The sequence below is a fragment of the Oryx dammah genome, unplaced genomic scaffold, assembly GCF_014754425.2.
Source record: "Oryx dammah isolate SB20612 unplaced genomic scaffold, SCBI_Odam_1.1 HiC_scaffold_5, whole genome shotgun sequence".
NCBI lineage: Eukaryota > Metazoa > Chordata > Mammalia > Artiodactyla > Bovidae > Oryx > Oryx dammah.
The window spans coordinates 87,093,348-87,236,692 of NW_024070189.1; the positions used below are offsets into that span (position 1 = coordinate 87,093,348).

Consider the following 143,345-nt stretch of genomic DNA (forward strand, 5'->3'; position numbering starts at 1 on the left):
GGTGACACGTTTCAGGATAAAAACCCCAGAGGCCTGGCTGCAGGCCTTGGGGGGGCCCTGGGGCTGAGGCCCAACCGCCCCCGCCCTTGGCTTTTGCCCACCCCGAATCCTGCGCCATGAGCCAGCCCTGCGGAGCTTACAGTGGGCAAAGAGCTTTCGGCCGGGCCGTGACGGGGCCTCCGCCTTGGCCCGGGCACCTAGACCTGGCGTTGGGGTTAGGTTGAGCCTACCGTCGGCCTGCTTTTTGCGGATATAGACCCCTAGTGACCACATTGCCACCCCACCGCCAGGCCCCAGAGGCCTCTTAGCCCTGGACGGCCAGTCTCGTCGTCTTTCTGCGGAACCGAGCTACAGTCCTATGGAACCAGAGTCCAGGCCTGCGAGGCAGCCAGAGAAGAACGGAAAAGGTGAGAAAAACCAAAAGGCCTACAGCGCCAACCCCCACCCTGGCCTGGAGCGGCCTGCCTCACTCCCGCCTTTTTATCTCCGCGGAGTGGCGCGGCGGCTTCTGGGAAGACGCAGTAACGTGGTGGCTTCTGGGAAGACGTAGTCAGCTGGGCCCAACACCTGGTACTGATACTTGGACCAGTCTCCTTAGCAACATTACCAGGAAGGCCATGGTAATGGAGTTTGAGGTCTCTAAGCACATAGAGTCTCTCCAGGGGGAAGCCTGACTCAGTGCAGGAAGGTGAGAGAGGAATGAAAGCACGTTACAGTGACAGGGAATGTTTTCTGAGCACCTCAGTCCCTAGAGCCGCCAATTTGCTGTGGAGCCTTGGTAACTTGAGAGTCTAACCAAGCATCAGAAGTGCTTAGGTTCCAGGAGGTTTCTTCTCAGGGACAAGCAGAATCTCTGAGCCCCTGCCTAGAAGCTACCTCCTGGACATCTCTGAGTAGCTTTGTGGTTAAGGTAGAGAGTTCCACAAGGGCTCCCCTCCTAGTGCCCTGAGGCTCAGGTCTTTTTCTCTGCTCAGAGGGATTAACATGGGAATGACCACTCACTCCATACACTGAGGAGAGACCGTCTGGCTGCATCTGATAACATACTGTGTATACAATAACCATCTTCTTATTTTTAAAAAATGACATTTCACAACATTAAAACATGCTATCTGTACAGATAAAATTAGAAAAACTCAGACTTCTTCTGTGATGCTCCAATATTGTGTATGTTCATTGGAAGGGCTGATGCTAAAGCTGAAACTCCAATACTTTGGTCACCTCATGTAAAGAGTTGACTCATTGGAGAAGACCCTGATGCTGGGAGGGATTGGGGGCAGGAGGAAAAGGGGACGACAGAGGATGAGATGGCTGGATGGCATCACCAACTCTATGGACATGAGTTTGAGTAAACTCTGGGAGTTGCTGATGGACAGGGAGGCCTGGCGTGCTGCGGTTCATGGGGTCACAAAGAGTCGGACACGACTGAACAACTGAACTGAACTGAAGCACACATATAGCCACAATATTTTCAGAATAAAATCACTGGATTTTTTTAATTCAAAATCTGATCATAGAAAGTCACTTATTAATTAATAATCATTAAAACTTAACTTTGTAAAGAATAGAGGGCAGTCATTCTTTATTACATATAGTGCTTTGAGTCACTGAATTAGTACTTACTCAGCACCTTACTCTGTGTCAGGCATTATGGTAGGTCGTGGGGTACAGAAGTGAATTAGAAATGGTTCTAAATAGTCAAGGACCTCACAGTTTTGTTGTTGTATGAAGTAATTATCATATTTCAACATCCTTTCTCTAGTCACATCCATACATGCTGACAGGCAGTCTGTAGTTTACAAGCCAGGTTTCCAGGCTCCCTTATCTCCCATTGGAGAATGTTTTTTAAAAAAATTGTGGAGTCCTTAAATGAATTTTAGGAGGTATGGATCCTGGAATGCCTAAGACATAGAAATGGAAGAAATGGTGAAAAAGGAAAACAGCTTGAAGCAAAAGCTGATCTGCCCTTTGGTGGCCCTATTCTCTAGAACCCTCTCTATACTGAATTACATTCGCTGGGGTGCCATCAAGTTAAGATTTATAGGAGTTAATGCCCAGGGCTTCAAAACTTGAAATAACCTTCGGTATCATTTCTTGAGCCAAAAGTGTCCTTAGAGATGATCTGGCTGTCCCCTCAATTCAAAGGTGAACAATTAGGACACCTGTCTTAGGAGGTTCATTAGGACAGGAGGTTGGCATAGGTGGCATGAGTCTCCTAACATTTGGCTAGTGTGCTTGTCATGCTCCCATTCCTCCCAATACATGGCTGGGAAAGGGATAGGGGAGGAGAGCAAGGAAAAGAGCTTGAAGCCTTAAGTAGTAAGGGGAGAAGAGACTACAGTCAGACTTGGTCAATTTAAAGCTCCGCTTGCCCAGCCTACACAAGGAGAAAGAAATGTGTCCCCTACAAAAGGGTGAAGTAGGGCGGAGATATCTCAACACCGTCATCTATCTCCCTCCACTCTATCCTAAAACACACAAATGCTATTTCAAGCATTCAGTCCTAAGTGTTAAATTGAACATCTTCCATCTCCCTGTTATATTGCTTCCATATCTATACTTAGAATTCTGCTTTCAGTGTTTCAGTTCAGTCATATGATTGTTTTGACTAGATTTGGAAGTCATGGAAATGCTAACTTCTATGGGCAAACAGATTCCAAATTTTAAAGAGATTTCTGAAGAAAGCTTTTGGGAAAACAGCCAGTTCATGGATATAGGATTCCCTGGAGCCCAGAGGAAATCTTTCAGAATACCATTTTCTTATCAAGTGACCCCCGCCTCCCCAAACCCCTGCAACCTGAGCTCTGAGCAGTTCCATTTGTGGTATCCTCCACAGGATTTAGGGTTCAACTGAAAATCAGCTTATTTTTGCTTAGTCCACAGGACTGGGAAAAAATAAGTGATAAATGAAAAGTATCTTCAAGTATTACAGTCTTAATACTATGCAACATATGTAAAAGGGCCAAGGGGATTTTTATTCAACAGACATTTCTTGAGTCTCCATGATGGAACAGACTTTCTGTGCTGGGGCTACAACCACAAGCAACTTAGTCTTAGTGGGCATGTGGCAGAGGCTCAGTCAACCATGCAACCATATGGGAAGCTTCTTAGAGAAAAGGGTAGCTGGACTGAGATATAAGAGATGAATGATAGGAATTAGGGAGATTAAAGGAAAGAGTATTCTATGAAAAGGAGACTAAAATCATGATGCTTTTAGGCCACTGCAAAAAGTAGCTGGCATAACTGGAACCAAGACTCTGGAGGAAGGACTGGAGAAGAGACCCTGGGCCTTATGTGCTGAACCAGGGAGTCTGAACTTTATCCTAGAAACTATGAGAAGTCATTGAAGGAATACTGAGCAGGAGAGTGGCATGACCAGATTTTCAATTTAGAAACATTGCCCTGACTCAAATGTGAGGAAGCTGACATGGAAACAGGAAGACTAACTTTAAAAGCACTGTAATATGCCAGACAAGAGATGAGAGGGCCCCAGCTACACTAAAAGCTTTGAAAATAGAGAGGAGTAGATGGTAGTAAATATATGGAGAAGGCAAAATCTGCATAATTTAGATACTGCAGAATATACCATTTTAAGAGTGTACTCACTGTGTATGAGTAAAAGACATGGAAATACTGTTTAAGGGCCATTGTGATGGAAAATTTGAATACAATCATGTGTTCTTTTAAAATATAAAAGTGAATTAAATCCTGGATACACTTAAATCCAGGACACATTTGATAACAGCAAATGTGCAAAGCAGAGGAGAGCTTCTCTGGGGGGACCATAAGTCTTTGGAGTTTGGGGATCCTTACAAAGGATGTAGAGTATGTTGCCTAGTGATATAGCTTGATTCTATGTTTACCATAAGCACTATGACCAGTGATCACCAAATATACTAACATCAGAGGATTATGCTAAATAAATTTATAAAATAATAATTATAAGAAACTTTGAGAAACAAAAAAAAATCTTTATTTTTTACAAAAGTTTTCATAAATGCATTGTATATTTGATATGCATGCTGTTATAACAAAGCAACTAAAAATATAATTACAGTTAATATTCTTTTATGCATATTTAAAAGGTAAATTTCCTCAATTTTTAAAAATTGAAAGTAGAATAAGCAATTCTTCAAAAAATATCCATTTCCCCTTCATGCAACTGCTGCAATGACTTAACAAGAAAAATAAAAATAATCAGTCAAATGAATGTTTAAAAGCCACTGTCACTCCATGAAAACCTTTTGTTTGGACCAAGTTTAGAAATGCTTGCCTCCAGGTAATATGTATCTATTGCCTCTGGGTTATAACCATTTTTGTTTTCTCATTAGGGCTTTGTCCCCACTTGAACGCTAATTCCATTCTTACTATGGTTAACTGTAGATTCACAGAAAGGACTGCGTAGCATACTTGAGAGAAAATTCTGACTACCGGGATCATTTTTTTCTTTTCACGTATATGCGTTCTTAAAATGGAAACAGGCAAGAAAATATATCAACTTAATTCAACATACAGTTTATCAATTTTATATATTTTTCATTTTTCCTGAGATATTAAGTTTGTAAGTGGTTTGTTTTCATGCAAAAATACACTTTTCCATTCTTTACATTCATGTCATAGTATTGTGTATTCTAAGCAACTACATCACATTTGTGCTTTATATTAATACATTTGGAAAATAAAGAATAATTCCTTTACTGCTAGAAACAGAAAAGATTAGAGACTCTTTGATGGGTAATACAATCAAGTTAAGTGCTGACTTCAAGTTGCTAAAACATTTCCTGACTATAAAAATTGCAATGAAAAATTCTATTTTTTTCATGCTTGCAGTTTTACCTAAATTTAGAATGGAAAGTTGACCTGCTCATGTGAGGGAGACTGGGTATTTATTCCTTAGATTCCTGAGTTCTTCAGTGCCTAATATGTGAGGCTAGGCCTGCACACCACACCTAGTCAGTTTCCTCTCTCACCTGGAGGAAAATCACAATACAATACAAAGATGACTTTTATGGCAAAAGGAAAGAAAATGGTATATATTCTATATCTTTATAAACAACAATATCAGTTTGTAAAATGTGAGAATTACCAACAAATTTGAATGAGAAACAGAAAAAAGGCCAAACATTTAAGAACATGTTTATGCTTAAGTAATTGATTGCTGTTATACCTTTGGATTTAAATTGGATCTGATGTCCACTATGAATGTAAATATCTTAAGTACATAGCCTTTTTCTATATTGGTTAAAAAGAAATACCAACTTTTTCCCCCTCAAAATTAAGTTGGGAAATCTGAGGCAAGAAGGATTTTCTTTCGTTAACACAACTGTTTCGTTTCTATTTTATTAAAAAATTCAGTAGTTAAACAGAGGAAAAAATAAATGTACATGCAATATATTTAAGGCCCGCTGTTTGCTTTTCTCAGCACATCTGCAAGAACCTGTTTATATGCCAAAGTGTGACGATTTTCATGAGGATTAGGAAGGCTAAATAGAAACTTAAGATCTTTAAAGTGAGGAAAAGAAATCTTAAGTTACCCATAATCAATTATCTCTATTATTAGGTAAAAGTGGAATCAAAATAAAATCGAAATTATTTGCTTAAAATTACACTGTCTAAAATCCTTTGTAAACAAAGATAAACATGAAATTTAGTTGAGTGGAAGAACAAAGGGAAACAGCTTCATTTTCTTCAAGATGTGAAGCTACTCGCCTTTAAGATAGTATGAATATCCAATTCAGGTAGCGATTTTTTTTAATTAGTCAAATATATATTAAATATAAAAAATTAATGTTATATAGATGTGGCCGTGGACATTTTTAGTATTTGTTTGTTTAGAAATGCCTTTAAAGTTAATGTGCATAGAACTGGGTTATTTACCATAAGTCAAATCTTAAGTGCGAGCAGTGGGACTGCAGAGAGAATCCAGTAAAGGAATATGTAGAAGATTGGATAAATACATCAAACAAAACTGGGGTTGGTCCACTATTGGAAAGACTGAAATGTATCATCTCTGGTGCAGATTCATCTAGTAAGCCTGTGTAATTATGCAGTTTCTAACCCCACAGCCTTATTGACAGTATGGATTTGCTCCCAGTGAAAGGAGCTTCTGGACTGTGACCACTGCCTCCGTCTATTTTCAGATCCTGGCTCTACAGATTAAAACACTTTAAAAACACTTTCCTAGGGGCAGTTTCTTCTTCAGATGCAGTCTGTAGCTTGGGACTTAATTGCTGTTCATGCTGGGCTTTAATTATATGACATTGTTGGCACCCACGTACAAGAAGTATTTAAGCACATAATACAAGAGAGTAGGTTTTCATGGGTACTTAGAAGCATTTAGAGATTCTATGCATGAAATTATTCCCCAAGGAGACAGTTATCTATGATGGACTTAAGTAGTTTTCTAGGGGTATTTTGAAGAGGTTCTTCAAACTTACATTGTTGAAAAATTATTTTATTTGAAGATGACATTCCCCTCCTCCCTACATCCTGCCTTGACAGTCTTATTGGAAGAAAGAGAAACTGTTCAGAATTATTGCCACCTATGTTTCCCAGACCTGGCATAGACATGTTGAAAATGGAAGACTAGAAGAACCCAGCAAGAAAATTTGGTATATTAATTGCTGCCCACCGTGAGAAATAATTCTGAGTTTCTTATCCCAAGTCTTCCCTAAAGCTCCATCCAATGTAGAGTCAACAGACATCTTTCATAATACATGTGGTAAGACATCCATGAATATACACATACTATCCTTGAAATAGTTGTATATTACATTACTTCTGGGTAGTTCCTAATATTTTAATAAGCTTAATAAATAAGGAAATGGATTGAAAAGTCTTTGTAAAATGTTTTAAGAATGTTTGAATTTGCATTCATCATAAATAAAAGTAAAAATTGGACAGAAAACGTTTTCACACCAATAAGGATTATTATGTTTAAAGAATCTGAAGTTATGTAGCTATGAAGTTATGTAGAAGTTATGTATCTTGTCTGTTTCAGCAAGATTCTGTATTGTTTTCATTTAAGTCTGATTTAATTGTGATTTTGTCTATCAGTTATCGAATAAGGCAGTCCACCTTGCCTCAATATTTGCCATACCTGTTTACTATTTCAAAAATAATTAAGTACAATGTATCAGTTATGTTTTTCCTTTATATTTAATAGAAGTTCTGTGAACATTGAGAATATATTACTTTTAGTGGTACACAGTTCTTAAGAAAAGTCAATTTTTTTACAATGCCACTTGTGATATTTTTAGCAGCTTGCTACAATATCATTGTAATAAAAATAAAGTGTACTCAGTGATGAGAGAGAAAATATTGTTAAAGACCTCTAGAGACAGGAAAAAGCTCAGTCATAAGGTCACATGCTTCTCATTTTCGGCTGCATCGTTCTAGAACAACTATAATATTGCTACATCGTCCATTATACCGGGAAGGACTTTCCTTGAACTTCACATGGAGGTTGAGTAAAGCTCTTCTATTTGTTTTTTGAAGTACTCTCTCAGCTCAGGTCTCTTAGCCTTTAGGGTCGGTGTCAGCAAGCCATTTTGAACTGAGAACATATCAGAATGGATGTGAATGGCTTTAACCTAAAAACCAAATGCAGAATACATCTTTATCAGGAGTGTAACAGCATTCACAGCATACATGGTAGACGCAGACAGGCATGTGGGAAGAGAAATACTGATATAAAAACAGGCCTATTCAAAAGGTCAGAGTTACTGTAACAGCATGTCAGCTTATTTGATATATCTGAAAGCCACCTCATCCCCTTCTTACTCCTCCATTTAGCCAGTCAACAGAAATGAATGAGTTCCTCACTCTGTGCCAGGCACCGAGGGCACAAAGGGGAATCACGAGTGCCCCTGCCCTTGGGGAGTACACACTGGCATTCAGCAGAGCAGACACATTGGGCACTTATTAGAGAGAACGGAATACACAGAAGGAAGGGCACCTAACTCAGGGAAGCCTTCCCAAATTAGGGGAGTGTTGAAGAACAAGAGTTAACCAGCTAAGAAGGAAAGGTGGGTGAAGGGCATTCCAGGCAGAGGCAGCCCCATGAACACAGCTACAGGAGTGAGAAATGGCAGAGGATGAAAAAGGAAATCCAAGTGGTTTCTTTTGTAGTTTCGTGAAATAGGAGGCCAGGGAGGTGACAGATGAAGCTGAACTGGTAGACGGGGCAGTTTTAGAGGAAGATAGTAGGAAGACACTGAAGATTTTTATACAGGGCAGTAACACAGCTGCCTACACATTTTATAAAGTTCTTTCCAAGAGAAACGTGAACATGGTTTTTAAGAATGTTAAGACTAGAAGCAGGGAAACCAATCAGAAGGATCTGACCAGACCATAAGACAGCAGATAAGGGCCTATGCTTAGAGTGGTGGCAGAGACAGAGTCAGGTAAGCAGTTCTAAAAGAGATTCAGAGAGAAATGAGATGAAATAAGGAAGAGGCAGTTTTGAGGACTCCCAGGCTTCCAGCTTGGAGGGCTGCATGGAAGAGATACCATTCACAGGAGGAATATAAAATCTAGGTGGGACATGATGAGTAAATGTTAAAAAAAAAAAAAAAGTTCTGCCAGAAAATTTTATAGCATTATTGGAAGGAGGAATGGACAGACCAGGTTTAGTGTTCATGGTGCTTATTTCCATGAGGCAGATCCCAAGCCTCCTCATACAAAGTCTGTTTGCAATGCTGAATGGGGGGCCAGAGAGATAGATCAACTATTCTGGGAAGGCCTGGGCAGGCTCCTCTCATGTGGGATTCCAGCTGAAAGGGTCACTGTCAGTTCAACGAGAACTTTTATCATCTGGGCTTGAGCTGAATCCTGGAATGACAGTCTCTCCAAAAAAATGTATCCTGACCGACAACTGGATCTATCTTCAGTTATTTTGTTGAGATAACAGACCCATATTATTAAAGAGCAAAGGAATCACTATATAAAGACTTAAAAAATTAAATGTGCTAAATACACTTATACTTTCACTTGCTGTTTCACTGTACTGATCATTTATTGAGCAACTACTATGTGTCAGGTATGGTATAAGGCACCAGGGATACAAAGAACAAGACACAGTCTCTGCCCACATGGGCTTACAATCTAATGAGAGATGCTGCCATGCGATTACTACTATAGGGACAAGCAGTGGCCCACTGCTTTGCTAGTATCATTCCCCATCTTCCATGCTAATAAAACCAGGTTTTGTTTGGGGCCAAAATGGTCTATATGTAAACTATGACAATCCTACTCCCTATTTCCAAGCCTCCCTGGAGACTAAGCGGGTAATCATCAGATCCATTTTTGGCTACTGAGAAGGGAACGTTTTTGCCTTCCTCATCAAAGTTTCAGATATACCTATTTCTACCCACTCCCCTTTTTACCTTCCTTGAATATGGACAATGTCCAAAGCTGTAGCAGCCACCTTGTGACCATAAGGTGATATGCCAACATACCCAGAATGGAGAGTGGGAAGAGAGACGGAGTGCCTAGGGCTTTGAAGACCTGTACCTGCCTTGGACATCTTATCTTTGGACTTCTTATGTGAGAAAACCACAAAAACACACCCTATGTATGTAACATACTGAGGGTTTTCTTTTAGAGCTGAGTGTATTTCTGACATAGCACCTAACCCCACCTGGGTCAGGATTCACTGGAAAAGGATGCTTGAGTTAAACTCTGAAGGATAAGTAGGCTTTGGCCAGATGAAGATAGCAAGGGGAAGAGAGAGGGTGCTCTACGGCTCCAGTAATGGGAGTGTGGGTTACAGAAGCCAGGAGAACAAGAGTGCAAGGTCCCTGTGGCACATGCTACTGCCATAGGAGAACTGTTACTTAAGCTCCATGGATACAATCAGGAAATGACTTATTTAAAAAAAACAAAACAAAATACTCTCACACCCATTAGGACGGCTATTATCCAAAAAAGAGAAAAGTAACAAGCATTGGTGAGGATATAGAGAAATGGAATCCTTGTGCACTGTTGGTAGGAATATAAAATAGTGCAGCCACTATGGAAAACAGTATGGCAGTTCCTCCAAAAATTAAAAACAGAATTATCACACGACCCAGCAGTTCCACTTCGGGGAGTGCATGTGTGTATCCAAAAGAATTGAAAGCAGGATCTCGCAAAGATATTTATACATCTGTGTTCACAGCAGCATTATTCACAACAGCTAAAATGGAGAAGCAACCCAAATGTCCACTGACAGATGAATGGATAAGCAAAGTGTGACAGAGATATACGGTGAAATTTTATTTCATAAAGGAAGGAAATTCTGACACATGCTACAACATGGGATGAACTTTGAGGGCATTATGCTAAGTGAAATAAGCCAGTCACGAAAAGGTAAGATTCCTAGAGTAGTCAGAGTCACAGAGACAGAAAGTAAAATGGTGGTTTCCAGAGACTGGGAGTGAGGAAGGAATTAAGAGTTACTGTTCAATGGGGACAGAGTTTCATTCTGCAAGATGAAAAGAGTTACAGAGATGGATGGTTGTACGTTATGAATGTACTAATGCCACTGAACTACACATTTAAAAAAGGTTAAGATGGTAAACTTTATGTTATGCATATTTAACAATCAAAAAAACTTGGGGGAAAAAAATCAATGCATGCAAATAGTCACAAAAAATTCAACATGTCAAGGATTGTTTTCAAAATCTCTGATGCCAACTGTCTAGTGTTGTGGCAGGTGGATACTGTGATATGACAAAGAATTCTTTGCCCAGAAAATTCTCCATTGCATTCACTGATTTTTTCAGATCAAAGACTCAATATTCAAAGAAGACCCCTAAAACAGCTACACTTTCTACTTCTTAAAAAGCTTTCAAGAAAAATTCTAACAAATTCTGGCATTTTTTAAATGCATGCTTGTAATTTTTAAATGTGATGATTTTTAAATGAGCACAACATTAACAAATGAGACTCACCTTTGCCTCTTAGAAATTTGTTCAAATGAAGGATTCACTTTTGCTACAGAAAGAATAGCATTTTAAGGGAACCATGTGTGGTGAGAAGGGGAGGACAGGACTACATTAAAACTAAAGCTAGCATTACATGTAGCCGCTTCAACTTTACTTCACAAATCTGAAGGATTTCTACCTGGATATCCAATATAAATAGGTGGAAATCTGAGGCACCTGCCCGAAAAAGAGGCAATATCTAATGTTTCAAAATTTGTAAAAGTCCTTGTAATAAGTGTTTTGTTCGAAAATTCCCTCAGTGATCTTGATATTCAAAGAAGCAAGTAAGTTGGTTGCTGAAGTTGGTAAGGAATAGGGCTGCCAGTTTTTGTACCCTCTGGAATATACTTTTTTCCTAATTTGCTTTTATCAAACACAAACCATCCTAGGGGATCCAAAAGTCACTGGAAACAGGTCCCAAGGGAGGTGTTTATGGACCACAGTACACTGAGAACCAGGGGTTCTGCAGTGGCCACTGCTGATGGGTGTGTGGAGCTGGGCGTGGGCATGAAGGTGGGGTGCTGACAGGCAGGGGTGGGATGGAGTGGGGGAAAAGCAGAGGTGCATGAAGGTGGGGTGGGGGGGTGGTAAGTGAGGGGGTTGGGTTGAAAGTGGGGGTGGAAGATAGGCTCTGCCTCAAGCCCTGGGTCTACTAGAGCAGCTCTGCTCTTATGTCTGGTACATGTTATCTAAGTTCTGCTACTTAAGTTTGGAAATCACCATTTGATAACAAGACGAGTTAGCATGAAGAAAATCTGAACAAAATCCAAATAAAACTTAATCCAAGACACAGTGATTTAACTTAGCAACTCATGTTTACTGTCATGAAATAAAAAACTGAGAAAGTGACAGAGCTAACATCCTTAGCTCCTTCTGATAGAAACGGTACCGCGGGAAGACTTCTGACAAGTGTAAACAATGTACCCACCTTCTTCTGTAAATGAAAATAATAATATAATTTTAAAAGGAGATGCCAATGCCAAAATATAAATTTCTACAGTGTCCCTGCAGCCTGGGTTTCAGCTTATGCGCCTTCCTAACAGCATGTGGAGAACATGTATAACTGAGACAAGAGCCTACATTCACTACAGGGACCAGAGGTGTAGTGAACACCTCTGAAAATCCAGCAGTGATAAGCAGAAGCTTCAGACGGTACAGTACGGGGAAGATGTCTCTCACAGGGAGCGCTACCAGTGCTATCACGCTATTAAGGTGGTAAGTAGAATGTAAAAGAAACATCATGATCTTAGGAAGAAAGGACTGCATCAGCTGGCAGATTCCGAGTATCTGTCAAACCAGCTACCTGCAGCAAGCCTAAGGTGCTGACTGCGGCATCTGCAGTTTAGTGTGGCTCTCTGCAACAGTCTCTTCCTGAGGAGAGGACACAAATACAGTCTCGCAGGAAGCCAAGCAACATGGCACTCAGCGCGCCTTTCAGCCACTTAACAAGCAGGTCAAAGTGGCACCGCTGCCAGCCCCTGCTCCACTGTGACATACCGCCCTGGGTCTGTTTAAGTCCTACCATGAAGATGCCTGTACAAATTGCTCCAGTAACTAAAAATCTGATCAGTAACTGGGAAAAAAATGAGTCAAAACAGTTCTTTAGCTAACACTGACCTTAACTGTGGGTCGCCAACCTAAGAAAAAAAAAAATTTCCCCAGAAAAAAAAAAAATTTCTCAAAACTTACCGATTTTAATTTTTTATAAATAATTACATATTTTCTAATAAAACCAAATTGTTGAATTGTGGTAGGGAAAAAAGGGAGAAATCTTTATTCTCCCATTATGCCTAATACAACATAGAACGTGTTTTCCAGTTTGCAATAAACAAAGTTTTTTGTTGTGGAAAGAAGGAAGGAGATACTTTGATGTTAGCTCCCTTTCTGAAACTATAGGGTTATCAGTGATTTCATTTTTTTTTTTAATTTAAAGACACTAACATTTAAATTTCATATTGGAATACAATGTTTCACAAGTGTCAATTTATGCCAACTCACTAAAGCATAGAAATTTTCATAATCCTGAAAAACCATTCAATGGAATTACTCAGTGAAACACTTTAACACACAATATTGCGTGTAGATAATAAATACAAAATAAATAATTTAGGACAGGAGAAATTTTTAAATAATTAATTAGGGAAATGCCCAATTAATTTCTGATTTAAAGGGAAACTGATTAGGTAAGTATTCATTTCAATGACAGAAAATACAGTAAAAGATATTTAGCAAGGGCTCTGCAGTCAGGATTTGAAAAATCTATTAAGTTTCAAAGTTCACTTTATATTTATATGCCTATAAAAACTAATAAGCCATATAAATGTCAAGAAAATGGTTAAATCATGGTTAAGTATGCTCAAATACTTTCCACGAACCTATATGTTTTAATTATTGATACAGTTATTTTAAATGCTTCCTATCTACTCATTAAGAAATATCTCCCAAAGATCTCCATAAATTAATGATAGTTGGCCTAGTTCTAGGAATTGTTTCTGAAAATTAAATTACATTAAATTTTCATCTAATTCAAAGTTTAATTCAGATCAATCCTCCCTAGTAAGCCTCAACTCCTAATGTTTCTGTTGAATGATTTAAGCCTCGGGCTTGGGTATGTATCTGGGGTGGGGGCAGCAGGGGAGGGTGCTGTTAAAAAATTAGCAAAAGCCTTAACTGATCATTCTTTTATGAGGAAAGGGAAAAGGACCAGCTGACAATAGATTATGGCTTAAATGGAATAATTTATGTCAAGCTTTAGAATACAACTAGGAGCATACCCTTCTCAGGCATGAAGCCTGTGGTCAGCTGAGGGTACACACTGACTCCCCACACCGCGGTGGGGAGGAAGCCACAGACCAACAAAGAGGAGAAAGAGAACAGAGAAAACGAAGAGGTAACAAACAGCTCTGGCAATGAAACTCAGGCCTTTGGGATGCCACATGACTTCTCTGTATTTGAGGTTACCATGGCAAGGACAGATTAATAGAGCAGAAACTCTGCTTAAGGCATATGGAAAGTCAAGAATATGCTCTAATTTGAGCAATGGTTAACAATGGAAATTTAACCAAAAGGTAATTTAAACATAATCTTAAGAGTGGTAGTCTTTTCCAGGAAAGAGAATTGGTTACAATTTTGCATGTACCCTGAGGCAGGTCACACAGCCCACATCCAGCAGGGGGCGTGCAAGCCTTGGGAATCACAAGGATATCTGTAGGATCCCAGTGCATCCCCAGCGCCCTTACCACCAGCCATTCAGGTAACAGAGGGGCCTAGACATACCAGGTCTCCAACCATTCTGTGGCCCCTGCTCTACATACAGGCTCATGTCTGTAGTCACACAGCTTCCCTTAATGGAGAAGCAATAAAGTCAGTTCTAGCAAATTTAAAAATTTAAATAATTATCATGCCAGAACTGACTTTGCATTCAGATAGATATATGTGGCTTCCCTGAATGCCTTAGATTTTATAATTTTTTAAAATAAGAATCTATTTATCCAGATCTTATCTGCCCGAAAACATGCTGACAGATGCAGGCAAAGCAGTGTTTCTCAACTTAGATTAATGTAAAGATCTATTTCAAAAGAAAAACATTTTTCTCAAACTCTGAAACTGTGTTTACTTAAGAAATTAAAGTCTTAATCTGTGGAACTGTTTTCTAATTGCCAAATAATTGCTGTAAGAATTTTAGCAATATATTTAAAACTGGTTTAAAAATGGTTTTAGGTTAACATCAAAATGAACATATAAAATTAAAAAATTCTCATAAACCTTACAGACTCTGTTGGAGAAACATTTTATGAAAAACAATTATATTAAATGCATACTGGGAAATTTTTCAAAATCCATATTAATATTTTTCTGTTTAAAGAATTCTGTTTTTGAATTTTTGACTACAGAGGATTATAAATGGTATGTCTAAGAAGGACCAAGTATGCTCATGAATTCAGTTACAAAAATGAGGCCCAACCTTGCAAAGTCGAAAAGTCTTAAAAGGTTTGCTGTGTCCACTCCCAGCCCACTCTTTGTTTCCTCCTCTTTGTAAAAAGCACACTGGGCTGACAAATCCCTGGCCCCAGAAGTGCAATCTTTGCCATGTCCCAGCAAGTAAGATCACTGGCTGCAGCCAAGACAGTCCCCATAAAAATAAAAATGAGACAGGGCTCTGCTGCTCTTGAGTACTGCATACCGCTCGGAGACACACCATGTAGACATACTCTACCAGTGACAGCTAGGAAAATATTTCAGTTTTATGAACATTTGTTACTATGAGGACAATGAGCGCAGTCTCACTTAGCATACAACGTCTTTTAGTTAGATTGCAGGTTGCTGCAAAGTCAGCTTGGAACAGGCTTTCGGAGGTCTGCTGGTACACAGCGTGGAGGATAGGGAATCTAGGTTAGGGTCACCGTCAGTTGCTTTAATTTTCATTCCTACATAAAGGGCCGTAACAAGTATGGAAAAGGTAACAGTTACCTGTTCAAAAGAGTGGAGTCCACTTTCTTTTCCTAACCTCAACATATCTTCCAAAATGGCTTTCTTCAGCTCCTGAATCAAACCATATAGGTAAAATTACAAGGCAAAATCACATTTCAAAATGGAGATAGAAGAATCAGTGAGTTTTGAGCAAAGTACAGCTAGTAACCATACCAACAGGTGCCCCCACCGTTTGAACCTCCAGCTGTGGCTGACACTCCCTGGCAGCAAGCCAATCACCACCTCTCATCTGGTAAGTAAGTGCCGGCAAGGCCTAAGGAGCACCCGAGAGCAGGCTAAGGGACTACACAGCTTTTTAAAAAATCTGCCCTCTGGTCAGCCTGCTGAGTCCCTGGTGCCTGTCACCCCCAGAAGAGCCCAGGGCCCGGTGGGAGCTCTAGAGTTCACACTGCTAAGAAACAGACCACGTGACTAAAGAGCTGATGCTGAGTCAGGGCAGAGAGAGCCTCTTCCATAGAGCCATGCATGTGCCAGGAGGTTTCTGGAAGGTGCGAGCAGCTAATGCTCTCAGCACGAAGAACTGTGCTCCTTTTGCAATTCGATGACCATCTCTCTAAGCCCAGTAGACACGAAATCTACCTCCCATCAGGAAAGAACAGGGCTGTCAGAAGGCCTATGGTCACATCTGACACTGCTGTTAACCAGCTGTGTGGCTCTAGGCAAGCCCCCTCACTCCCTGGACTCTCCTGCAAGCTGCAAAACAGGGCTGGACATGCTTTCTGTGATGTCTCCTGGCTGGAAAATTCAAACGTTTATCAAGTATCAAGTATTCTAAGAGGAATTAAGGTTATTCTATAATAATAACAAAAGACAGACCTCTGGTTTAGGCCTCTCACCACTTATAAAATGAAGTTGGAAATTTCCCTACTGGCTCAAATTTCACTTGGGCTACTGTTTTTGTGTTCTCTCATTATGCAGTATCATAGAAGGTCCAGCAGGCTTTGAGGAAATAGCCCCCAGGTACAGACCTTATTTGTGCAGAGCTCTGCATACGTCCCTTCAATTCCTCTCTTCTGGGCCCAAGAGGGCATGACTTCTGGGTCGGGCACGACAATGCCCACCAAAAAGGCCTGTGATCCCACCAGAGGAAAACATAGTTATGACAAGTTTTTAAAGTGGTTATTTGTGGCCCACCATTAAGACTTATCTTGGTATTCTCAGACTCCATTCTTTTCCAAAACTATGTATATGCTTATGAAACATTTCCACTAAGATATCACACATTCTTGACAGAAATATTCTTGAATGTTTCTGATATATTTCCCTAACTTTGTAAAAGATTGATTAATAAAAAATAAGCTTAAAGGAGATTAAAAATCAGTAAGGTTAGTCCTGTATGTACCTTTAATTCTCATGACAAATTTAAATGAGACCATCTTTAGGATACTAATCAACCAAGTCTACAATCGAAAACACATACATTTCTAAGGATTTCCAGACCATTTTGAAATTGATTAATTAATATGGTCCTCATTCATCAAGAACACAATTTTAATTTTTAAAGTATTTTCTTTAAAAAATAATAGTCTTTAACTACATAAATCTAATGACAGTACATGGGCTTCCCAGGTGACACAGTGTCAAAGAATCTGTCTGCCAGTGCAGGAGATGCAAGAGACTCAGGTTCAATCCCTGGGTTGGGAAGATCCCCTAGAGTAGGAAATGGCAACCCACTCCAGTATTTTTGCCTGGGAAATCCCATGGACAGAGGAGCCTTGGAGGGTTACAGTCCACGGGGTTATAAAGAGTCAGCCACGACTAAGTAACTGAGCATGCAATGACAGCACAGAATATATTCACAATGATCTTTCTGACTTCAGGTCTAAATGATACTGAAAAGTAGAATAAATAGAAATTTCCTCCAAATAATTTAATCCTAAACTGTATTAGTATACTAGCTTAATACATTAAGTATTAAGCTTAATACACTGTACACTATAATCAGTACAATTACTTGTAATATTGCACCTATTTATCTGTAAAGTTCACTTACATATTTTAAAACCAAAACAGCAGAAACCCTGAATCTTGCTTCACCATATTACCTCAAAATTCCTCTTGGAAGTAGATGAAGCATAAGTTAAAAGTAGTGGGAATGTACATTACTACTACTTCGAGCAACTTATTTACCTAATTGCAAATTTATCAAACTATAAGCAATTAAGATTTTTCCCTTCGAAAGGCATTTTCTCTCCTGATCTTATATGCCAGATAATACCAATGTCTAATTGGAAATAAATGGTCATCATTTTAAATCAAATACCAGATACTTAGGAAATCATTCCCCAAATTCAGGCCCGGCACGTGTGGGAAGGCAAGAGCCTGGGGACTCACCTTTAAGCTGTCCCCATGGACATAGACTTGGGCAACAGGCTCGCTCCGGATGTAGATGTTCTCAATCTTCTCAGGCGCAACATATTCTCCCTGAGCAAGTTTAAATATATGCTTCTTCCGATCAATAATTTTAAGAGTACCAGTCTGTGGAGTTGGACAAGCAGCTTCATAAAAAGATGGCATTCCCAAGCTTGAGCCCCTCACTTATTCATGCCATAGCCCCTCAACCCCCGGCCTGTCCCACCCTGCACGCCCCACTGGATCTGTTCGTGCACCTGACGTCTCTGCCCTCACGAAGTCACCGCGTGGCCAGAGAGGGACAGTGGGTACACAAGCGGACAGCTCTCAAGCTCTTCTGGGCCCTGAGTGCCCACTGTCCTCTCCGCTCAGCATGTGCCCCATTCCCCCTCCCACCCCTGCCAGCCAGGTGCCCAGCAACAGGTGTCCTCCTCCTCAGAAGGCTCACCACCTTCCCACTGTGGCTCCTCTCACCAAGGCCCTCACTCCAGCTGTCCCTCTTCTCATATGCATCTTCAGATTCGCCTCCATGAACCACGCTTAGGCCACCACTCCCAAAGGGTGGACGCTCCATCCATCAGCACACAGCCCAGCGCTGGTGGAGGCCCCCAGATGGCAGGAGGGGCCCTCTCTCTCCAAGACTTCTGCAGCAGGCCACCCCTGGGCAGTGAGTGCTTGAGCCCCTGGCTTCCAGGACCCCCACCCACTTCCCTGACTCCCTTACATCTCTCTCTGAATTTCCAAGGTGAATAGGTTGGTCTCTCTCCTTTGGCTCAACCCTTGAATGCTGCCATGCCCTCACTTCCACTGACAATGTCCCTTGAGGTGACTACCCTTTATCTCCACAGTGGCCACTCCTGCATCTGTCTGAGCTTCCTGCCAGAGCTCTTCACTGAATTCCAGCCTCAGAACCTGACTATCCCCAAAAGACTAAAAAAACCCAAAAAAACCCAGGCTGTTTGCCCTGCACAATGCGGTGTGCCCTAAAGCCTGGCCCATTCCCCAAGCCCCAAACCTAGAGATGGCCTTGCCACTGCGCTCTCCTGGGACTTCCAGCAGTCAGGCTCACCCGTCCTCACGCATAAATCCTCCTTACAGTTGACTCTTCCTCTCATCAAACCCACTTCCTTATCTAACGTGTGCGCACACTCTGGCCCTGCTCTATCTGTTCAATTATCAGAACCACAGTAATTTTACCAGAAGAGAAAAACACGCAGGCCTTGTTTTGCTCAAAATCCAGCCTGGACATCAAGCACGTTCACTACACTGGCTTCTTTGGTCCTCGTGGCACCCCGTGAGTTGGGTGTCATCACCTCCACTTCACAAATGGTGAAGGTGAGGATTAGAGGGGTCAGTCAGCTCCTCCAAAGCCATGCAGGTAGGAGGTGAGAGAAACAGGACCTACATCAGGTCTTTCTGGATCACAAACTTAGAACTTTTTCCCTGACCTATCTAATACTATTTCAACATAATAATAATTTAAAAAATTGACTCCCACAGACTGCCTGCCTACTGTGTTGGGCTGTGAGTTCAAGCATGAATCAATTTACTTGTCTCTCACAACACCCTGCAAGGTGGGTGGTTTCATCTGAGTTACAGGGCATCAGCAGCAGATGCAGTTTTGTGGGACCTTTTCTCCAATTTTGAGGCTTCCCCCCTAATATTAAATGAAGTACAGAGCCTTGAAAGGGGCCTATACAAGCAAGGGCTGAAGCCTGGGCTTCGTTAGCTGATGGGACAATCTACCCTCTGCCAGTGTCCAGGGCCCTGCTTGCTTCTCCAGCCTCTCTCCTCCACTGTGGGCCCTCGGCTAGAAGTGCTTGCCTCATGCCCTAGTTTTCCTCAGCTTAGTGCAGCTACGACTCCTGCGCTGACTGTCCTTCTTGCTCTCCCCTCTCTTGGAACAGGACTTACATCCTGAGACTCAGCCAGTGGGCGCCTGTTCCTCTCTGCCTCTCCCCCAGGTGGGCATGGCTGTCATCTCATGCCCACCACACTGGGTTGGGTAGCGTCTAAAGATGCGTCTCTTCCCTGAGCAGAGTCCCTGGTCCTGGGTGCACGGTGGGGGCACATGCATGTCTGCTGTGGGAGTGAGGGTATCTCCCAGTGAAGTGCACAGTTCCAAGCAGGGGCAAATCAGCTCACCAGCCTCTGGAGGGCTCAACATCACTAACCTGCCCGATAAACTCGACAACTCAGAACATCCACCCAAGGCCTTAGCAATTTCTCAGAGACACAGGAATGGATTCCTGGGGTGGGCTGCAGCAGGTGGGGGCTCTTAGTTTCAGGGATGGAGCCTTTTTGTGGTCACAGCTTTCACCTAAGCATATCCTATGTGCCAGGTAGTGTGTTAAGGGCTTTACAGGTACCCTGTAATCTCATTTCTTCCTTACAACATGACCACAGAGGTAAGCAATGTTATTACCCTCATTTTACAATTGATAGAATCAATCACCATAACTGGTTTTAACTAAAAGTTGGGGGCCACAGCTAAAGAATGCCACGTAACTTACTTTCTTATTCTACAAGTGAGTTAATACGAAGCCACGGGGAGGGATAAAGCTTTGTTCAAGGTCATCGGAGTAGCTGCTAGCAGAGACAAAAGAACCCTAGAATCCTCCTGCCCAGCTCCAAGCTTTTCACATTGCTCAGTGTCGCCTCTCAGCTGGAGGCCAGTGTCCTAGGCCCTGCCTTTCTCAGATCTCCTAGAACTATGAACCCCTTGTTCCATGTATAATACTTTATCCATCAGGTTCCAGAGCACTGTCAGACTTCTTCTAGGAAGCCACTTAAGGGTAGGCAGTGGGCCTCAAACTCCAGTTCTACGCTCCCCAAAGATTCCTGTCACCTTCATCAGGAGGATGAAGGAAGCTTTGGAGGCAAGGTAAGGAAGAACCTCCCAGTTCCCTGAGGTTTTCTGGAATGACTGATTGTCGGGGTGGACATAAAGACTCCTGCCTTGGGCGTGAACCAGATGACACACACTCCTACCACCAGAATGTATGGAGGTCCATGGTTCCAGCGTACGCACCGGCAGCCACTTCCCGATGTCTCCAGTGTGAAGCCAGCCGTCATCATCCAGGGCTTCCTTTGTCCTCTCTGGGTCTTTCAAGTAACCTTTGAACACATTTGGTCCTCTCACACATATCTGTAGGGACAAACACCTGGTTTTTCTCAGGACGCAGCAGAGGGAACCCTGATAGGAGGCTGTCATGAGACATGTGTAGAAAAATGTACACTATCCCTCAGGAAATCCACTGCGGAAACCACAGTGGTGGAAAGAGAGGACACGAATGGCCACCGGCGTTCTCTCAAGCAGTGACTTCTCTGCTCTGGCTACCTCAGGCCCGCCTCTGCCATCCCCTCTTCCCCAGGAACCCACTGGCCTTTGGTATGTGCTGGATGGTGTCTCCCTGGAGACAGAAGGCTGGCTTATTCTGCCAGAGATGCCTGACACCCTGCCTCCTGACCAGGCACTCAGCATTCCCAACCCACTCCCATGGGATCAGCAAGTGCAGGCAAGCTCTATCTACCCCATCTGGCCTATCTCCAAATGGTCATGCTTCTGTTTGGACAGATACACAGCAGCAGGCCATGCCAGCTAAGAAAAAAAAAAAAAGATTAAAAAAAGAGTTTAGCAATCCCAAATCTTATTTTAGATCAGCCCAGTCCCATCCTTGGGGGTTGGTTACTTCATAAACAGGAGAGGAAATGCTCAGTTTAGTTGGGCTTAAATTAATCAGGAATATGAAATGACTTTACACATAGGGTGAAAGGAAAATAATTCCATTTTTTCCCCCTTTTACTCCCTACATAATAAAGAATCCACAGACATGAATGGCTAAACACTCAAGGTTACCTCTCCTTCTCCTTTGCTGGTCCAGTAGTTCAGTTCCTCGACGTCAACGAGCTTGATATGATTGCAGGGCAGAGGTGCCCCTACGTGTCCTAAAACACCAGAACAAAGGGGCATTTGTCAGTGTTCATTTCAATTTCAGCACTGAAGATGCTCCGTGCCATGTAAAAGCCCTCAGGTGGTCAAAGTGGGGAATTGTGGATGGAAAGCAACACACCTTTAGACAGGCGTTTGTCACAAGCAACCACTGATGATAAAGTTTTGGAGCAAGGTGAGGCCAACCAACCTCTGCGAGGCCTTTGTTCTACATCTGTCCAGTCGGACAGACTCACAGGGCCCAGATCGGAGGCTCACACCCACACCAACCACATAGTCAGGATTTTTTATATTAAGATATTTCCCCATAATTAGATCGTATCTTTTGGTTTTGTTTCAGTTCAGTTCATTTCAGCCACTTAATCATATCCAACTCTTTGAGACCCCTGGACTGCAGCACACCAGGCTTCTCTGTCCATCACCAACTCCCGAAGCTTACTCAAACTCAGGCCCATCGAGTGAGTCAGTGATGTCATCCAACCATCTCATCCTCTGTAGTCCCCTTTTCCCACCTTCAATCTTTCCCAGCAACAGGATCTTTTCTAATGGGTCAGTTCTTCCCATCAGGTAGCCAAAGTATTGGAGTTTCAGCTTCAGCATCAGTCCTTCCAATGAATATTCAGGACTGATTTTCTTGAAGATTGACTGGTTGGATCTCCTTGCAGTCCAAGGGACTCTCAAGAGTCTTCTCCAATATCACAGTTCAAAAGGATCGATTCTTTGGTGCTCAGCTTTCCTTATAGTCCAACTCTCACATCCATACATGGCTACTTGAAAAACCATAGCTTTGACTAGATGGACCTTTGTTGGCAAAGTAAGGTCTCTGCTTTTTAATATGCTGTCTAGGTTGGTCATAACTTTTCTTCCAAGGAGCAAGAATCTTTTAATTTCATGGTGGCAGTCACCATCTGCTGAGTTTTCCAAATTTGCTGGCATATTGCGTGCAGCACTTTCACAGCATCATCTTTAAGATTTGGAATAGCTCAACTGGAATTCCATCACCTCCACTAGCTTTGTTCTTTTGGTTCGAGGATCATAAAATAGTCATTATTGCTTTTCCCCCAGTCACAAAACTGTTGATTAATGTGCATAATAATCATCTACAATTCTCTTTCCTCCACTTCCCCAAATAAGACTTTACATTTTCTTGGTCCTCTGTATTCAAATCACAAAACTACATCTAAGCTATGTTCTAATAACTGGTTGTTTTTGGCAAAGCAGAGGATTTTTATGCAGGTGCTGGCCAAGGTCCTGAAATAAAATGAGGCATGAAAACAAAAGGAGGCTCTGCCACTTTCTCTTTTAAATGAGACGTTGTCAAATCTTTTACAGTATTGTACAAAGACAGCTACCCTCTCATACTTGATAAACTTTCATATGTTTTTATGGTAAGGATGCCTAAAAAAGGTAAAACCTCCAAACTTTCATATGTGATAATGCAGAGGATATCACAAGAGGGAAGAAAGTGTCCAAAAGGAAGGGTACATATGTAAGCAATCACATAATATGGCATATTATACATAATATGGCATAACAAGAAAAAAGTTAATGAGCCAGGATCTCAGAATACAGTCCTTGTAGTAAATCTGCCAGTGGTAGGGAGACCAAAAACTTTGCATACAAGATATACTTTACTCAGCAGGAGTTTAAGGAAATAAAACTCAGAAGAAAAAAAAATGCTTCTGTACCTCACTTGGCCAAATGTGATTTCAATTTAGAATCCACCTATCATGTTTCTGCTGACTGCCTCAAGGTGCTCAGAAAATAGTTGCATTACTAAGCATGTTTCTTTCCTATGCACATCATTCCAAGTTTTCTAGTTATAGCTGAACAAACTTAAGCATGAAGGGTAGCCCCAGGCTCACAGAGGAAGCTGGTATCTGGAAGGAGTCTTTTGACGAATGTTTTTCATATTCTTCTAGCATTTGGTCTAAATTTGGTGATGGCCAATACATGTATAGGCCAGTACCTACTGCCTCCTCCTTGTCCTGAAAAATAAGTCTCTTCTGAATGAGGGTGTGGGCAGTAGTTGCTCCTCTCTGAGGTTGCCACTGCCTTCTAGATGTTGCAGTCACAGGAGACCATAGTTCCAAAGAGCCTCTGAAATGGTCCTTCAAGAAATAGCACATTGGCTGCTATAAACTTGCCCCTCCCTCTTAGGTTATATCCAATTTGCAGCCTACTTCCTTCATTCTAAAATGACTATAAGCTAGACTGTCATATTAGAAACCATAAAATCCAATATATTGATATTATAGGTATTTTTCTATCTGGAGCTATATTTTGTGATCTGTTACTTTTCTCTTAAAACGTGACTTCTAATTATCTGTGGAAGAAATAGGAAAATACAAAAAAAAAGGAAGTACAAAAATACGTAACAAAAAAAACAGATCCATAATGCCACAACACAGACAAAACCACCATCAATGTTTTTCTTCTATTTCCTAAGTGCCCTTGTAAATACTCTCCAAGAGGAAGTTTTCAGGCTTGCTGTTCTAACTCGTTCCCACCTCTCCAGGCCATCCTACCTGAGGTCCAATCCCCAGGTGTGGTGAAGGTACATCCCGCCGTGCACTCAGTTTGGCCGTAACCTTCATAAACCTTCAAGCAAAACACAGAAAATGCATTGTAGCTGTGCACCCTCCTGCAGGTAACTGGCTGCCCTTTTCAGTCAGCTAACCTCCCACTGAGCATCTGGCTGCTCCTGGCGGGGGATGGTGTCCTGAAACTAGGCAACTCCAGGAGAAACTGGACACAGGTAACAAGCATGGCTACTCTGCTTGGAAGAAATGCTATTTTTACCAGAGACACTTAGTAGATAAGGTTATGTGGTTTGGGATAAAGACTTCTATTTTCAACCACTCACTTTATTTTCAGTTTGAATAATACATAGTAAAGACAAACATTTTAAAATCCATTGGAAGTTTTCTTCTGTCTCTGTAAGATATTCCCCTTCAGAGCCCCATGTGCTGGCAGGACTAGACCATGTAGGAGAGCTGCTTTTCGGAGAGGTCAGCTCATGTAGCTGTATAACAGGAGGGTCAGTGTAAGAAGCCCATGGCTTCTTTTTTCCTTCCTTTTTTTTTCGTGGGGTGGGGAGGCTTGCAGGATCTTAGTTCCCTGACCAGGGATTGAAACCAGGATCCCAGCAGTGAGAGCACTGAGTCCTAAACACAGGACTGCCAGGGAAGTCTCAAGAAGCCCATGGCTTCTAAAGCATAAAATTTTAAGCGTGCACATTTATGAAATAGATGTGCCTACTTTACTGAAAATCCACCAGTCACAACTATGTTACTATACAGTCTGCATAAGCCTGGAGAAGGCAATGGCAACCCACTCCAGCACCCTTGCCTGGAAAATCCCATGGACAGAGGAGCTTGGTAGGCTGCAGTCCGTGGGGTCGCTAAGACTCGGACACGACTGAACGACTTCACTTTCGCTTTTCACTTTCATGCACTGGAGAAAGAAATGGCAACCCACTCCAGGATTCTTGCCTGGAGAATCGCAGGGACGGGGGAGCCTGGTGGGCTGCCGTCTATGGGATCGCACAGAGTCAGACACAACTGAAGCGACTTAGCAGCAGCAGCAGTTTGCATAAGTAGCAACTTAATAAACACTAATTGAATGGATAAATAAAGGAATGAATTTTTTTTAGCAATGACAAAATCTACCTAATCAGATAAAAGCACACAAGTGAACTTTTATCCCCCTCCCCAACGCTCCTTCTCTGGGCTGGGGGACAGTCTGCAGGCTGGAGAATGCAGAGATGCCAGGACAGGTGTGGGACAGATCCTCCAGCACACTGATGATCCATGTAGTGTTCTCCCAGAGTGGATACAAGCCTAGGCTTTCTACAATGTCACAAGGCTATCTTGGCTTTCAGTGACCCGTAGGCTTTTTACATCTTCAAAGCAGGGAGCTTCTACCCCACAAAAATCTTGCCCCTAGGATATTTCTCTATACAGAAGAGGGAACAATGGTTTCCCTGCCCTGTCCTAATGTATACCCCACTGCCCCCCAGGGAAGGCCACATAAAGGCAATCAATACCTGGCAGCCCAGAGCTGCCCGGAGGAATCCCAGGACTGTTGGTGATGCGGGGGCTGCTCCAGTAACAATCATCCTCACGCACCCACCAAGACTGGCCTGTGGGGAGAGAGAAAAACGTGCCAGAGTCTGTGCTGCTACAGATGACACGCAGCTCACCTGGATCTCACTTAATGAAAAAACACCACAGTTGCACCCTAACCTGGACACTGAGGTTGGGATCAGAGAGGCAGCCTGAGGTTGTACAGCCCAAGAGCTGAGGGGAGGAAGGCCCTTCTCCTTCCAAATGAATCAATCCAAATGGCTTTGCAACCCAAGCCAAGGTCTGGCTGGCTATCTCTTTTATGTATTTTGAGACATGAGCCATTAATCTGTGTGGCATTCTGTAATTTTGGTTCTCCCTTTCTTAAAATACACAGCTGTTTCCTCACTCTCTCATTGTTTGCAAGCATCCAAAACAATTACTTAGGACAATTTCTTCCCACTTGAACCTTAATGGCATGGCCTTTTTTTTTTTTTTAATTTCTAAATCAATGCCATGAGCTATTCACCTATGCACAGCAGAGGACAATGAATTCTTTAAGCACTTTGTTTCTGTAAGTTGAGCCAAGAGATTTTAAATATTCATTTTCATAGCTAAAAATAGAGTAGTAAGGAAAAATGAGTAATGCTCACTCCTCTAATTAACTACCAATTCTTTGTGTGATGCAGAGCTTTACAACTTTAGTGGGGATACAGGAATGAGTAGTTCATATACGGCTTGGTTTGGGAGAAGTTGCAGGGATGGGAAACAGGGAGGGACAGGAAGATTCTTGGTCATCATGCTAGAGCCTTGTGCTGCTTGGAAAGGCACCGTGGCCAAGGTTACAGAGAGGGGGTGAGAGAATCCTCAGGTCCCAGGAGTTCCCTGGCGAACCCGACTACCCACGGGCAAAGTTGTCATACTGCCTACAGAGGTCGAGGAACTCACTTTCCAAGAATTCACTCCAAGAATTCTTGCTGGTTGCCTCAGGCAAATATAACGCAACTCCAAAGAACGAAAATGAGTCCTTTAAAATTTCAATGGCAGCTGAAGCTTTGATTTCATTGGCAAATAAGTTACTGTTTTATAAGATTTCATGCCATGCCACTGGGATAGAACTTCTCCAGTTCTTCTATAAGGTGACCCACTGGATACCTGGCTGCCACTCCATCATCACTTGTTCATTTTCTCACCTGAACCTTATTAAAGAAGAGTTCATCCCAGATACTATCATTCCTGATGATTCCACTCCGGACCTCGGCCTGCTTACGCTTTGCTGCAAATTCCAGGAGCCAGCGCTTTAATGGGGTGTCTGCCTGGCTGAAGATCTGAGGAACAGAAGTTGGGAACAGCTGTAAGGACTACATACCCCACTTCGAGACATATGCCCAGGAAGAAAGCTCAGACTGGTCAGCAGAGAAGCCACACTATTTTTGGCCCTGCACGTGAAAGTATTAATCAGTCAGTCATGTCTGACTCTTTGTGACCCTGTGGACTATAGCCCACCAGGCTCCTCTATCCATGGAATTCTCCAGGCAAGAATACTGGAGTGGGTTGCCATTCCCTTCTCCAGCGGCTCTTCACAACCCAGGGACTGAACACACGTCTCCCGCACTGCAGGCAGACTTTACCAACTGAGCCACCAGAGAAGCAGGAGCTTCACTAAATGAGTGACATCAGTTCAGGGTTAACACTAAGGAGGCCCAGGCACACCGCTGAAAAGAAGCTTCCTCCCCTCCAAACCTCCCAACCAGGGTTTCGGAGAGCAGGAAGAAAACAGAAGAACGGGTGGCAGTCAGGAAATACGAGAGGGCCTGGGGTGAGAGGTGTTGAAAGCCTGCCTGGGGCTCCAGCCTCTATCCGAACAAGCAAAGACTCCCCGTGAGGCTCACCTTGTCGTACATGCGGTTCAGCAGTCGGGGGACCACTGGGAAGATGGTGGGGCACAGGGCCTTCATGTCATCTGAGAGGAGGCGGATGTCTCCCTGGAAGAAGCCAACGCGCCCTCCGTGGCAGTAGACGACGGACTGGAGGAAGAGGACAGGGAGGGAGTCCCTCAGGGCAGTCACTCCTGGGAGCAGTCCAGAGCTGTCCAAAGCTCTGCCCCATACGGAGGCACCTGTGACGCCCGAAGCCAGCTCTGGCTACTGCCACAGGACACTGAAGAAAGCCATCTGAGGTGACATATCGCCCTCCACAGCTCCCCACCTCCCCGCTAAATCCCACTCAGACATGAAGCGAAGCAGGAGACAGGGAGGAATCCTGAGCCTTTGGGGGATGCCAGAGCAGCCAGACTCACTGGTGGCCGCCCCTTCGTGCTCACTCCCAAAGCCTGGACAGCGGCTCCGTGGGGAATCAGTCCCTGAACTGTACTGCCTCATCAGTGTGTCTGCTCCAGGTCTCAAGAGTGCCTGCGCACTTCCCCAGGGACACCTCGGCAACTCTGGAAGGGTATGTAGTACCCACGAGTACTGGGGATGCTGCTGATGTTGTTGGCTAAGGGAGGCCAAGGTGGAGCCTGACTGGTTGCTAATGGCACTAGGAATATGCCAAGGGCTCCTTTCTTTCATATTCATAGCAATTATGTAAGGGAGACAGAATTCTTATCAGTTTTACAGGAGGAATGCAAAGGCCTCAGAGGTAAAGGGATTTGCCCAGAGTCACAAGTGATAATTGCTGGCACTGGAATCCAGGTCTGAAAAGCTGGAAAGCCCTCCCTAGTAGACCAGATCTCCCCCAAGGCCAAATGGGAGAGACTTAGGAGATAATGCTTCTGCTGCACCTAGAAGTAGGGCAAAGGCTAACAGAGTTTTGCCAAAAGAACACACTGGTCACAGCAAACACCCTCTTCCAACAACACAAGAGACAACTCTACACATGGACGTCACCAGATGGTCAACATCAAAATCAGGCAGATTATATTCCTTGCAGCCAAAGATGGAGAAGCTCTATATAGTCAGCAAAAACAAGACCAGGTGCTGACTGTGGCTCAGACTATGAACTCCTTATTGCAAAATTCAGATTTAAATTGAAGAAAATAGGGTAAAGCACTAGACCATTCAGGTAAGACCTAAATCAAATCCCTCACAATTATACAGTAGAAGTGACAAATAGATGCAAGGGATTAGATCTGATAGACAAAGTGCCTGAAGAACTATAGATGGAGGTTCATAACATTGTACAGGAGGCAGTGATCAAAACCATCTCTAAGAAAAAGAAATGCAAAAAGGCAAAATGGTTGTAGGCAGACGCCTTACAAATAGCTAAGAAAAGAAGAGAAGCTAAAAGCAAAGGAGAAAAGGAACATTATACCCATTTGAATGCAGATTTCCAAAGAATAGCAAGGAGAATAAGAAAGCCTTCCTCGGTGATCTATGCAAAGAAATAGAGGAAAACAATAGAATGGGAAAGACTAGAGATCTCTTCAAGAAAATTATAGAGATACCAAGGGAACATTTCACACAAAGATGGGCACAATAAAAGACGAAATGGTATGGACCTAACAGAAGCAAAAGATATTAAGAAGAGGTGGCAAGAATACACAGAAGAAATATACAAAAAAGATCTTCATGATCCAGATAACCACGACTGTGTGATGACTCACCTAGAGCCAGACATCCTGGAACGTGAAGTCAAGTGGGCCTTAGGAAGCGTCACTATGAACAAAACTAGTGGAGGTGATGGAATTCCAGTTAAGCTATTTCTAATCCTAAAAGATGATGCTGTTAAAGTGCTGGATTCAATATGCCAGCAAATTTGGAAAACTCAGCAGTGGCCACAGGACTGGAAAAGGTCAGTTTTCATTCCAATCCCAAAGAAGGGCAATGCCAAAGAATGTTCAAAACTACCACTCAATTGTACTCATCTCACAGGCTAGCAAAGTAATGCTCAAAATTCTCCAAGCCAGGCTTCAACAGTATGTGAACTGTGAACTTCCAGATGTTCACGCTGGTTTTAGAAAAGGCAGAGGAACCAGAGATCAAATTGCCAACATCCGCTGGATCATGGAAAAAGCAAGAGAGTTCCAGAAAAACATCTATGTCTGCTTTATTGACTACGCCAAAGCCTTTGACTGTGTGGATCACAATAAACTGTGGGAAATTCTGAGAGAGATGGGAATACCAGACCACCTGACCTGCCTCCTGAGAAATCTGTATGCAGGTCAAAAAGCAACAGTTAGAACTGGACATGGAATAACAGACTGGTTCCAAATTGGGAAAGGAGTACATTAAGGCTGTATATTGTCACCCTGCTTATTTAACTTCTATGCAGAATACATCATGTGAAATGCCAGGCTGGATGAAGTACAAGCTGGAATCAAGATTGCTGGGAGAAATATCAATAATCTCAGATACGCAGATAACACCACCCTCATGGCAGAAAGTGAAGAGGAACTGAAGAGCTTCTTGAGGAAAGTGAAAGGAGAGTGACAAAGCTGGCTTAAAACTCAACATTCAGAAAATGAAGATCATGACATCTGGTCCCATCACTTCATGGCAAATAGATGGGGAAACAATGGAAACAGTGAGAAACTTTATTTTGGGGGGCTCCAAAATCACTGCAGATGGGGACTGCAGCCTTGAAATTAAAAGACGCTTACTCCTTGGAAGAAAAGTTATGACCAACCTAGATAGCATATTGAAAAGCAGAGACATTACTTTGCCGACAAAGGTCCATCTAGTCAAAGCCATGGTGTTTCCAGTGGTCATGTATGGACGTGAGAACTGGACTATAAAGAAAGCTGAGCACCAAAGAATTGATGCCTTTGTACTGTGGTGTTGGAGAAGACTCTTGAGAGTCCCTGGGACTGCAAGGAGATCAAACCAGTCAAACTCAAGGAAATCAGTCCTCCTGAATATTCATTGGAATGACTGATGCTAAAGCTGAAGCTCCAATACTCTGGCCACCTGATGTGAAGAGCTGACTCATTAGAAAAGACCCTGATGCTGGGAAAGATTGAGGGCAGGAGGAGAAGGGGACGACAAGAGGATGCGATGGCTGGATGGCATCACTGACTCAACAGACATAAATTTGAGCAAGCTCCGAGAGTTCGTGATGGACAGGGAAGCCTGGCGTGCTGCAGTCCATGGGGTCGCAAAAGTCGGCCATGACTGAGCAACTGAAGTGACTGACTAGGAGATAATGTATGCCAAGGCTGGCTCCTTAGGTGACACACAGATGTTTCTCTGTCCCCAGGAGGTCTGTCCTAGTGCTCAATCACAATGGCAGTGCCATCTATAGCCTGAGGGGCTGTGAGAGTTTGAGTCCCCAACTTTACTGTCTTGTTTTCTGTTTTAGGAGTTTGTGAGTGATGGAAGATACAAAAATATAGGTGTGCTGGCCGTAAACGGAGCCACACTGCACAGAGGTTGAACAATGAAGCACTCCTGCAGAACAGCAATGCTCTGAGCAGATGCCATCCGCTGGGACCTCTCTCAGCCAAGGGGTGTCCACAGGTGGGGCAGGCAGGTCCCAAGAGAGACAGGTCGAGGGGCCACGGTCCTCTGACCCCTTGTGGCACCTTCCAAAGACAGGCCAGTTTAGTTCTATTTCACGCTGCCACTGACAAAGCGACACCCTGCTAGGGTTGCGGGTTCAGGGCACAGACTGTGCCTCCCTGAAGCCAGGGCCTTACCTGTACCATTCGCTCAAACATGTGTGCTAAAGGCAAATAGGAAATGTGTACATCCGCACAAGTGGGAGACCACTGACTCTGTAAGAAAACAGAAGGAGCCCAGGCAAGGCCCGGTCAGTCAGGCGGGCGTCTTACCTGGATGACTCTCTCAAACATGTGAGCCAGAGGCAGGAAGGAGATGAGCACATCGTCCTGTCTCGGAAAGATCACTTTCTGCAGGTGCCGGGCATGGGAGACAGAAAGGAAAGAAACACTGACAGGAAGACAACAAGAGAGTCATAAAACAATAAAGAGAAAATGACCTGGAGGGGCAAAAAGGAAGAGGGGGAGGGCTAGGTGGGGGAGGGGGAGAAGAGACAGAGGAGAGAGACAGAGAGAGAGAAAGTGAGAAGGGGGAGGGGTGAGAGGCAGACAGAAGGCGCAGAAGGAAAAGTGGGAGAGAGGGCAGCATAGGAAGCCGAGCGTTAGGTTGAAGCACCAGTGGGTCTAGGTTATCTGCAGAAGCAAGGAGCCAGGTGAAGCACACGTAAGCCAGCAGAGTCAGCTGCGCAGGGGAGTCTCCCCCAGGAGGGCCTGCACCTCACACACAGTCTTCCTGCCACCGAGGGCACCTCCCTCTCCCCACAGCTTCACCTGCATCCCTGGGCCACCTGGGTAGGGATTCAGAGGGTCTCAGCCTGTCGGCACTTTCCAGTCCTTCTTGGAGAAAGGGGCCCAGAGAACCCTAGGTCTGTGCCTACGAGGGCTGGGGACAGAGGTGTGGCGGGTGGAGCCAGGCCTCAGAAGCCACAGCCTGAGAACAGGGCTTCACAGGGGATGCCAGAGCAGGATCCCCCTCTCTGGGCCAGGTGTGACCTCAGGGACACGAGCTGCCCTGGTCAGGGGGCTCTGCTCAGGGACGAGCTCTCCTGGGCTGACTTCCCTGCTCTCTGCCCCTTTTCAGAAGTCCTCAGTCTCCTGCGCTGGCTTTCGGACGAGTCTGGACAAGCCCTGGGAAGCTTGCTCATGGCTCCAGGCCTGGGCTCAGCTACCAACAATCTCTCAGTTTCCTACCAAGATGTAGGAACTTTCCTGCTATTTGGGCATATGCTCCATAATGCCATCTGGCATAAATATGGATAGTGGTTTTCTCTACAGTGGAGAAAAAGCTTAATTTATATGAAAAGGTTATGTCCCTTCCTCCTTAAAGAAACTGTAGGACGTTCAGATACTCACCACTTGTGGTAAAAGGTCCTTCCTTCTTAGCTGGTTAAAAATGCTAACATGCTTTTGTCAGGCCAAGATATCAAGCTTTTTTAATTTTAGATTTACCTTTTTTAGTACAGCCTTATAAATTAGCAGTTGCCGTTGTTTCTCAGACTCTAGTAGTCCTTAAACACAAAATGATTGAATTAAACCCTGACTTACTTGGAAAAACATACTTTTTAGATAAAGGTATACATTACCCACTCCAGTACTCTTGCCTAGAAAATCCCATGGATGAAGGAGGCTGGTAGGGCTAGAGTCCATGAGGTCGCAAAGAGTCAGACATGACTGAGCGACTTCTCTTCATACATTAAACCACAGGTATCTCAATTTTTGAAGTTAAAAATGGAAAACAGTTTTCCATATTTTTTCTTTCTGGGATCTCAGCACTATTAGAAATCAGCTGAATATTTACCAGGTATGGATCATTTCAGTGTTTGTGGTTCAAAGTATCTGTGAAAGTGGGATGGCTCTAATGAAAACAGAAACTCCTGCCTGGGAAAGGCAGCCTAGATTATATCAGGGGAAAAAAAAAAGGAGGCACAAAAAAAGCCTCTGAGGCTTGAGGGTGACCTTGAGAGTAAACCTGCATTAGAGTCTACTTTATTCACCTCTGTCACTTTCAGAAAGCCTGAGAAATCAGCCACCACGTTCCCATGGGTGAGCATCGCACCTTTTGGGTTCCCTGAAAGGAGAAAGCAAGAAGGAAAATTAGTTGGAAGCTCATCAGCCACTCCTTGAGAAAAGCGCCCAAGTCGTCAGTCCCAGACACCCAGTGCTGTCCCCGCAAACCTCTGGCCTTCGTCCACAGCCACCGTCAGAGTCCCATAGAGGTGAATGCTGTGAAGAACCACGATTCTGCAGACACACAAAGCTCAGCCACCTTGAGGCTCCCAGCAGCTCGATACCACAGAAGGCAGGTGCACGGTGCACAGGAGGGGTGCCTCGAGGCCTGATGGGCTGGCCCGTGCCTTCCCTTCCACCTTCCTCAGGGAGCACAGGCTCTTGGCCCCCAGTCTCCTCAGGCGTATCCCCAGGAACCCAGGCTGCTCTCTGGGCCTGTGCTGTTCCAGCCTCCAGCTGCCAACTGTGCTGGCAGAGGGCTTCCCCGCTGAAACTGACACCCGGAAAGGCCCCAGGCCAGGCCAGGCTGGAGGCCTGGACTGCTGGGAGAGCCCTCCCATTTCTCATTGGCAGAGACGGGACACGGGTGTTCGTGCTCTGTCTTGACACGACCTCCCACTGCTGCACCTGCAGAAGCCGGGGGCTGCCTGGATGGCTCAGAGGCCAGGAGGGGACAGAAGACACAGCAGGCTGTGGAGGGAGGCCATTGGTTACCACGCCCTGTGAGGGCGGACACGCACTGCTGGTGCTCCAGGACAGACCTGACCAGGCTCGAATACCTGGCCTTGCCCCTCACTGCCAGCACAACACTGGCAGGTTGCTTTCCCTTTCTCAGTTTCCTAACCTGTAAAATGGGGCTTATCTAAGTTCTGAGGACCTAGCCAGGTACAAAAGATACTAAATTACAAGTTTCCACTGAGGCAGGAGATACACGATCTGTTAAACTCCAAAACTGAGGGGTCAGACCATGTGCAGAATTTACCCCCAAAATACCAAATAAACCAAAATGTTAAGTTTTCAACCCTCACCCAGAAAAGAGGTAATAAAAGGGCTGAGTTGAGGTTAAGAGAGTATTGCAGTAAACACCATTGAACTGTTCACTTTAAAAAGGTTAATTTTATGCTATGTGAATTTCACTTCAATAAGAGAGAGAGAATATGAATGAATGAGGGAGAATTTGTGAGGATTTCTTCGGAGAGCTGTTGAGTCCTACAGCTCATCAAAAGGGAAGGAATGACGGGTCCTCTCTCCCAACTGCAGTCTGAAACCCACACTAACTCAGGCCCTAATGAGACTATTTGAAAAGCACAATCATGTTCCCTACAGCTCAGGGTTCCCAATAAGAAAGGTGAAGATGGCTGTGGCTGAAAATCAGATAATAAATCCCAGAAACTGAACACGGAGTCTACAGAAGGAGCGTCAGGTGGTGATGGGAATGGTGTCTTAAAAAGGAATCTTACCTGAAGGCCAGTACCCGTCCTCCCATCAGAGGGGCAGTAAAGTATATACCAGCAACAGAAGTGGGTATGAAGCGGGGAGCAGACAACCAAAGGAAGGGCACTGCCTGCTTCAACAAACCTCCTAAAAGTATCCATGAAACAACAGACTGAATTGTAAACATCTGCCCAAAGCCATTCTCCCTCCCTACTTTCATCTGGTGGGAGAGGGCAGAAACCTTTATCAGCCAGTGGAGGAAGGGGAGGACCACCAGGTAGGAAGGCATGATCTCATACCTTTCCCACCCAGCCTGCAGCCAGCCCTGGCCTGGGCTGGGAAATCTCAAATGAAGTGGACACATTCATATTTTGGACCTACGCTTGTAACTCTGAATTAAGACTGAGTTTGTGACTTACAGTGCCCATGGGACTCACCTGAGAGGGACCAGAAAAGGCATGGATGCCTAAGTTTTATCCCAGGGGCAGACAAAGAGCTATTGCCACCAAGCAATTGTAAAAGAATAGATGGAGAGAAAAATAAAGTTGCTCTCACAATTAGCATCTGTGAGGCTCACCCTATTGGTGACCTATTTGTCAATAATGGCATCACCTCTGTCTGACCAAGATGTGGTGTGTTTTAACATGTGATCGGGCACCTACATCCATATTGCAAGTCACAGAGGTGATTTTAGCGACACAGAAAGTTACAGGATTGAAAAAACATTATTTTCTAATAGTTGGCCATTAAAATACCCTCCTTTTGTTTACTGATTCTCTTTCTTTCATCCCAGCATCTTTCCTCAAACCCAAGCCCTTATTAAGAAATTTCCCTGAATTGTCTCTTATGTACAAATCACAGAAGAGTCTCTGGGCCCACAAACAATTCTGAGAGTATCATCTAGAAATTTTCACCTGTGGAGTCACAAATTCTGGATTTTTTTCTAAGGAACACCCCCAAAATACCAAGTATGAAATCGGAACTGTCACGAAATATGATACTATGCTACACAGCTTTAGACCTGCTAGACTGGATAATTTGCTCACATCTAATATAATCTCAGTGGAGAGTTTGAGAATTTCAAGAGAAATTTGTCTAAAGGCTCCATTCAGTGTAGGACAGAATACACACAATGGTAGCAGTTATTCAATTCTGCTTAGTTGGACATGCCCCTTTCCTCTCCAACATGATAAGAAAAGCTTACAGCTTTAAGAAACAAATGTTTTCTTGTAGATATAAATGAAATTTTACAAACTTCTAGTGAGTTGCAGAATTTTAAAATATTCCTTAAGAAATGCTCAAATTATTTCCTCAAGTCCTCTCTAGATGTGGCCCCAAAGGATAGAGGAGAGGTAAACACTGACAACAAATCCTGGGAGAAGACTCCAAGGTCTGAGTTGGGAGGTGAGGGGTGAGCCTTCGGAAAGGCTCTGCTTGCTTCTCTGATTCAGGACAAGGACACATCCCTGGTAGCATGCTCACATGGAGGAACGGGCTAAGTATTCCCAGCTAGACCTATGTGCAATCAAAGTTGCAAAATCATGTCCTCTGGTTATCTCCTTTCCTGGTGCAACATCAGTGACACGGGGGGCTATCCAGGCCCTCACGTCTTGGCAGAATGAGACCTGTGGCCCATTTCCCACTTTGTACTTATAAACTCGCCATCCTTGCACTTCATTTTCTCTCCAGTTGCTGAAGGAAGAAAACCAGCAGCATTTTGGCTTTAGCCAGCGCTCCTGGGTGGGCCACCCATGGCTGGCGAGCAGAAGGGCATTTCACTGGGTGAAGATCTGCCCTGGATGGATGTTGGTCCTGAGAAGCAGCAGCTGCGGGGTGAAGCTGAGCTCAAGGTCTCTCCTCTGGGAAAGGGTGAGAGAGGGACTGGGAGCAGTGTTGGGTCCTCTGGCTGGGGGCTCCTTCGGCTCTTTTTCTCTGCTTTCACACAAAAGTGGGCTCCGAAAGATACCACTGACACAAGTGCTTTAGAAGTTGTATAACACAGAGAAGAGTGTTCATCTCCCTGCTAAAGGTTCCCAAATCTTTTTAAGAATTGAGTCTTACTTTCATCAACCCCACATCCACCGATTTTCTTAAACATCAGACTCGAGGACTAGCAGGAAGACAAATAATAACTGTAACAGCAGGCAATTACTGAACACCAATGTGGGCACTGTGCTAGGCATTTCATACATGGAGCTCAGTTATTTCTTGGAACAAGTCTATGCTATAGGTATTAGACGTGTTCAATTCCTACCCAAGGAAACTGAGGCCTAACAGAGCTTAAGAAACTTCCCTAAAGCTGCACAGCACAAGTGCCATGATGTCATCTTAGGCCTGTGGTCACACAAATCGTGAATGGGATGGTGCAAAAAGCTAAGTCAAGGTGAGCCTTTGCCCAGAGAGCCCACCCCTGGGCAGGCACAGCTGTAGGGCCGATGGACACTTAATGCACTAGGCTAAATGACAGGCTTCCTGGGCATCCTCAGCTGGAATAGAGGGGATACTCCAGTTCCACGGCCTCCACCTCCTGCTCAGCCTCCCAGCCCTGCTGCCACCACTAAGAACTAACCTGGCATGCTGAGACCCCTTCCTATGACTCCAGACACATAATCCTCCCCAGTCCCCCCTCCCTCCCAAGCTGGACTCCAGGGTCCCTCACCCCAGCCACTCTCCCGCCAAGTCCTTCAGTGCCCAGGCGTCCCCTGGAGGACCCCACTCAGGTAACCCCACCAAGTCAATCCAGCTGCCCACCTTTTCCACTCCCCCCACAATGTGACCCCAGAGGCTCAGCCCCAGAGAGGTATGTTCCTCACAGAAACTCACATGGCGACCCCTAAGACTCTGGTCCATTCATGACATATCACACCCTCAGGCAGGACCCTGACTCCTCCAAGGAAGAGGTCTCCCAGCCTCCTGGCCTCCCAGAAGCCTCTCTTCCTCCTTTCGTCCCCCCAAAGGAGGTATCTCTCTACAGTACTTAGAAGCCTGCTCTCTCCCCGGACCCAAAGCAGAGCTTTGGGGGCTTTGCTCCACTGGGCTTCACCTCCCTTTCTCTGTCTCTGGCGGCACTCTCCCAACTGCTCAAAACACTTTCAGCTATTTCCGGGAAAACAACAAAAACCCCACCTTCCCTCAACCCCATGGCTTCCACCAGCTGCCACTCTGTTCGCTGTCATCCCTTCACAGCTGATCTTTTAAAAAAAAAATAAACTCTCAGTTCCAATATAACATACACATGGTAAAGTACCCAAATACATACACAGTTCAGTAGATTCTTTTCAAAGTGAAAAAAATTATCCAGGTACTAGTTATCTGGGTACAAGTTATCCAGCCAACTAGTACCCAGATCAAGAAACAGAACATCACCAGCTTTCCACGGCAGCAGAATCCCAGGAGGCAACCACAATCCTTGACTTCGGAAACCAGAGAATCCTTTACTGTGCTTTGTCATTTAATATAAAAGAAATCATACAATATTTTGTGTCTTTTTTTTTCTTTCACTTGAGTTATGACTTCCTATGTGTAGATATACCATCCTATTGCTGACAGGCATTTTAAGTTGTTTCCAGATTTCAACTTCTCAAGTTTGCATTGCTAGGAACATTATGGAGCATGCCTCTAGGTGACACAGCCACGGCTCTTGAAACAATTGTCCACACTTGCTGAACTGACATCCTCTTCTCCCACCCACTCCTCAGGCCGTCACCATCAGCTTCTGAGCCCAGCGCTGCCCCCACCACATGGGCACCAGCAGGCGCTCTTGCGGCAGTATCCCGCGGGCACAGCTGAGCCACCCGACCATGCTGGCAGCTTCTATCCTCCTCTGGCCTCTCGGGCTGCTTCTGCACAGCTTTGATTTGGAACTCTGACCCCCATCACTCCTCTCCTGTCAGCGTTCCCGCCCCTGCAACCAGACCCCTCTCTTCCTCAGTCGACTCTCCCTCGCAGAAACATTTTCCTTCTTGCTGCTGGTCCTCTCTGCACATGCTATTCCCTCTCCATCCCTCTCTTCTCCTCCAGCCACCAGTCCTTCAAGACTCTGCTTAGACCTGGAGTCCTTTCCATCCTGCTGTGCTGACCTCTGGGTGGCCTAGCACTCTACACACCCTGGGATGCAGGCCCTCAAGACAGAGAACTGCCTCAGGACATGAGCCGTGAGCCCATGAGGGCAGGGTGGTGTCTTCTCCACTCCTGTGTCCTTGGCCTCTAAGACCAGGTCTGATGCAAAGTGGTAAATGAGCTGAATGAATTAATCCACATACACCAGAAAAGGACTGCTAAAGACCCACAGACTAACAAGGACATGTTTTAAAAGACCACTGTATTTTCTTCTCTGGGACATGAACCCATAAGGACACATATGCACTATCATTCATGGGGCCCAAGTCCCTAGATTAGGCTACGTTAAACCCACAGAGTATACAAGAGTATCTTTCCTTTGGAAAGGCAGTTCGATTTCATCCAGCTAACACTTATTCTGAAATGACCAACCAACCACATGCCCACCATTAGCCATCCCTGAGTGCAGCAAACCTCAAGCTTTCACCTCCTCCAGGGCCTTCTTGGCCTGACAAGTGGCTCCAAAGCACTGGCTTATTCTGGGAATCTCCATAGATGTTTCCATCACACACCAAGAGAAAAATCTTCCCAGAGTGATTCCACCAGAATCATGATTTCAAATGTCAGGTTCAGAGAGTATTTTCCATCTTTCCTCACTGAAAGAACAACGTGGCTCTTGACGAATCTAAGGCGAGGATACTTATCGTGGAAGGGAAGCTGTGTCCTCAGCCGTGGTGCACCGGACAAGAGGACAGCCATCAGGGACACAGCTCAGGCTCAGGCTGATGCCACAGAAATCCGAGTACGCGGCCAGGTGGGGTGACACCAGGTAAGGGGCCTGCTCCCCCGCCAGCTCCACTCTGGCATCCAACACAACTCTGGAGTGGGAGCTTTGGGCACCAAATCATGACCTGTTTTCTAGGCTCCATGCACTCCGTTTCCTCCATGTAGAGCTTGGGCAGGTGGCTCAGCTTCCAGCTGCGATTCCATAGTCTGAAAAAGCCCTGGACACCAGGCCTGTCCTCCACAGCTAGGCAACAGCACTGTTTCTGCATCATGAAGTTCTTTTCCAGATACAAGGGGGCAGCAGTTGTGACTAAATGACTCATTTTTGTGACTAAGTGACTTAGTCACATAGTTGTGACTAAGTGACTCTGTGCTTCAAAGTTCGAGGACACTCTTGAACACCAAGAATCCAAAGTTAAAGGCCAGAGTAGTGAACTGCTCCCAAACCCAGGGTGGAGGTACAGGTTATCAAAATTTTACACTGTGAAACTCTTTTAACAAAAAGCAACATAAACCTGAAGGACATATTTTTAAATTCTGGGTTGGCTCTGGATATCAGTTCCTAGGGAGCAGAGGCTGTGTTATCTTTCTTCTGACAGGGTTTAGCAGTAAGATGGAAATTCTCATACCCACTTGTGTGCGTGCATGTTACGTCATCTCAGTCACATCTGACTCTTTGCAGCCCTATGGACTGTGTAGCCCGCCAGGCTCCTCTGTCCAGGGGATTCTCCAGGCAAGAATACTAGAGTGTGTTGCCATGCCCTCCTCCAAAGGATCTTCCCGACCCAGGGATTAAACCCGGGTCTCCTGCATTGCAGGCGGATACTTTACCGCTGAGCCATCGGGGAAACCCCAAACCCACGTGAATTAATGGCAAAACACATTTTGATTCAATAAAGTCATACTTGTCATGCTCCACCCACAAGGATAGTCCTGCCTGTGGGAATGGTCAAGGATCTGCCAAATGCCTTAGAGGCTGCATCTGGAGAAGGCATGGGGAGCCCATCAAGAAATAGCAACAAAGTAGGCCAGTCCTAGTTCTGGGGAAGAGGCTGGAAACTTGCCGCCCATTCCCAAGTTATCAGATGAGGCAGAGAGGCAGCAGTTGAGAAGAGCACCGGGCGGGGCTGCGGGGAGAAGATGGCACAAGCCTTTTGCATCCACTGGCTGCTGGTGCTCCCTTGGACAGTCCCCACGCTGCCTGTCTCACAGGCTGTGCTGAAGTCTCAGGGGCACAGTGATAGGGTGGAGAGGCCACTGAAGGCTGCAGAATGCCATGCTGTGGAACCGGTCCTCAAGTGTGTCCTGCCTCCTCGAAGAAGCGTGTCCTGCCTCCTTCAGGAAGACTTCCTTGGCTGTTCCCGCCAACACTGATGCACATGCTCCTCGGCCAGCACCAGGCATGGAGTGCGTCATTTCCTCTTCCTGACACCTTTGCCCACAGCACACCAGCCACAGATCATCTGCACTGCCTTCTAACACATCTTCCCCACCTCCTATTTGGCACCTTTGACCACTCAGGTGAGACACCGGGGACAGTGGTGGCAGAGAGGTTAAGTGACCATCCTGTGCCCCTCCAGCAAGTGGTGGAGATGCGGCTCAAAACCAGACTCTGCGACAGCAAACTCCATACTCCTTCCCCAGTCCCTGACACAAAGGCCAAGCAGGGGCAGGAAGCAGAGGGTGAGAGCCCTGCCTCACAGTCACGCGTGCCCCCTGCCTAGACTGCCTCTGGTCCCACTCTGGGAAGTCTGTAGCCCCCACCCCAGTCCTCCCTAGTCCACACCGTCCAGCCGCCCCGCGCTGCCTCGTGTTGGCCGCTGGGAGCAGCAGGGAGGAGCCAGCGTCTGGAGCCAGGCACAGGACAAGGCTCAGTCCGCCCCACAGAGGGTGCCAGAGAGCCCTCGGTCACCCTGTGCAGGGTGCCAGGAAGCAGCAGGTGGCCCTGGCTGATGAGCTAGAAGCCTCACTTACCTGTCGTGCCGCTTGTGAAACACACAATGGAGAGGTCACTGGGTTTCGGGGGCTACAGAGGTGGGAAGAGGAGTATGTTAGAGACCCAGCTGGTGTGGCTGCCTGGACCCCTTCCCCGGCCAGCCCCTCTGTGCACACCCTGCCCCACCTCAGGTGTGCGTGCATGGTGTGAGGTGCAGGCATGTGCTGGCACACATGTGTGGCCCTGCATGCTCTCATCAGAAAGGTGAGCAGGCAAGTCCCCAGGAAAGAGGCAGAAAAGCCAAGGAAACCCAGCCAGGCATGGCCACATACCTGTCTCACCCACCTCACATTTGCTCCTGCCACCTCCCCCACTTGGGTCTGAGTTGAATTCTAATGGGATTGCACTGCAGTGGCCACCTACAGGCTTTCGTCAAAGATCTCAACTTTCTAGGCAATGTGACCCATTTCCTTCTTTCTTCCCACTTTTCCCCCAAATGTCTGGGTTTAGGCTTGGGAACAGAACATGGAGCCCAGAGCTGAGCTGCCCGCTCTGTCACTATGATTGCTCTGCATCTGGCCCTTGCCCTGTGCATGTAGTCCTGGGGTCACCAGGAGGAGCCCACCATGACCGCCTGCATGTAGAAGACGGCGTCCCAGAAGAGGCGACATGAGTTGAGACTGAAGGATAAGCCACATCTCTCCAGATGAAGTGAGAGTGGGCATTCCGGGAGAGGAAACCAGCCTGGGCACAGACAGGTGCAAGAGACAGGGCATGCTGCTGGGTCAGAAAGGAGTTCTCTAAGGCTAGGGGGCGGGGCACAGTGTGTGGAGGTAGGAACACATCAGGGGCTACGGGGAAGGTAAGGGCCTGGGAAGAGGGATGTGACCTGCTGCTGCCTGTGCATAAGGCTCACAGTGGTGAAGTGAGTGGGAAGCGCTGAGCTGCAGAGGGGGCTGGAGGTAAGAGGCCTGGTTAGAAAGCTGAAAGTCCTCACACGGCCCCTCCCAGAGGGTAGTGACCCTCACTGGTGACTCCAGCTCAGGCAGGATCACTTGGGGATGACACTCAGAAAAGCTCAGAGAGCAAAGATGAACAAAGACAGCAGATGCCACAAGGCATCCACTTCTGGTTCTGTTGCTGCTCCTGTCCATCCCATTCTCTGGAGAGTTCGCTACATTGAAAGGGAAAACATCAGGTCGCCCAAAGAAAAAGTTACTGGAGACCCAAGGGACTGGCTGCCCTTTTTCCTCCCTCCCGAACATCCAATTCCTGTTCCAGGTCCCTCTCTGGACCCTCACTCACAGAAGTCCTCAGCACCCAAGGGGACATTTCCTCAGTTGCTTATTAACACGGGGGTGCTACTCTGGCCTCTCTACCAAGCCTTGTGCATGGTGGGGAAGGTCTGTTAAGGATGTGCCCTGGGCACCATTTTGCTCAGTCAAGACCTGCTGGAAAATGAGCTTACCACAGGATCACAGTGATTCTGCTGGCCACAGTCCTGAAAGAGGAAAACGTTGATTTTAAATGCTCAAAAGTTCTAATCAAAAACAGATAAATAAATACACAGTATGCCTTGACCCTGCACCAAGCCCAGAGTCCAAGATTCCCAATTCAGGGAATACAAAGACACACACCCAGGCTCTGGCCACCCCACATCACACACAGGGCTCTGCAGCCCAGGGAGAGGCTACGCACTGTATACACGCACAATGGGGAGATGGCCTGAGGGGTGCACGGTACATCAAGACGGAGTGGCTAGGTGGCCTGGGCCTCCTGCTAAGTGGTCAGGGCTGGAGGGGCAGATTGGGGCTGCCAGCTTAGGTGTGGCCCCTAAAACCATGGCAGGGCACAGGCATTCAACAGCACACAGGGAAACAAGCAGAAAACCGGAAGGCCCACAGGTCTAGGACACAGTGGGGGTCAGCTTCTATTGAGTAAGGCCCAAGGCCCTGGAGGATGCCCTGTGTCACTCCAGCAGGCCACTGGCTGCCACCAGCCCGATGTCTCTGGGGAGGCCATGCAAAGGAAACCAGCTCTGTTGGCTGCTAGTGGCCTGGGAGACATCTATGGGAACCTCTTCAGGACTCCAGTTTACTACAGTCCTCCAGCTCAGACAGGCTAGCTGTTAGCAGGAAATGAGGAGACTCCAGAGGCTGTGGGAGAAGCCCTGGGGCAAGCTGGCACTACCATCACCTACTGGCACCTGTGTCATTAACTGTGCCAACCAGCTGAGCCCATACCAAAGAGGATGCCTGCGGGGACCAAGTCTACTACCCAGCACCAGCCCCTCGGAAGCCTCCCGTTTGAACCCTGGCACATGAAACATCCTGATGGCCTCAGACATCCATCCCAGGGTCATAAGATGGGCAGAAAACCAGCAGCTCTGGCTCAGGGGCCAACTAGCTGTGGGCCAGGAAACAGCCCAGAAGCAGACCCTCACCTCCACATCCTGCATGGACTTAATGACCACCCCGCACTCCTGCCCTCTGTCTTTCAGGGCCTCCTCGAATGGCTCCATGAGGATGATCAGCTTGAGCCCTGGAGTCTCCTTCCTCTCCACGTGCTCCAGGAGAACCACAGCTTTCTGAGGTTTATCCACGATCACGGTGCTGATGTCAGCTGTAGGGGTTGTCAGGGAGAGTCAGGCTGTGCAGGCATAGGCTGTGACTGCGGGCAGCACATGCCAAGTAGAACCACGACGGGCTGTGTTTGCCACAAGACAAGCTTGTGTGTAAATGAACACGTATGACAGGTCACATGGGACATGTTTCCAGAGGAAAACTGCCCAGAGCCTGGCTGAAGCCAAGGGCAGGAAATCTCTTAGAAGGAATGCTTGGAATCTACCCTCAAGAGATTCCCCGGGTTGGATTCCAAACATTCCTTTTTCTCCAGGTTCAGCTACTATCATCCCTGGTCTAAGATACAGATCACACCCCAAATACCTGCCTTAAGCTGAAGGGAACTCAGAGGTTTGGCAGCCTATGTGGGGGGCTGGTGCGGAAGCTCCTTCTTGGCAGCCCTACTGTGTGGAAGAAGCCTTCAGGTAAAGTCCAGCTGGGGACTCAGGAAGCCAATTCAAGGGCCAAAACGGAAGCCCCCAGTGTTCTCTGAGAATGGCAGCAAAGTGTTTACTAGTGTCAGACAGTCAGCATAAGCTGAAGGCTGGGAAGGGGAAGTGGGGCTGGCACCAGGGGCAGGAGGGGCTGCTGGGCTCACCTGTGTTGATGATGTAGCGGACTGCCCCAGGGCCCAGCGTGTCATATAGAGGGACCACCACCATAGAGTATGTGTAACAGGCGAGCTCCGCGATGATCCACTGTGGAGAGAAGTGGGGTGGGGGCGGGGAGCACAGAGCAGACAGCAGGGCTGCACTGCCCTCAGCCCAGGCAACCAGGATCCTTGCTTGGGGCCCTGTGACAAGAGCGCTCTGTTCCGGCCCTGTACACAAGGCAAGGGACCCATGCAGCTAATGGGGCTGTGCCTGCTCACCCACAGCCTTCTAGTCCAGGCTTGCTCCAGGGAATCACGGACTCCAAATTACCCCAAGCCCACCTCCGGGGTTTGTACAGGCTTCTTCGCCAGGTCCTTCCTCTCCCATGGGTCAGGGAGTCAGCTGTTTGTGCAGCTGGGTTGGGTGTGGATGGAGCTTGGCTTAAATGTCCACCCTGATTAGGGGCAATGCCAAGGGAGTGAGAGATGGCATGGATGAAGGATCTCCATTTTTCCTCTTGCCCCAGTCCCTTCAGGCAGTGGGAGCTGGGCTGTCCTCTGGTACCCAATCCTGTATTCCACTGATGCCTCTAAAACCAGTTAAAGCTGATGCTCACCTCTGGTCGATTTTGTGCAAAAACGCCGATAAACTGATCTGTACATGGTTTACAATTGTGCTGGAGAAGTCCAGACCCTAGAAATTCAGCCCTGTCGGCCACCTGCACAGAGACACAGAGCAGTGATGGGAAAGCAAGGGTTCTTCAGCAGGGAAGGGAGAAGCACAGGTGGGATTTCTATGGTCTGAGGGAGCTCCCCAACTCCCTACTCAGGTGTGTTGGAAGTCTTGAAAGGTTGCTGCCAGGAGTTTGACAGACAGGCCAGACAAAGAAAAAGTAACTGAGACCCTCCAGGGTGCCCCCAACCCACCCTCCCACCTCGTTCCAAGCGCCAGGTCTGTGTGGGTAGACAGAGTGGGGGCTGTCTTCTGTTACTCACCTCCTGGTAGGACAGCCACTGATAAGGCTGCTTGGGATTCCTGAAACCAAGACAGGGTCCATTCCCTGCAGAGAGATAAGCAGACCTCGTGCCAGGGAGGAGGGCAGGGTGGCAGTGCCACCTGCACCCACTCAGTAGACACCTGGATGAACCTCCCGCCCTGGGAGGCGGTCCATGGGCCCCACCTGCCTGTCTAAACCTGCAGAAGTGCAAGAAGGCCTGAAGTACACGAGCATGGCATCTCCCCAGGGAGATCAGGGAGGCCCAGGAATGGGAACTGACAGAGTGCCAGTTAGTTCCCACCGTGACCTGTGTGATGCAGCCCCAGGAGGACACGCAAACCCGGGGGCCACTGGGCAGAGGTGGCGCTTTGCCTCTCTGTGACAACTCCCTTCACCCAGATCTCCTGGAAGTCGGGTTGAGAACCACGCCTGCCAGTAGCCTGGTAGTTCAAGGCTCACCAGGGGCTGCCAATGGGAGACAGGGAGTATGTGCTAAGGGACAGCTTAAAGTCAGCAGTTCCAGGGCTGGACAAAAGCTGAGGTCAGCCCTTGACCGCATTAGCAGCTCCCTGTGTGACTGGGTGGCAGGAGGGCTAGGAATGGCTTCTCTCCCCTGACCCTGAGAATGACTCGCCTGCCGCACCCCCGGAACCACACTTACTCACTCCCACCCTCGCACCTGCTCAACCCCTGCCACGACCCTTCCATACTCCCACAGCCCCTCTCACCTGAGATCCTAAGCCCACGGCGGAACACCTCGTACATGGTCCTGGCGTCGTCATAGTAGTGGGTGAACAGCTGCGGGCTGTCCCCTATTACGGATCGCCGGGCCCCTCCACTGCCCTACGAACCAAGCACAGAACGGAGAGGCAGGTGGGGTGTCAGGAGAGGGCAGGGTCATGCACAGTGGGGGTGCACGCCTGGGCCACATGGCTGGAACCGGGACACGCTTTGTGTGCACTCACACACATGGCCTACACACACCCGGGCTGTACACACACAACCTCTACACACGTTCATGGACACATGGCTTGTACACACTGTAACAGGCAGCTCATGCCCACGAGTCCAGTATAGTGGTCTCCTACACAGGCACACACAGCACCCACACATCAGGTCAGCATACGCTAACTGCCCATAATCGTTAATTACTGTGCATACACACCCATGGTTCACTCATACAACAGAGTGGTGGATGCTGGCTGGAGTCAGGCATCAGGATCAACCTGCTAAGGTGTTGCTGCCATGCATGTAGGTTAAGAATTATGGCTGCCATCCATCACTCACGTAACAGTGTGATTAGTCTGAGAACCCACTGAAGCTACTTTCCCGGGAAAAGAGGCCTAGAAGGCTGTGAAGGGAACAGCCCGGACCTTCGGTGAATCGCATGAGAAGGTAGCAAATGCCACGGGTGCTGGGGGCTGGGAAAGGAGCTGGGCTCCTCCTGCCTCTTCCCCTTCCTCATGCCACCCGTCTCCTCAGGCTCCCAAGCCCAGTACTCTCCAGAATCACCGCTCCAACTCTTCTCTGAGCACTATTTGGGCTGTGCTGGGCTGGCCCACAGTCTGCTACCTCTTGGAACACCAAGTCTGAGGAACAGTGTGAGAGCTACAAAGCAAACAGCCAGACTCTAAACCACAGGCAGCACTCAGCTGTTTTGCAGTGGACAGTTCTGTTTGGCCAGTGCCTCCTGAGCACCAGGCCCATGGAGGACCTGTGTGGGAATCTGGGGCCCAACACAATCAGACCTGGTGAGCACTCAAGGGGGACAGAAACGATGAAGCAAGAGACTGTGTGCCAGGGACAGAAGGGGCTCGCGGGGCAGGTGTGTCAGAGTGTGGCTGCTGAGCTGGGTTTTAAAGGATACCAAGGGGTTTACTGGGCAGAATGAGGAACAAGGACTGGCAGTCTCACCAGAGGCAACAAGTGCACACACATGGGGCAGGAGGGCACCTGGGGGCTGGAGGCAACTCATACCACTCCAAGTGGTAAATGGAGGGGTCCAGAAAGGCAGCAGATCAAGGCGAGGCGCTTTTTTAAGCCAGGGTAAGAGACATGATCTGAATCGTTCCCACCAGGTAGCACACAAGAGTAAATGCTACCAGGCCCTCTATGATCTGGATCCCTCTTACCTCTCTCATCTCACCTCCTGCCACTCTCTCCTCGCCTCCTTCTCTACAGTCGCTCTGGATTCCTGCACTGCTGGACGCTGAGGCAAGGGAGGGCGCCACCCTCCCAGGAAGAGAGGTCTTGGCTGTGCCCATGACCTGTCCTCCCCGCCAGACCCACAAAGGACTCACTCTCTGGCCCTCAACCTGACCGCATCCAGATCACTGTCACCTCTAAGCCCAGAAGCCCCAGGTGCCTCCCCACACATGGCCCCTGCAAAGCCACAGCAAAAATGGCCCGGTCTCTCCTACTACTGAAAACCCCAAACAGATCCAGGCTGTCCACTCCAAGAGTCCCTCTCCAGCTCATGGGGCTTTGTCCTTGCTGGCCTCTCCAGGTGGGTTAATTCATCTTAGTGCTTCCTCTGCATCATCTCACCAAATCCTTACCATAACTTTAGAAGGCAGGTTCTCCTTTTATTGCCCACTTGATACATGAGGAAACAGGCTCAGAGTTTTTAAAAAAAAAAAAAAAAAAAAAACTGCCAAGGACCACAAGGCTAGTAAGAGGCACAGCTGGGCTGCGAATCCAGAGCTGCTGGTCACCACAGGCAACTAAGTTATATACCCACAGCCCTACCCCACCTCCCAGCCACACCATGTGAATTGCCACTTCCCAGAACCACCAGGTTGCAGTCACACACCTGCACCTCTGCACACATTTCCAAAGCATTTTCTGGAAAACCGCTCTACAGGTCCCACTCCTATCTCGGCCTGTGCCCTCTCCCACCAGACAAAACTCTGTCATGCTTATGATCAGTCCCTACAAGATATACCGTCAAGAGCAAAAGTGTTGCATGGTGTATGTGGTGTATTATCATTTTAAAACACAGCAGATGTCTATACGTTTGTTTATGGACAACAGCTAACACAATTCTCAGGTGAAGAGAACTGGAAGGCAAGGGGAAGAAGGTGGAAGCTTATCATTCTATGTCCTTTAGTTGCTTTTGAACTGTGTGAATACACTATCTATTCAAAATAACTAAAAGAAGATCCTCTGGAGGAGGGCCCAGCAACCCACTCCAGTATTCTTGCCTGGAGAATCCCATGGACAGTCAACAATGAGTCAAATACAACTGAGTCACTAACACTTTTACTTTCAAAGATTTTTAAAAAGGCAAAATAAATTCCATAAACTTAAGAAACAAATCTTACAGGTCCTTCTAGACTGAGCCTGGAACCCCTTGTCCAGGTCGGACTGCCGTCCCTTCTTCCCTCAGTGGCTCTGCCTGTGAATTATGTGCTCTGGAAGGGCAGGGCCCTGCGGTCGGGCCCCTCTGGGTCCCAGCTCCAGACCAGGGTTGGGCACAGGGAGAATCTGGGAGGGAATTTACCCAGCACCCCCTTGAGAACATGCTGAGGCCTCCTACTGAGGCAACCATAAGCCAAGGCCCCCTCCCCAAGAAGCAGGCAAACCAGAGGCCCAGGGCAAGGGCCAAGGTCAGTCTCCAGCCAACCAGAGGGCCAGGGCAAGGGCCAAGGTCAGTCTCCGGCTGGGTGTCAGCTCCTGGGAGAGGCAGAAGGCGCATCTGGTAGGAGAGCCTGTCCAGGGCCGCTTCAGAGCTTCCTGGCTGGCTGCCCAGGGAAGAAACCAAGATTCTCTGGGCCATCTGAGGTCAAATAAGCCACAAGTTTGGGTTCTACCTTCAAGACGCCTGTCCCCTGCCCACAACTTCCCACAGCCCAGCTGCTCACACGCTGCTCACCTCCACCTCCTCTGACTGCATCAGGAGATTGCACGGTGGCTGTAAGGCCTTCGGTCGGTGAGTGAACCAGTAGGCGAGGATGGCGGCTAGCGCACCCATACTCACGAGGGTGGTGGCCGAGAGGCTGCGGAAAAACTGGCTCAAGTCTCCCAGCTCGGGCAGCCGCAGCATCCTCAGGATCTCCTGAGCCTGCATCTTCTCCAGAAGTGAGAGGAAGAACTCTGCGGGGAACGAGAGGCAGGTGAGGGAGGCGGCCTGGCAGGAGGCAAGGGAGGGGCAGTCTGGGGCCTCTCCTCCCTCTTGAGTCAGAAGCCACACACTGATCCTGGCCAGGCCCCAAGCTAGGTGAGATGTGCAGTCTCCTGGAGCAGCACAGCATATACTAGGAGCTAGATGCCAGGAAGGGCCCTTCTTGGTGACAGGCCAGAGAGCCCTTAGCAGCCATACCGGACAGTCGGACATCCAGCCCAGCTCTCCTGAGAAACATATGCTCAGGCCCCGGGCCACGCCTGACATGTGCTTCCGCATCTCCCAGCGGTAGAGCGTGCTCTGACAGCTCTGGAGTTAATGCCTCCGGAGCCCCAGCGCCTGGGTGCACTGCCTCTCCTGTGTGGTCACAGCATCTTGCTTATCCTTGCTCCCGCAGTGTGGACTGGATGGAAGGGCAGCAGGTGTGCCTGGCACCGTGCCCAGGAGGAGTCGGGGTGAAAGGATGCAGACGCCTTTCACACCACCTCAAAGCTGCCAACACCCGGCTCTCACCCTGAGGGACACAGAGAAGGCGAGGGGGCAGGGTCCACAGAGCAGCCCCGACAGATGTGAGGGGCGCGAAGCAGAAGGCGAGGGTTCAGTGCATGACACACAGCAGAGTCCCCTCAGGCCCACCAGGGGGCTCTCCTTGAAGAGAAGTTATAACCAAAGGCCTGCCAGGGGCAGAGGTGATACTGGGGCCAACTTTCTGAGAAACGGCAGTGCTCCCAAGAGCAGCCAGGCTGAGGTGCAGACCCGGCTCTCCAGCCCCGGACTGCTGACCACTACGCACTGCGGCTCTGCACCACCACGGACCAAGAAGCCAATGGCGGGAGGAAGAGGTGGCCCGCCATTAACAACGGCCCTGTGCTGTGCTCCCTGGGACCCCATCTGCTAATGTTCAGAGGAGAAAGGAGGCAACAGAGGGGGAGCGAGAGTTAAGCTGGTGGGAAGGAAAAGGAATGAAGGCTCAGAGAGAAGGGGTTCAGCAACGTGCTGGGTCCCTCCTCGTGACACTGCATATGGTGGTCAGGGTGCCCTGATGGGATAAAGCATGCAGTCCAAGTGGACACTGTGGGCCTACTCGGGGCACATGGAGGATGCCCTAAGGTGGCCAGTGGGGGCTTTTCTGTGACAATCACTGGGGGCTTAATTTGGTTCAAAAAGGGAAGCCCCCAAGCGCTACCAGGCCCTCCTGTTAACTGCTAGGTGAAGTAACGCTGGCAAGACACGCCCATGGCTGGCTGGGCTCCGGGGTCTGCACTCCGCCCAGGCCTGAGGAAGGCAGCAGGGGTGGGCAGGTGTTGGGCGCTCGACCCCCACAGGGGCCTTCTTGTGTCACTGCCCACCTGGAGGGCCCAAAGCTAGGAGTGCTGTATGACGCCTACGGTCTGCCAGCTCAGTGAGGGCTGTATGGGCTCCTGGCTGCCATGCACTGGCCCTTCACCCCATCTCTGGATGCATGACTGTTGTTGCCCTTCTTGGGAAAGAATGAGAAAGGCCAACAGCAGCTACTCTGCAGCCACAGGATATGAGCCAAATAGCAAATGCTTGACCCCTAGGAGAGGAGAGAGCTGCTGAAATTCCAATAAATGGCATCTGTGCTAAACATCACCATACCAAAGATGAGGTCAGTGCTGTGCAAAGTCACTGCAGAGGAAGTGGGCAGAGCTCCAGAGTTCAAGTCCCTTCTCCTTCACTTGTGAGCTATGCTAGGTTGAGCACACCTCACTTCTCTGGACCTCTCCTTCCCCATCTTTAAAATGGGGACAGTATCACTCACGCACGTAAAGCTCCTCATCCTGGGTGTGGTGTAGCTAGAGGCATGATGGGACTAAAGAGATGGCTAGCAGTATGCTTGTCAGAACAAGGAGGCTGTTCAGCCCAAGCTGAAACATACTAGACACAAGTGTCCGAAACCAGGTACGCGGACCCACAGGGGTTTATGCTCTATGGATGGCACAGCAGGCAGTGTGAGCCCAGGTTATACTCATCAACCATACACAGGGTCTGGGTGAGAGGAGCGAGCCCCTACCTAGCCAGAGCGTCCTCACTGAGTCCCTGAGCTAGAAATCCAGTTTTACCAGCAGCCTGCTTGAGTTGGATCAGGTTTGGGGGCCACCCCACAGGAACAAATAACTGCTGGCAAACTGGAGAAATTAAGGTTCTGCGTCAGCAACGCAGAGGACAGGCCATGGACCAAGGTAAATCCACTAAGGAAAACTGCTCTGGGGAGGACCCTGGGCAGGAGGCCAGTTGGCTTTCTTGGGATATTTACTTCCTTAAGCTGCAAATAAGAGACTAAGTTACAGCCAGGCCCATCAGATAAAAAATGACTCACTACATAGTGGAAAATCTAGATATGCCCGCTAGCTCCTTGGGTGAGCTCTGAGAGCTGAATGATAGCAGCAGACTCAATTGACTCCATCGGCTGGGAAGCCAAGGCTCAAGAAGTCCCTCTCCGGCCCTGGGGCTCAACTATGCAGTCCCAAAAGTTTCAGAGAAAGCCCTGGAAGCATGCCTTACTACCTCCAGTGTTCTTGCCTGGAGAATCCCATGGACAGAGGGGCCAGATGGGCTATGGTCTATGGGGTTGCAAAGAGTCGGACACGACTAAGCAATTCACATACACACATGCCTTACTACCACCAGTCTCTGGCCCTTGGCAGTTCCTTGCAGGCCCCAGGCTGCAGCCAAACGTGGGCGTCGGTTGCAATGCTGGGGCTGTCACAGAGCACAGAAAAGAATGACTAAGCCATCCATTCATTTACCCATCTACCCACCCACTCACCTAGCAGACCCTCATACGGCCCCACTCTGATCTAGTTCAGTGCTGGGCACAGGGCCAAGCCAGATGTGGGCCTGCCCGCAGTCTCATCAGGGAGATCCAAAAGGGAATGGACAGTGCTGTGAGGGCAGTTTGGGCTGTGATCAGACATAGGGCACCAGAAAAGATGCCCAACTCAGGTCCAGAGAGTCAGGGCAGACTTCCTGTAGGAAGTAGCACTGATGCCGAGACTGAAGGATAAAGAGGAAAGGTGTCCCAAGCAGAGGGAAGCAAATATGCAAAGCCTGGAGCTGAGGGAGACCACGGAGCACTTAGCAAACTAAATATTATACCCAGGAAAGAAGTCTGGAGCCCTTGAACCCTTGTACGAGGTCCAGGGCCACAAGTCTGAGGCTGGTTTCCTGGATGTGCCGAGCTTTCAGTCATCACCAAAGCACCACAGACCCCAGGAGAGGGAAAAACAGAACCTGCGTAAACTCCCTGAAATGTTGGTATACCCAGGAGTCCACACCTCCACACCTTGGTCCTCATGACTCCTTATGAGGTGGAGACACAGAGACTCCACCGAAGAAGTTACCTGCCATTGACAGATGTAGTAAGTGAGCAGGGGAGCCAGGACCTGAGCCCCAGATGACCACAGCCGCTAAACCACCGCCTTGCAATGCACTGCCAGCACAACGCTGGCCTACGCTGTGCCGCCCACACCCACAACTCGTGCTCTCCTTTGCGACAGTGCTGAACCCACAGAAAGGGCTTCCCAGGAGGCACTGGCAGTAAAGAATCCACCTGCCAGTGGAGGCAGATGTAAGAGATGTGGCTTCAACCCCTGGGTTGGGAAGATCCCCTGGAGGAGGGCATGGCAACCCACTCCAGTATTCTTGTCTGGAGAATCCCATGGACAGAGGAGCCTGATAGGCTGAAGTCCATAGAGTCACAAACAGTCGGACACAACTAAAGCGATTCTGCATGCAAATCCACAGAAAACCAGCTTCAGACCTGGTCAGAAGAGTCCAAGTCCAGGTCGAGGGGTGGGTAGGGGGCAGCACATGGCCACCAGAGCCTGTAAGCAGGGAGCAAGCCAGCCAGGCCAGCCACTTGCATGTCACCATGCACACACTATGGGGGGCTCCCTCTTGGCCTCACATTATGAACTTGCCATTTTCCCACGGTTGGGTTCCCTTCCAGGAAGCCCACTTGCCTGGGACGCTGGAGGGTGGTGGGAGAAGGGTTTGGCCATGCACTCCTCCCTAGGCTCCTACTCAGGTGCCCACCCTAAGGAGGCAATTCAAGTGACTGCAGGTCCTATAGTGCTAAGGCTGGGCCTGTGCCCCTTCCTGGCTGGGCAGCGACCAGAGGATGTCATTCCTGCATGCTCACCAACCTCAGATAGTCAGGGGTGCTTTCACATGCCCTGCGAATGCTTCAGATCGGGACCCACCAGAGGGGAGAGCTGCAAATTCAGGTCCTCTAAGGACACAGACCTCAGAGCCAGCCTGTGTCACCAGGCTTTTGGCTTGAGGTGGGGCCTGGAAGTCTGGTCTCATCTCATTACTTAACATGGCCTTGGCCTCTTCTCACCTCTGCTCCTTCTCTGTCAAGCTGGTGTAGCGCTTGGTGGTCCCTGGGGTCTGAGCCATTGGTGCCTCATTCCCTGTCCCCAGGAGGCTCTCGTGGTTGCAGCAGCATTGGGCACGGGTAGGGGGCGTGGGGGAGGGGGACAGCAGCTAAGGGAATCAGCGGTGGTGTTGGTGTTGCCAAGAGAGCAGCTGTGTTTGTAAATATTCACCTGGCAAGGGTTCCCAGCCCTCAGCATCAACTAGCCTCCTCTCCTTCCGCATACCCTATGCCTCCTTCTCCAGTTCGGAATACCAAGTGGTGGCACCAGGCCCCTCCTCACCCCCATGAACGGTGGGGAGTGAGAGGCACAGCTGTTAAAACCCAGGAAAGAGAGAGAGCAGGAGGAAGGGGACCCTGGTCGGAAGCATTCTGACTTCAAGGTGGCAGAGGCAGAGCCCCAGGGCCCATTTCCAGTGCAGATGACCCCCAAACCCATGGCTCCACTCCAAGAGCCCTCTGCTGGTCCAGCTTCCGAACCCCACCCCAGCACGCTAGACTTTCACGATCTGGGAAGATGGCTCTGTCAGGACTGCTTCCTAAACATCTCCAAATCTGACCACTCCTTCCCACCCTGCTACCCTCCCCCTCCCCCCCGGCCTGGTCTGGTCCAGCCATCACCAAGTGCAGCCCAGACTCCCACACCAGTCTCCCCACAGGCCACCCTGCTCTGCGCAGTGTTTACACTGACACCAGAGTTATGTTCCTGATACACAAATATGACCAAATCGTGCCAATGCTCAAAAACGTTACCTGGCTCCCTCCTACCTGAGGACAAAACTTCGAAGTCAGCACCCTGGTACTGCGACCCTCCATGATCCTCAGATTCTTCCTTCCTCTCAGAAACACATTGGCTTCCCTCTATATCTGCCTGGAGGCAGGTCGGGGGTGGGGGGGGGCATCCGTGCAATGCGTTTGTGCAAACCTCTGAGGGCTTCAGAAATGGGGACGCACAAGGCAAGCCAGTAGATCATTAAAGGACTTCCTTAACTCCCAGTGAAGGGCTCTGAAATAAAATTATAAATTCCTAGGGTCCAGGGCTCCTGCAAACAAGCCAGGGAAAAGGCCCATAGGAGAGTTCTGGTGCTGGACTGACTGGGTCCAAGTCCTGACTCATACTGATAGCTGTATGACCTCAGACAAGTCACTTTACCCCTGTACCTCTTTCAAAAAATCTCGTGGACAGAGACTATAGTGCCCGGTGCATCGAAAGGGAAATATTCAATAGACAGAAGCTAGCTCAAGCAATTACTCTGTCTCTGCCAACCAAAAGGGCTCAAAGACAACCTGGAGAAGGACATGCGTTCACACCCTACCTTTCCAGCAGGCTCCTGGCACTGGGCAGGCAGTGAGCTGGTCCCGCCAGTACCAGTCTCTCTTTATAAAGGGTATGTGGGGCTTGATCAAAACACAAAAGTGGTGAAGGCCCTGCCCCAAGTCTGCCCTCCTGGGGACAGTTGATGGCAACAAATGCCTGCCCTGAGAAGCCAGCTGGTGGTGGGAGCTCTAGGAGTGGTGGCAGAGGCTCCCTGGCAGCTGTGGCAGTGGGTCTGGTAGGGGACGGGGTGCAGAACAGCTCTATGGGGAGCTGATGGCCCCTCAAGGCCCCGCTGCCCCCCACCCCCAATCTGCATGCAGGGCAGCACTGGCTCAGATCAGCTCAGAGGCAAGCAACCCAGCCTTAACCCCCACTCTGCCAGGTTGCCAAGAGCCTCAGATTATACCCCTCTGCTTCTCCCCACCTCCACCCTGTCTTCAGTTCTAGAGAGCAGTTTGTCAGAAGGGTTGCTTAAGGACAAGTCTTCTTACACATCTATCTGTAGCCAGGCCCTCAGCCATGGGCTGGGGGCCTGCAGGCAGCAGGAGCGGTGGAGGCGGTGGGAAACAGTGGGAGTGGGGGAGGGGATGCCAGCTCTCCTGGCAGAGGGAAGCCTGCACCATTGCCCAGGAATCTCCTCCAGCTCCTTCCAGGGGCTGCCTCCACCCCCACCAGGTCACACCCAGTCTACTTGGGGGAGAGGAAAGAGATTAGGCACAGTCCCAGAAAAAACATTTGCTTAGAGACATTCTGGGCAGTGGGGACACTCCAGACCAAATACCAGTATTGGCAGGTAAAAGATAATGGCCGAGCTTCCCTGCGAGACCCCAGCCCAGCAGCACACCAGCCCCTTCTCAAGGCCTGCCCTGAGATGCTTTCCCAGTTTGCTGGTGGGGGGTGGGGGGCAGAGGAGGGGTGAGTGGCCACCCTGGAGCCATCATCCACACCTTGGCCTGCTGAAACCAAAGCTGAGCCCCGAAACTCCCTCAACGCCTCTGGCAGGCAGCCTGGGACAGGGAAGTCCCAGGACGTGCAGGGCCTCAATCCTCCAAATTTTCTTACAGGGGAAGGAGTGGGGGCGGGGATCAGCTACAGCCTTTTTCACTCTTCCTTCCCAAGCCAAGATGTGACAGGGCCACTGCTGGACAGTAAAAGGCAGGTCTGGCCCAGAGAACCCACCGCACCACCCTCAAGCCCTACTCACACTCGGTGCTTCCGAATTTTCCAGAACAGGGCCTTCCCAACCAAGTCCACCTCCTCAGGTCGCAGCACAGCACTCTGAGCTCCCTCCTGAGAGCTATGGGCTCAGCCTGCCTGGAAACTCTAGTGCCTGCGGGCCTTGCAACACCTTCCCTGGAGCTGATTCGGCTTCCCCAGCTGGCCCCACCATTGGGGGAAGGGCTGCGTGGAGAGCTTCCTGCCTCAGCAGCCCTTACCTGGAACCTGGCACAAGCCTGTTTGGGCTCCCAGGCCCCAGCCTCTGGCAACCCCACCTGCAGGGAGCTCTAAAATGTACAAATGCCTGAGGAACCACCCCTAGCCCCCAAAGCCCTTTTCTCTTCTTTCCTGGGGGGGACCCTTACTTATCTATGCACATTTTCAGAGATATCTTTAAGGTGAAAGCCTCCTTCGATGCTTCTCAGGGTAGCTTCTGGGGCAGAAAGTTCAGTGGACATAACCCCGGTCCTGGCTGACAGAAAACCACACAGGGTGCCAGAGGCGGGGAGTCCTGACCCAGCAGTGCTGCCCCAGAAAGCACGTGGCCCAGGAGCCAGGTCAAGAGAAGCACAAACCTCTCCATCCCACCTGGGTGGCCTGGTCTGTTGAGACGAAGACACAACAACTCTCCCCCAGCCTGGCACCCTCCCCGTCCACACAGGCATTCAAGCTCTGTGCTGAGAGAGGGGCCGCCTTCCTCCTGGGTTTTAATTAGACTCACAGGACCACAGACGACTGGGGCAGACACAGGGCCGAGGGCCTCCCCAAGCTGGGAATTGCTAGGTGAGGCCCACTGCACTATCCCCCACGAGAGATAGGCCCAGGATTCAGGGTTGCTGGGTTACAGAGTGGCTCACCTGCCGAACCTCCCTGAGGAGCCTGAGTGTAGTTCTGAAGGTTCAACTCACTCCTGATGTAGAAAGGCCTAACTAAAGGTTGGCTGTGCCCGACCGCTGCACAGGGCCCCTGTCTCAATAGCCTGAACCCGCCTCGGACAGGCTTCCGTTCAGCAGTTCACTTGGAGGCGGCCTGCATCACCTTCTGCCCCCCCATCCTCAGCCCAGCACCTCTCAGGAATCTCACTCACCCTAAGCCCTGGTCAGGGAACATGGGCTCGCATTCCTGACAGCCATACCGGGAAGCCAGGTTCAAACAATAGTTAATCAGACACTTAAAAATACAAATAGCCTTGAGCGCAGAGGAGCAAAGAGAAACACAGTGTCTTTTACGAGCTCTGAGATAAAAGTTGTCCTCACCACAAATCAGGCCGGACAAAAATTCTCAGAATGAGGAGGGGCAGCAGATGTTAAGACAATGGCAATGTTCCCTTCAGCAGTATTTCCAGCGGACGATGACTTCGACTGACAGGTTGCCTGAGCCTCGGGCCTCACCGTCCTTCCTTCCACACCAGTTCCGGCGGGGGGCGGCAGGCAGGGAAAGTGGCGAGGGCCATGAGTGCCACACAGGCAGAGGCTACACCCTGGCCAGGCCCCACTGTGCAGGCAGCCAAGTCCTGTGGCTGCAACATGATCCTTTCCCTGCCCCGCCCGCCCAGGTTAGGGCTACCAGGGCCCTGCCTGGCCTTGGGAGCAGCGATCCCCAAGTGAGCGCACACGGCAAACCCTACAGGTCCAAGCTCAGAAAGAGAACGCAGGCTGCTCCTGGCAGGGCCATGCTGTCCTGCTGACAGAGCTCAACCGCCCGTGGCCAGGGTTACAGGTGGGACAGGATGTGACTCCCTCCAGCTCCAGGAAGTTCCTCGGAGGCGGTATGAGGGTCCTGTTAAGAGGTGGTTGGGGTCACTGAGGTGAGGGGAGCAAGAGAGCAGTGGACTCGCTTCCCCACCTGTTCACTCAGGAGCAGCTTGGAGACATCCTGCTTGGGGTGAGAGTCACAAGACAGAACCTAAAATACATCCTCGGTCAGGGACAGGGAGCAAGAGATTAGGAGCAAGGTGGGAAGGAGAGTTCTGAGACGGCAACAGAGTCCCAGAAAGAGGCCTGTAATGTGCAGGGACTTCTGGGGAGGAGGCACCGAGGCTGAGAAGACGGCACGTGGCTGCTCAGGGCAAAAGCCTATGGTCTGCACTATACATCACCCTGTGCCTTATACATTAGCCACAGGCCGATGGTGTCCACCAGCTCACCCAACCTATAACCGCGGGGTTTGAGGATGCCAGAGTGTCCCAGGCAAGCCATGCCTCCAGATCCCAGCCAGAGGGACCACTACCACGGCCAGGAGCCAACGAGGCACCTATACCCACCGTTTCCCGGGTCACACGAGGCACCTATACCCACCGTTTCCCGGGTCACGGTTTATTTCACAGGAATGACAACGAGCAGCGAAAAGGGAGTTCTGCTTTTGGTTAAAGTTTTCTGGGACTCTGATAAACAGCTTAATTTCCTGGCTTCCTCATTTTTTCACCAAGTTCCTCTTGAGAACTGTACAAGAAGAAACAAATCTGAATCTAGCTCAATTCAGCACAAAGTCTGTGCTGGTCAGCGGGACCCTGCCACCTCCTGAATCGTCCCCTCTGGAGTGACTCAGGGCCATGGAGAGGCGACTGACTTCCACTGCCCTCCAGTCACCAAGACATGTTGTTGGCTGGGGAGAGCTGGTGGCGTCCACAGAGTTAAGGCAGCCCAGCCCACTGCTGGTCAGGGAGGACTGAGAACTCAGGCCTCCTTTTCAAGGCCAGGATGAATGGGGAATATGCAAATCACTGCCTCCGGAGGAGCTGCAGCAGGGGAGGGCCTGCTGCTGGCAGGCCTGCACCTCTCTACTTGGGTCTGTCACATGAAAGGGTTTGTATTCCTACCGCTGCCTATGGCGCTTGGCCAAACTGGGGCTGTTCTCACCAGAAAACAAAAATCTCTTTCAGACCAAAGCTAAACCAGGTCCTGGCTGGCCCAGGGAGGCTAACAGACGTTGTTCACACTGACCCACTGAGGAGTCCTCACCTGGATTCTCACTGAACCCCCCAGCGCTCCAGAGGGAGCTGAAGGCCCCTGTGGCTGCTTAGAAAATCACTGCGTCAGGTCAGGGAAGGCAGGGCCAAGAGATGGGATCGGCCCATTCTGAGGCTCTGGCTGTATGTCCTTCTCAGAAATAGTCATGACTGGGCCTCAGGAAGCAACCTTTTGGTACGAGGGAACTTCAGTAATTCTCATGGAGTTGATGCGAAATGCGGAGAAAGAAATGGGAAGAAATATGTGACAGTAAGCAAGAGCCCTTGCAGTGCACAGAGAAGACCGTTAAGAATGGGGGTCTCAGGTACCCCTGCCTGCTGCCACAAGCACCCCTGGGCTGTGGGTGGGGTCGTAACCCAGAGCCCAACGTGCACAATCATGCTCCAGAGCTGGGACCCCATCTTCCACAGAGCTCCACTACAAGGTCAGACCTCACCCTTGTTCAGACTCTCAGAGCTGCTTGTCTGACAACCAGGAGCTGTCCATTAACCATGGCACAAGTATCTGTATCTATCTGCGTGTTTGTAAAGGAATATATCGACAACAAAACAAAACCCCAACCAGATTCCCACCATATTTTATTACGAGACAGATGGAAGAACATCATCCCAGAATAGAGGGCAGTCGTTTAACTTGAAAAACTCTCAGTACTGCCTTCAGCCTCCACCTTGTGTGCAACATGTGGTCGCAGATTTCCTCTGCAGTGGATGACACTGAGTGAAGAAGCCAGGCACAAAACAGCGCACACCCTGGGCTTCCACCTAGAGACAGGACCCACAGCAGAGGCTAACCTATGTGGCCGGCACAAACCCTGTAAGCTACGCAGCACGGATGCTGCACAGACGCCCATCGACAGGTGACAATGATACAGCAAGATCTCAAACACACACATGACCATTTAGCCTGAGAGGGAGTCTAGGGCAAAACCACCTCGGAGCTGATTCGGAGCCGAGAGGAGGGCTTGTGGGTGTTCCACAGGCATCCTCAACCCCAGGCAAACAGGCCTCGTCTGCCTCTTAGCCCAGAGAGAAGGCCCATCTCCGATGACCATCCACCCTCCTTGGTCACCCTCCTCCTGCTGTCAGCTGGGAGCATACACCATGCCCAAGAAACCCTGAGAGAGTTCACGGGGCTGCCCCACTGGGGAGAAGCAGGAAGTAGGGGAGGAAGAGAAACGAAACTTCAATCCAGATGGAAAAGGGGGGCTTCACAGGTCACAGCCTTCCCTGCTGCCTGACCTGTGGCAAGGGGATCAGGGACACATATCCCCAAACCTCCCAACAGCCCACTGGGCCAAGGGAAAGGCGCCTGCCCTTTCTCTGCACCACTCCAGGCAGAGCCAGGCTGAGGAGGAGGCAGCCGGCAGGCCAAGCGGGGGCTGAGTGCAGGTGAGTCGGTGGTGTCCCCCAGAGAAGCACCCCCAGCACACCTGCTGGAAGGTACGTTCTCCAGCATCCTGGGGTAAAGCTGGCTTCACGCAGAAGAATGGCCAGAGCACCACCCCTTCCACAGCCAAGGGGTCACGGCAGGCCTGGATAGGTCCTCTCGGAGGCCCCCTTCTCCATGTGGACACCTGCTTTCCTCTTACTGACCTCTAGGCCCTCACCATCCACCCTCAGGTCAACCTTACTCTCCAGTCTCACTGGCTGGCCCACATTCCATCTTGCTGCGTTCTCTGTCCCAGCTCTGACTACCTTTCCATCCCCATCTCTGACTGTCCCTGCTGTGTGGCTCCAGCTGGCCATGCTGTCCAATCTCTGGCTGACCTTACTGTCCGCCCCCCAACCCCATAGCCCTCCTGTCCATGTGGCAGGACCCGCAGTCAGTCCCCAGAATGGTTTATAGCCAAAGCTGGGGGAAGGGTCAGTGGTCAGGAGGAACCCCACTGGGGATTCTTGGCCACGAGAACAATCTAGAGAAAACAAAAATCAAATCAAACAATGAAAATGCACTAGTGGGAAAAACAGGGCTACCAAGGGCTAATCCTGGTAGCCACCTCCTGTGCTGGTGGGCCAAACTGTGGTGGTACATAGAGAGTGGGTCAGGGTTCCTGGTGTCGATTGGTGGGCACTATCCCAGAGCTGCCCATTCAACCCGGGACAGCCTGTCCTCTCTCTCCATTCCTCCAACAGCCATAGTCACTAGAGCTATTCCTGGCCCTGAGAGATACCAGCCCAGGTTTGCTTACCCCAGGATCTGGCAACAGATGCCGACTGTTACCTCATTGGCACCATCCTGTCCTGGCTTCCTGCTCTAAAGCCCCAGGTGGCAGTTACCTTGGAATGCAGGCCTGAATGAGCAGATGACAAATCAGAAGCCAGCCACCTCTAACTCTCCATGGCCACCCCCAAGCACCCCTACTCCCTGGAGTAGCTGTCAGGAGAGGAGAGTATCTCCAGGAAGAGCTGGTGAATGGGTACAGATGGGACTTCTTGGGGTCTGAAATCTTTCAGGCTCTGAGATTACAGACTGAACTTCTGAACAGATAGCTTGGTTTGGCTCACATTTGTCCCAGGCCATTTCCCATCTTCCTACTTCTGCCTGTCATGGACCCCCAAGCCTCACATGAATCAGGAAACCACACCAAGCAGCTAGGTCAGAGAATGACCACACCAACCACAGGATCCCAGAGCAACTGAGCAATTATGTGGCACCACCTCTGGGCCTAACCTGAAGGCCAACCCCAAAGGCCCAAAACAGCACCTCAGTCACAATGCTGCCCTCCTAGGGCTCAATGAGTGGTTGGTGGGGACTCTGACCAGGCCAACACAGGGCATGGGGCCATCAGACGAGATCCTCCAGTGAGCTGAGGACCGGGGCTGGGGCCTCCTTTCAGCTCTGCTTGGCCAGAGTGAGTTCCCAGCCTACTGGGAGACTGGAAACTTGGAGCTCTACGGAAATGATAGGATCTCGTCCTCAGAGAAGACTACCAACCACAAAACCCATCACCCTGCAGCTGTAAGTGCAGCCATTCACTCATTCGTGAACTCACTTCTGGAGCACCTCTTTCTGTTCTGAGCTCTCCAGTGAGGGCTGCTACGGCTCTGGCTGCAAGGGGCTCACATCTGCTTTCCCCTAGGACTTCCCCCATATTGACGACATCCCGCAGCTAGGCAGAGCGCCTGGCGCCCAGCAGGAGCACATTCAAGGTCTGCTGTCAGTCAGTGGATGCGTGTTGAGACAAAAGATTATAAAGCACATCATTATTAAGATAAATTGTTCTCAGGAATTTTTCTTATCATTCACTTATGCAATCAACACTGACACACACTGTGTACTGGCCCTAGCTTGGGGCACAGGCAGGAGACACCCTGGCTCTGCCCTCAGGAGATCACGTAGGAGGCCAAAGACTGTAGTGTAGTGGAAGCTGTGCCCCCAGGAGATGCCTGTGGCTTGAAGGGTGCAGGGACAATTCACCTTGGTCATCCACATGCTCAGTTTTGGCCATATCCCCTTGATACAGCTACCACACAGAATAAAGCCTCTCCTGCCTGGCCTCCTAGGCCTGAAGAGCCCAGCCCCGGAGACTTCACTGGCTGAGTAGAGACTGTGCCAAGCTCTCATTCAACTGTCTTCTCAGTCTTTTCTCTCATGGATCCTTCTGCCTGGAATGTCTGTTCTTTCCCTACTCCCTTTTGGCATGTCAGAGTCTTGCATCTCCTTTGAGGAAGGCTTAGCTCAAGGTGTTCTAACTTTAGCTAACATTTAGTTAGCCTTTCCCTATGGGCCAGCCCCTGCTCTTTGCTCTTTACACCTGTCTTCTCCTTAAACACTCCCCGTCCAAGGATTGCTCCCTTGTCTGTGGCCACCAACCAGCCTGCTGGAGGGGCCTGGGTTCTTTCCCATCCTCCAGGTCCCTCTGTGGCCTACAGTCTGAGAATGTGGTCTGACTCACAGCTCTCAGGGGTGGCTTCACCACTGAACCTCCTTGTGTCTTGCTGCCGCATCTGCTAAAGGGGGCTAACAGCACCACAGTGTCATGGGTGAAATTAAACGATAGCTTGTGGACTGTTAGAACATGGTGCTGGACACATAATATATGCTCAAGAAAACAGGAGTCAAGTCAGCACGTTTGCAACAACACTTCTGCCATGAGAACACTGCTTCTCCCCAACAGTACTTCATTCAGTGAATGTTTTGAGTGCCTACTATATGCCAGGCACTCGCTAACTACACATTGCAGCTCCTGTTACACAAATGTCTGCAACTTCAGCCTCTTTTTGCAAAAAAGTCAGAGCCTCATGCTCACTTATCCTGCTTGCTGTGTTGGGGGGGACAACCCTGGATCCCATCTAGGGCTGTAGCTGAGCCAGATTTGGCCTTCTGAAGGTCAACCCAAGAGCCCTTGTAATCTCAAGGGACAGAAAACCAGTCAGCGAGCAGAGTGGCTGGGTTCTGCTGCCCCCTGGTGTCAGCGTGCTCTCAGCGGGAGGACCCCCCTACCCCACCATGGGCTGGGGAGCGAGAGAGGGCACTAAGGTCAGAATTCTCCCGCACAGAGGTGGCCACATGCAAATCCAGGCCTTCCTTTGTGAGGTCTGCCCTCGATGTTCTGCCCGGAGTCCACTGTCTGTCCACTGCCTGGCTGCTGTCCTGGGCCCCCTGGGACGGCCCCAGACCTCACAGCAGTCCTCTACCCTAATGGGAGCAGAGATGGAGGGAGAATCTGATTGGGCTGAGCTGAGCCAGGCTGGGCAAGACTGCCCCTGCCTTGGACACCCACAGCCAGACTGCTGCCACACCAGTCTCTGCTACCACTCCTCTTCCGGGAACCTAGCCCCAGCCGGGCCATCTTTGGCCAGACTTACTCTCATCCATAGTATCGCAACAGCTCCCCACTGCTCTCCCAGCCTCCACTCTCCTCCTGCTGGCTCAGCCTGGCCACTGCAGGTAAATCAAGGGCTTTTCTGCCCCAGAAATAAAACCCTCTTCTCTAGAACCCCCTCCCATCCAGACTCCATCCCCTCTGACAACCCACAATACTCGGGCAAAAGACCCTAAAAGACCCATCTCCCATCACAGTTCTTCCTGCACATCTTTGCTGACCTGACTTTCTCCACCTGGGGTTTGGCCTACCTGCCTCTGACAAACACCCCTGTATGCTGCAGAAGCCCACTCAGACGTCACCGGTGGTCGGGTATATGGGTGCGCAGACTGGATCCTGTAGAAGGACACAGGGTTGCATCAGCCTAGAAGTTCATCCACCCAGAGGGGAGCCTCTTTCTATTCTGTACAAGGGTGCCATTTGGCAGGCAGAAGTGCCAATCCATTGTTCTCAAAGTCCTCTGAGTGCTCACAGCACTGAGACCATGTTTTCCTGGGCCAGGCACGGCATCTGACTCACCACACTGGGTCTATTTTGTTTTCTTGTTTATTACTCGACACACAGGTGGGATGTGGGTTGGCCTCAGTATAGCCGTTGCTCTCCCAAGGCTCAGAGCACATGGTTGCTTCCCCCAGATAGGGAGTTCCTCCTCCAGGTGGTTCTCCTTTATCCTTCCCTTGTCTCTGTAGGGCCAGACTAGGTGGTAAACGGCACATCACTCTACATACTATCACTTCAGGGGGGCCCTCTCCTAGCCCCAGCTGAGCCAAAGGATTCTGGTAGCTGCCATGGGATCAGAATGTGTTCTCAGTGTTAGCCCAGGTGTCCTCCCTGCCCTCAGAGAAAGGCTGGGTCCAGGCAGAGTCCCAAGGAAGGCAGACATGATCTGGGACATGCCATGACGTGTGGCTGAAGTGAGAGCCACACACCAGCCTCAGTGTTTCACACTTACACCAACTGTGGCATCTTTTGAGAAATTTCCTGCACTCATTGAGAAATCTGGCCTCTAGGGAAGCAGCTGTCCCCCTGTACCAAGAGCCTCCCTGCTTGACATTCCAAGGCCCCTCAAAAGCCCTTCAGCGAGGCGGTTTCCCCACCCTAGGCGGCACCTGATTGCTTTGCGAAACACTCTGCACCAAAGCAGGACTGAAGGCCAGTTTGAGTTAGTGTTGGCTGAATCCCACTTTCAGATGAGCATCTTGCACTGAAAGGATTTTTTTTCCTCAGAGGCTGCTGATGACTCCTGCAGTTCTCAGGCACCTCCCTGTAGCCACAGAAGACCAAGGCTCCAGAGAGCTACCCTTGGACTTGTGGCCGGGGGGTTGTTGTTGGTGGTGGTGGTGATGGAGTCTCCTAAGGGTAGGGCGACGGGGTTCTCACACAGGGAAAGGGCTCCGAGAGCATCATCCACACAGTAAGCAGAGGCTGCTACTATCGCCATCGTTATTTTGATGCCTCCGGCTCTCTGATCCTAACCCTAGCTCTAGCTCCAACCCCGTCTGCTGGATGCGCACATCAGACCCAGAGGGCCCTGCCTGGCTTGTCCTCAGACCCGGCAGACAGAAGGAGCTTAGGGAGCTGAGGGGATTAGGGAGGCCTCACTCTCTCCCCAGCTCAGGGGAGCTGCCCCTGTGGCCTGACACAGGGCAATGGTGGCAGGGGATGCCCACCAACCCTCCGGTTCAAGCCTGATGCCACGAAGCACTTAGCAACAATGGATTAATTAAAACTTCAGATCAAGCCCTAATCTTTCAGATATTATCCACGTGACACTGGAGAGTCATTAACCTCTGAACCTCAGTTAAAAAAAAAAAAACCCAGCATCACCAACCTCCTAGGATTTGCCGAGGATATTAAATAATAGGCAAAGTTTCAGTTAAGAATTTCAAAAGGGTCGACTTCCTCTCCTTCTGCTCAGAAAGAACCTTACTACTTCCTCTGATACTGCTGTTTGAATGTGAAATAACAATAAAACTATTTCACAAAGCATTTGCTCTGGGCTAGGTCAGCTTAAAGCCAGTTTAAGGTTCAAGCACAGCACATACATTATTATGCTGAATTTGTACAAGCAGGTAGGTGGAGACCCTTTAGTGGTATCATAACCTAGAGGAAATCAAAGCTCATAGAGGACTGACTGATGCAGGCAAGAAAACTGGTGGATGAATGGGTCCTGGGTGAGAGCCCAGGTTCTGTGTAGGGGAGGAAGAGTGTTGGGCAGGGACTTAGGGGGGTCCTCAAAGTTTCTTGAGAGGATGCAGAGGTAAGAGGCTGACCCCTGTGAGGGGGAGAGGTTGTGGGCTGGCACAGTGGGGACACAAGCCCTGGGCATAGCTGAGGAGCCAGGTGAACCCTGCTTTACAGAGGGTCAAAGGTGGGCAGGGAGGGGTTGTGAGGAGACCCTCTCAACCAGGATTGGGACACCCCAGGTCAGTCTGGGTCGTGTCCTTGACCTGCTGTGGGACCTCAGGGCCCAACACCCTCCATTTCTGGACTCCGGAGATGAACAGGATAAACTGCCTGTCCCTGGACTTGGTCTTGGGGGATGACTGGGCTCAGGCCTAGTCTGCTCAGCGGATGGTCCTCGCCATATGGGGGGTGGGGGTGGGGGGAGGCCACGAGAACTAGAGGGAAGTTGTGGGGTCGCAAAGACGAGGTTGTTGTGGGGTCGCAGTGAGCAAGGTCCCTCATTTTTACTGACACAGCTGCTTCCCAAACGCGGCCCGGAGCCCGCCAGAATTTGGAAGGGGGAGACCTGGGCGACCCAGCGGAGTCCTAAAGGATGGCTCAGGAGCCGGGGCTGGGGGCTCAGCCAACCCAGGACCAAGATCCCACAGTGTGCTGGGGATGCGGGTCACGGACGAGGACGGGGATGGAGGGACTCACCCGAGAACAGCCAGAGGGAGCCCCCCGACAAGAGGAAGAAGGTCAGCATATCGGTCAGCGGGACCCAGCCTGGCCCCGCACGGCCTCCCCGGCCCGCAGCCCCGCAGCCCCAGCAGTCGCCGCGCCGCCGCCGCCGCCGCCGCCGCCGCCGCCGGGTATTTTTAGCCCCCGCCCCTCGGCTCCGCAGCGCCCCGCCTTCCCGCGCGGCTGCGGCGTCTCGGCGGGAGGGGGAGGGCCGGGAGCGCGCTCTGCACTGGCGCTCGCAGCCAGTTCCGCGGCGGGCCAGGGCCGGGCGCCCCGTGCGCTCACACCCGCGTCGGAACCGCCGAGTCCCCGGGCGGGGGAGGGGCCAGGCTGCAGAGTCGACCGGCCCTCTCCACCCCAGCCCAACGTCAGGACTCGGCGTTCTGGGGAAACGGGCAGGAGAGGGGCGCACGGGCGACGCGCGCGGGGCGGTGACGCCGCGCACCTCGCCAATGCGCGACTCTTACCCCTGCGCGCGCGATCTTGGCTTTTAAGGCTGGGCAGACTCTGGGTGGCAGAGAGGTTGTGGTCACCTGTTCCAGTAGGCGCACGTGCTGCTGCGCCGCTTCCCGCTGACGCTAACGCCCCCCTAGGACCTCACTTTGCAGACACTGGGAGCCTCTGGGTGTCAAGCCCTCTAAGGAAAGAAGAGAGAGGGCGATAAGGGTCTAAGTAGGATCTGGAAAAGTGGCTGTTACGACGGATAGTACCCATATTCGCTGAGAACCCCAGATCGCACATCTCTTCTTCTGGGAAGATTGAATCTGAGGCCACCCAAGGTCACAGGAGGCTCCATGTGGTCACAGGCTGCCACACGGGGTCACATGAGGTCACAGGAAGCCACGTGGAATCACAGATGTTTCACCGAAACACAGGTAATCCTGGTCTTCACACACAATCATATGTGGCACATGAGGCCTTAGGACGCCCCTCACAGCTACAAAGAATGGCCACACAGGCACCCGAAGACGGGGACAGCTCCACAGCTAGGCGACCAGTTGTGCTGCCAAACTGAACTCACCCAGCCTGAGGCACCGCAAACCTAATCTACTGACACCAGGTTTTGGTGAGGGAAAATACAGTGTTTATCACAGTGCTCAAAGCAAGGGAGTGGAAGATAAGCCCCAGGGCTACTTTCAGTTCGTCTTTGAGTCAGGGTTTTTTTTCTTAAGGGATATGAACAAACAGGCTGAAATTGATCGTCTTGTGACATTTCTGTGACATTTCTTCATGGCAGTTTTGAAATAGAGAAGGGGCCAGGGCACAGCCTTTGAAAGAATGGCATTTCCTGAGGACAACATGGGGCTTCTAGGTGGTGCTAGTGGTAAAGAACCCACCTGTCAATGCAGGAGACTAAGAGACATGGGTTCAATCCCCAGGCTGGGAAGATCCCCTGAGAAGGGCATGGCAACCCACTCCAGTATTCTTGCCTGAAGAATCCCATGGACAGAGGAGCTTGTGTAGAGTCTTCCATCCATAGGCTACCATCCATAGGCTCTCAAAGAGTCAGACATGACTGAAGCAAATTAGCACACATGCAGAAGGACAACATAAACTATTAGAATCAAATGGGTCCAAGACGGTAGTCAATTTCCACCAGACCTTAATCCTCAGTATACACTGGTTGTAACAAATCAGCAAGCTAAGTGACACACCCATAGGTGCCAGGACAGTTCCAAGACTGACCATCAAAGACCCAAAAGAAGCCAATGGCCCAATTCCTGGAAACCTCCACCCCTTCCCCAAAATAACTGGAATAATCCTGCCTATTAAATTACCCAGCCCATAAAAACTAACCAGGCCATATTTCAAGGCCTTCTTGCCAGAGATGGCCCACCTTCTTTCTGTGGAGTGTTCTTCTCTCTAAATAAATCCATTTCTTACCTATCACTTTTGTGACTCACTGAATTCTTTATGCGATGAGACATCAAGAACCTGAGCTTCATTAAGTCCTGAAACCAGGTATGTGATTCAGTTTCAAGAGTTAGGGTGTTCCTGGTTTATGATACTCTGGCCAGGTGATCCATGGCTTGCAGTCTGTTAGCTCATCTTGCCCTGGAGAAACAACCTGAGTTTGTATATTAATGGTGATCTAATAGCTTTTAGTACATTAATGATGTCAACAACAGCAGTTTTAGTCATCTGATCTGGTTGATTACTGTTTAGTTAGCACAGGGTTGGTGTCAGGGGGGACAAGAAAGGGGACAAAGTTTTGGATAGAGAGATTAATCATAAACTTGGTAAGGAAATTTGATTTTAGAGAGACACAGCTTCAATCCCCACTCCTGTTTTAACTTTCTGCCAAATCTTTGAGGGAAGAGAGTGATGACCATTCTGGCTATTTCCTGCTGAAATGGGAGCATAGTCCTGACTCAACTGGAAATGGAAACGTTGCATACCAAGTAGGAAATATTTCTGAGATCCAGGTCTTGCACCTTTGGTACAACAGCTTATAGTACATTTTATAACCAGGTACCCAGTTAGAAGCAGGAAGAGGAGTGACAACCCAAACTTAAATGCACCTTGGTAAATAGACCTCACTCACTGAGGAATTCAGAAGAATAAGCCTGAAAAGCAGCCTGAACCTGGTGCTACTGGGGAGACTTGTCACCAGGTAATGAATTTCCTAATTTTATCTAAGTAGGTCTTAACTTCTGATGTGGTATTAACATATACATTACAGATTCTATTAGCTATTATGCTTATGTTTCCTTTTTCTGCTAAAATCTAAATGCACTGGTCATAGCAAACACCCTCTTTCAACAACACAAGAGAAGACTCTACACATGGGCATCACCAGATGGTCAACACCAAAATCAGACTGATTATATTCTTGCAGCCTAAGATGGAGAAGCTCTATAAAGTTAGCAAAAACAAGACTGTGGCTCAGATCATGAACTCCTTATTGCCAAATTCAGACTTAAATTGAAGAAAGTAGGGAAAACCACTAGACCATTCAGGTATGACCTAATCAAATCCCTTATGATTATACAGTGGAAGTGAGAAATAGATTTAAGGGACTAGATCTGATAGAATGCCTGATGAACTATGGATGGAGGTTCGTGACATTGTACAAGAGACAGGGATCAAGACCATCCCCATGGAAAAGAAATGCAAAAAAGCAAAATGGCTGTCTGAGGAGGCCTTACAAATAGCTGTGAAAAGAAGAAAAGCAAAAAGCAAGGGGGAAAAGGAGAGAGATAAGCATCTGAATGCAGAGTTCCAAAGAATAGCAAGGAAAGATAAGAAAGCCTTCCTCAGCGATCAATGCAAAGAAATAGAGGAAAACAACAGAATGGGAAAGACTAGAGATCGCTTCATGAAAATTAGAGATACCAAGGGGACATTTCATGCAAAGATGGGCTCAATAAAGGACAGAAATGATATGGACCTAACAGAAGCAGAAGATATTAAGAAGAGGTGGCAAAAATACACAGAAGAACTGTACAAAAAAGATCTTCAAGACCAAAATAATCACGATGGTGTGATCACTCAACCTAGAGTCAGACATCATAGAATGTGAAGTCAAGTGGGCCTAGAAAGCATCACTACAAACAAAGCTAGTGGAGGTGATGGAACTCCAGTTGAGCTATTTCAAATCCTGAAAGATGATGCTGTGAAAGTGCTGCACTCAATATGTCAGCAAATTTGGAAAACTCAGCAGTGGCCACAGGACTGGAAAAGGTCAGTTTCATTCCAATCCCTAAGAAAGGCAATGCCAAAGAATGCTCAAACCAGTGCACAATTGCACTCATCTCAAATGCTAGTGAAGTAATGCTCAACATTCTCCAGCCAGGCTTCAGCAATACGTGAACTGGGAACTTCCAGATGTTCAAGCTGGTTTTAGAAAAGGCAGAGGAACCAGAGATCAAATTGCCAACATCCGCTGGATCACGGAAAAAGCAAGAGAATTCCAGAAAAACATCTATTTCTGCTTTATTGACTATGCCAAAGCCTTTGACTGTGTGAATCACAATAAACTGTGGAAAATTCTGAAAGAGATGGGAATACTAGACCATGTGACCTGCCTCTTGAGAAACCTATATGCAGGTCAGGAAATAACAGTTAGAACTGGACATGGAACAACGACTGGTTTCAAGTAGGAAAAGGAGTACATTAAGGCTGTATATTGTTACCCTGCTTATTTAACTTATACGCAGAGTACATCATGAAAAATGCTGGGAAGAAACACAAGCTGGAATCAAGATTGCCGGGAGAAATATCAATAACCTCAGATATGCAGATGACACCACCCTTATGGCAGAAAGTGGAGAGGAACTAAAAAGCCTCTTGATGAAAGTGAAAGTGGAGAGTGAAACAGTTGGCTTAAAGCTCAACATTCAGAAAACGAAGATCATGGCATCTGGTCCCATCACTTCATGGGAAATAGATGGGGAAACAGAGGAAACAGACTCAGACTTTATTTTTCGGGCTCCAAAATCACTACAGATGGTGAGTGCAGCCATGAAATTAAAAGACACTTACTCCTTGGAAGAAAAGTTATGACCAACCTAGATAGCATATGAAAAAGCAGAGACATTACTTTGCCAACAAAGGTCTCTCTAGTCAAGGCTATGGTTTTTCCAGTGGTCATGTATGGATGTGAGAGTTGGACTGTGAAGAAAGCTGAGCACTGAAGAATTGGTGCTTTTGAACTGTGGTGTTGGAGGAGACTCTTGAGAGTCCCTTGGACTTCAAGGCGATCCAACCAGTCCATCCTAAAGGAGATCAGTCCTGAGTGTTCATTGGAAGGACTGATACTAAAGCTGAAACTCCAGTACTTTGGCCACCTCATGTGAAGAGTTGACTCATTGGAAAAGACCCTGATGCTGGGAGGGATTGGGGGCAGGAGGAGAAGGGGTCGACAGAGGATGAGATAGCTGGATGGCATCACCAACTCGATGGACATGAGTTTGAGTGAACTCCAGGAGTTGGTGATGGACAGGGGGGCCTGGCATGCTGCGATTCATGGGGTGGCAAAGAGTCAGACACGACTAAGCAACTGAACTGAACTGAATCTAAAGCAATTTTTGTCTAGTATTAATCTGGCTAAAGAATCTAATGCCTTCTGCTGGGAGGCTATGGCTTGAGTTGTTTCATCTGTCACTAATATTCCTAAATTAAGAGGAAGATTTCATTAGGTTGAGTTGGCAGCTGCTAGCAGATATTGTTTTGAGAACAGCTGATGGTGTCCTTGTGTCTGATATGGTTAGTTCAGAAAATTCAAATTCTCAGTAATATAGGAGCCAATCTGAAACCATGTCCACAAATGGCCACCCAGCTCTGTTTTGAATGCTTGAACCAGTTAGTCTATTTTCACTTCTAAATGTATTTTTTCCTTAATGGTTAAAGCAGGTGTACAATGTATGTTCAATAAGCCACAGAATAGACTGTTCCAATTTAATTTAAGTGATGTGTAAGCCAGAATGACTTTCCCAGACCTCAATATGTGAACAATTTTTTGGTCATTTACCCTTTTGTTTGCAAATCTTTCAACAGATCAAAATAGTTGTCCGTATTAGTTGTCCCTAATAGATGCCAGGATGATTACTGCCTCCCTGAATCCATCATGTCCATCAATGCTAGACCTTCTTGTTTACATACATATCTACATAGATATCTATATCTGCTATATCTATCTATCTACTTAGAGAGAGGGATGTTCCTAGTTGTCTACATTGGAGGAAAACAAATCAGACACAGTGAACAAGTTCAGAGGTCTGATTATGGGGAAACATTTTATAGGATATGCATTTTATCCATTATACTAAGTTATCACACCATCACTGTACACATATTTTTAGCAGTAGACTTACAACAAGCAGTGATATATGTCATGAGTAGTTATACTCTGATAATTTCACTAGAGAATTTTCCTTCTATCCTGAACATTGGGGACAACAGTATGGTTAGAATTAGAACAATAACTTTCAATTTTGACAGTAGACAAACATTTGGTAAACAGTTCAATTGAATTAGTAGGATGGGTCTTACAGATCTGGTCTAGATTCTTGGGTCAGCAGTCTACCACTGTTTTCATCTTCTTCTTGTCTGGATGTGGGTGTCATTTGCAATTAGTAGTCCTTTCCATAGATCAGTCCAGTGAAGAAACTCTTCTTAAATGGGAAATCTTAATTCAAGAGTCAATTCCCTTCAGTTTTGCTGTGAATGAGCTAGTTAGGAGTCCCTAATAAGGATCTTTTCATCTAGGTTGGAGACAGTCCTTTGACTGCTTTTCCAGTAGGCGTGATTTCCTGGTTGCAGGTCATGGGGCATATGCTCTTCACCCAAAGACAGACTACTGTGATAAGCTTCAGAAACAAATTTAGAGTGTCCTTTTAATAATTCAATAAAACTTACAATAATGTAACGTAAGAACAAAGAATTATCTGGGAAATGAGTCTTAGGCAGTAAATACAGACCTCAACTGGTGACTCAGTCGGTAAAGAGTCTGCCTACAATGTGGGAGACCCAGGTTTGACCCAGGGGAAGATTCCCTGGAGAAGGAAATGGCAACCCACTCCAGTATTCTTGCCTGGATAATTCCACGGACAGAGGAGCCCGGCGGGCTTACAGTCTGTGGGGCTGCAAAGAGTCAGACACTACTGAACAACTAACACTTTCACTTTTCACTTTCACAGACATCAACTAACAGAACCAGAATCTGATATTCACTGAAACATAATCTTTTTCTCTCTAAAATCACTCTCCTGTCTACCAAATATAGCCAAATTAAAACTAATTTGTTTGCAAAATGCATTTGGTTTTAATAAACTTGGCCTGATTATTTATATAAGTGTAATTGACCATATGCTTACCTAGTAGCACAGTTGTAAAGACTCTGCTTTCCAATGCAGGAGACATGGGTTCTATGTTCATGAGTTGGGAATATTCCCTGGAGAAGGAAATGACAACCCACTCCAGTATTCTTGCCTGTGAAATCCCATGGACAGAGGAGCCTGGCCAGCTACAGTCTGTGAGGTTGCAAAAGAGCTGGGCATGACTTAGCAACTAAGACAACAACAATTGATCATATAGACTCTTTTAAATTGGCTGTCCTGGAACTTTTCATAAGGAATCTTAAATTTAACTTTTTAAAAGGATTCTCAAGGCCAGGAAAGTCATGCCAAGGGCTTGTCACAGATTCTGCTTATGATATCTATAGATCTGGGTGAATTCTTCTCAAGTCCCCCTCTCCCGCCAAATACCTTGCAATTCCTGCACCTGTCAGGAGGTGATCTTCCTTATTCACCTAATAAGGCTGCTGGAAACTAAGAGTTTACGATTTTTAGAGGGATCAGGGAGAGAGAAAAGATAAGTGTTTCAGTTCTGCTTATAAAGGTGTAATTTATCAAGCTGCTGGAAGTCATAATTATCTTAAGGGGAAAGCTTTCCTTGTATCTAAAAAACATAGATTAAAAGTCAGTAATATTTCAGATAAAGACCATAAAAATATTATATTCAGCAGCTCACTCAGTGCTATGTGACAAATCCTTTTTGTTAATAGTTTTATACAGCCATTGGGATTCTCAGTGGCATAATCTGAAAGTTATCAGAAAATTGTATTTTCTATGAATCTTCTTGAAGATGAAGCATTTTTGCAAAAGCATCAGAGTACAACAATAACTGTCTATAAATGACAAAAACTTCAAAAGGCATTAAAGATCTTACTTACTACCATGCAACTGACAAAGAAACTTGGATAGTGCTATGATAGACACCATTGGAAGATAATAATTAGAATTATGACTGACAACATTTTATCAGGACATATCAGAGTTTTTTTAAGAATTCCATATAATTTAAATATATATATATATTAATAATATTTACCCAAACAGTATAACCTGAGAAGGTTTATCACTATTTGACAATCCTTCCCATGTAATTTAACATACCAAATAATCCTACTTAGTTTAACATCTCTTTCTGAGTTGCTTCTCTGAGGAACCAGAGATCACATTGCCAACATCTGTTGGATCATAGAAAAAGCAAGAGAGTTCCAGAAAAATATCTACTTCTGCTTCATTCACTCTGCTAAAGCCTTTGACTGTGTGGATCACAACAAACTGTGAAAAATTCTTCAAGAGATGGGAATACCAGACCATCTTACTTGCCTCCTGAGAAATCTGTATGCAGGTCAAGAAGCAACAGTTAGACCTGGACACGGAACAATGGACTGGCTGCAAATTGGGAAAGGAGTATGTCAAGGCTGTATATTGTCATCTTGCTTATTTAACTTATATGCAGAGTACATGTGAAATGCTGGACTGGATGAAGCACAAGCTTGAATTAAGATTGCAAGGAGAAATATAAATAATCTCAGATATGCAGATGACACTAGCCTTATGGCAGAAAGCGAAGAGGAACTGAAGAGCTTCTTGATGAAAGTGAAAGAGGAAAGTGAAAAAGCTGGCTTAAAACTCAGTATTCAAAAAACTAAGATCATGGCATTTGGTCTCATCACTTCATGGCAAATAGATGGGGAAACAGTGTGAGACTTTATTTTTTTGGGCTCCAAAATCACTGCAGATGGTGACTGCAGCCATGAAATGAAAAGACACTTGCTCCTTGGAAGAAAAGCTATGACAAACCTAGACAGCATATTAAAAAGCAGAGACATCACTTTGCTTACAGAAGTCCATCTAGTCAAAGCTATGGTTTTTCCAGTAGTCACGTATGGATGTGAGAGTTGGACCAAAAGAAAGCTGAGTACTGAAGAATTGACGCTTTTGAACTGTGGTGTTGGAGAAGACTCTTGGAAGTCCATTGGACAGCAAGGAGATCAAACCAGTCAATCCTAAGGGAAATCAGTCCTGAATATTCATTGGAAGGACTGATGCTGGAGTTGAAACTCTAATACTTTGGCCACCTGATATGAAGAGCTGGGTTGAAAAGACCCTGATGTTGGGAAAGATTGAAGGCAGGAGGAGAAGGGGACGACAGAGGATGAGATGGTTGAATGGTATCACTGACTCGATGGACATGAGTTTGAGTAAGCTCTGGGAGTTGGTGAACAACAGGGAAGCCTGGCGTGCTGCCATCCATGGGGTTGCAAAGAGTTGGACATGACTGAGCTACTGAACTGAACTGAGATGCTTCAGGGGCCCTTTGGAAAACTCAAGGTTAGCTAGAGGTCAGATCATTTTCAATTAGAATTTGATCTCTCGGAATTTTGTCAAAAATAACAAAAAGTTTCAAAATACTTGATCAAATAGGGACACAGGTCACTGTGAAATAGTACTTATCTACTTGACCAAACTGACAATGTGTGTGAAGTCTCTCAGTCGTGTCCGACTCTTTGCGAGCCTGTCACCCGACAGGCTCCTCCGTCCATGGGATTCTCCAGGCAAGAATACTGGAGTGGGTTGCCATTTCCTTCTCCAGGGGATCTCCCCAACCCAGGGATTGAACCTGGGTCTCCTGCACTGCAGGCAGACGCTTTATCCTCTGAGCCACCAGGGAAGCCAAACTGACAATGAAAGTTATCAAAAGCAAATATAGAAATTTACAACAAATTTCTTGAAAGCTTGTAAAGAAGCTTCCAATCTGTTATCAAAAGCAGCTCAATATTAAAAAACAAAACAAAACAAAAATCTATGCGGACTATCGTGGTGGCTCAGTGATAAAGAATCCCCTAGCGGTTGCAGGAGTCACAGGTTCAGTCCCTGGCCCAGGAAGAATCCACATGCCCAGGGGCAGCTAAGCCCATGTGCCACAATTATTGAGACTGCACTCTAGAACCCGGTAAGCACAACTGCTGAGCCCACATGCCACAGCAACGGAAACCCATGCGTGTTAGAGCCTGTGCTCTGCAGCGAGAGAAGCCACCTCAGAGAGTAATCCTGTTTACTGCAACTAGAGAAAAACCCAAGCAAAGCAACGAAGACCCAGGACAGCCAAAAATAAAGAAGTAGAAAATAAAATAAAAAACAGAAATAAAAACCCCAAAAACTCCTTTGCTCTCTTAACTGAGAAATTAAATTCAGGATTTTTACTATCTTCTCTTTAATATTAAAGTTGATTTACTTAATTAAATTCATGCTAATCTTAGTTAGTCCTGACCACACATAGAATTCTTTTCTAAAGATGTTTTTTTTTCTCTCACAAACCTTCTACAACTTATGTTTTCTTTCCTATTTAGAAATAAATAGCTTTCAGACATTATTATTTTCCCTTAACAAAATGCGTTACCATTTCTCATACTTTCTTTTACCTTGCATACAAAGATGTTTTTCTTATTAATTTTCAGTTTTAATTACATACATTAATGAGAATTCTCAACGCTTAAAAACCTTAATTTCCAGTGAAAACAAAGAAGTAAGCAAGCAACTGTGACCTGTCTCTCATTAGCATTCTTATAAATATTATTTGTAATTTCTAAAAACATGTGTGTATTATTTACCAAAAATGTCTTGGTGTGATAATGAACCTATTTATTAATAGTTCTAAATACCTTTCAGTTCAGTTCAGTCGCTCAGCCATGTCCAACTCTTTGTGACTCCACGGACTGCAGCATGCCAGGCTTCCCTGTCCTTCACCAACTCCCAGAGCTTGCTCAAACTCATATCCATCGAGTTGGTGATGCCTTCCAACCATCTCCAGCTGTTGTCCCCTTCTCCCACCTTCAGTCTTTTGTAGCATCAAGGTGTTTTCCAATGAGTCAGTTCTTCACATCACATGACCAAAGTACTGGAGTTTCAGCTTCAGCATCAGTCATTGCAATGAATATTCAGGGCTGATTTCCTTTAGGATGGACTGGTTGGATTTCCTTGCAGTCCAAGGGACTCTCAAGAGTCCTCTCCGACACCACAGTTCAAAAGGATCAATTCTTCGGCGCTCAGCTTTCTTCATAGTCCAACTCTCACATCCATACATGACCACTGGAAACACTACAGCTTTGACTAGATGGACCTTTGTTGGCAAAGTAGTGTCTCTGCTTTTTAATATGCTGTTTAGGTTGGTCATAGCTTTTCTTCCAAGGAGCAAGCGTTTTTTAATTTTATGGCTGCAGTCACCATCTGTAGTGATTTTGGAGCCCCCCACCCCCGCCAAAATAAAGTCTCTCACTGTTTCCATCTATTTGCCATGAAGTGATGGGACCAGATGCCATGATCTTGGTGTTCTGAATGTTGAGTTTTAAGACAGCTTTTTCACTCTCCTCTTTCACTTTCATCAAGAGGCTCAGCAGCCTCTTTAGTTCATCTTCGCTTTTTGACTTAAGGGTGGTGTCATCTGCATATCTGAGGTTATTATTTCTCCTGGCAATTTTAATTCCAGCGTGCTTCATCCAGCCGGTGTTTCGGGTGATGTACTCTGCATATAAGCTAAATAAGCAGGGTGACAACATATAGCCTTGATATACTTCTTTCCCAATTTGGAACCAGTCTGTTGTTCCATGTCCAGTTCTAACTGGTACTTCTTGACCTGCATGCAGATTTCTCAGGAGGCAGGTAACGTGGTCTGGTCAGTTTTAGACTGTCAAATGAACCTCATTTTGTTCATATTTTCTCCAGAGCCTAAAGAATATCATGACCATGCGGTGTTAACCAATGTAAGTTTGGCTTCAGGTGGTCCCGTTTCCTAGGATGCAACATAAAGGGCTATTTTTAGGAACTGAACTTTTGTTGCCCATGTCTGCCAACTAAAATAGTGCACCTCCTTTAACACAAATATACCCTCACACATGTATATAAGATAAAAATCAAACCAACTCCAAAGCCTCAAAGAAAAACCATTTTCCAAAGCCTCACTTCAATCCAATAGCATAAAAACCCACCCAAAAGGAATTTCCTCATGTGTCCTTCTTTTTTACAGTTATAGCTGGTAGATGGCATTGTTCTCCTGATTTTAAAGAGTACTGAAGTCAAGCAGTGTTACTATAAAATACATTTTTTTTCCTTTTCACATTTTTTTCCTTTTCCATTTTTTTCCTTAGTGCACAACTAAAAATTTCTCAATTCTACAAAATACACCCTAGAGGACTACAAGATGGAAAAGAGAATCAATGCACAGTGGTCCCTCAGGGTCACAGTTTCCTAATCCAAAAGGGAAAATCCTGCCAAAGATGAAACCCAATACAACGCAGAAGAATACCCTGTTGCTATCACACATGAGCTCTGCTACTTGCCAGAGACATCTCAACAAGTCAATGCCTTGCATCTTTCATCACAAAATTGAGAGTTCCATGGGTCAACAATGCCTGGTCAGCAGTAAGCCCGTGGGACTGTCCATGAGACAGAAGCACTCAAGTAGCTGCTACACAGGATCTTAGAGCCACCACTGGCCAGCAGCCAATGTGCCATGGACAAGATGCCTACACAGGATGGTGGTCCCTTTGTGGTTGTGAAAATTGTAACTTAACCAAACTTGGGGCCTGTCACCTAATGCTCAACAAAACCAACTTACTGATGCCAGGCTGTGCTAAAGGAAAGTACAGCATTTATTGCAGAGTGCCAAGCAAAAGAGTAAAAAATAAGCCGCAAATCTACTCCAGCTTGGTCTTTGAGTTGGGTTGTTTTTTTTTGTTGTTGTTGTTGTTGTTACTGTTTTTTTTAAGGGAAGAACAAAGAAGATGGTATTAATCATCATCCATTTCTTAATCCAAGTTTTCAGAGTCAGGATAACTCTAGTTTTTGATTCTCTGTCCATGACTCAGGGTCTGTTAGCTCATCTTGCCTTGGAGAAAAAACTTGTGTTTGTACACTAGTGATGATATCTAATAATAGCATTTTTAGCACACTAATGATGTTATTGACATCATAATCATCTGACTCTGGTTGATGACTATTCAAGTTAGTGCAAGATTGAGCTCAGACAGGACAAGAAAGGGGATAAAGGTTTGGATAGTAAGATTAACCATAAACTCAGTAAGAGAACTCAGTTTTAGTGGGACTTGGTTTTGGCTGAACACCTTCTGTTTCAGTGTCTGGGACTGCAAGGAAGCCCAGCTGCACATTCTTCTGGGAGAATAAATGTAGTTATTTTAGAAGGCTCCAGTGAACACCCACGCTGGATTTCAAGGTTACTTTTTCCAACTTATTCTCAAAACATGCTTGTAACACCAGGCCTCCAGCACCGAGGACAGCGCTCAGGCAGTCCAAGCCTGTCTATATGCAGCCATCCCAAGCCAGGCAGTAGCTGACACAGCCAGAAAAGGGGAGGAAATCAGAGAGCAGAGGTCAGGTAGCAGACGGTGGAAGGGCCAGAGCTCTCTTCAGACCCACCAGAACCTACCTACCCTGTGTGCATGTGCGCTCACAGCTCAGCAGCTAGGGTGTGAGTTTGTGTACAGGCACCGGCCTGTTTGCTAAGTCACTTCAGTCGTGTCTGACTCTGTGCGACCCCATACACGGCAGCCCACCAGGCTCCCCCGTCCCTGGGATTCTCCAGGCAAGAATACTGGAGTGGGTTGCCATTTCCTTCTCCAATGCATGAAAGTGAAAAGTGAAAGTGAAGTCGCTCAGTCATGTCTGACTCTTGGCGACCCCATGGACTGCAGCCTACCAGGCTCCTCCGTCCATGGGGTTTTCCAGGCAAGAGTACTGGACTGGAGTGCCATTGCCTTCTCCAGCACAGGCCTGTAGTAGCAATATATGTCATGTGTGTGCCCAGCCTGTCTATACACACGTTGTGGGTGCAAGTGTGCAGGTATATACCTCTGAGACACTTCCTGTGTTTACAATAGGCACTTCCACCTTCTTCCCTATTATAAAGTTGGGACTCCAGGGAGAGATGCTCCTGCTAGAACTCAGGCACAGCCTGGCAGGGACAATGGAATTGTTCATGCTCCCAGATTGGCAGGGATCCTCCAAGAGGGTCTCATATGGCTGTCAGAATACACTCACTTTACTCCCACTGGCAGCAGATTAACTAAAGACCTTCTTTAGTTAGAACTCAGGAGGAAACTCAGGGGAAGGTAGAATGCTGGGCAGAAAGAAGGCATCTCCCCAGACCAGGCAGTCTTACAGAGGTGAGCAGGCAACGGAACCAACAAAGCATTTCTTTGCAGAGCGAGGAGCCCAAAAGCCAAGCCTCAAGCCAAACACCCAGCCCTCCTCTGCAGCACTCACCTGCAGAAGTGTTCCAGGTCTTTGCACAAGTCCAGGCGGCCTCCTCTCCAGAGTGATGTCATGGGATACATTTAGTCTGACCTCCTTCAGGATGTAACATCCAGTTACTATTCTTACAGATGCCTCTGCTACTTGTGAATATTTTAATTCATAAACCTGTGCTAAAGCTGTGACACATTACAGCTTCACTGTGTTCTCCTTTTTTTTCCCACTGAGTATGGTTTGGTCCTCCCTGAGGAATGGGGATAGCAAGACCAGATCCCTCTCCTCTATGGGTCTGTTCCTATCACTAGGTAAGGGGTCTTGTTCTTTCCTGTCCTGGGCTTCAGAGATTTCCTTTCCACTCTGTGGTTTTCCATCTACGCACCATTTGTTAGCTTGGGAAGTTGTGACTCTACATGGGTGTGGCAATCATGGAACCCAACAGGAGTGAACAGGGGGCCCAGAGACACCTAGGCAGAGCTGGGGGACCCTTGGATTTCTCTCTTTGTTAGCAAGGTCAGCCAGCCACAGGAGTGGTCAGTGCTGTTTATGCCATCCCCTCTCAGATCAGCATCTCTGAGAGGGCAGGCAGGCAGGATCCTGATCATATTTTCAGCCTTGGCACAGGGCCTGACCCAAAGAACGCAGAGAACATTATCACGTGTAACAGCAGGAAACTGAAGCGATGAGAGCGTCTTCCTCAGGTCACAGAGCAGTTCTCGCCTCCAGACTCTCATTTGTTCATTCATTCAGCTCCTGTTTACTAATAATGTGCCTGCCCCCTGCTGGGCACTGAAGGGGCAGGAGAGACAAGTAGGAAGCAGCAGTAATAGCAGTTCAGGGTGGTGAACATGATGACATACATCCAACCCAGGGGAGACATCCTGGGGAGAGGGAAATATCTGAGTAGGGCTCTAGATCTTGCCAGGCATAAGGAGTGGAACGCAGGACACCGCTCCCAGTCCTGGCTCTGATTCTGTCATGCAGAGCAGCCCTGAGCAAGTTTCTATCCCTCTCTGTGTTCACTGGTATAAGAAGAGGTGGATCTAGAGGCTTCTGGGCATCAAAACTAACTAGCAATAACTCTGAGGACTCTTCATCATCACAAGTGGCCACTTTCTGTTCTGCGGGGCCTCATGTCCGTTCTAAGTCCAGCCTTCTAGTGACCCTGACAGCCAGTCAAGGATGGACATAGTTACTCTGGACCCAGGTTTTCCTACACTTAGGACATCTGGGCCATGCTTCTCCAACAGTGATGGACCCTCTGTTATTTGAGCTCTCCAATATTTTTGAACACTCTCCTATTTTTGGATAGTTCCCCACATTGTAAGTACCTCCTTCCCAAGGTAGAATCCAGAAAACTCTCTTATCCAGCTGCTCTTGCAGGAAGGGGTAGATAAGTGACTTAGACTATACCAGTGAGATGAACCCTCATGAGCCTTTGATTCAAAAGCCAGCGATGAGCAGGTGAGAGTCCTACATGTGGGCTCTATCTTCCTGACACAAGGCAGGTAGCAGAAGTGATGAGTAATAGATAGATTTGGGAGCTGTTTCTGAAAGCTGAGATTTAACCCTGCTTCTTGAGCCCTACCAACTATGCTGTAAGCTTCCTAACATTTTAAAATATATTCTCTTTCTGCTTAAAGTAGTGAGTATGAATTTTGTTGTTTGCAACCAAGTACTCGGGCTGACCTACTCACTGCCCCACTGTTAAAGGTCTTTCCAGCCCTCTAGAGGGTGGGTGTAGGACTGGGCACACAGCACAAGGCACACCACCCCCACCACTGCACACACTAGGAGACAGAGATGCTGGCTTCTGGGCCTGCTTGAGCCAAGCTCTTTACTGTGACAACCACAAATATGGACAGCTGAGCCAAGAACTTGAAATTCCTATCCAGAGCAAAGGTTTTGAATATATGATGAAATGGTTGCAAACCATGTTCAACTCATGTCTTTTATTGAATAGTAGTGCTTTTCCCCCCAAGTTAATAAAATTGTTCAACATAGAAATGTTTGGAAATTATCCCCAAGGATAATCACCAGTGCAATTTTGTGTATTTCGTAATAATAATGTTTATGTAGTGCTTAGTATTAATATGGGTCAGCCATTATTTCTAAGCATTTCTGACACATGATTTACATATGAGTTAGGGACTGAATTGTGTCTTCCCAAAATTTACATGTTGAAGTCCCCCATATGACTGTATTTGGAAACAGGGCTTTTGAAGGGATAATTAAGGGAAAATGAGTTCATAAGGGTAGAGTCCTAATCCAGGAGGGCTGTTGTCCTTACAGGAAGAGGAAAGGACACCAGGAGGACACGCATGCAGAGGAAGGTCTTGTCAAGAATCAGCAAGAAGGCAGCCATCTGCAAGGCGAGAGAGGCCTCACCAGAAACCAACCTTACCAACACCTTAACCTTGGACTTCCAGCCTCCAGATACATCAGAAAATTAATTTCTTTTGTTTACACCACCCAATATGTGGTATTTTGTTATGGCAGTCCTGGAAGACTAACACAATATGTTAACTCATTTAATCATTACATCAACCATTTTTCCCATGCATAGGACAATTCAATGAATATTTGCTAAATGAATGAAGGATACATTTATTTGGTCTCATATACTACTTTTTAAAACCTGACCACATAAGTACTTTCCTTATTTTATTACCTCTTTAAATTAAAAAAAAATGGATACATGATGTCCATGCATTCATTCAGTTAACTATTTGGTTAACAAGTACTATGCTGAGTCCCCACTAAGTGCAAAGCATTGTGTAGGTACTGGGGATATAGCAATGAACAAAAAAACAAAAAGTCGGCTCACATGAAATGGACTTGTGCTATGGAAGTGCCATTGCCAAACTGTCAGAAATCAATTAACCCATTTATTGGGGTTTCTTTTGATTGGAAGTTCTCTGATGAGCCAATCAGACAAAGGCAGCTATATTCTTTTCTCTTAAAAAGGTCAACTAGATAACTAGGGGGCTCCTGGGAGCCAGAGAAAGACAAAAATGAAGCCCTTGGAATTTGTCCTGCATCCACAGGGCTGATCAAGTCACTAGTACTGATCCTTGAGACACCTGTGCATATGTCTCCAGCTCACACAAGGTCAGGACTGATGGAAAACAAACCATACCTTAAAGATTTTGGAAATGAAACAAATGAATCATTTCAAAGAAAATTTGGTTGAATGCTTATACCATCTGGGGGTAGGGAAAATCTTTTTCAGCACAACAAAGCAGGCAGAAACCACAAAGGAAAAGACTGGTAGATTTGAAGATCTGACTACATGCAAATTCTAAATGTCTCCATGTTAAAAAACCACCATTAAAAAATCTAAAAGATAAATAGAAAACTTGCAAAAACCGTAACACTGGCAACAGAAGAAGGCTTTGATCTGTAACTGAAATCAAGAATAAAAAGACAAATAGGCAAAGGACAAAGACAGGGAATTCTGAAAGAAGAAATGCTGCCCTTCTCTGCCTAGCAGCTCATTCAGGTGAGATGTGAAGTAGCTGCCTTAATGCCGCCACCTGTTTTTCCGTCTCCTTCTTCCAAAGTCTAGGTCATAGGGGTGCTGATCCCTCTAAGAGGAGGAAGGACCAGGCTTCCATAAGCCACACCTCACTCACCTGGAAGTCCCTTCCTTCTATCACTCTTCCCATCTAGCCAGAAGCCAGCCCCTTTTTCCTGGTGGCAACCTAGGCAGCTTAGCCCACCGCCAGGCCAGATGAACTCAACAATAAAAGCAGGGTAAAGATCAGGAGAAAATGTGGATACCTAAGTGTCTGACATCCTGCACACCCTTTCTGATGGGAAAGTTGGAAAGCTGTGTCCCAAACCTCAAAAAATTCTTAAACTCTGACTACCACCAGCAGGTTTGCTTAGGAATTAACATGGAGAAAAAAAAAATCATGATTTTTTTTTTTGTCCATTAGGATTGTCATTGCAGTATTATTTACAATAGTGCCAAGGCGGAAACTATCCAAAAATCCAGTCCCAAAGTGGAATTCATTTTTGTATGTCCGTAGGATGCTCTGCTGCCCATAAAAATGATGATACAGAAGACGGTGGAATGACACAGAGAGATGTTCATGGCATGTGGCCAGGTAAAAAAATGCAGGTTACAAAACAATATATTCAGGATGATTTTCATGTGTTGTAGTGTGAAGTCACTTAGTCGTGTCCGACTCTTGGTGACCTGATGGACTGTAGCCTGTCACGCTCCTCTGTCCATGGAATTCTCCAGGGAGGTATACTGGAGTGGGTTGCCATTTCCTTCTCCAGGGGATTCTCCAACCCAGGAATTGAACCCAGATCTCCTGCACTGCAGGCAGATTCTTTACCATCTGAGCCACCTATGTTTAAAAGCATGTATCGTGGTTTAGTCATTAAGTCATGTCCAGCTCTTGCGACCCCATGGACTGTAGCCTGCCAGGCTCCTGTGTCAATGGGATTTTCTAGGCAATATACATTCATGGAAAAAATCAAAGAAAAGTTAATAGTGATTATCATTGACTGCTGGGATTATAGGAGTTTGTTTGTCTTCCTCTTCTTTGAATTTACCTGTATTTTCCAATTTTTCTACAATGAATAGGCATTTCTGTAACAAGGAAAAATCTCTCTTAATAAGGAGCATTTCCAGAGCTCTCTCTTGGCTCAGAAAGGGTTGGAATGCTGGAGAGGGAGAAGCATGTCATGGGAAGATGATGACAGAATGATGTCCCCACCTATGTGGCATGAATTGCAAGGTGTGAGTAGAGGGTCGGTGCTACCAGACTCCTCATATCCTGATTTGTGGTCTCCTTGCATGTGCCCAAGTCTTTCCCTTCTCTGGTGGTCACTAGAAGTCCATGTGGTCAGGACTGGAGGTGGCCATGAGGCCCTTAAGAGAGGCTCATGTTAGCCCAGGAAGATGTTAGAGAGTATAGGGAGGCAGGCAGAGGCAGGCCTTTCTAGAGGTGATGGAAGAGCTCTTGGGGAGGGGCCAGTGCTGGGAAGTCTAAGGAGAAGTGGATTTTCAGAACAGGACAGTACAATCCCTGGAGGGAGTCAGCCTGCTTCCCAGTCTCAGAGCTTATTACAGGGAACCAAAAAAATCAGTGTTAAAGACACTGCCCAGTGGGCTCAGACCCACAGATAACAAAAACAGTACTTTAAGAGGCTGCTCTCAGGGCCAGGAAAGAAACAAGAGCACAACATAGAGGGAAAGGTAGGGAAAACACTACTGGCTAGAAATCTGCTGGAAGGCATCAGAAAGGTAGAGAAGGGGACTGCCAGAAGAACCAACCCCAGTGACCAGTGGCTGACTCCCCAGAAGAACCAGCTAAGTGGGGGGCTCAACACATCTGAGCCAGCTGCCCTGTCCTCCCTAATCACATAGAACCCCAGGAGGAACAGGGACTTGCTTGAGGTCACACAGAAAATTAAGACAAAGACCAAAATGTGGACATTCTGACTCCCAGTCTAATATGTTAACCATCACTCCCTAAAGAGGACTTCCCAGGTGGCTCAGGGATAAAGAATCCACCTGCTTGCCAATGCAGGGAACACAGGAGACTCAGGTTCAAGCCCTGGGTCAGGAAGATCCTCTGGAGAAGGAAATGGCACCCCACGCCAGTATTCTTGTCTGGGAAACTCCATGGACAGAGGAGCCTGGCGGCTTCAGTTCATGGAGTTGCAAAGAGTTGGACATGACTGAGCACAGGTACCCCCTCTAAGGAGAATTTTATTTCATTTGAAGATATAAATAATGTCTATAGCATATAAAGTATTTGAAACTATAAAAAAAGTTATCATTTAATTTATGAAGTAAATACAGATAGAATTCCAAAAGTTGATGTGACATCAAAGTTTTAAACGACACAAAATAGATAGGCTAATATCAGATATAAATATAGGCACAAAATCTCCTAAACAAAATTTTAACTGATGATTAAATATGTAACTTGAATTTCCACTAAAATAAAACAACATCTATCTCTAGTGTGCCAGGCTGATATCAAACAAGCAATCAGGGCAGTACCTAAAGATTTGTTGAGCACCATCGAGGTGTAATTATATGATAAGCTCATATTCTCCCATAGCAACTCTATAAGGATGCCAGGATTATCTCTGCAACAGTTGCACTATGACTTTCAATCCATCCATAGCTTTACAAGAGCTGCCATGTTCAAACAGGTGACCCTACCCTTGTCACCGATGATTAGTCCAAATGACCAACAACCGGTACAATAGCTGAACCTAATGTAGTTCATCCAAGGGAATTTGGAATTGGAATTTTAGTCCTTTTCTGCAGAGGGCACATCTTCAGAGAACATGAAAAATGAAGCAAATACTTCCAGAGAAGCAATGATGAGAAACAAAGAGAAATTCATTGTTGAGTGCTCCATGGGCCAGTGAAGGGTGAAGGAAGTCAGTGCAAAAAAACCAGACCAGAAGAGGCCTCAGGCCCAACTGTGTTGCATCTCAAAAAAAAATCCCCAGGGAAAGGTTTTTTTCAGCCAGTCCTTGACAGATTATGAACTTGTGACCTGCATTTCCAACTGTGGTTGTATTCCTGATTCTGGTGTACCCTGGAGGCCTAGCTACATTCCTGCATTTGGAGCAAGTGAGGTACTTCCCAGTGACCTCTAGTCAATCTTTATCTGGCTTGAGTAGGTTACTATTGCTTGTAATCATTTTTACTAAAATATCTAATTTTGCAGATGAGGATATTGAGGCTCAGAAGGCTGAAGGAACTTGTCCAAGATTTCATAGCTAACCTGAGATTTGTCCAAAGCCATCTGACTCCAAAGCCTGTGTCCTTTGTCATATTAAAGAGGAGTCCACAACAATTCAATATCTTTTCTCAGTAAAATTAGAAATAGAGAATTTTCTAGGTAAAAAGGAAAAAGTGAAAGTGAAGTTGCTCAGTCGTGTCCGACTCTTTTCGACCCCATGGACTATAGCCTACCATACTTCCTCTGTCCATGGGATTTTCCAGGCAGGAGTACTGGAGTGGGTTGCCATTTCCTTCTCCAGAGAATCTTCCTGACCCAGGGATCGAATCCAGGTCTCCTGCATTGTACGCAGATGCTTTAAAAGCAAGAGTTAATTTCTTGAAAAGAAGAGACTTGAATTCAGGAGCCAATCTACTTTCTAACAGGAAAAGGTAGCAAATATAACCCAAGTCTTTGCTGTCATCCCCGAAGCTATTAAAAGCTTCACTGTGGTTTGTGTGGGGGCAAACCTTGGAGAGAAAGAAAGGGACTATCCCCCGCATTTGTAGAAACCCTGGATGAACCACGAGGTCTCAGTGATGACACACAGCAGGGAATCCACCTAAAATACCAGTGCATCCTGCATACATGTGCTGTATGACTCCAACCTCACTCGAAATTATTTCAAAAAAATATTTTTAATCAGTAGAATTAAAGTTCCCCCAAAAGAAAAAAAAAGGTGATGGAATCTAAAACACGCAGGATGGACATGCTGGGCCCAAGTGTGTAGTGAAGAAAGGACAGTTTCAGAAGGTGAATTTCCAGAGAATGTGGGGTAAGGAGTGAGGGCGGTGATTCAGCCATTGACCCCTGTGGGAGCATCAGACTGAAACCCACAAGGCCTGCCACCTGCCACCTCCTCCACCCAGCACACAGGCTGGTATGTGCTCATCATTTGGTATTCAGAAGACACTCAGTAATTAAGTCCGGTGTTGTAGGATTTCAGAATGAAAATCTTAAAGCAGCAGTTGTAAATATCAACAAGACCTGTTTAAGTGGAGAAGTAGACACAATTTGTGCTGGGGACAACATTTTGTGTGTGTGTGTGTTCCTGAGTCAGCATGAGCCTTTTAGGAGCCAGGAGGATGGACCTCTAAACTTATGCCCATGGAAAGGCTCAGGAAGGATGCCTTCAGGTGTAAGAGCAGACGTGGGCACTTGAAGGAAGGAGACTGGCAGACAGGTCCTCTCCTTCCAAGCACCTCTGCTCCCTCTGGAGCTCTTCCGCAGAGACATTTGCACATTCAGTCCCTATTCTCCCCTGGGCTCTCCCATTCCCATTCTCATGTTCCTCAAGGGTAGATCTTCCTGCCAGGTGAGGAATTCAGGGCCTCCAGTAGCTCCAAACACCCACAGCCAGCTTCTATACTGAACCTCTGGCCATATTACCTACAACTCCCCCCAGGTGCTCTCTGCTCCACCTAGTTTTTGCTCCTCCCAAGAGACCTGTTTCCGAAGTTCCTTGGCTGGGCGAACTGTGTCCCTCCTGTCTCACTCTGGACATTTTTCCTCCAGATTAGACTCGTCTTTCCAAGGTAAGCACAAGTGATCCCACTGGGAGAAGATCATCCATATTCCTCTGAGGACAGGGGCCCATGATGACCTGTCCTCTGATTTGAGGTATTCAAACAGTTCTGCCTCCCCATGAATGTAAATGGAAGAGAGAAGGAGGAAAGACCAAAAGTGAGCACCTAGAGACTCCAAGAGAAGAAACTAAAAACTATTGTACTACACAGGAGTGTCTGTAAGGTGATTGAATATTTATGAAGTGTGAAAACAAACATTACAGGAAAATATTTCCTTACTAAAGCAACAGCAACAACAAAAAATAGAAAACGGGAATAAACGAGGTATGTTCAGGATTGAGATGAAGAGCACTATAAAACTTTATAGAAGAACATAAAAGAAGGCTCCAATGAATTAAGAGATGAATGATATTCTTAGATTACAACACTAAATACTACAAAGACTCCAATTCTCTCCAAAGTTTATATTTATATTTAATGCACTCTCATTTTAAAACTTAACAAAATGGGTTTCAATTTAATTCAAAGAATGTTCATGCACAATACTGACCAAGAGACATTTTTGAAAGTAGAATAATACTAAAAACTAAAATACTACAATAAATAATATAATGAGTAACACAAAAATCAAATCTGTGGCACAGAAATAGATCAATTATCAGAAAGCTCAAACCCTAAACAAAAATACAACATGAAGTTTTAAAATTTTGCCACTCAGAAATAATTATTATATGAGGAGCTCTTAGAAATCAATTTGAAAAAGAAGAGAGTCTGAAAAAAATAAGGGGCAAGAAGAAAACTAAGTAATATGGAAAAGAAAAATATATATATAGCTTGTAAACATAAAAATTAGCCAATTTCACAAGTAATCAAAGAAAATTCAGTAAAAATAAGGTATATCTTTACTATCAATTATCAAAGTTTAAAACATGATAATAGATTCCACTGAAAAGGGTTAAGGACATGTATGCAAATCAGCATTTTGGGGTGGGAGAGCAATTAGGCAAAAGTATAGAAGCACATTCAATCCAGCAATTTCACTTCTAGAAATCTACCCTCTGAAAGTAACGTGTAGAAATAGCTATATATGAATACTCAAAGATGTTCAGCCAGATATTACCTGTAGTATAAAAAATTCAAGGCAACTTCAATATCTACTAACTGTGGGTTAGATTAAAAAACATTGTATACACATAGGATAAAATACCATGCAGCAGTTAAAAATAACAGCATAAGAGAATACATTAAAAAATGCCAGAAAACGGTTACATTGCATTTAGTGAAAACAAATTATAAAATCCATTCTCCTAACAAATATTTATTGAGTGACCACCACGTGCTACTGAACAACAGTGAACAAAATAGATAACATTCCTACTCTCATGAAATCTTCAGTTTCATAAAATTTATAAACTGGACTGCAAGCATGGTTCCACCTAAAAGAATAAATACATAAAAGAAGACATGTTTCTAAGGGTGTCAAAAAAAGACACAAAATGATGTGTCAGGAGAAAGTGACTGCCTCCAAGTTTGGCACTGAAGGTGGTTTTTGTACTCCTTTTGGTACTTTTCTGAGTTTTCCAAGTTGTTTGTAATGAATATATATCACATTTGTAGCCCAGAATGAAAATCAAAGAATGTCATCTTTTTTCAAAGAAGGTGAGTGGGTCCTGTGTAGGAGGTGGTGAAGAGAAGACAGGCTGGGTAGGGGTGGGCTGGCTGCTCTGGGGCTGGAGTGAGGAGACACTGGGGAAGGGCCACATGAACAGGAGTGGGTGTGGAATCCAGAGAGTGGGAGGAAAAAAAGTCCAGGCGAAGGAACATCTTATAGGTCTTTCTCTTAATACCCTCCCCCGCAAAATCGTATTGATCCTGATTAGTGTCTTTCCCATGAGTCAAGGGGTGTCCTCTCAGCCCCAGGCATGGCTGAGGCCCTTGCCTCCCCTGAGGACAGAGGTTGTTCACTATTTGACTCAACCTTTCCTAACTTGGTATTTTTCTTTTTCCCTTTGAACCTGTGCTGCCTTTTTGAAAATTAGGTTTCAAAACTGATCACTCATTATCTGATCACTTGTTCACTTTCATTTATCAAATGTTGTCACTTTTAGACTCCTTCTAGTATCCAGGCAAATGGCAACCCACTCCAGTGTTCTTGGCCTGGAAAATCCCAGGGACAGGGGAGCCTGGTGGGCTGCTGTCTATGGGGTCGCACAGAGTTGGACGGAGGATTGAATCCATGGGGTCGCTAAGAGTCGGACACGACTGAGCGACTTCACTTTCACTTTTCACCTTCATGCATTGGAGAAGGAAATGACAACCCACTCCAGTATTCTTGCCTGGAGAATCCCAGGGATGGGGGAGCCCAGTGGGCTGCTGTTTATGGGGTCGCACAGAATCAGACACAACTGAAGTGACTTAGCAGCAGCATTTCCTCTTCGTGGGGCTTCCCAGGTGGTTCAGTGGATAAAGAATCCACCTGCAATTCAGGGGACGCAGGTTCGATTCCTGGGTCAGGAAGACCCCCTGGAGGTAGGCATGGCAAACCACGCCAGTATTCTTGCCTGGAGAACCCCGTGGACAGAGGAGCCTGGTGGGCCACAGTCCATGGGGTCTCAAAGAGTCGGAGATGACTGAAGTGACTGAGCATTCATTTCCTCTTTATGGCATGAGCTAAGAGACAACAGCACTCGGAAGATCAATACTTCAGAATGTGATCGTGACACATGCGATAGCTTAGACTACTTATAGGACTTCTCTCAGGGAAGTACCACCATCATCTTAGTGCAGACTCCAGTATGACCTGGACCTTTAGGATCCTGTTCCTGCCTTCCCCTTCCGGTCAATCCCTTCAGTGACCCCAGCTCTCCCCTTTCATCACCCTTAAACATACACATCCCACACAAACAGGGTCTCATGACTTTTCAGAACTCATGCTATCTGGCCACTGTGCTGACCACTGGAGCTCTACTGTCCCTCACCCTTTCCTTCAGTTCCTGTCCAGACCCATATGCACTGCTGCCCAGCCCTTCCACTCCCCAGCCCTTCCTACTCCCTATCAGCCTTTTTTGTCAATACCCAGGACTTTGCTCCTGTGCTGATGCCACAGTGAACAGGGTTCAGTCCCTTATCCTTGTGCCAGCCTGGGGTGTTGAGAGGAGATGGATATGTGGGTAGTCACATCATGGTAGGCTGCATGCTCTGACACCAAGTGGTCTGAGGGCCAAAAGGGCTCCTAGGCCAGGGCTGCCCCAAGTCCACATCCAACCCAAAACAGAGAAGAAAATGACCATCCTATGGTCTGGCTGCTCCTCTCGGATTGCAGCTATGAACCACGTGGGCACTGGACCCAATCACGATGGACTAAGCTTGACTTGATTCCATGACCCTCCCACGTCACACCTTTTTTCTTTCCCACTGACAGCCAAATGTCTTGAAACAGTCATCTATACTCTACTTCCTTACCTGTAGTTTGTCTTCTCATGAGTCACTTGTCAAGGTTGTCAAATCCAGCATCCAGTTCTTTGTTCTCATATTGCTTTTTTTGTTCAGCAGCTTTCAACTCAGCTGAAGGAAAACATTCTCCTGTATACCTTCCTCTCTTAAGTTCATGACTACAATTCCCCAGGCTTTCCTTCTACCTCTCTGGCTGCAACTTTGTTCTCCCTTTGCTGGCTTCTCTTCAGAGGCAGTCCTTCCTCTGAATGTTCACATACCCCAGGGATGAATTATCATATTTCCATTTACACTCCTCAGGTATCCTCTTCTAGGCTCACGCTACAAGCACTATCCATGTTGTTGTTGTTGTTTAGTCGCTAGGTCATGTCTGATTCTTTGCAACCTCATGGACTGTAGCCCACCATACTCTCTGTCCATGAGATTTCCTAGGTGAGAATACTAGAGTGGGTTGCCATTTTCTTCTTTAGGGGATCTTCCTGACTCAGGGATCAAACCCAGGTATTCTGCAATGGCAGGTAGATTCTTTTTCACTGTGCCTCCAGGGAAGCTTCATAAGTACTATCTGCGATTCGTGGGGTCACAAAGAGTCGAACACAACTGAGTGACTGAACTGAACTTATACACCAATGACAAATGTTTATTTCCCAGTCTGACCTCTCTCCTGAGCTTCAGATCCTACATCCAGCTTTCCCCTTGGTAGTTCCCATTGTACATCTAAGAGACGTCTCCAATGAACCATGGTTCTGTGGACCTTAGGGGTGCTTTCTCAGCATCCATTCCATCCCTCCCCCCACGTTTTGTAAGCATACACTCCTGCCCACAGCTTCAGAGACTGTCTCTGATTGGTGAAGAAAATTAGGATAACCCTATTCCCACTTGCGACAGTGATTGGTATCCTAAATTGATCCAATCAAATTGAACAAAAGTTCAGAAACTCTGTTTAATGGTTGGGTAGTAGAAGCTCCTTCGGGTGGGTGTATAGCCATTTTACTCCACTCCAAGAAGCCAGATTGAGGACAAAACCAGACTGAGGATTCAAGGATCAAAACATGCCTGAATTTTGTACTTCTCAGGAATCAGAGTCAATACATTCCACCTGATGTTTAGACCAGTTTTACCTGTACTTTCAGAAGCAGAAGATATTAAGAAGAGGTGGCAAGAATACACAGAAGAACTATACAAAAAAAGATCTTCATGACCCAGATAATCACGATGGTGTGATCACTCACCTAGAGCCAGACATCCTGGAATGTGAAGTCAAGTGGGCCTTAGAAAGCATCACTACGAACAAAGCTAGTAGAGGTGATGGAATTCCAGGTGAGCTATTTCAAATCCTGAAAGATGATGCTGTGAAAGTGCTGCACTCAATATGTCAGCAAATTTGGAAAACTCAGCAGTGGCCACAGGACTGGAAAAGGTCAGTTTTCATTCCAATCCCTAAGAAAGACAATGCCAAAGAATGCTCAAACTACCGTACAATTGCACTCATCTCACATGCTAGTAAAGTAATGCTCAAAATTCTCCAAGCCAGGCTTCAGCAATACGTGAACCATGAACTTCCAGATGTTCAAGCTGGTTTTAAGAAAAGGCAGAGGAACCAGAGATCAAATTGTCAACATCCGCTGGATCATGGAAAAAGCAAGAGAGTTCCAGAAAAACATCTATTTCTGCTTTATTGACTATGCCAAAGCCTTTGACTGTGTGGATCACAATAAACTGTGGAAAATTCTGAAAGAGATGGGAATACCAGACCACCTGAACCTGCCTCTTGAGAAATCTATATGCAGGTCAGGAAGCAATAGTTAGAACTGGACATGGAACAACAGACTGGTTTCAAATAGGAAAAGGAGTACGTCAAGGCTGTATATTGTCACCCTGCTTATTTAACTTCTATGCAGAGTACATCATGAGAAACGCTGGGTTGGAAGAAGCACAAGCTGGAATCAAGATTGCCAGGAAAAATATCAATAACCTCAGATATGCATATGACACCACCCTTCTGGCAGAAAGTGAAGAGGAACTAAAAAGCCTCTTGATGAAAGTGAAAGAGAAGAGTGAAAAAATTGGCTTAAAGCTCAATATTCAGAAAACGAAGATCATGGCATCCAGTCCCATCACTTCATGGGAAATAGATGGGGAAACAGGGGAAACAGTGCCAGACTTTATTTTGGGGGGCTCCAAAATCAATGCAGATGGTGCCTGCAGCCATGAAATTAAAAGACGCTTACTCCTTGGAAGGAAAGTTATGACCAATATGAGATAGCATATTCAAAAGCAGAGATATTATTTTGCCGACTAAGGTCCGTCTAGTCAAGGCTATGGTTTTTCCTGTGGTCATGTATGGATGTGAGAGTTGGACTGTGAATAAAGCTGAGCACTGAAGAAATTATGCTTTTGAACTGTAGTGTTGGAGAAGACTCTTGAGAGTCCCTTGGACTGCAAGGAGATCCAACCAGTCCATTCTGAAGGAGATCGACCCTGGGATTTCTTTGGAAGGAATGATGCTAAAGCTGAAACTCCAGTACTTTGGCCACCTCATGCGAAGAGTTGACTCATTGAAAAAGACCCTGATGCTGAGAGGGATTGGGGGCAGGAGGAGAAGGGGACGACAGAGGATGAGATGGCTGGATGGCATCGGTGACTCGATGGACGTGAGTCTGAGTGAACTGCGGGAGTTGGTGATGGACAGGGAGGCCTGGCGTGCTGCGATTCATGGGGCCACAAAGAGTTGGACACGACTGAGTGACTGAACTGAACTGAACTTGTACTTTCTGTTATTTGCTAACTGAAACATCATGAACATATGAGAGAAAACACAGAACTCTCATGTTCCTACCACTCTTCCACCCACTTTTTTGCCCATTTCAGTTCATGGCACCCCAAGCCATTCAATGGTTCAGTCAAAATCTTCCAGCTCACCCCTGCCTCCTTTCATACTCCCCTCATACCCTTTGTCTGTCAGCAGCTCTTTCAGTTCTGTTTTCAAAATATATAGAGAGTTCATCCTCTCCTATTCCTGGCCCACTACTGTCTACTTTCTCTCAGCAGCCAGATGAATCTTTGATAAACCTAAATTAGATTACATCATGATCCTGCTTTAAAATTCTGCAACTTGGAATAGAATTCAGAATCCTTACCAGGCCAACAGGCTGTTCGGGCTCTAGCCCAGCCTACCTTTCTGACACATCCCCTTCCACTGCCCCCTCCCAGCTGCACTGGCTCCCTCTTCCTCAGAGTCTCCCCGTACTCCCATGGAAGGCCTTGGCACTGCCCTTCTGTACCCTCACTTCTTGCTATAGGGGCTTCTCTATTTGTCCCTCAGGTCTGAACTCAGATGTTCACCACCTCAGGAGGACTTATCTGAGGACCTCGTCTCGTGGTGCTTACCCAGTCAAACCTTATCATAGTGCCTTATTTTATTAACAGCACTTATCCCTGTAGGAAATTGTCTTGTTTGTTCATGTGTTCACTTCTTTATTGTCTGTCTCTCTCCCTCTCCTGGTTGCTCCTTGATGGCAGGCCCAGTCTTAGTAACTGTTATATCCCAAGACCTAACATTCACAGAGTGTGAATCTCTGCAGTGCTTCTGGCCATGATAGAAGCAGGAGATGGCTGAGTTCCACTGCAATGGAAGACCTGAGTCCTTGACGAGGCTTCTGGACAGAGTGCGGGTGTGGAGGCAGATGACGGGGAGCAGGGGAGAATCCGTGAGGCTTTCAGAGACCTGGGCTCCAGATAGTGGTTCACATTAGTTCCTAGCTGTTCTATGGAAAAAGCGTCATAGGAAAAGGGCCTGAGAAACATCTGTGGCTACAGTCATGGGAAGCCCCAACTCGGAGAGGGCTTGGGGTGGGGTGTGTGTGGGGAGGTCTCCAGTCACCCTGAGGCCTTTGGTCACAGATTCCACTACTGCTGGGGCCCAGAGGCTTTGGCGTCACCAACCACCTTGACCACTGTCACCCGGAAAGCAGGCATTCTGTTGCGGAGGGAGGGAATGAGTGGGCAATGCTGCTATCACAAGGCCTCTGGTCAGATCCAGGAACTGGCCAGACTGAGGCCACTCAGGCCCAGGCCAGGGAGGGGCTGCTGTACACATTTCCTGGCACACACTTCCTTTCTCCTTTTAGAGGAGCAAATGTCGCTGGGGCCTTGGCCACAGCTTCCTGCCTCCTTCTGAGATCAGAAGCCACAGCTACAGTCTCAGTGGCTACCCTGCCACACTAGCTTCAGAGACTGAGGGCCAGGCACCCTGTCCCCACCCCCACCTTTCCCAAGGTGTGTGCTCTACGAGCAGGGCATGCCTAGTGACAGTTACCTTGGTATCTGGGGGAGGGGAAGCTCTGGCTCTGAGGGACCAGATAGCTCTGGCAGAACTGCACTCAACACAGGCCAGGCAGAGCTCTCCACTACTCCAACTCCCAGCTCTGGAAAAAAAAAATCACTCATCTGCTAAGCAATGAGCACAGACGCAGTTACTGTGATGAGGGCCCGTCTGTAGTCTGATATTCCTGGGCTGTGAGCTTCACTCAAGCTGTCTCTGGTTCCAGGAAGGACACTGCTCCCCGACCTGCCCCTGCCCTCCAGCCATAGTGAGCCATCTGTGGTGCTCTGCGGAGCCATTCTCTGTCATGGTTGCTACGCTGCTTTCTCTGCCTAGAACAGCCTTCCCTGTTGTCTTCTTTCCCGTCAGCTGACTTCCCATCATATCCTTCAGGAGTCGCTGGAAGCCCTCCATCACCCCTCACCAGCTGGGTGGGGACGCTTCTCTTGGCTCCCACTGTCCTGGCACTACAGTGTGTTCTCAAGGAGGCTGCCACCAAGATCCTCAAGGGTCCACCTTGGCCACCATATTTTAATGCATTGTCCCTCCCTCCTCACCATTCCAAGATCCCTTATCTGCTCTACTTTTTCCAAAGCATTTACCACCTTCTAACATACCATATGTATACTTTTTATTAGGATCTCCTCACTGTATTGTCTTTCTCCCTGCCAAGCTGCACAAGGGCAGGGATCTTTGGCTATTTTGTTCACTTATGCATCCTAAGCCCTCAGAAGAGCATTTGGCATTTAGTGAGTGGTCAATGAATATTAGGGCTTCCTAGGTGGTGGTAGTGGTAAAGAATCTGCCTGCCAATGCACGAGATGCAAGAGACACAGGTTCTATCCCTGGGTCAGGAAGATCCCCTGGAGAAGGAAATGGCAACCCATTTTAGTATCCTTGTCTGGAAAATTCCACGGACAGAGGAGCCTGGCAGGCTATACTCATGGGTACCAAAGAGTCAGACATGACTGACCATGCTTGCACGCACACACACACTACATATAAATGGAATGAATGAATGAACCACAGTTGCCTGTTTACTTGTTGGTGAGGTCCTAGAGTGCAGAGCTTAAAGATAAGGAATCTCTATATCCTCAGTACCCAGTGAAGGATTGTGCGCAAAGCAGGACTTTCAGCACGGCATGCAAGACTCTCATCATCTCTCACCAAGATTCTTGCCAGCCTCATCCTGCAAAGTAAAGCAGAAAGGAAGTGGTTATGGCTAAAACAGTGGCCTCATGAGTTGGCTTTACCATCCTCACCATGGGTCACTCTTGTCTGCCCGCTCTGACAATGTCTGGATCACTTCACAAATGGGACAGATGCCCAAATCTCTTGCCAATCAGTGGAGAGTTGAACTTGGGTATGAATGACTCTAATATCTGAGCAAGTGTGTGAACTTTATCAGCATGAGTTGCGTGACCACAGGGTATGCCATGGATATACTCAGAATTGATTGAGGGATATTACAGGGCACTGGATGTGTGTGGGAAGGGAATTTCCTACAATTGTCCCAATTACTAGAACAACAGCAGGGAGGGGAAGTACGTATTATAAATCATGGAAGAAGGAAACAATTCTTTATTAAGTGGTGATAGAGAAAATGGCTATTTTGGGGGGAGAAAGCCTATTAAAATCCCTACCTTACACTACCCAACAAAATTAACTCCATCTGATTAAAATGAAATGTAAAAAAAAAAAAGAAGAAGAAGATAAAACATATATCCTCTCATTTCGGGAGAGGATTTTCTAAGAATAAAAATCAGTGAAAGAATTTATCCAAGAGAAATCAAAGTATATATCCACATACGGACTTGCACTTGAATTCTAGCAGTTTTATGTGTAGTAGCCCCCAAACTGGAAACAACCCATATTTTCACCACTAGATAAATGGTTAAACAAATTATACGAAGCACTACTCAGCAATATAAAGGAAGCCTCAGTCGTTAAAGAATCCACCTGCAACGCAGGAGACCTGGGTTCGATTCCTGGGTTGGGAAGATCCCCTGGAGAAGGAAATGGCAATCCACTCCAGTATCCTTGCCTGGAAAATCCCATGGACAGAGGAGCCTGGCGGGCTACAGTCCACAGGGTTGCAAGAGTCGGACACGACTTAGCAACTAAACCGCCATACACTCGTAGCAACATGGATGGACCTACTGACTGTCACACTGAGGGAATTAAGTCATAATCGTATGATGTCACTTACATGTAGAATCTTAAAAAATGACACAAATGAACTTATTTACAAAATAGAAATAGACTCACAGACATAGAAAACAAACATGGTTACCAAAGGAGAGACCCGGGTAGAGAGGCAGAGATAAATTAGGAGTTTGAGATTGAGATATACACAGTACTATATATAAAATAGGTAAAACAGCAAAGACCTGCTGTACAGCATAGGGAACTATAGTCAATATTTTGTAATAATCTATAATGGAAAAGAATCTGAAAAAGAAGAGGAACAAAAGAGCTTCTTAAAGAAGGTGAAATAGAGAGAGAAAATGTTGGCTTAAAACTCAACATTCAAAAAAACTAAGATCATGGCATCTGGTCCCATTCAGTTCAGTTCAGTTCAGTCACTCAGTCGTGTCCGACTCCTTGCGACCCCATGAATCACAGCACACCAGGCCTCCCTGTCCATCACCAACTCCCAGAGTTCACTCAGACTCACGTCCATTGAGTTGGTGATGCCATCCAGCCATCTCATCCTCTGTCATCCCCTTCTCCTTCTGCCCCCAATCCCTCCCAGCATCAGGGTCTTTTCCAATGAGTCAACTCTTCGCATGAGGTGGCCAAGATACTGGAGTTTCAGCTTTAGCATCATTCCTTCCAAAGAAATCCCAGGGTTGATCTCCTTCAGAATGGACTGGTTGGATCTCCTTGCAGTCCAAGGGACTCTCACTTCATGGCAAATAGATGGGGGAAAAATGTAAACAATGACAGACTATTTTCTTGGGCTCCAAAATCACTGCAGACAGTGACTATAGCCATGAAATTAAAAGACGCTTGCTCCTTTGAAGAAAAGCTATTACAAACCTAGACAGTCTATTAAAAAGCAGAGACATCACTTTGCTGACAAAGGTCTGTCTAGTCAAAGCTATGGTTTTTCCAGTAGTGATATACAGATGTGAGAGTTGGACTATAAAGAAGGCTGAGCACTGAAGAACTGATGCTTTCAAACTGTAATATTAGAGAAGACTTTTGAGAGTCCCTTGGGCAGGAAGGAGATCAAATCAGTCAATCCTAAAGGAAATCAACCCTGAATACACATTGGAAGGACTGATGCTGAAGCTGAAGCTCCAATACTTTGGCTACCTGATGTGAAGAGCCAAAACTTGCTGAAAAAAACCCTGATGCTGGGAAAGATTGAAGGCAGGAGGAGAAGAGGGTGACAGAGGACAAGATGGTTGGATGGCATCACCGATTCAATGGACATGAGTTTGAGCCAGCTCCAGGAGACTATGAAGGAGAGAGAAGCCTAGTGTGCTGCAGTCCATCAGGGTCACAAAGAGGCAGACACGACTGAGTGACTGAACATAACAAAACATTATATATATATATATATATATAAACAATCACTTTGCTGTGTACTTTAAAACAATCTTATAAATTAACTATACTTCAATTAAAAAAATCATTAAAAAAAGGACGGCACTGTTGATACATACAACAGCACAGCTAAATCTCAAAATACTTATGCTGACTAAAAGAAGCCAGACAAAGAAGACTACATACTGTTTGAGTCTATTTACATAAAATTCTAGAAGACATAAATAGTGATGAATGGGTAGGAGGAAGAGATTATAAATGAGTGTGAAGAAATTCTTGGGGTGATGCATATGTTCACAATCTTGATTATGGTTGCAGTTTTACCCTTGAATGTGTTGTGTGCTGTGCTCAGTCGCTCAGTCATGTCTGACTCTTTGCAACCCCAACGACTGTAGCCCTAGAGCCCAAGAGATGCAGCTGCTGATGCCCACACTCCCTGTAGCCAGTGCTCTGCAGTAAGCCAACTCAATGAGAAGCCTGTGCGCCACAACTAGAGAGAAGCCCCGACTCACTGCAACTAGAGGAAGCTCACACATGGCAATGAAGATTCAGTGCAGCCAAAAATAATAAATTATTAAAAATTATTTTTTAAAAATGTATGTCAGTAGTACCTAAATAAAACTGCTGTTAAAGAATCAGTGAACAAAAATCACAAGTGAAAAGGGAAATGGATTTTTTAACTTCTTTTCAAGTTATGCCTTATATATAATAATATGTACAGGTATTATGTGTGCAATTCAATGATTTTTTTATATATGTATACACTTCTGTAAGCGACACTCAGGTCAGCATCTAGGATATTTCCAGTACTCCAGAAGGCTTCCTAATGGTTCCCCATTGCCTAATATCTCTCTGAAAGTAACCCAGAAAGGCCAGTATACATTCTAGCATACAAATTTAAAACTTCTATGTATGAAATATCAATCACTATGAATTACATTAATAAGTAATTAACATGCTGTATAAAATGTTTTGCACAAATATCACATACAAAGTGCTGCTAACCTTAATATATGGAAAGCTCTTACAAGGAAAACACTTGACCTGCCAGTGAAAAAGTGGGCAAAAGACACGAATGAACAAGTCAGGAAGGAAGAAAGGAAGGAGAGAGAGGGGAAAAAAAGAACGGAGAGAAAGGAAAGAAGACATTCAACTAGTCAAATAATCAACAAGAATTTACGATGTGACTATTGTCACCTAGACATTGAATTGAGATTATACATGCAAAGAAGACACAATCCTAACAGTGTAGTGAGAAAGGTGGACAAATGACCATTAAAAGTGGCATTCCAGTGGTTAGGACTCCACGCTTTCACTACTGAAGGTGAAGGTTCAATCCCTGGTCGAGGAACTAAGATCCCACAAGCTGCGTGGAGTAGGGGAAAAGGGGAGAACGAAGTCTTCAATCCGCTGAGGAAAAGCACAGGGGCTTTCTGAGCCCAGAACAGGCATCCGACCCAGCTGTCGAGGTTTCCTGGATGAAGAAGTATCTCAGCTAAAGCCTGAGAGAGCAGGAGGAGGGAGATGTGGGAAGGTGGGGGTCGGGGGAGGGGAGGACTCCAGCATTCATCCTGGAGCGCAAGAACAACAGAAGGAAGGCCCGGATAGGAGAGGAAGGAGCGTGAGCTGCGGGGGCGATGAGGTTGGAGGAATAAAGAACGGTGGCCTTGAGCACCAGTAACAGAGAAACCCTGGAGCATCTGAGGAGCAGGAGCGTGAAATCTCTAGACTTGAATGCCCACATGCTTCAGCTGGAGCAAAGCCTCCACAGTGCCCTCTTTAAGGGCAGCCTTCTTGGGTAGTGGGCTCATAGCACATACTGGCACAGAAAAAAAGGGAGAGATGAGACTGGGGGGAAGAACGAAACTGCGACCCAGACCTCACGCCCCTCCTTTGTCACTCGAGGTCCCTGGGCTCCTGGCTTTCCTTATTAACTGCCTTCATTTCCCAAGAAACCAAAGGAAGAAGACCAGATGACAATTACATAAAAGGAGAACATTTGAAAATACTAAGCTAGCTGTGTTTTCCCAGTAAATTCTGCTGCCCCACAAGGCTTCCCCAATTCTAGCAGCTGGAATATGAAGCACATAGGGCTTTCAAGGACAGCTGTTACCTCAGGAACATAGAAAAAGCTTTAGACTTTCAAAAGCTCAGACTCTTAATGTATTCAGGACACAGGGAACAAATGCAAGAAGATTTAGGGCCAGGTCTCTTGCCCAAATTGATAAAGGTCTCCTGGGCTAGTGGGAAGGAGCGTTTGGGGTAGATGGAGCCAAAGTCCTGTCCCTTCCTTAAGTCTGGCCAGAGGGATTTAAGGGCTCTCAGTGTATAAGGGTACTTCTCTTTGGTTTGGCTAGAGGTCTTCCAAACTAGTAGAGGAGAAAACTTGATTCTTTTTTTAAAAAAGAACTAACCCAAAAAGAACAAAAATAAATAAATAAGGCAGGACAAATGAAAGTCACTATGTAAAATGATAAAATTTATCCAGAATATGACAACAATATTAGATTCAAATTAAAAGCAGCTAAACATTCCAGTAAAAGATAGATTATCTGACTAGATTAAAAAGCAAAAGGGGTGGGACTTCCCTGGCTGTCCAGTGGTTGAGACTCTTGAGTTCCCACTGCAGGGTGCACAGGTTTGACCCCTGGTCAGGGAACTAGGATCCTTCATGCTGCTTGGTGCAGCCAAACAAAAAGGCAAAAAGGGAGACATATCTAAAGTATAAAAGAATAGGAAAAGGAGTACATCAAGGCTGTATATTGTCACCCTGCTTATTTAACTTCTATGCAGAGTACATCATGAGAAACGCTGGGCTGGAAGAAACACAAGCTGGAATCAAGGTTGCCGGGAGAAATATCAATAACCTCAGATATGCAGATGACACCACCCTTATGGCAGAAAGTGAAGAGGAGCTAAAAAGCCTCTTGATGAAAGTGAAAGAGGAGAGTGAAAAAGTTGGCTTAAAGCTCAACATTCAGAAAACGAAGATCATGGCATCTGGTCCCATCACTTCATGGCAAATAGATGGGGAAACAGTGGAAACAGTGTCAGACTTTATTTTGGGGGCCTCCAAAATCACTGCAGATGGTGACTGCAGCCATGAAATTAAAAGACGCTTACTCCTTGGAAGGAAAGTTATGAGCAACCTAGATAGCATATTCAAAAGCAGAGACATTACTTTGCCGACTAAGGTCCATCTAGTCAAGGCTATGGTTTTTCCAGTGGTCATGTATGGATATGAGAGTTGGACTGTGAAGAAGGCTGAGCGCCGAAGAATTGATGTGTTTGAACTGTAGTGTTGGAGAAGACTCTTGAGAGTCCCTTGGACTCCAAGGAGATCCAACCAGTCCATTCTGAAGGAGATCAGCCCTGGGATTTCTTTGGAAGGAATGATGCTAAAGCTGAAATTCCAGTACTTTGGCCACTTCATGCAAAGAACTGACTCATTGGAAAAGACTCTGATGCTGGGAGGGATTGAGGGCAGGAGGAGAAGGGGACGACCCAGAATGAGATGGCTGGATGGCATCGGTGACTCGATGGACGTGAGTCTGAGTGAACTGCGGGAGTTGGTGATGGACAGGGAGGCCTGGCGTGCTGCGATTCACGGGGTCGCAAAGAGTCGGACATGACTGAGTGACTGAACTGAACTGAACTGAACTGAAGTTGAAAGCAAAAGACTAAAGAAGGATATAACACATAAGCAATAGCAAAGAAAGTGAAGTAAGACAAAATTGACTTTAAGGCAAATCTGTTTAGAAACAAGAGGATTTTAAAATCCATTGTCACTCTATAACAATGGACAGTTCAAGAAGGTACAATCTGAATATTATATGTATAACTTCAAAATATATTAAAGGTAACTGACAGAACTATAAGGATAATTGACAGAATAATATACCCCAAATTAAGTAAGGATATAAAGATTTGAACAACATAGTCAGAAAATGTCCCAAATTTTGATAAATGCATTTTGTATAAAAATGCTTTACTCAGTAACTAAAGAAAATAAAATCTTTTCAAGTATACATGGAATATTTATAAAAATTGACTATATACCAAGCCATAAAGTAAATCTTACTTTACCTGGTAGCTCAGCTGGTAAAGGATTCACCTATAATGCAGGAGACCCCAGTTTGATTCCTGGGTCAGGAAGATCCCCTGGAGAAGGGATAGGCTTCCCACTCCAGTATTCTTGGGCTTCCCTCGTGGCTCAGATTGTAAAGAATCCTCCTGCAATGCGAGAGACCTGGGTGCCATCCCTGGGTTGGGAAGATCCCCTGGAGGAGGAAACAGCATCCCACTCCAGTATTCTTGCCTGGAGATTCCCATGGACAGAGGAGCCTGGCGGGCTACAGTCCCTGAGGTCGCAAAGAGTTGGACACAACTGAGTGACTAAGCACAGAGGACAAAGTAAGTCTTAACAGATTTCCAAGGGTGGCATAATATGGAGCTACACTATCCAATATGGTAACCACTGGGCACACGTTGAGGACTTGAAATGTGGCTAGTCCTAATTATGATGTGCTGCATGTGTAAAATATACATTGTATTTTGAAGACAGGACAAAAAAGGAAAGGAATTAAAATACAGTATGAGTTAATTTTATACAGATTCCTTGTTGAAATGATACTATTTTGGATATATGAGGTTAGGTGAAACACATTATTAAAACTAATTTCCACCTGCTTCTTTTTACTTTTTTAAACATAGAAAATTTTTAATTACATATGTGGCTTTCCATTGTATTTCTATTGAGTGGCACTGATTAGGAACATATTATCCTACCGAAAAACAATCAAGAAGGGACTTCCCTGGTGGTCCAGCGGTTAAGACTCCAAACTTCCAAAGCAGGAGGTTGGGTATGATCCCTGGTCAGGGACCTCCATCTCATATGCTGCAGCTAAAAACCCATGTGCTGTAACTAAGACCCAGCTCAGTAAAAAAAAAAAAGGAAATTAATTTTTAAAAATTAAGAAGAAATTAGTAGAAAAAAAGAAAGAAAACTAGAAATCCCCAAACACATGGATATTAAGAAATACACTTAAAAAATAGCCCACATATCAAAGAAGAATTCAAAATGGAAATTAGAAAATATTTGAACTGAATAACAAAATTCAAAATGCAATTTAACCAAAATTTGTTAGATGTTACTAAAGCAGTACATAGAACAAATTTTAGAGCAGGGCTTGGCAAAACCTAACCAAAATCCAAAATCCAGCCCAGTCTTATTTTGTTTAAAAAAAAAAAAAAAAACAGGAACGCAGGTTCTTCCATTTGTTTATTTATTGCCTGTTTCTGAGTTCATGCTATTATGGCAGAATTGAGTCATTTTGGGAAAGATCTGTCAAATATTTTTACTATCTGGCCTTTTATGGAAAAATTATTTGGTTCAGAGCCTTAAGTACATATATTAGAAAAAAATAAAGAGTGTAAAGTAACAGGTTAGGCATCCATGTCAAGAAATTTGAGGAAGTACAGCAAAATAAACCCAAAGAAAGTGAATGAAAGGAAATAATAACAACAGATGGAAGAGATCAGGCGCGTTCAGGGTGGTATGGCCATAGACAGAGAGCAAACAATAATGGAATATAAACCGAGCATATGCTAGAAAGGATCAACACAGCTCAAAAACTGGCTTTTTGAAAAGTTTTAAACAATTAACAAACCTCTAGTGAAATAATAAAAAATAAGTAGAGAGAAGAATAAAGAACCAACATCAGGATCATCACTACTGACACTGCAGACATTAAAAAGACAGTAGCACAATTTGGAAAGTCATATGCAAATAAAATTTAGAAAAAAAAAGCAACAAATTAAGTTAAAATTATAACCTCCAAATTGACTCAAGGAGAAATAGAAAACATGAATAATCTTATAACCTACAAAATGATGGATTCAGTAAAGAAACTTTGAACCCAAATGGGTTCAAACAGTGACTTCTTCCAAAATATTCAAGGAAGACATAGTTCCAATCTTACACAACCTTGTCCAGAAAATGTAAAATGAAGAAACACTGCTATGATACCCAAACTGGACAGATGATTGAGTCTTTCTTTTTGAGAAGGCAGTCTTACTAGAATGATGATATTCTTTATTATCCAAACACAGGGACATTTGAGAGTGAAAGAAAATGCTATTAATAATGATATCAGGATGAGAAGTATTAACTGGGGTTGTCCCAAGCAAATCAGGATGTAATGTTCCTCTCAATCTCACTCATAAATACAGATGCAAAAATCCTAATGAAAACTAGGACACACAAACTGCTGCTGCTGCTGCTGCTAAGTCGCTTCAGTCGTGGCTGACTCTGTGTGACCCCATAGATGGAAGCCCACCAGGCTCCCCAGTCCCTGGGATTCTCCAGGCAAGAACACTGGAGTGGGTTGCCATTTCCTTCTCCAATGCATGAAAGTGGAAAGTGAAAAGTGAAAGTGAAGTCACTCAGTCGTGCCTGAGTCTTAGCGACCCCATGGACTGCAGCCTACCAGGCTCCTCCGTCCGTGGGATTTTCTAGCCAAGAGTACTGGAGTGGGTTGCCATTGCCTTCTCCAAAAATGATAATAATATATGACAACCATGTTGGATTTATCTGGAATACAGATTATGTTAACTCTAAAATAAATTAATTTGATTCATTACATCAACAGATTAAAGAAAAAACACATGATCATCTCAATATAGGTAGGAACATTTTTGATACAATCAATATCCATTCATGATTAACAAAAACTATCAGCAAACCTAGGAATGGAAGGGAACTTCCTTAATCTGATAAGGGATATGTAAAATATACTTAGAGGAAACATCATACTTAATGGTAAAATGATTGAATCTTTCTCTTTGAGATCTGTAACAAGACAAGGATGCATGATACCACTACTCCAGTACGCTTGCCTGGCAAATCCCATGGATGGAGGAGCCTGGTGGGCTGCAGTCCATAGGGTCTCGAAGGGTCGGACACGACTGAGTGACTTCACTTTCACTTTTCACTTTCATGCATTGGAGAAGGAAATGGCAACCCACTCCACTGTTCTTGCCTGGAAAATCCCAGGGACCCATCCCCCAGGAGCCTGGTGGGCTGTTGTCTGTGGGGTCACACAGGGTCGGACACGACTGAAGTGACTTAGCAGTAGCCTGTATAGTAAGGAAAGAGGAAAAAAAGATATGAAAATGAGAAAAGTAGAAGCAAAATGTAATTATTCACAGATGACTCACTTGTATATGTATAAAGTTTAGAAAGATCTATAGGTAAAGTTTAAAGATTTATAAGAGAGTTTATAAATTCATTGGATACAAAATCAATCTATAAAAATTATGTTTCTGTATACCAGAAATATATTAATATGAATTTTAAAGAAGGTATCATTATTAATATTACACTAAAACACCAACTTCCTAAGAATAAATCTAACAAAAGATGTAAAAGTTCTCTACTGAGAAAATTTTTAACTTTATTGAGAGACATTAAAGAAATAAAAAAGGACATACTAAATTCAGGGTTATGTCTTAAAAGGATATCATTATGCTTAAAATGATTTACAGGAAAAAATGCAATCTCAAACTCCCAAAATTTGGAGAGGTGGAATGGGGTTAGGGCAGAAATTGACAAGCTGATTTAAAACGGATGTGGATAAAGAATAGCCAAGACACTCTTGAGGAAAAAGGACAAGGTGGGAGAATTTGCTCTACCAGATATATCATACATTATCATAAAGATGAATTATAAAATTTAAGATGGTGTGATATTGGTTCATAAAGAGACAAACAGACCAATGGAACAGAATAGACAACCCAGAGAGAGATCCACACCCACATATAAATGAACCCTTGAAATATGATCTAGATAGTAATGCAATTCAACAGAGAGAGGACAGACTTCTCAAAATGGCACGCTACAAATGAGTATCAGGACTTACCCAGTGGCGCAAGCAGTAAAGAATCTGCCCATGATGTAGGAGCCACAGGAGACACAGGTTCAATCCTTGGGTCGGGAATATCCCCTGGAGGAGGGTATGGCAACCCACTCCATATTCTTGCCTGGAGAATCCCATGGACAGAGGAGCCTGGTGGGATACAGCCCATAGGGTCGCAAAGAGTTGAACATGCCTGACACAACTGAGCGTGCACGCACAAATGAGTACCAATATGGAAACAAACCAGAGCCCTACCTCATACCGTCGCAGGTCAATTAGACACAGCAGTGTGAAAAGCAAAACTATGAAGTTTTTATATACTATTATATATGAGAAAGAGCTTCCCTGGTGGCTCAGATGTTAAAGTGTCTGCCTGCAATACAGGAGACCCAGGTTCGATCCTGGGGTTGGGAAGATCTCCTGGAGAAGGAAATGGCAACCCACTCCAGTATTCCTGCCTGGAGAATCCCAGGGACAGAGGAGCCTGGTAGGCTACAGTCCATGGGGTCGCAAAGAGTCAGATACAACTGAGCAACTTCACTTCACTTCATATATGAGGAAACCTATGGCCTTGAGGTAAGGAAGTAAGAAATTACTAAATAAGATACAAAAAGCACTATTAATAAAGGTAAGATTTGACTACATTAAAATGAAGAGCTTTTGTCCTTCAAAAGATATCATGGATTGACAAGATAAGAAACGGTGTGCGAGGAGATATACGCAATGTACACAATCTGCAGAACGTTTAAGTAAATCTTACAAATAAGAGAGTTTCAGACAATCCCAGAGCAAAACGGTGGATGGGTACTTCACATTAGAGGAAATCCAAATGGTTGATAAACACATAAAAAGTTCTTAACCTCATTAGTAACCAGCACACAAGGCAGATTTAAATCACAATGCTGCTGCTGCAGCTAAGTCACTTCAGTTGTGTCCAACCCTGTGCGACCCCATAGACAGCAGCCACGAGGCTCCTCTGTCCCTGGGGTTTTCCAGGCAAAAATACTGGAGTGGGTTGCCATTTCCTTCTCCAATGTATGAGAGTGAAAACAATGAGGTATTATTTATTTCTACCAGATCAGTAAAAATTTTCAAGTCTAGAAAACCAAAGAGAATGAGAAAAACTCATAGAATGAAGAGAGTTCAGCAAGATGGTAGAACCATTCATTGCCTTTTCCACCAGCCTCTTTCCCTCCTACCCTGAGCAAACTCCATGTGAGATCTAAATCTACTTAGCTGATATTCCCAAATATCATGGCCAGAGCCCGCCATGAGCAGTAGGTTTCAAGCCATTAGAGCTGTCTTCACATGGTGCTTCCACCTGCTTCTACCTGACTGCCTGGGGTCTGAGCCCAGAGTGTTTCTTCTCCCAGGACTCCCAGGCTAGTCCCCAAACCTCCATCCAGGACTTTAGCATGGGAAGAAGCCGACGTGGTTCACCATGGAAACCTCTGTGCCTGGGACACATGTTCTCATTAACAGAGAGAATTGCAGGTGTAACCAAGCCACACAGGAGGGCAGGCATTGCTCTCGGGGTGGGTGAGGAGGCTGGGAGGGCCACACAGAGGCAACCATGACTTGGGTCTCAGGATGAGGAGGCATTCACCAGGCAGTGAGGGGCCAGGGACGCCCGGCTGAAGGAGGACCAGGGATCGGGGTGGAGAGAATGCAGTGACTGGTACTCTGAGGGCCCTGTCACTACACTGAGTAAACCTCAAGAAGAGTCCCAGGTCAGCTAAGAAAACATCAGGCTAGATTTTTTTTTTCATAATAAAATATATATATAACATAAAATTTACATTTAAATAATTTTTAAGTGTACAGTTCAGTGGCATTAAGTGCATTCATATTGTTGTGAAACCATCGTCACCATCCATCTCCTTTTCCATCTTCCCAAACAGAAACTCTGCGCCTGATAAAGGATAACTCCTCATTCCCCACCCTCGCAGCCCCTGGCAACCTCCATTCTACATTCTGTCTCTGGGAATCTGATTCTTGAAGCACCTCAAGTACACGAACAGACTGCGGTATTTGTCCTTTTGTGTCCGGCTTACTCCACTCAGTACAGGGTCTTCGTTTCATCCGTGCTGTAGCATGCGTCACAGTTCCCCCCCTTTTGAAGGCGGAATCACATTCCACTGTATGTATTTAGCTACTGATGAGCACTTGGGTTGTTCCCATCTTTTGGCTATTGTGAATATTGTTGCTACTGTAGACTGAATGTTTTTGTCCTTCCAGAATTCATATGTGGAAATCTCATCCCCAAGGTAATGGTATCCAGAGGTGGGGCCTTTGAAGACGATTAAGTCATGAGGACAGAGACTAAATGAATGGGCTTTGTGCCCTTATACGAGACTGAAGAGAGCTCCCTTGCTTCTTCTTGCGTGTGTTATAGTGAAAGGATGCCCATCTATAAACCCAGAAACAGCCCTTCATCAGACACCAAATCTGCTAGCATCTTGATCTTGGACTTTTCAGCCTCCAAAACTGTGAGAAACAAATTTCTGTTATTTTTTAGCTACCCTGTCTATGGTATTTAGTTAAAGCAGCCCACACAGACTAAGATAGCTGCTATGAACACTGGTGTATTAACAAAGATGAGACATTTCAAAGCGAGGGACTAATGCAATTTCAGTTAAGACAACAACCATTAGAGAATTCCCTGACAGTCCAATGGTTATGACCCCTGCACTCACTGCCAGCGGTCCAGATTCAATCCCTGATTGGGAAACTAAGATCCCACACGCCATGTGGTACAGCCAAAGAAAGGAAGAAAGAAAGAAAACAACCATCAAAAAGGCCAGTGCAATCACAACTACCAAGTCCTGAAAGACCCACAGGCTCCAAACCCACTTCCCATCTTCGGTCCCTGACATCGTGGCCCTGTTGGCATGTTCATCTCGGCAGAAATAAAGTGTGGCTTTGCCAGTTACAGGCCTTCTAACTCATCCCAGCCTCATGGAGTACTAGGCACATTCATCGGAAAGACAGGAATGTGACTCAGTAGTCAAGCCTGAAAAAGTTTATCAGTGTTGAAAAAGTCTTTCACACATCTGTGAAACTCTAGTGCATGTAGAAGACACAAGAGTCAAGCAAATGTTTCAATGTACACTCCGGCAGATACACTATAAGATGAGTTGTGTTAGAAACCAAATCGGGTCCTGTGCACAGAGCAGAGGAGGAGGTGGAGGGCCCAGGAGGCAGGCACAGCTCAGAGAGGGTAACTGTCCAGGATCTGAAGAGCTTAATCTCCCAAAGAAGCGTCCTTGAAGAAGACACGTGTGAGTCAGGGACAGAAAATGTATGGTGAAAATGTACCCACACCCTCCTCTCTCAGTCTTGTGGAACTGTCCCCAACTTCTGCAGGAGTGGAATTTTATCCATAGCTCATAGGTCTCCTACAGGAGGAGTTAGTGAGCCAGGGTGTTTGAATTGTGAAGCAAACATGTGAAAATTATTGGCCTCGAGTGAAAGGCATGGAGGGACCTCAGCAGAGACCACAGCAGCTGGGCTTAGGATGCTCAGGAACTTCAAGGGCTAGGGAAAGACTTCCATGAAGCAAGGCACACAAGGAACATCAAACACAAAAACAATTTGTTTTTTCTAATCACTGCCTTTAAGTGAGTCCCTTCCTACCACTCTTTCCTGACTGGTCAACTTCTTGGGGAGACTCTCAACTCTTGAGCCACTTGGGATTTAAAAGAGAATTAGTGCAACTTAGAGACAATTTGACATGCCTTTCTTCCCCTCCCCAGGGCTGGGTGTGTTGGGTGAGGAGGATGAATGAGACTCACGGCTCCTGCATGATAAGCACTACTGCCATCCTCTTGTCTGCTGTTGCTTTTCAGCCTGGGCTTATCTGGCTGTGAGGTTCTCTGTGGTCACGCGTATGCATCCTTCAGGATTCCCTGCAGGACGGAGAGGAACTCCTTACTTCACAGCTCCCCATCAAGTGAAGCCCTTGGCCTGACCTTTGCTGAGACCCCAGCTCCATCACTGTGGTCATTCTATGATTCTTTCCTCATGGGTCCCCTTGCCTGGCAGGCAGCCTTCTTCACTTAGGGTTGCAGCCCTTTGAACTTCCAAGTGTCCACTCCAGTCAGAAGAAACCATACATTCTTGTTTCCCCAAACTGCGGTAGCACAGAAGGTTCTAAACCCTCTGTTCCAACAGTTTTCTTGGCTCAGAGAGACACAGTGTTGGGTGCTGGTTCCCTTTTCCAGGGCAATACAGTAAAATCCTACCCTGTTAAACTGTCATTTAATCCTGAAGGCATAGTTTAGAACAAGCCTGTGGTGTGCTGTTCAGTCGCTAAGTCATGTCCGAATATTTTGTGAACCCATGGACTATAGCCCGCCAGGTTCCTCTGTCCATGGGATTTCCCAGGCAGGAATTCTGGGGTGGGTAGCCATTCCCTTCTCCAGAGGATCTTCCTGATCCACGAATCAAACCCATATCTTCTGCATTGGCAGGCAGACTCTTTACCAATGAGCCACTTGGGAAGCCCTCAGAATAAGCAAATGGCATCTAATCAACAACCAATTAGGTAGGAGGCAGCACTATAGAAGCTAATTGTATGGCCATTAGAGCTATTTATACTGAATCTGATGGGAAGGTTTTAGAATATAAAAATGAGTACATTTCATATTGCATATTGTGTGCTATGCTTTTCTTATGCTGTAGACCCCCCCGAGTATGGCTCCCAGGAGATGGAGGAGGGAAGGAAGTGTGAGAGAGAACTTAAGGTCTATTTAAACAGGAGTGAGGGGAGTGCAGGGGACTAGGATCCCAAACGGACAAGGATCACTTGTTTCCTGGCCTGGAAGGAGCACTGTGGATGCTCAGTGGGAATTTCCTTAGGAGGGAAACTAGGCTATGTTCGTCCTGGAGCCTGGGCCAAGTAGGCTGACCACTGGAGGGACAAAGAAGGGGTGATATGAGTGGAAAGGTGTCCAGAAGGGCCTTCTGACAGCGGTGGGAAATAGGCTAGAAGGTTGGCCTGGGAGCTGTGGTGGGGACTCAGGCAGCCAGGCCTGGGTCAGGATGCGGGCGCCAATGGGAAAGGTGAGAGGTACTAGGAAGCAGATGCAGGTGGTGAGGAGAGAGCAATGAGCAGGGGCGAGGCCCGTGCTGGTGACCACGCCAGAAGCAGGATCTGGGTGAGCCCAGTCAGGGCAGGCCAGGGAAATACTAGGGATGCACTGGAAGCCAAAACCCCAAGAGGAATCAAACCCACAGCATTAAAGAAATGAACCACGGAGGGTGGGAATCATGACCCAGACCCTAGTCAGCTGGAGAAACCTCTAGAAATGCAACGCTGGGCACAGTGACTCTTTACAAAGTGATTGTTTATCCCAGAGAAGAAACCCCTTGAAATCTGAGACACAGATGTAAATGGCGTCATACTCCCTGTAAGCTCCACTCAGAAGCTCCTTAGAGGCCTCCATTATTGAGACAGATAACTCCTATGACACAGTTGTTGGTAACCCCTGCTCAAGACCAAACTTGAGCAGCCTGGCTCAGAATCCGGATGTTCAACAGCCAAGATCCATGATGGAGCAGAGCAGTAACTGGAACATAAGGAGGAGGACTAAGACCCAGGACTTGAGCCCAGTTCTGTGCCCTGGGAGGGCAAAGGCCTGGACTCAAGGACTCTACACAAATTTGTGAGGGTTGTGGGAAGCTCAGTAAGGACTCAAGGGCATCATCCTGAGTTTTCAGGAAGATACTCAACTTCCTCAAAAACCTGTTACAGTCTCTTTCTAGGATGTGCTCTACTCCCTTTGAAGAAATCAGAAATTTGGGTCAGGTGTGGGGAAGGCAGAAGGGAAGGCAGGTGCCATGCTCAGTCTGGGCAGTAGGCACGCCAGCCCAGTTGGCACCTTACCTGGGATATGGCCATGGGGACCGCCAAGACGGGACCAGAGACAAGAGAAGGCAGTCAGCCTTTGGGGGAAGCTGGGAAGGCAATGGGGCCTCTGTGACTAAGAGGGTATCAGGTGGCAGCTCTGTCCCCAGCCCAGGAGGGGTTGGTTGCCAAGGAGGGGCAGGAACTGGGAAACAGGGGCAGCAATGCTGCTTCTGATTTGGAAAAAAGAAAGACAAGTTCACTCATTCTGATCTGGAATGGGCTCAGCTGGGGACATGGAGACCCCAGAGCTGGAGGGACCCTCCCCAGCCTCACATATCTCAAGCTTCTTCAGATTTTTACTGATACTTAGAAACACATTAAAGATAGCGACAGACTTCTCTCAGGTGTTCCAGAAGGCAGCCAGGTTGACTTCAGATGGGCCTTTCTCTGCAGGGACCAAGAGTGTGTGTGGCAGGGCCAGGGAGGGGTATCCTTCCTGTGGTCTGTCTGTCACCCTTCCTTCCTCTTTTCTGGCAAGGTCCCCAGCAGAGCCCTCTACCATCTCCCACGGCCCTCTGCCTTACCAGCTCTATCTTGACCCCAATCCCAGGAAGCACCAGCTGCCCTAAGGGCATACACTTGAGGTGATCAGAGCGTGTTCTGGCAAAGCCCAGTCAAGGCAGGGCTCATCCCATCGTCTGGCTACAGGTGGGCTGGGGAGGGGGCTTGGGTGAATGGAGAACTCTTTTCTAATCAGCTGCCAGGGAAGAACCCAAAGGAAGAAAGCCAGCTTTGCTAAAACAAAATTTTAGAACTCCCACACTTGGGGAAAAGCATCCGCTACACAACTCTACATGAGGCAAAGAGTAGACTGATGGACAGATCTGCCATTAAGATGCCAGGTAAAGTGAAGACTCGGGTGAGGAGAAGGGGGCGACAGAGGATGAGATGGCTGGATGGCATTACTGACTTGATGGACATGAGTTTGAGTGAGTTGGGAGCACAAGCTGACTTGCGTGGGAGTTGGTGATGGACAGGGAGGCCTGGCGTGCTGCAGTCCATGAGGTTGCAAACAGTCGGACACAACAGAGCAAGTGAACTGAACTGAACTGAGGTCCATTAATGTGTCAGGTAAAGATGAGACCATGCAGGTGTGTCTGACCCCAACGCACCCGAGCCCAGAGCAGGGACCAGTAACATGATGGCAGTAACACCAGCAGGGAGACAGTGGCCCTCAGATTCGGCACTCACCTTCATCACGTGCCACTGATGAAGTGTTTAGATTCCTGCAGGGGAGAAGAGAGAAGCCATGAGCGCCATTAGCCTGAGGTTGAGCTGGGCCGTCCCTCCCCCACGCCCAGCGTGGCCCCAGCTACTCAAAGAGGTGATAGTAAGGTTATTCTGGACTCCAGAGGGGACATACCAGGAGAATCATGCCTGAGGTTGGTTTCAGGGGTCTCTAAGGGGGTTGGGGAAGCTGAAGGGAAGGAAAATGAAGAAGCAGGAGGCAGAGGAACCGCCACATCTCTGAGCTACTGGGAGCAACTGTGGTCCTCCCTGATCCTGTGGAAATCTGAAATGGCCTGGCCTCTCTTATAGGCCCTGTGGTGTGGCAGGAGGGAGAGATTGGGAAATGGGGTGATGGTGGGGTGTGTGAAAAAGCCCCAGATGGGCTGATACCCTTTTCTGACATAGAAACCTCCACAACAAACAAATCAATCTATTCATAATTTTTTTTTTTTCTGGAACTCAAGATCAGTAAAACTTGAAAAGTTGTTCTCAAAGGGATATCTTTTTTTTCTTTCTTCTCTTTTTGGCCACGAGGTTTGTAGGGTCTTTGTTTCTTGACCAGCAACCAAAACCTGTGCCCTTGGTAGTGAAAGCATGGAGTCCTAACCATTGGACAACCAGGGAATTCCCTCAAAGGGTTTCACTTTAACCTTACCAACGAAGATAAGAGCCACTGTCCCCCCAGACAGAGTGGTTGCAAGTGAGAGGAGAGCCTGGCTCTGAGTCCCCCCAGGCTAGTCCGTGCCTCTGCCCCGATGGGATCTGGTCCTTTTGTCCTCCGACAGCTCTGACTCTCTGCCAATCACCCTCACTGGTCTCCTGTTTGCTGCTTGACAGGAAGACAGGATTTTGCCTGGGAACATCATCTGTTCGTGTTCAGTCATGTCTGACTCTTTTGCAACCCCATGGATCGTAGCCCTCCAAGCTCCCATGTCCATGGGATTTCCCAGGAAAGAATATTGGAGTGGATTGCCATTTCCTTCTCCAGGGGACCTTCCTGACCCAGGGATCAAAACTGTATCTCCTGAGTCTCCTGCATTGGCAGGTGGATTCTTTACTACTGAGCTACCTGAGAAGCCCAAGTATTATATACTGTATTCTTAAAATGAAATAACCTAGAAAAAAATGTCATTAAAAAAATCATGTGCGTGCATGTTCAGTTGGTCCCAACTCTTTGCAACCCCATGGGCTGTGGCCCACCAGGCTCCTCTGTCCATGGAATTTTCCAGGCAAGAATACTGGAGTGGGTTGCCATTTTCTATTCCAGGGCAATCTTCCTGAGCCAGGGATCAAAACCTGAGTCTCCAGCACTGGCAGGCGGATTCATCACCACTGTGCCACCTGAGAAGAAAATCGCAGGAAAATAAAATACATTTCAGTTCAGTTGAGTTCAGTTCAGTCGCTCAGTCGTGTCTGACTCTTTGCGACTCCATGAATCGCAGCACGCCAGGCCTCCCTGTCCATCATCAACTCCTGGAGTTCATCCGAATTCATGTGCATTGAGTGGGTGATGCCATCCAGCCATCTCATCCTCTGTCGTCCCCTTCTCCTCCTGCCCCCAATCCCTCCCAGCATCAGGGTCTTTTCCAATGAGTCAGCTCTTCGCATCAGGTGACCAAAGTACTGGAGTTTCAGCTTCAGCATCAGTCCTTCCAATGAACACACAGGACTGATCTCCTTTAGGATGGACTGGTTGGATCTCCTTGCAGTCCAAGGGACTCTCAAGAGTCTTCTCCAACACCACAGTTCAAAAGCATCATTTCTTCAGTGCTCAGCTTTATTCACAGTCCAACTCTCACATCCATACATGACCACTGGAAAAACCATAGCCTTGACTAGAGAGACCTTTGTTGGCAAAGTAATGTCTCTGCTTTTGAATATGCTATCTAGGTTGCTCATAACTTTCCTTCCAAGGAGTAAGCGTCTTTTAATTTCATGGCTGCAATCACCATCTGTAGTGATTTTGGAGCCCCCCAAAATAAAGTCTGACACTGTTTCCACTGTTTCCCCATCTATTTGCCATGAAGTGATGGGACCAGATGCCATGATCTTCGTTTTCTGAATGTTGAGCTTTAAGCCAACTTTTTCACTCTCCTCTTTCACTTTCATCAAGAGGCTTTTTAGTTTCTCTTCACTTTCTGCCATAAGGGTGGTGTCATCTGCATATCTGAGGTTATTGATATTTCTCCTGGCAATCTTGATTCCAGCCTGTGCTTCTTCCAGCCCAGCATTTCTCATGATGTACTCTGCATAGAAGTTAAATAAGCAGGGTGACAATATACAGCCTTGACGTACTCCTTTTCCTGTTTGGAACCAGTCTGTTGTTCCATGTCCAGTTCTAACTGTTGCTTCCTGAATGGGTGAATTTAACCCAGATGACCATTATATCTACTACTGTGGACAGGAATCCCTTAGAAGAAATGGATTAGCTATCATGGTCAACAAAAGAGTCCAAAATGCAGTACTTGGATGCAATCTCAAAAATGACAGAATGATCTCTGTTCGTTTCCAAGGCAAACCATTCAATATCAAGGTGATCCAAGCCTATGCCCAAACCAGTAACGCTGAAGAAGCTGAAGTTGAATGGTTCTATGAAGACCTACAAGACCTTTTAGAACTAACACCCCAAAAAGTTGTCCTTTTCATTATAGGGGACTGGAATGCAAAAGTAAGAAGTCAAGAAACACCTGGAGTAACAGGGAAATTTGGCCTTGGAGTACAGAATGAAGCAGGGCAAAGGCTAATAGAGTTTTGCCAAGAGAATGCACTGGTCATAGCAAACACCCTCTTCCAACAACACAAGAGAAGACTACACATGGACATCACCAGATGGTCAACACCGAGATCAGATTGATCATATTCTTTGCAGCCAAAGATGGAGAAGCTCTATACAGTCAGCAAAAACAAGACCGGGAGCTGACTGTGGCTCAGATCATGAACTCCTTATTGCCAAATTCAGACTTAAATTGAAGAAAGTAGGGAAAACCACTAGACCATTCAGGTGTGACCTAAATCAAATCCCTTATATTTATACAGTGGAAGTGAGAAATAGATTTAAGGGACTAGATCTGATAGACAGAGTGCCTGATGAACTATGGATGGAGGTTTGTGACATTGTACAGGAGACAGGGATCAAGACCATCCCTATGGAAAAGAAATGCAAAAAAAAATACATTTACAGTATAGTAATGTATTTATTTGGAGAAGGCGATGGCGCCCCACTCCAGTATTCTTGCCTGGAAAATCCCATGGATGGAGGAGCCTGGTAGGCTGCAGTCCGTGGGGTCTCAAAGAGTCAGACACGAGTGAGCAACTTCACTTTCACTTTTCATTTTCATGCACTGGAGAAGGAAATGGCAACCCACTCCAGTGCTCTTGCCTGGAGAATCCCAGGGACAGAGGAGCCTGGTGGGCTGCCGTCTATGAGGTCATACAGAGTCAGACACGACTGAAGCGACTTAGCAGCAGCAGCAGCAGCAATGTATTTATTGGGGCTTCCCAGGTGGCGCTAGGGGTAAAGAACCTGTCTGCCCATGGAGGAGATGTAAGAGATGTGAGTTTGATCCCTGGGTGGGGGAGATCCCCTGGAGGAGGGCATGGCAACCCACTCCAGTATGGTAGGAGACAGTCCATGGGACTGCCAAGAGTCAGGACATGACTGAAGTGACTTAGCATGCATGCACTGTATTTATTGGTTCCATAAGTGTAGGCTGTCTGTTTCTAAGATGACTTGTCTGTCAGCACCTACAATAATGCTATTTATACAATGCCAAACACCTCAGATGATATATGTATTACTAACAGTAGATATCAAAAATGAGAAGATAATGTGAAAAAGAAATTCATATTTTTTTTACAGGTATAGTAATTCAGGCACTGATAGTGAAGAAGCAGCAAAATGATTGCTTTTCTGTAGCGCAGTGTAATAAACAGGATTACTTCATGGTAGCTTAGCCTATCCACCAGTGAATGAACCATTATACAACTGTTATGGCATACATCATTGCAGTCATATTCATAATACAGCACTGGAAATACTGTTACATTAAAAAAAAAAAACACCTGTGATGATAGGGTGATGTGAAATTGCTCCAAGTACAAGAGAAAAAGGCATATTGTACCATAATGTAATCCTTTGAAAGCAAAGATATGAAATAGTAAGAAAACTAACACATTATTAATTTTGTGTTAAATATTTCACTCACTTTACACCTGCATAAGGACAGACTAGTATCCACATATATTTTAAGCATTCATGATATAACTTTTTCTTAATTTTTTCACTATTTCTAGGCTCCACATCTTGTCTGTCAGTTTTTAAAAACTGTTGCCAGTCTCCAATATATATTTACTGGAAAAAAATATCTATGTATAAGTGGAACCTCTCAGTTCAAACCCATGTTGTTCAAAGGTCAACTATATTTTTAAGAGCCTGAAACACTGATACTAGCATTTAAGTCCCAACACTGTCACCTCACAGTTTGGGGGCAGCTTCTTTGAGAAGGAGGACTGTGGGGCTGAGGGCCTTATATGCCTGTCTCTCCCCTGCTCCTGGTTTTGTCTGAGATAAATATAATGAGCACCACAGGAATGAATGCATGTCCCAAATCTTTGTGTTCCAGGTGAGAAGCAAGAGAGTGACGGGCACCGAATGCTTATACATTTATGAATAACAAGAATGATATGGCTACCCCCAGTCCCCCAGATATTGAAGCAGCGCCTAGTAGGCTTGAGGTCAACAGACAGCTCTACTTGGGAACGCTTCCTCTGTGACTTGCCTGGCTCCAGACCATCCTTGAGATCTTAGCTGCCCCACAGTCCAGCAAGGAGAGGCTGCCCCATTTCTGGGTTCCCTTTTGCCACCCCACCAGGCTTATCGTCCTAAACTGTGCTTCCCCGTCTATCTTCTCTATTGGACTGGGCTTGGGGAGGAGGTCCACTTGGCACAGATGTGCCCCCAAGAAAGCCATGTCCCTGCAGATTGGAATAAAAAGCTGAGGGTGCAGAGGTTGAGGCTGTACAGGCCCCAGGGAAGGAGTACAGAGCTGAGTGGCACAGGAAAACTAGGCCTCTCCATCTGGGCCCACCCAGGTGGCTCTTTCCTGGCTCTTGCTCAGGTGGGCATGTGAAACCTGATGGTACTGCATGGCCAGCCTGAGCCCTGAGCTGCCTTTTGTATTGATAAAACCAGATGGTGTGGTCAGGGACACCAGTGGACGCACAACTGAGGTCACAGAGAGACTAAATCTGACAAGATCCCATGGAGAAGGTGGCAGAAGAGCCTGTCATGATGACTCAGGCCTGGGTCCCTGACAGCAGTGGGCACCCAGAAAAGTCCAGCAGGCCTGTGGGAGCAAAGGACAGGAAGGAGCAGTAGTGGACCTCTGGATGAATGGGTCCCAGGGGCCATGACCTCAGACACTGCACCCTACTCTGAATGTATCTAGGCCACAGGCAGGACCAAGCCAGGCTGGCAGGGATCCACAGGCCAAGTCCCAAGGCCCCATACTGAGACTCTCAGGGTCTCTCTCCTACAGACCCCATCCTGCCCCAGCCCTAGCAGGGCCTCCCCATCCGTGCATCCACCCACGGCTGGGAGCCATCAGCTCACTTCCCTTCATGACTGCAATCAGCCAGCCTGCAGAAGAGGTTTTCCCTTTGCTGGGCTGATGCAAACGCCTGGGCTGGAATCACTTTCTAACAGGGGGTGGCTGGGCCTCTCCCAAGGGGTCGGGCAGGACTGTGGCCTGCAGGGGAAGAGAGAGGGGTCCCTGTAATTTCACCTGAAGCAGTTTCTTTAGAGTCAAGGCAAACCTCACAGGAGACTCCTGGAGGAGCCCCAGGCTCTGCCTGGTTCCCCTGAGAGGCTGCAGGAGCTCTGTGGAGAACACCCACTTGTCTGTCCTCCACAGGGGCACCCCTCCCGCTGCCCGCCCTCCCAGTCACATTTGCTTAGAGGAACGTGACTCTGTTCCTCACACACACGATGGGACACCCTTGCTCCCTTCCCTTCCCTTCATGGCCTCCTCCCGTTGTCCCGCCTCAGGAGCCTGCCTTTCTACACTCTGGCTCAGAGAAGCCCTGATTTCTCCTAACCTCCTCTCCCTCTGACCCCCGGATGCCAGCCCCTCAAGGTTATCCCTAGCAGTCAGCTCACACTCCCTGATCATGCCACCCTCCATGCCTCTAACCCCACCTCCCCAAACCCTCAAGGGCTGACTTCGCTTTCTATTTCCTAGGGAATACAGAAGCTATTGTCCCCTCCTGCCACCAAACCCACTGCAACTTTCCAGCTGGACAGACGGGGCCCACCCAGGCAGCCCTTCCCTGAGCTCTCTGCTCAGGTTGGTGTGTGATACCTGATGTTGTGATTCCTCCCCGTGACCATCCCCTTCAGGTACCCCCTGCATGGCCCGCTGTCCAGCTCTCTCACCCATTTCCAGCTCATCTCCAGCAGAGAGATATTCAAGTTTCCCTGCCTGAAAAGAGCGCTCTCTGACTGCTTGACCCCTCTAACTGCTTCTGTCTCTCTCTCTCTCTTCTTCCCTTCAGAATAAACCTTTGAAGAGCCATCTATCTGTCTTACCCTCCCTCATTCCTCAGCCCACTGCCACTGGCTTCTGCCCCCACCATACATTAAAACATTCCCTGCTCCGCCCCCTGCAGAGGCTCCAGTGGCCTCCTTGTCCTTAACCTCCTTGTCCGTAATCCCAGGGGCCACATCTTATCCTTACCCCACTACTCCTCCCACCACCCACTTGGCATTACCTTCTAATTTGCCACTTTCCAGTACTGTTGTGGTGGGTCCTCAGCCTCTGGGGTCAGACAGACTTGCTTGGATTCAGTCCTGGTGATGTTGCTTCTTAGCTGCAGGAACTCCACCTCTCTGAGACTCAGTTTCCTTTTCTGTAAAATGGGGTAATAAAAGTCTCTGCCTCAGGGCTCACTGTGAGGATGAAATGAATTAACCATTAAAAAAGAACTTAGCGCCCAGCATTTTAGTAAATGCTGCTCAGTGAAAGTTAGCTGTTAAAAGTCTCTAACTGCATCTGGTTCTTTTGCTCCCCACCAGAATCAACCCACTCCAGCCTTCCTACGATCTGCGTTTCAGAGAATGCCCCCGACTCCTCACCAGCCAACCTGCTGTCCTGATTCTTCCCAACCATTCTCCCCACAGTAGCTAGACTGGGATTCCTGGGACTCAAACCTTCTAGGGACCACACACACCTATCCCTGGCTGAAAACCCCACAATGCTTCCAATGCTCCTAGCATGAAGCCTAAACCTGCTCCTCCTTTAATAGATTTTATAACTATTTTTAAAACAAGAGGCAAATTACAATGGTCAAGATTTATAATAACAAATAAATTTTTTACACAAAATTTTTCTTTGCTTAGAATACAATCTGAAGTCAGGACTTTCAGAGAAGGCTTGTAGGAATATTCAGCCTCCATAGTTTTCAGTTTCCCTCAGAAAGCCTATTTACATAAAAAAGGAAGTTTTTCTCTATAAGAAATCACATTTTTTGTGTGTGTATGCACAGGTCCCAAAACTCTTACATAGAATGTAACACCAAACCACAGCTGAGTATTTAAGAAGTCCTAGGTCTCTGGGACACAAACCTCCACCCCTGCTTGAGCTGAATACTTTAAATCAGAACTTTCTAAAAATTCTTATTTTTCTTCCTCATTTTTAAGTTGAAATATAGTTAATGTACAATATTATGTATCACAGGTGTACAGTAATTTACAAATTTTAAGTTATACTCATTTATAGTTATTATAAAATATTGGCTATCTAAATATATCCATGTTATGAAATATACCCTTGTAGCTTATTTTATACCTAGTAGCTTGTACTTCTTAATCCCCTACTTCTATGTTGCCCCTCCCCACTTTTCTCTCTTCGTCAGTAGCCACTAGTATGTTCTCTGTATTTGTGAGTCTGCTTCTTTTTCTCTTATATTCACTAGTGTTGTATTTTTTAGATTCCACATGAGTAATATTATACAGTATTTCTCTTTCTCTGTCTGGCTTATTTCATTTAACATAATGCCCTCCAAGTCCATTCATGTTGTTGCAAATGGCAAAATGTCATTCTTTTTTATGGCTGAGTAATATCACACACATACACACAGGCTAAGTCACTTCAGTCACGTCCAACTCTTTGTGACCCTATGGATTGTAGCCTACCAGGCTCCTTCGTCCATGAGATTCTCTAGGCAAGATTAGTGGAGTGGGTTGCCATGCTCTCGTCCAGGGGATCTTCCCGACCCAGGGATCCAACCCGCATCTACTGTGAATCCTGCACTGCAGCCAGATTCTTTACCCCTGAGCCACCGGGGAAGCCTATATGTGTGTGTGTATATATATATCAGTACACACATATGTCACATTTTCTTTATCCATTCATCTGCTGAGGGACACTTAGGTTGCTTCCATATCCTGGCAATTAAATCAGAACTTACTAAATGTCATGTGAATTACCTGAGGACCTGGTCAAAAGGCAATTCTGAATCAGAAAGTCTGGGGTGAAACTTGAGGGTCTGCACTTCACACAAGCCCCCAGCCAATGCTGAAGCTCCAGTTTCGAGGTCCAAGCTGAATAGGAAGGCTTTACATCTATCTCCACCCACAAGACTGTGCATCTCTCAAGGAGAGGGACCCTGTGTGCTTTACTTACGATGCCTGCTCATAGCAAGTGCTTCATGTAAGTTTGTTGAATGAATTGTTCTTAATGCGTACCCAGTCCTCAGCCTCCTTGTGTCTTTCTGTTGCCTAATTTCACTCATGCCTTTTGGACTCTTCACTTGCTTTTTGAGAATGCTCTGGGCCCAGATCCGAGAGCTGAGCCAGGGGCCTGCGGCCACAGGCACGTTGTCATGACATGGCCTTACATCACAGGCTCTTCACCTGCCCCTGCTGCAGCCACATCCTGGTCCTTGTCTTCAACAGATCTGCTCCTGCTCAGAAGCCTGTCACACCCAAATTCCCCTGCCTCAGCATAACCTCCTATCCTTTATCTCCCCACACTGATCACATCACATTGCACCCCAGCCCCTGGCTTTTCCATCCTGACTCTCTTCTTCCTCCCACCGCAGGTCCAGTGATCTCAAAGAACTCTTCCCCATGTCCCTGTGACACCCCCTTACCAAAACCCCCTGCCCCGAGCCTATGTTAGGGCCTGACATGCCCCATGGGGCAGGGGTTCACCTCTTCTTTCAGGGCCTGCCCTCTGGGCAACCCCTCCTAGTCTGCCTTCTTCCTATCTGGGTGCTGTTTCTCTGGTCCTTTGAGGACCCCTCAGGGTCTGCCCTGTTCAGCTAACCCTTCCCGCCAACCTGCATCAGCCGAATCACCATCAGAACAGACTGGGATCCAGACCCCTGCAACACAACTCTCTCCTTTATTCACTGGCTGCCAGATAAATTCCTGCCTGCTCCACTGGGCCTTCACCTGGCCACCCACTCAGAACCAGGCAGTGCCAGGGCGGGTGGGAAGCAGAAGGTCAGGGCTGTCCAGGGCATGGCAGGACCACATCCCACTGGGCAGGAGCTCTGAGTCAGCAGAGCCTCACCTGTCAGAGAGGATCTCTTACCTATCCCCACTCTGCCCAGTGACCGCCTGTCTCAGCCTCCCTGGCAAGATAAGGAGATACCCTTTGAGTAATTTTTTTTTCCAAGTTTCACTGATCTCAAGTACTAGAAAGTGATGAATAAGTCTGTGGTTTGCTATGGAGGTTCCATGTCAGATAAAGATTCTTCCGAAGCCCGCCCTCCCCTCGCTTCCCTGGGGCATGGGCACACTGAATAAAAGTCGGAGGCTGTCTCAGACACTTCAGAACACCTCGAAGGACCTGGACAAGACAGAATCCATCCTGCCAGCCCAAACATGAGCAGTCTCTCTATCTTGCATCTGCTCCTGCTCCTGCTTGCACTCCATGCCCCTCAGGCAAAGGGGTTGCCTTTGAGGACATCGAGGACTCCACATTCTAGCTTGATGGAGGAAATTATGGATGACCTAAAGAAAATAACTCCGAGTCCAGAAGTGAGTAGCTGGGATAAGGTTGGCAAGGGGCAGGGAAGGGCTGGCAGGTGCCTTGGGCCAATAGGACTCAGGGGCTCTCTCTCTCTCTCTCTCTGCCTCACCAGGGCTCCTTGAACTCAGATGAGAAGAATATCCTGGCGGTAAGAGTTCAGCCCCACACACGGGTGCACTTGGGTGGGTTCCCATCTACTTCCTGCCTGGTGACCTCAGGCATGCCATACCACCTTGGCTAGCCACTAGGGTTAACAGCACCTATCTCAGTGGTGTTGTTGTGAAAATTAAATGCACACTGTGCATCAAGTTCCCAGACCAGTGTCTGGGGCTTATCGAGTGCTCGGGACATTTCCCCAGTTATGGCTGTAATAATGAAAATGATTTTTCTTAATTACAAAAGGAAAAAGCAGCTCTAGATGAACAATACCAGAGGCCTTAAGCTCAGTTTTCAGTGGGGCAGTTTCTGGGCTGGCAGACTAAAATCTCCCACAGGATCATGCCTGCCACCTTCTTTTTCCTTAAATAATTGAGTCATGTTTTCCAATGCCAACCAGCACTAGTCATCATCACTTTTAGCTATTTTTCCTAAAGTGGTTATTTCACCTTTGCTTGCAAGGCAATTCTTGGGTCAAACAAGAGGTAGAATCTCTCGAGTTCATTGGCCATTTGCATGTCCCCTCTCTTAGGCACTAGTAGTTCACACGCTGCACCCCTTTCCACACTGGGGTCTCTGTGATTGTGTTCCTGATTTCAAGGAGCCGTTAATTCAGTCATGGCCTTTTAGCTGCAAATATTTCCCTTAGGCAGCCTTTTGCCTTTTTAGAGTCTGTTTGGGGAAATATTTTTTTTCCCCCAAGTGCAAAAAGATCCACCCAGGACCTTCATACAGCTCACAAGGGCCACAGGCTTGGGACGTGGGTGATGTAAAGCTTGTCTGGGGGTGTGCATTCGCCTCTTGGTTGGTGACCTTTGGAGCAGTTCAGAGACACATCTGGGGCAGGAAGGGGACTAGGAAGGGGCTGTCCAGGGACGTCCCCAAAAGCAGGCTTGGAAAACTGTGAGGGTGACTTCAGCCCAGTCATAAGAAGGACACTCTCCAACTTTTCCCCCTTACATGTATTCTTTGTCCCCTTAGAATAAGAGCCTTCTGCAGGCAAACCTGGAAGCGTTCATGACATTTGCCACAGATACTTTTGGAAGTGATTCAAAAATCATGAAAAATCTTAAGGTATGTGAAGTTGTCAAGGGCCTGGGGATCCCTACCTTGACCCTGCCCTTCCTCTGGCAGGAGGCTGGCGGGTCTTGCTTGTTATCGAGGACAGTCTCTGACTGTTTGCTTTGGTCTCTCCCCACAGGAATTCCAGCCAGTGCTGCCCACAGCCACACCCATGGTAAGCTGCCCCCCAAACGCCCCTGAGGTGATGCCCTGAGCCACAACTTGACCCCAGCCTGTCATCCACCTTCCAACCTGGCTCCATCTGATGATGCCTCCTTCTTTGTTTCTACACAGGAAGATTCAATTTTTATTGAGGACAACAACTTGGGGGATTTTCGGATGAAATTGGAAGAATATTTGGCTACCATTAGAGACTATCTCAGACACGACTGAAGTGACTTAGCAGCAGCAGAGACTATCTGAAGTCCAAGAACATACGGTTTCCCTAACATCTGAAGTCTGAAGCCTAGTTCCCTCTCTGAAGCCTCAGATCATCAGTGACAACAGACTGTCCTAAATTTCTTCGATGTTTCTCACATGTCCAGGCCTGGAAGAATTAATTTTCTCCTGTGGAGTCAGATGAATAGTTAATTATTTAATTCCTGATATGTGTGGCCCCCATTTGTCCTTTTGGGATTATGTTCTCATTTTTAATCTATTGAGACTTATTTATTTATGTATGTATTTATTTATTACCTTGTGCAAATGTGAAGGGTATTTATTTTAGCAGAGGAGTCATGTTCTGCTCCTTCTGGATAAAACTTAAGATGGGGACTTGGGAATATGTTCATTTGTACCTCAGATTTGAAACTGAGGTACACATCTGTGAAAATAAACTACACTCTCTGAACAAATGCTTTGTTGCTAGTGTTTCAGTTTGACTCAGTGACTCTCTCGCCTGATGATTTAACATGCCTCCCTGCACCGGATGGGCCCTTGTACCCATACCCTGGCAATCTGTAGTCCATTGGGAAGCCAGATTGAATTTTGGAAAAGGCAAATGTGGTCAGGTTGGTTTATACTTAATTTTCCAGTCCTGGAGGGTCTTCTGGACCTTGTCCAGATACAGACAAGGTCTGTGTTTAGTCACTAAGTCGTGTCCAACTCTTTTGTGATCCCATGGACCATAGCCCACTAGGCTCCTCTGTCCATGGGATTTCCCAGGCAAGAATACTAGAGTGGATTGCCATTTCCTTCTCCAGGGACTCTTACTGACCCAAGGATCAAACCTGCATCTCCTGCATTGACAGGTGGATTCCTGACCACTGAGTCACCAGGAAAGACCCACACAGAGTCCTGCTGCTGCTGCTGCTGCTGCCAAGTCACTTCGGTCGTGTCTGACTCTGTGCAACTGACCCCATAGACGGCAGCCCACCAGGCTCCCCCATCCTTGGGATTCTCCAGGCAAGAATACTGGAGTGGCTTGCCATTTCCTTCTCCAATGCATGAAAGTAAAAAGTGAAAGTGAAGCGCTCAGTCATGTCCAACTCCTAGCAACCCCATGGACTGCAGCCCACCAGGGTCCTCCATCCATGGGATTTTCCAGGCAAGAATACTGGAGTGGGTGGCCATTGTCTTCTCCAATACAGAGTCCTAGGGTAGCATAAAAGGCCTGATTCCACCTAGTGCTTCTATTTTCCTACTCTCACAGCTACCTATCTTCTCAATGCTCCAGGTAACAGAAGTGCTGTGGCTTGCTAGGTGAACCACACACCTTTTTCACACCTCTAAACCTTTACCCACACTGTTACTGCAGCCTCGCATGCCCTGATCCTGATTCAACGTGCCCAAGTTCATTTAAAAAAGCTGTTTACTTGAAGTAACAAGTAAGACTCTGAGTATTTAAAAAGTCCTTTTCCAGGATATTTTCTAATGCCTAATGAAGCATTAGGATGCTTCAAAAGGATGAGTGAAGGTAGTAAAAGAGAAGATGCAATCTAGCTTTTGAATCACTAATAGAGCAGACTGAAATCTTACTAAAGTAGACCAGGAATAGAACTGCCAATAGAGCTGCCTTATGACCCAGCAATCCCGCTGCTGGGCATACACACCGAGGAAACCAGAATTGACAGACACGTGTACCCCAGTGTTCATCGCAGCACTGTTTATAGTAGCCAGGACATGGAAGCAACCTAGATGTCCATCAGCAGACAAATGGACAAGAAAGCTGTGGTACATATACACAATGGAGTATTACTCAGCCGTTAAAAAGAATACATTTGAATCAGTTCTGATGAGATGGATGAAACTGGAGCTGATTATACAGAGTGAAGTAAGCCAGAAAGAAAAACACCAATACAGTATACTAACACATATATATGGAATTTAGAAAGATGGCAATGATGACCCTGTATGCAGGACCGCAAAAAAGACACAGATGTGTATAGCGGACTTTTGGACTCAGTGGGAGAGGGAGAGGGTGAGATGATTTGGGAGAATGGCATTGAAACATGTATAATATCATGTAAGAATCGAATTGCCAGTCTATGTCAGATGCAGGATATGGCACGCTTGGGGCTGGTACGCGGGGATGACCCAGAGAGATGCTGTGGGGAGAGGGGTGGGAGGGGGGTTCATGTTTGGGAACGCATGTACACCCGTGGTGGATTCATGTCAATGTATGGCAAAACCAATACAGAATTGTAAAATAAAATAAAAAAATAAATTAAAAAAAAATACTTTAACAAAACAAAACAAAAAAAGTAGACCAGGAATAACATAATAAAAACAAGTCATTGAGCCAGTACCATACTATCTTGATGACTGTAGCTTTGTAGTATAGTTTGAAATCAGGTAAGTTGATTCTTCCAGCTCCATTTTTCTTCCTCAAGATTGCTTTGGCTATTTAAGATAGCTAGGACATGGAAGCAACCTAGACATCCACCAACAGATGAATGGATAAAGAAGCTATGGTACATAGATGCAATGGAATATTACTCAGCCATAGAAAGTGATGCACTTCAGTCAGTTCTAAGAAAGTGGATGAACCTAGAGCCTATTATGCAGAGTGCAGGAAGTCAGAAAAAGAAAAACGAATATCATATACTAAAGCATATATAGGGAATCTAGAAGGATGGCACTAATAAACCTATTCACAGAGCAGCAATGGAGACACACACAGAGAGAACAGACTTAAGACAAAGGTGGGGGAGAAGAGGGAGAGGGTGAAATGAATGAAGAGAGCTGCGTGGAAGCATATATGCTAACATATGTAAATAGATAGCCAATGGGAATTTGCTGTATGACTCAGGGAACTCAAACTGGGGCTCTGTAATAACCTAGATGGGTAGGAATGGGTGGGAGGTGGGAGGGACATTCAAGAATGAGGGGGACATATGTACACCTATGACTAATTCATGTTGATGTATGATAGAAATCAAACCAATATTGTAAAGCAACCATCAATTAAAAATAAATAAATATATTTTTTAAAAACTCAGAAACAGTCTCCTGTATCTAATGAAGGATGTGAAAATGTGTGCAATAATTCTTTTTAAAAAACTTACTATAAAGTGTCAGTGTTTAGGGGATTTGGAGTCTTATTGAAAAAGAAAAAATGAATACACGGAAGAACAAAAGACTAGCTCAAATGCTGCCTACCTCTGGGTTATTCACACTACTCAAGGACAGAACCCTGAGAGAGACGGGTGGGCAGGGACCCACTGGGAGGACTGCCCCTGTAGCCCTGGGGTGGCACAGACTGATCTGAATGACAGAGGCTGGGGCATCACTGAATGTGGCTTCAGTCTGCCACCTGACCCTTGGGGTCCCACTGACCCTTTAGCTCTGAATGCCTCCCTCTCTGGCTCTCCCGCATCCTGCCCAGTGTACCTTCTCCAGTCTGAGGGTTCAGGGGAGGCGGGGCAGAGCAAACTTTCTCCTGTCACTATGCTAAGGGCAATGTCATCCTCTCTGACTCCTCACAAGTCCCATAAAGGCTTTGGGTGCTGAATACCTAGGAGTCTGGCCCTCTACTGGACGCGGGGGATATGGCAGTTAACAGAGGGAGGGAAGGTGTTCATGGAGCTTGCTTCAGATTGAATGGCCTTGGAAGGTCTTTCCAAGGAGGTGACATATGAGTGACAAGAAACTTCCAGCCACACAGCAACCAGGGAGGAAAGAGCTCTGGACCGAAAGGATAGCAGCTGTTGCCCAGAGACTGAAATGAGCTGAGCGCACCACAGAAGGGAGAGCCCACTTCTCCCTCAGTCTCTCCCTGCCCTCCTCAAGCCCAAGCCCTGCGGCAGTAGCCAGTCACTGCAGGAAGTGGGCAGACGACACAGACTCCGTGCAGAGAGATCAGAGGATGTGGAGTGTGAGGTCAGCATGGGCAGGACCTGTGGGTCCTGGGCGGAAGAGACATGCTTGAGAAGTTGTTGTTCAGTCCCTAAGTCATGTCCAACTCTTTGCAACACTATGGACTGCAGCATGCCAGGATTCCCTGTCCTTTACTATTTCCCAGAGTTTGCTCAAACTCATGTCCATTGGGCCTGTGAAACTTGAGAAGGGGGTGGGCTTTTTTGGATTCTGGGAGGTTCTTCATTGCCCTTCTTGTAGAACAGTCCAGGCTGCTCCAGGCTGAACTGGGACAAACATGAGCCCAGCACACTCAGTTTCATCCTTGACCCCCAAATTGCAGACCCTGCCTGGGTCTAGCACAACCAGGCCCAAGCACAGTCCTGGTCTGTGGCCCAGAACCAACAGGTGGTCAGTTCCCAGTTGAGTTGGGGTATTTTCACGCCATGTCCATCTGCCTGCAAGGAGATGGCTGATGACCAAATGGGTAGGTCCTAGGTCAGTCTCCCACAGGTCTTAGCCAGAGAATCCCAGAGAGGGGGGAGCCTGGTGGGCTGCCATCTATGGGGTCGCACGGAGTCAGACATGACTGAAGCGACTAGCCGCCGTGGCAGCAGCAGACTGTCCTTAGTGCCAGCTCTATAAGTTCAGTTGCCACTAGGGGGCATCAAAGCCCCATCATAAATTGCACAAAGGCCAAGTGAAGGCCAAAGTTCCCACCCTTCCAGATCCTAGGTGCCTTTTCAGCAGGAAAGTAGATAACAGGAATTTTATTTATTTTAATTAAAAAATATTATGGAAAAGAATCTTAACTATGTGTGTATATATATATATATATATATATATATATAGTATATAACTAAATCATTTTGCTGTATACCCGAAACACTGTAAATAAACTATTCTTCAATTTTCAAAAATAGTATTTTTTTTATTGCAAGGGTAAAATGAGAGAAAATAAATGCTCTTTACTGATAAACTTTGGGGGTTTGTTTGTTTGTTTAAATAAACTTGGAAATAAAGAAAAATAGAGCAAAAAGAAATTGCCAGAAAGGCAAGTTCCTGAGGAGAGAACTCAGAGAGGCATCGCCCACCTCCTTCCATGGTGTGAATCTTGTTCCAGAAACAGGCTCTGCCCCTCCCACCCTGGCACTTCACTTAGTTCAGCAAGCACCCTGAAGACCCTCCACAGCTTACCCAGGCTGGAGCAGAGAGTTGGGGGAGACCCTAAGTCAGGCCTAGGGGCCTCTTGGCTATGCCCAGTTGGCCCAGGATGGTGTGGGGCGGGTTATCACATACAGAGCAATGGACAGATGGGCGCAGATCTCGGCAGAGCTGCTTCTCTCAGGAGGTAATGTGGAGGGAGCTTGAGAAAGGAGTAGGAGCTCATCAGGCAGCCAGAGGTGCAGACAGGGATGTCAGGCAGATGGTGCCAGGGCGCAAGGGTGTGGAGTCTGAGAGTATAGGCTGAGCTGGGGGTCACAGGAGGTTAGGTAGCTTATGGGACCACAGTGTGGGTGTCCAATGGCCAGGTGGAGACAGGTCCCCCAGAACTCCTTTGGTCATTGCCTTTGTTTTCAGAGTCTGACGACGCTGGGCCCTAGGCACCTCTGGGTCTCAGCCTGGTAACTCCCCAATTCCTCCCTCTCTTTGCTCAGCCCAGCCCAGCCACTGTGGAGGCAGCAAGACTAGACAACCATGCCTGAGGAGTGGGGCTTGTACGGACACGGAGGGAGAGGATGGGGCCACATCACTGTGTTTAGGGCCAACAGGAAGAGCCAAGGCAGAAGGAGAGATGCTGGAGGAAAGAGGGAGATCTCTGGAGCCACAGTGGGAGGAAGGGAGGGAGAGGCAGAGGTTGTGTGGGCCAGAGTCGGGGGTTGAGTTCTCACCATGGGCTGGGCCTCAGTTTTTCTCCTTGAAAACCTCAGGTCAGGCTCATGCCCACTGAGGCACAGGAGTCCTTTAAGTCTGGGTCCAGGGACCACCTAGAATCTCTCCCTTGACTGAACCCAGGGCGCTAGGGGTACCTACTCCCTACCGGCTCCAGCTTTCGGGGTGCACAGCACAGCTACAGTCCTTCAGGTCCATCCTGCATTCACAGAGCCACCACATGCTTATCACCAAAATCCTCTACATGAATATTTGTCCCTTCTCCTACCCAGCACACCCCCACTCTCCACGTCTGCACACAGTGGGCTTAGATCCATGCTTGCTCCCATCCCCACGCCTCCTGGGGCTTCTGAGAGAGACCACTGGCTCACAGCCATACCCTGCCTTGGCTGGTAGTCAAGGTCTCCTCCGACCCACCAGCTCCTCAGAAATCCCAGACTCAGCTTTCACCTCCAGCCTCGGCTCAGGCTGTGGCCTTCCACAGGCCTTCCTGCTTCCCAGAGTCCACGGAATCCCAGCCTGAGGTCTTTTCACCCCCTCCTCAGACAGGTGCCCTTGAACTGGCTGCCCCTGGGACTTCCTTCAGCCAACAACAGGCAAGTGTCTCCACTCAGCCTGCCCTGGAGGGTACCACATGGGCCGTGCCAGAGATGAAGTAGGGCAGCCAGGGACAGCAGACTGTGACAGTGAAGACGTGCAGCTCTGAAAGGAGCTGTGCTGGGAAAGGGGCATGGCTGAGCCTGTGCCTGTGGCCAGGATGAAGCATGGGGTTATAAGAGTGCCTGGGAGCAGGGCGCTGTGGCAGAGTGCTGCAAGTGAGGGTCCACATTCGGGGGTGATGGTAGCAGGGTGTTCCCTCTCCTTCCACTGTTTATGTCCTGACCCCTGTGGGGAGAAGGACCAGGGTCCCCTTGAGTGTGGTAATAAAAACAATGAACCCCTCAGAAGGGGTCTGAGCCTTGAATGAGAGCGGGGAAAACATTTTGGACAAGCTCACGCTATGCCAGTGAGCATCCAACAAACGTGACTCTGTTTTCCTCAGGCTGGGGGCTAGACTCTGTGGCTGCTTTTTCCTACAAGCCTAAGCCTTAGGCTCCTGGAAGTCTGGGACCACCTCCTCCCACCCCGGACAGGGGGCAGGACTAGGGAGGACAGTGCCCTACACCCGTGTTGTCAGTTGACTCTCTCTAGGAAAATCCATGGACTGAATCACTTCCTAGTCAGCTGACCTTGAATCCCCAGGCTGCCTGGCAGGGTTTGCTCCTGGGGGTTGCTTGTGGGGTGGTGCTGGGGTACTGAGGAAAGGTCTGAATAGGAAAACCCCCTACCACCCCCACCAAAAGCCTCTGGAGACTGGCCCAGACTCCAGCAATCACTCCCCTCTCATCCTCTCTTTCCAACAGGGTGATAGAGGCTGGAAGTGGGAGGCACCCAGTCAGTCAAAACAGAAAACATCCCCCATGCAGCCCCGAACTTCTTTGTTAGGGAGTTTTTACCTCCTCCTTGTGGAGATAAGCCAACTGGGGTCCAGAGGTGGAAATCACAGTTTGAGGTCATGCAGTGAAAAGTGGTCAAGTTTGAAGGCAGGCCCGTTGGCCTCCAACCCTTCATTCAACACAAAGGTGGTTGCTGTGCCCCCACAACCCTATACAGGGGACTTGGCACAACCCTTGCTAGGATGTGGCCTGAGGGAGTGGGAAATGAAGGTGTGTTTCAGGCAGTGTGTGTTTATGAGTCGATGGCCCTAGGGATGGGAGGAGAGATCCCCAAGGAACCCCTCTGGTCATCCTAGAGACCTTGTGTGGGCCGTCTCCCTCCCCTGCCCCACAGTTCACTGAGCCCTTTGTCACTACTCCTGCTGGGAGGGGCTAGGGGGCCTCTGGGAAAGGTGCTGGGAAGAGGTAGGGGGTTCTGCCCAGAGGCAGAGGTATATAACAGGGAGCTCGCAGCTCAAGGACAGAGCCCTCTGGGACCTGAAGAACAGAACTGGAAGCAAGAGACACACCTGCCCAAATAGGACCTCAGGGTGAGTCCGAGGGAGCCCTAACACTTCAGAAAAGTCCCGAAGGAAGCTTGTTCCAGAACCATCCATCTTGCCTGGAAGAGAAAGCTTGCACTTGCAACTTTGCCTGGCCAGTCAGCTCCAGGACGCCTGGTGAGACAGTCAGGCTAGGGTCCCCAGGCTCCCACCCAGTGCCTGCGCCTGAACTCCAGACCCAAACAGAGAGAAGTGAGAGGCACCCTAAGGACTTTGGGAAGTTGTAAAGGCTTCTGGTAAAGATTTCTCCTTTTAATTTTTAATGAAGCCTCCAATGTCTCCCCACCCCCCCCTCCCGCCCCCCCCCCCCCACCCCCCGCACCAAGGAGGCAGGTAAAGGCAGAGACCCCTTCTAGGTATCTGATGACACTCCTAGCTGGGGAAGAGCTTAAGGGACAGAGATTCACAGGTGGGGGATACATTTCCAGCCCTGGAGCGGGTACTCTGGGAGGGTGAGAGACATAGGCTGGGGGAGGGAAGGCCTGGTGCACCTACCCTTGGTGTGTCATTACCTGAGTATATAGTTGTTTGGTGCTGGGAAATAGCAAAGAAGGCCCACGGACCAAGGAGTGAAGTGAAAAGGACATCTCATCCTTGTGTGCTCAGTTGCTTCAGTCATGTCTGACTCTATGGGACCCCACGGACTGCAGCCCACCAGGCTCTTCTGTCCACGGGATTCTTCAGGCAAGAATGCTACAGTGGGTTGCCATTTCCTCCTCCAGGGGATCTTCCTGACCAAGGAATCGAACCCACGTCTCTTATGTCTCCTGTGTTGGCAGGCAGGTTCTTTACCACTACCAGCTGGGAAGCCCCAGAAAACACATCATCCTTGACCCAGAACCCGGGTCTGTGGCAGTGAAAGTGCCAAATCCTGGCCACTAGACCACTATCATCCTTGGCCCTGCCTTAAAGTTGGCATCCCTGGGTACTGCCCAAGGCCTGGCTGACTCTGTGCAGCACTCAGGAACTTCCTCTTCACCAGTGACTTCCACGTGTCTTGTGCCCTGACTTCTCTCTGACCTTTGGGCCCATGTGGCCACAAGTGAGTCTTCTGAAGTTCCCCTGGCCTCTCAAACTTGTCACATCCAGTCCAGTCTGGACTGACTCCCCAAACTTCTCTGACACTTTGGGTCTCTCCCTTCACAGCAAATGGCTCTACTGTTCACCCAGCTGCCTGAACTAGAACGCCGAGTGTCAGAGGTTCCTCACTCACTTCCTAACCCCAACACACACATCCAGTGAGTCCCCTCAAAGCTTTCTCTTAGCTTGCTTTACTCTCATTTCATGACTGACCCCTCCGGGCTGTTCACTTTCTGTTCATGTCTTGATTGATACCTTCAACACTGTGCCTATGAGTCTGGTCCTTGCCCTCCCTGCCCCCTACCCAACATGAGCATCAGAAGTGAGCTCTGAGAGCAGAGGGCTGTGAGGTTAGCCACACATCCACCTCCCTGGAAGGTGGGCTATATGGATGCAAAGTTCACACACACATGGTTGGGGGTTAACCAGCCTCAGATTCCCCTAGACCAATCGAAACTCGCCAGCGCCAGGGGTCTTGGGATGCCCAGAGAGCAGGACCACAACAGCGCTCCAGGGAAGCCTGGCCTTTCATAGAGACATCTCTTTCAGTAAGGGCAAGCCACTCACGGTGCTGTCCCCACACTGGGTTCTCCTGAGGGTTCCCCCATGAGCCCCTAGTCTGGGTGGTGGTTGGGCTTACCACCTTGCCACATCTGTCGAGAAAGATGCTGTCTGGGCTGCAGCTGGGGAAGGAGTAGCTATCCTTGCAAATTCCAGTAAGGCTGAGACCCCGGCCTTGTTTGGACTTTAGAAAACTCCCAAAGCGATGCCTCCTACCGGGGAGGATTCTCCCATGAAGTTTCCTGGGACAAGCAGCAATTTCCCATGTGAGGTAGCAATAATTAAATGCATTGTACAGATGAGGGAGCTGAGGCTCAGGGAGGAGGGACTTTCTTGGGCTACCCAGGGATCAATGGTGGAGAGTTAATCCTGAGACAGAGATGCCTGGATGTCAGGCTCTGCTGGGGAAATTCTGCCTTTGGCCCCCAGGGCTTCCTGGGGATGGTGACAGGCCACCCTAGCTTCCCTGCCAACACCTGGAGGAGTCTCTCCTTATAGATGCCCTGAGGGAGACATCCCTCTGCTGGTCTAGCCAGGTGACTAGCATTTCCTGGCTTTCTGATCCCTGAGAGAAGATATCAGAGGAGCAGGAACAGATATGGGCTCAAATCCCATCTCTGCCATCAGTGATTGAACTGGGTGGGCCACAGCTCTCCTGGTTCTTAGGTCCCCAGGGAGGAAGGACCAACACCCCCATCAAGGGGTGGCAGGCCCAGGGAGGGCAAGATCAGTTGAGATGTTCATGCAAAGGTCCCATAGGATGCAAGGCACCCTGAGGCCCATTTCCTTCCCTTGTGATAACTTCCTCTGTGAAAAAGATGCCAGGGAAACCACAAGCCCCTAATTTCCCTCAGAGTCTGTGGGAGGGACACTCATAGGAAACCCCTTCCAGAGGGTTTCTCCTGACCAGGTGGGAAAGGGGCCAAAGAGGAGTCACACTGCCCATCTTGGTCCTCACCCCCACCCTCCCACAGTCCCACTGGGGGCCCTGAGTCACTGTACCCGCTTGATGTTATCACTGCCACTTTCCATGCAGTGCAATCTAGGAATGCCTGCCCGTGTCACAGCCCTGATGTCATCTTTCCAGAAGAAAGACGCATGGCTGCCCATGAACCTCACTGCAAGCCCCTGGACTTTGGTCCTCCGTGTGCCGACTTCGACGCCCACAGGCCACCCTGCTGGTGTGGACCTTTCTTTGTGGCTCCTGTGCCTCCTTTCCTTCTCTCCCAGGACCACTGGCCAGTCCCTCGCCCAACTATCATGCCTCTGGCCCCTAGACACTACTGCCCTGGCCTTCAGCCCTTCTTCTCAGATAACAGGGCCCTCAGGTCCTACAGACCTGCTTTTTCAGCCCCTGGGTTCTCACATTGGGCACATGGGCAGTAGCTCTAACCCTGCTTGCTTATACTCCACAGCACACTGTGTAAGCCGCCTCCTCTTCACCGTGTTATTGTTGTTGTTTGGTTACTACCTCATGTCACCTCTTTGAAACCCCAGGAACTGTTCCCATGGGACTCCCTAGGCAAGAAAACTGGAGTGTGTTGCCATTTCCTTCTCCAAGGGATCTTCCCAACCCAGGGATCGAACCTGTGCCTCCTGCATTGGCAGGCAGATTCTTTACTTCTGAGCCACCAGAAGCCCCTCTTCACCATACCTATTCCTAAACCTGTTTGTACCCAAGACACGCTCCCCATAAACTGTCCTCCTCCTCCTTCCGGCAACCTGACTTGCCACCTGACTCTACTTGCCCTTTCAGCATGCACTGGGAGGCAGCATCTCCCAGGAAAAGTCGCTGGTGCCCTGTGACCACTGAGCTGGAAGAAGTGGTTCCCTGAGATTCCTTAGCTCTGAATTTCCTCCATCCCAGCCTGGATCATACAATGGGAGGGTCCACTGCTCCCCTACAGAACTGAAAGCCTTCAGGGCTAGAGGAAAGGACCAGCGGGAGGGTCTCAACTTCCTCTTCCCCAGCACAAGGCTTGGTGCAGACTGGAAGAAGAGTTTGTTGACTAATTGTCTGAGCTGTGACAACTCATTTCAAGGAGGAAAGTGACTTCCATCTCAGAGAGGCCACCCCAGCTCTTTGCCTCCCTGGCCACAAGCTTAGCGATAGCCCACCACACAGCCTCCAGGGCACTGTCTGACACAGACTTTCACTCTGTGTGGCCCCTTCACCTATGATCCCCCTTGAGTGCTCCCTGTTAGGGCCTGAGCAGAGGTTTCGTGGAAAAGGTAGAAGAAGGATCAGGGTTTGAACACGCCACACTCTCATCCCCAGTTTGGCCACCTAGAAATGTTCCAGCAGGCGCTAATGAGTAAGGCTGGCCTCACGGTGTGCCCCAGATCCTGGCAGGGACCTCGCGGGGGCAGGAGTGGGGCATCTGGATGACCAAGGCCTGGCTTCCCTGTACAAGGACAGCAACTCTCCTGCTATGCCATGAAACTTGCTAGGGCTGCAGGTTCGGGCCACAGTGCTCAGACAGTGAGTTCTACCTGCTCCCCAGGGCTGTCCACTGGGGCTCAGCAGCATGTCCTCCCTTATGTCTGACACCATCAATCAAGGTTAAACCAGCATCTGGGGCCCTGAGACATCATTACCCGGTGTGGGGAGTTCCTCCCCTATCAGAGAGGCACCTGCAGAGGCATGGGGGCCCACACAGATGCACCACATAAAATACCCTCCCCTCCTGACATATCTGTAAGTATAGACAGCAACCACACAGGCACATGGACACTCAGATACGGAAGTGTGTGGACCCATACCCCTTCAGTCATGAAACTTAGGGTATGGGGAAGTAAACACCAACTCATGCTGTCCTCTCCAAAGTTCATTGTGAAAATCAAACACTTGTTAGCCCCTCAAGAGCTTGTGACCTTTCCAGAAGCAGTTCCTGTTCCACAGGGAGGCTGCTGAGCTGGAGGTGGGCTGGCACTGGGGCCATGTAGGAAGTTAAGCCTGGAAGAACCTTGGTTAAGAAGCTGTTGTCCCCTGTACCTCCTGTGGATGCAGCCACGACCCTGCTGGTGCCTGCAAGAGGCTGTAGATAGGAGCACGGTGCCCACCTCAAAGGGGACAGCCTGCCCTGCAGAGGGAAGTGAGGTTCACACAATTCAGAAGAGTCACTCGGCAAGGTGGTGTTGGAAGCAGGCTTTGAACTCAGAACCCTGACCCACCCCAGCTGAGAGCCCCAACCCACCTATGCAGCTTTGGAGCTGAATATGACTGTGTATACCAAGACTGTTGCTTTCAGATGAGATTTCACCATGGAGGAACATTTTGGAATCTTTCTGGCTGGACATGCATACGGTTGTTATCCCCTCAGCTCACAGGAGCTGTGAGGCAGAGGACCGTGGATGGGCACAGCTTGCTGACCGCTCTAGACCCTTGATAGGAGCTGAGGTGAGCTGTCATTGGGTGGGCTGGAATCTGCCTAGACGGACAGCGAGGCAGGGCTGTGAGAGTCTTCCTCACACTCCAATGTCTCACTGTGGCCAGAACTGCGGGCTCTAGGAGGAGAAGGGGAGACTGGCTCGGAATGGGCCCCAGTGCAGCTCAGCCAGCCCAAAGGCTTCTTGGGACACAGGCAGGATGGGGAGCCAAGGGTGGGGGCGGGGGTAGAAGCCCAATCCAGTGTCTTCCAGGCCCCGCCCTGGCCACTTCAGGCCAGGAAGTCCAAGCTGTACCCAGAGGCCCCTCAGAGGGAGGGGGAAGCCTTGGCAGGTCAGACTGCTGGGGAGGGCTGGAGAACGCTCAAGAAAGCAGGCAGGTGGGCTGCCAATTCTTGGAAGGGCTCACTAGTGAAAACCCCCAAGCCTGACCACCTGGGGGAAAGGCTCACCGTTCCATGGCAGCTGATAAGGGCCAGGAGATTCCACAGTTCAGGTAGTTCCCCCGCCTCCCTGGCGTTTTGTGGTCACCATTAATCATTTCCTCTAACTGTGTATATAAGAGCTCTTTTGCCAGTGAGCCCAGTGCTCAGAGAGAAAGGCTAAAGTCCTCAAGAGGATGTGGCTGCAGAACCTGCTTCTCCTGGGCACTGTGGTCTGCAGCTTCTCCGCACCCACTCGCCCACCCAGCCCTGTCACCCGGCCCTGGCAGCATGTGGATGCCATCAAGGAGGCCCTGAGCCTTCTGAACCACAGCAGTGACACTGCTGCTGTGATGGTGAGTGAGGGAGGGAGCACAGGCACGCCCAGGCCCCCCTGCTGGCCTGGACTCCTCCTGCCTGTCAGCTCAATAACAGAACATCTTCCTTTTCTACAGAATGAAACAGTAGAAGTCGTCTCTGAAATGTTTGACTCCCAGGTAAGATGCTTCTCTCTGACACACCTTTTCCCAAAGGCCTCCGCCCTGGGGACTGACTCCATTTTAGATGGACCCTTATAGGGTTGTCCCCTTTCTCTCCAGCCAGCTGGCTGCCAGAAGGAGGGTTGCTTAGGAGGCCTTGCCCCGTGGCAGTCATGTGGACTCCTTTATTAGCTGAGCAGCCATAGACAGACCTAGTGTTCAAGGGTATCGGGGTCACCCAGGGACAGGTGGGGGTTATGTCATGAGACAGGGGGTGTGGGCTTGGGACACTCACCGTGCCCCGAGACCAAGCCCTGTGGACACCGTGCTGGCCAATGAAGGTCAAAGAAGGTTTTCAGGAACAACTGTGTTTGCACAGCAGGTTTGGGCAAGCCCCCTACCCCCTTTCCCCTGAAGGGTGGAAGGACCAGCGATCTCCTTTTCTGGGGGCTGGGACCCTCTTGAGATACCAGACCAAGGGAATGTGGCTGTGCCGCCTGGGGGTGGCCTGAGCTGAGTGGTGAGGGCGAGTCAGACTCGTCTGCAGTGGATGGGGGGACAAGGCTGTGTGTATGACAGGGCCTGGCCTGAGCTTAGTCAGAAATAATCCTGTGCCCCTCCCAGGCCCTGCTCTTGGGAGAGTGGGATGAGAAGAGGAAGCAGTGATGGGGAGGATGTCCTGGGCCCACCAGAGCACACTTGGCCACTGCTCACCAAGGAATGGATATTTCTCACAGGAGCCGACATGCCTGCAGACTCGCCTGGAGCTGTACAAGCAGGGCCTGCGGGGCAGCCTCACCAGTCTCACGGGCTCCTTGACCATGATGGCCAGCCACTACAAGAAACACTGCCCCCCAACCCAGGTGAGTGCCCCCATTAGGTGCCCAAGCAGGAAGGTCTCATTCGAGGAGGGTGGAGAAATAGTGGGGCAAGACTTTTGGCTGTGGGCATTTGGGACTCCAGATGGTTTGAATCAATAGATTTGTAATGATCAGCCCTTCCTGAGAGGGAACCACTCTAGGTGTTAAAGCCCTGGAGCTCGAGAGACTGTACCATGTCCTAGAGGGAGCTGCTACCTTGCTTGTCATTACCATTAATGATGTCAGAGGTGAGGCAGATACAAGGAAACTCAAGACCTACCTAAGGCCCAGAGGAAGTTCCATAGCCCAAGTGCCTCCTCCTTAAAGGACTTTCCCCTGGTCCCTCCTGGGATGCCTGGATTGCACTGGAGCAAGGAGGAAAGCTTACTCAGAATGGAAAAGGGCCCCAAACATTCCTTCCCTGTGGGAAAAGAGAGGTCTGTGGCCTTGAAATGTGCTCATTCTGGGCTCCTAGAGACAGCCGGGGCTCAGCTTTGTGCCCTGGCCTGGGACCAAAGACGCAGGGGCCCAGATGCCCAGCAGACCAATGTCTGTCTTGCACTTTTATTGGGCCCCTGGTCCAGCTGCCACTGACAGCGCTGTGCACCCTTTGGGTGGCAAGATGTCACCTGATCCACGTCAGCAGGCGGGCCCCAGACAGGCCTTCTGACCTCTGAGTTCTCAGAGGCAGCACAGAAACATGCTGATCCTTCCCCCATGTTACCCCTCATGCCTGGACTCAGGTTTTTTTTTTTTTTCTTTTTTCTCTTAAGGAAACTTCCTGTGAAACCCAGATTATCACCTTCAAAAGTTTCAA

At 47.3% G+C, this 143,345-nt stretch overlaps 4 protein-coding genes across 7 annotated transcripts in view; 2 read left to right on the forward strand and 2 right to left on the reverse strand.

Annotated features, from left to right (window-relative positions):
• MEIKIN (meiotic kinetochore factor) overlaps positions 1 to 273 on the reverse strand; it is a 135,099-nt gene extending 134,826 nt beyond the window's left edge. Inside the window, exon 1 of the mRNA XM_040241605.1 lies at positions 162 to 273. Within this exon, the coding sequence (XP_040097539.1) occupies positions 162 to 273 (112 nt within the window). The remainder of the gene's footprint in view (positions 1 to 161) is intronic.
• A 3,677-nt stretch (positions 274 to 3,950) lies between these two features.
• Positions 3,951 to 67,625, reverse strand: ACSL6 (acyl-CoA synthetase long chain family member 6). 4 transcript variants are annotated; one of them, XM_040241790.1, is made up of 22 exons: positions 67,498 to 67,587; positions 49,634 to 49,854; positions 46,488 to 46,602; positions 45,758 to 45,822; positions 45,379 to 45,480; positions 44,768 to 44,867; positions 43,992 to 44,170; positions 43,017 to 43,049; positions 41,587 to 41,638; positions 33,321 to 33,394; positions 31,600 to 31,677; positions 31,465 to 31,542; positions 27,722 to 27,856; positions 27,023 to 27,157; positions 25,811 to 25,906; positions 24,291 to 24,363; positions 21,670 to 21,758; positions 20,842 to 20,958; positions 17,793 to 17,936; positions 16,427 to 16,528; positions 15,438 to 15,509; positions 3,951 to 7,592 (listed from the first exon to the last, which is right to left on the reverse strand). In XM_040241790.1, exons 1-22 carry the CDS (start codon positions 67,544 to 67,546, stop codon positions 7,455 to 7,457), a joined length of 2,247 nt encoding a protein of 748 aa, XP_040097724.1. In that variant the 5' UTR covers positions 67,547 to 67,587; the 3' UTR covers positions 3,951 to 7,454. The 4 variants fall into 4 exon arrangements, with proteins under 4 accessions (XP_040097724.1, XP_040097721.1, XP_040097722.1 ...); XM_040241787.1 differs by lacking the exon at positions 31,465 to 31,542 and having other exon boundaries at positions 67,498 to 67,625; XM_040241788.1 differs by lacking the exon at positions 31,600 to 31,677 and having other exon boundaries at positions 67,498 to 67,620.
• A 58,521-nt stretch (positions 67,626 to 126,146) lies between these two features.
• On the forward strand, positions 126,147 to 127,905 carry LOC120864735 (interleukin-3). The gene is made up of 5 exons (XM_040241793.1): positions 126,147 to 126,302; positions 126,407 to 126,442; positions 127,432 to 127,524; positions 127,652 to 127,687; positions 127,807 to 127,905. The coding sequence occupies exons 1-5, from the start codon at positions 126,147 to 126,149 to the stop codon at positions 127,903 to 127,905; spliced, it is 420 nt and encodes a 139-aa protein (XP_040097727.1).
• A 13,280-nt stretch (positions 127,906 to 141,185) lies between these two features.
• The window catches only part of CSF2 (colony stimulating factor 2), a 2,653-nt gene continuing 493 nt past the window's right edge, over positions 141,186 to 143,345 (forward strand). Inside the window, exons 1-4 of the mRNA XM_040241804.1 lie at positions 141,186 to 141,545; positions 141,645 to 141,686; positions 142,406 to 142,531; positions 143,302 to 143,345. The exon at positions 143,302 to 143,345 is cut by the window's right edge and continues 493 nt beyond it. Coding sequence (XP_040097738.1) covers positions 141,387 to 141,545; positions 141,645 to 141,686; positions 142,406 to 142,531; positions 143,302 to 143,345 — 371 coding nt within the window. The 5' untranslated portion in view covers positions 141,186 to 141,386. The remainder of the gene's footprint in view (positions 141,546 to 141,644; positions 141,687 to 142,405; positions 142,532 to 143,301) is intronic.

Bases quoted from the DNA above. Each gene is read 5' to 3' on its own strand.
- ACSL6 (XM_040241790.1), bottom strand. From the start codon at position 67,546: ATGCTGACCTTCTTCCTCTTGTCGGGGGGCTCCCTCTGGCTGTTCTCG. The intron at 31,543-31,599 runs GTAAGACGCCCG...GTTTTCTTACAG, and splicing joins TGTTTGAGAGAGTCATCCAG to AGTCAGTGGTCTCCCACTTG. The intron at 7,593-15,437 runs GTAACTGTTACC...TTTGGTTTTTAG, and splicing joins GACTCCACTCTTTTGAACAG to GTTAAAGCCATTCACATCCA.
- LOC120864735 (XM_040241793.1), top strand. From the start codon at position 126,147: ATGAGCAGTCTCTCTATCTTGCATCTGCTCCTGCTCCTGCTTGCACTC. The intron at 127,525-127,651 runs GTATGTGAAGTT...CTCTCCCCACAG, and splicing joins AAATCATGAAAAATCTTAAG to GAATTCCAGCCAGTGCTGCC. The intron at 127,688-127,806 runs GTAAGCTGCCCC...GTTTCTACACAG, and splicing joins TGCCCACAGCCACACCCATG to GAAGATTCAATTTTTATTGA.